At 41.6% G+C, this 126,108-nt stretch overlaps 4 long non-coding RNA genes across 5 annotated transcripts; 3 read left to right on the forward strand and 1 right to left on the reverse strand.

The window, feature by feature from the left end:
- The first annotated feature begins 1,031 nt into the window (after positions 1-1,031).
- On the forward strand, positions 1,032-27,581 carry LOC132407032 (uncharacterized). Its single transcript, XR_009516353.1, has 4 exons — positions 1,032-1,378; positions 1,635-1,794; positions 8,110-8,206; positions 27,390-27,581. It is a non-coding gene; the product is annotated as an uncharacterized LOC132407032 (long non-coding RNA).
- A 13,356-nt stretch (positions 27,582-40,937) lies between these two features.
- Positions 40,938-57,458, forward strand: LOC132407029 (uncharacterized). Its single transcript, XR_009516349.1, has 2 exons — positions 40,938-43,872; positions 46,475-57,458. It is a non-coding gene; the product is annotated as an uncharacterized LOC132407029 (long non-coding RNA).
- Positions 50,934-86,488, reverse strand: LOC132407031 (uncharacterized). Its single transcript, XR_009516352.1, has 3 exons — positions 85,304-86,488; positions 62,760-64,104; positions 50,934-51,052 (listed from the first exon to the last, which is right to left on the reverse strand). It is a non-coding gene; the product is annotated as an uncharacterized LOC132407031 (long non-coding RNA).
- Positions 83,535-111,578, forward strand: LOC132407030 (uncharacterized). 2 transcript variants are annotated; one of them, XR_009516351.1, is made up of 5 exons: positions 83,535-84,057; positions 84,318-84,454; positions 85,191-85,257; positions 95,081-95,217; positions 108,586-111,578. It is a non-coding gene; the product is annotated as an uncharacterized LOC132407030 (long non-coding RNA). The 2 variants fall into 2 exon arrangements; XR_009516350.1 differs by lacking the exon at positions 85,191-85,257.
- The last annotated feature ends 14,530 nt before the right edge of the window (positions 111,579-126,108 follow it).

A 126,108-nucleotide genomic window follows, 5' to 3' on the forward strand; every position in this document is an offset into this window, starting at 1 on the left:
AATATATTCCTGCTGCTTCTAGATTTCTGAACATCAGCACTGTTCAGAAACTAAGTTAAAAAAAAGCCTTTGGTAACATGCCTTTGGGATGCCATGGTAGTGTAGCGGTTAGCATGATATTATTACAGCTCAGGATGTCAGAGTTCAGAGTTCAATTCTTGCATCCTTTGTAAGAAAAGTTTGTATGTTCTTCCTGTGAGCATGTGGATTACCTCTGGATGCTCCAGTTTTCTCCCATAGTCCAAAGACATACTGGTTAGTAGGTTAATTAGTCATTGTAAATTATCCTCTGATTAAGCTAGGATTAAACTGGCGGGCAAAGTGTGGCATCTGCTTTGCCCCCCTATGGGTCATGTGAAGACATGGAAGCAGGTGGTGGATAGTCGTATGAGCGGTTAGTGCACATCACAAGTCCTGATTATGCGACTGCTGACAGCAGGCAGTCAATCTCTGAAGAGAATTGATAATGACTGGGGTCACCAGTCTTGTAAAGACACTGCCCAGAAGAAGGCAGTGACAAACCTCTTCTGTAAAAAAAAATTGCCAAGAACAATCAGGGTCACAGAAAGATCATGATAGCCCACATCACAGTCCACATAATGATGATAAAGCAGGTGGGTTGCTGGGCAGCGAGGCTCATTGTGCTGTATCTATAAATAAAATAAAGTAATAAATAAGTACAGGCTGTCAGAAAACCATTAGTGTTGTCCAGGGTGGAGGGGGGAGGCTCTCAATTTCCTCCCTCTAACACTGGCTCAAAACAGAAAAGTCACAACGTACAAGATGTCAGTGCTATTAAACCTGATTCTGATTTTGATTCAGGTTTTGTCATCCACTACTGACCTCTCACACCCTGCTCTGTCTCAGGATTGGCTCAAGCAGTCAGATTGACAGAGCTCAGCAGCATATGATTGGTAGAGACACTGCCTTGTTGTCCTCTCAGATCCTTTGAACGAAGAATGACAGTATGGTTCAGAAGCAGAAAGAATAATGTTTGTCATGAAAGTTCTTGTTTTGTGGCCGCAGTACAAAGCAATACATTAAAAATAACTAAACTTTACAACAAGAAATATGAAATATATAAAAATTAGTGATAAAAGAGAACAAAGTGTGAGGTGGTGTTCATGAACTGTTCAAAAATCTGACGGCTGAGGAAAAGAAGCTGTTCCTAAAACATTAAGTTAATATGGTTAAACGTTGATATGGTTAAATATTTCTCCATTTGCATCCACCGCTCAATCTTGCTAATAGCCTTTTCTCCCTCTTCTATATGTTATGTACGGTACGCCTTCCTCTGGTGTGATTGGCATGTGTAATGATGCTAAATAGAAAGGCTGGAGTTTACATTACTATTGATGTGACTGATGCATCTGAACATGTGAGTAATGTCCCAAAATAATGACTACATTGGTGACTGGCAATTCAGTAATGCTCAGCTATTAATCCAAATTGTGTTGAAGATGTACAGTTTTCATATGATTTATGATGCCATTAACTGTATCTCATATAAGCAAAACCAAAATAGACCGCTCATGTTAAAAGCTAAAAATGTGCCCTGTAACATATTGCAATTTTAATTCAAGAACACAAAAAAAGCTTGTTGAATAATATCATAAATATAATACTTTTACCAGGGACAGATGGTGCATCTTCTAAGAAACAGAAGGAAGCAGTCTTGCTTATAAGTGAGAAGCTCCACTTGTTCTGAAGTGAACTCTCTACAATTTGGACCAGATTTGCATCACAATGTGGGAGATCCAGACGCAGATCCTGGACTGCACAGCTGAACTACGGGTAGAAGCATGACTTGCAAAAGCTTTAGTACACTGTTATGCAGTTATGATAAATGTCGACTCTTGCAATGCTTAGCTCACCTTTCTTCTAATTAAAAACATAAATCAAAGATTGCAAACACTCACAATACTGTAGCAGGTCAACCTTCACTTGGACAAGAGCTCTTGGTGATATTGGGTATATTTAAAGTGGAGGTCGACAGGTTCTTGATTAGTCAGGGCATCAAAAAGGTCATGGGGAGAAGGCAGAGGAACTGGGTTGAGAGGGATAAAAATCAGCCATGATAGATTTGCGGAGTATACTCAATAGGCTGAATGGCCTAATTCTGCCCCTCTGTATTATGGTGGTCAGATCTACTGACTGGGGACCTCAGCATCAAGCATTGAACTATCTTGTTTGGTTTGTTGGATACCGAACTGAATCTTTCCAGTTTTGTGAATGCCTGCAAGAAAATTAATCTCATGTTAGTACATGGTTACATAGATATACTTTGATAATAAACTTACTTTGAATTTTCCTAACCTTTCACTGCTAGTCCCCATCTTCCATCTGCTTTGAAAAGAAAGAGCTATATTTCTGCAGTGCCTTTCACATTTACTTTAGGGTGTGCCTAAGACTTTCACAGATGCTCAAGTACCTCTGAGGTGTGGCCATTGTTGTCATGTAGGAAGCAGTGCCACCAATTTGAGCACAGTAAGCTCCCACAACTGAACGATGATCAGACCCAGTTATAGAGGTAGGCATTTGCTCATAAACACAAGGGATTCTGCAGGTGTTGGAATTCCGAAGTATTACACACAAAACATTGGAGGAACTCAGTCGGTCAGGCAGTATATATGTAGAGGAATGAAAGAGTTGCTGTTTCATGCTTATGAAAGGATGGGTCAGGAAGTAAAAATAAGAAAGTGGGGAGAGGGGAGGGAGTACAGGTGATAGATGAGACCAGGTGAGTGGGAAAGCAGGTGGGCGGTGGAGGGAGATGAAGTGAGAAGATGGGAGGTAATAGGTGGAAGTGGTAAATGGCTGATGAAGAAGGAATATGATAGAAGAGAGAGTGGACCATTGGAAGAAGAGAAGGAGAAGGGGCACCAGAGGGAGGTGATGGGCAGGTCAGAAGAGAAGAAGTAAGAGGGGAGCCATAATCTGGAATGGAAAGGGAGACAAGGCAAGTGTTCACAATAATCTAGATGAAGAGGTGCATATCGTTTGGTTGCTCTACATTTTGCCCAGTGTCAAAATGAGGTTAAAGAGAACTTAGCTTTAATTGTAACATCAAAATGTCACAGCATACAGTCAAATGCATCACTTGTGATGCATCCAACACATCCAAGGATATTAAACACAAAGATGCTGTGGTCAAATCGACACGTACAAACAAGCTGGAGGAACTCAGCAGGTCGGGCAGCATCAGTTGAAACGAACAGTCAGCATTTCGACAGATGCTGCCCAACCTGCTGAGTTCCTCCAGCTTGTTTGCACATCCGAGGATATGCTGGGAGTAGTTTGCAAGTGTTGCATCTTTCTGGCAAATATAGAGTGCCTAGAACTTATTAATCACAACCCTAACCCATGTGCTTTTGCACTGTGAGAGGAAACTGGAGCACCTGGAGGAAACCAACATGGACACAGGGAGAACGTGTAAACTACTTGCAGACTGTGGTGGGAATTGAACCTTGATCACGTTTTGCTGGTGCTGTAAAGCTTTGCGTCAACTGCTACACTGCTGACTATGCTACTATGTAAACATTGATGTAAATGAAGCCCAATTTCAGTGCAGAATACAACTAGCAGCAATAATTAACATGTGTGCATGAATGCCAAGAACAATTATCTTCTTGGGACCCCAATGAAAAGTGATCTGTTCCACTTCATCATAACACTGTTGGGATCTTTGTTTCCACCTTGGAGATCTAAGCAATGGTCAGTTTAAATGAAGTGGCAAGGTAATCCATCCAGTAGAGAGAGCTACTATTTCATAGCGGCAGATACCCGGTTCTGTTTCCTGGTGTTGTCTCTGTGCAGTTTGCACAATCTCCTTGGCTCTGCATACTTTTCCTGCTGGTCCTCTGGTTTCTCCCTATAGCTGTATGTTGGTAGGTTAATTGGATGCTGTAACTTGCCCCTAGTGTGTAGGCAAGTGGCAAGATCTAGCAAATCTAGGAAGATCTAGGAAGATTGTAACATCAGAATATTGGGTTGCTGGTCTCCACTCTCATTGAGCAAGCGACCTCTCTCTCCCTTGCTGGAGAGAGAGAGTCTGACCAAAATATTAAAGTGCTAGTATGTGAACTGTCGTTCCATGGACTCTGTATGAATTAATTCTTTAGTGCCTCTTCTGTTGCTCACATGGTAGTGGGTGGGTGTGGGTGTCAGTACTTCTGCTGGCACAGGTGGGGGGGTGATGCTTTTGCTGCTGTGTGTGCAAAGGGGGGGACTTTAAGGCTTCAATACTTTTATTGTTCTATGGGGTTTCATTGTTTCATAAATGTCTGTGAAGAGGATAAATTTCAGGTTGCATTCTACATACATACTTTGATGTTAAATGTACTTTGAAACTTTGAATGTCAAAAGATTAAAATGTTTAGTCCCCTCCATAGATGCTGCCTGACTTGTTGAGATCCTGCAGCATTTTGCTCTGGATTTCCAGCATCTGCAGAATCTCTTGTGTTTGACTCCATTTGCTTCATTCAAAATCCCTTACAGAGCAATCTTCCAGTCGAGTGTCAGCCACGAGCGTTGCACTGACGTGTCTGGGACATAGTTCAAATTTCAAAGTACATTTATTATCAAAATACGTATGTATCACCATATTCTACCCTGAGATTCACTTTCTTGCAGCCATCCACAGTAGATCAGTTAATCAATGGAAAACTACACACAAATAAGTGAATGGTTCAGAGGAATTTCAATCCTTTACCCAACACAAGAGATTGTGCAGTTATTTGAAATCCAGAGTCTGGAGGAACTCTGGAGGTCAGGCATCATCCAGTGAGGGGAATAAACAGTCGACAATTCGGGTTGACAGCCTTCATCAGGACTGGAAAGGAAGGGGGATGAAACCAGAAGCAATTATCCAATATTTTCCTAATTTCTCTTTTTAAACCAGGGATTTCCCAACTCTGTGTGTGTGTGTGTGTGTGTGTGTGTGTGTGTGTGTGTGTGTGTGTGGAATACACGAGCATGCATGACTAAATTATTGTACTCACAAGTGATCCATATCTACAGGAGCGCAGGCAATGTGTTATAACATTTTACTTTGCAAAATAATAACAAGTCTTGACAAGGTGAACTTTAGAACAGCTGACAGGATTTAAAAGAGATGGAAAACTGATTTAGGTACCAGAGAGAATTCTTTTTCAGGGGAATTTTCCACTGTGGAGATAGAGATACTTGGGCGATGAGTCTATGTTCTGATAATTTCTTTTTACACATTTTCCTACCGACCTTGAGAAAGGAATTTGAAGTATGTTGTACAAATTTGCATACTATGCTAAATGACGTAGGACTCAAAAGTGTATCAAGCAGGCAGTTACGTCTGAAAGTGATCTGGAGAGGATTGGGCAGAGGATGATAAAAAAAGCCTTTAATATTACTCAGCGAAGCTGGTATGTTATTGAAACCAGGAGGGTCAAGTGCAGTTCTGCAGTGGCAGACAAAGCTTGTGAGGAGAGGAACAAGAAAATGAACTTGGAGGTCATAGCTGACCAGTCATTGAGACTCTCTCCACAGTGTGGCACACAAATTAATAAGGCAAATAAAATGTTCTGATGTACAGCCAGAAGGATTGAGTTCAAGTCTGAGGAGAATAGAAGTAATCTCAACTCCATATAATAGAGTACAATGTAAGTTTCTAAGCCTTAGGCATTCTTCATTTCATAAAGATTAATCCAGGTACTCACTAGGAATAACTTTTAACCAACTTTATTCTTGGCATTGCATTATGCTTCAGCCCTTTCCCTTTCCCACCCATGTGGTTTCACCTAACATCTTCCACCTAGTCATCTTCCACCTAGTCATCTTCCACCTAATCATCTTCCACCTAGTCATCTTCCACCTAATCATCTTCCACCTAGTCATCTTCCACCTACTCATCTTCCACCTACTCATCTTCCACCTACTCATCTTCCAGCTACTCATCTTCCAGCTAGTCATCTTCCACCTAGTCTTCTTCCAGCTAGTCATCTTCCACCTCGTCATCTTCCAGCTAGTCATGTTCCACCTACTCATCTTCCAGCTAGTCATCTTCCAGCTAGCCTCCTTCCACCTAGTCTTCCAGCTAGTCATCTTCCACCTACTCATCTTCCAGCTAGTCATCTTCCACCTAGTCTTCTTCCAGCTAGTCATCTTCCACCTAGTCATCTTCCAGCTAGTCATCTTCCACCTAGTCATCTTCCAGCTAGCCATCTTCCACCTCGTCATCTTCCACCTAGTCATCTTCCACCTAATCATCTTCTAGCTAGTCATCTTCCACCTAGTCATCTTCCACCTAATCATCTTCCACCTAATCATCTTCCACCTAGTCATCTTCCACCTAATCATCTTCCACCTAGTCATCTTCCACCTAATCATCTTCTAGCTAGTCATCTTCCACCTAATCATCTTCCACCTAGTCATCTTCCAGGTAACCTCCTTCCCTGCCCACACCTTTTTATTCTGGCATCTTCCCTCTTCCTTCTCAGTCCTGAAGAAGGATCATGGTGTCAACCATCTATTCATCTCCATTGATGCTGCCTAACCCTCTGAGTTCCTGTATTATGTTCTTATTTTAGGTTTTTAATTAATTCATAGGTTGGTGAATCCATCTTGGGTGGCGGGGTGGAGATAATATCTCCACCAAAGGAGGTGTAAGGCGCTACTTCCTTCCGCTAGTCTACAGATCACCTTTGAGCAAGGTGCAGCACCTACTTAACGCCAATGAGGGTCATGTGAAGCCATGGGAGCAGGTGGGGGATTGTCGTATGAGAAGCTGGTGCATATCACAAGTCCTGGTTAGGCGACTACTGATACCAGGCAAACACTCTCTGAAGAGTTTTGATAATGGCTGAGGTCACCATTCTTGTAAAGACACTGTCCAGAAGAAAGCAATGGCAAACCAGTCATGTATAAAAATTTGCCATGAACAATCAAGGTCATGGAAAGAGCTTGATCGCCCACGTCACATAACAAATGAACGGTGAAAAAAATCATTTAGCACGCTGGCCTTCATCAATCAGGGCATTGAGCATAGGAGTTGGGGCACTATGTTGAGTTATAGAAGTCATTAAAGAGGTTGCACTTGGAGTACTGTGTACAGGTTTGATCACTGTTACAGGAAAGGTGTGGTTAAATTGGAAAGAGTGCATAAAAGACTTAAGAGGATTATTTTTGTTGCCAGGACCAGAAGGCCTGAGCTATAGAAAGAATTTGGCCAAGCTAGGGTTTTATCCCTTGGGACGCAGGAGAATCTGAGGTGAATTTACTGACGTGCTTAAAATTATGAGAGCCAGGGAACAGTGGATGGTGGCAGTCTTTTGCTTAGGCTAAAGTGATCAAACCAGATTCCAGTACCGTAATCTCTTGTGTCCCTGGCTCCTCGTAATTTCTATTCCTAAAACCTGACTGGAAGTTTTCATATATATTTCTATAGGTTTAAAGGGCAAGGATGCTACACAAAATGCGACAGAAGGAATTGGCCTTGGATTAAATTTTCCCACATAGTTGAATAGTATTCAAGTTCTAGGCTAGCTTGTAAGGAAAATATACCTGGGCCAAGAAAGAGAAGGAGACCATCATCCATTAAACTGCCCTTTGGAATGAATCAATGTCCATTAGAGAGAAAACCAGAGAAAATTGGCCCCAAAAACCCAAGTAAAGCATTGATCAAGAAACAGATATGCGAGTAAATCATGATTCTTTAAAAGTGGTTAATTTTTTAAATGTAGCGCTCATGATATTGGACAACTGACTTTTATCTAATTTCTTTATTGACTAATTGCCTAGTAACAGTCTCTTCTATCGAACAAGCAAACTCCTGTTGACTGTCCCTCATTTAAAGATACATGCACACTGCATTCAGCAGTAATCTAAAGTCTGATGTAGTTTGGTGTGCTAAGTTACATTTGTTATCGGTCTCTGTTTATGGGGAAGGAATATGAGCTTTGAAAAGAGGTAAAGGTAGAGATTAGCTTTATTTGTTACATGTATTGTACATTTAAGCATCAAAATATACAGAGTTTTGCATCAATGACCAACTCAGTCTGAAGATTATGCTGAGGGCAGCTTGCAAGTTGTGCCATGCTTCAGCTGCCCATGACTAACTTTTCTTTTTAAATGTAGGAGGAAACCGGTGTGGTCACTGGGAGAATGTACGAGCACCTTGCAGACAATGACAGAAAATGGACACCAATCTTCTATTCCTGGATGCTGTAAAGTGGTATGATAACTGCTACAAAAACTAGAGTAAAAGGCAACAATGACTGCTTTCAAAGATTTCCTTTCGGTGATTTTGTTGTCTTCTCTTTATTTATTTATCCATTTGTTCATTGATTGATTGATTGAGATGTAGTGTGGAATAGTCCCTTGAAGCCCATCAAGTTGTGCTTCCCAACAAGCCCTGAATTAACCCTCGGCTGATCACAGAAAATTTTCCAATGACCAATTAACCTACTAACCAGTGCATCTTTGGACTATGAGAGGAAACTGGAGAACCCAGAGAAAACCCATTCATTCAATGGGAATGATGCATTGACTTCTAACAGATGACACTGGAATTGTACTCTGAACTCCAATACCCAGAACTGTAATAACATTGTGCTAACTGCTAAGCTATATGGTGCCCTGACTGATATTATTCTATTCCGTATGAGTCCAAGGTGAACACTAGACTATATCAGTAATACTGATAACACTAAATATTTTGACTCGGTAACATTAGATAGATCCATCTATCATTCATCAAGACTTGAGTACCTTTAGGTTTGACCATTCTGTTGATTTGCTAACAAGGCTCTCCTATTTGCTTCTCCATAATTTCAAAGTCAACAAAATCTCTGCCATCTCTCACTCTGTCTTGCTTAATTGTCACCCCAATGTTACCTAACCCACCTTTCAGTTAAGCATTCCCTCAGTTCTAAAGTTCTCATCCTTGTGTTCAGTTTCATCTGCGATCTCTTCTTCTCACATTTCTAAAAATATATGTTTTTTTAAAACGTCTCGATCCTACGTCATCACATGACGTCCCCCTTCTTTTCACATTTCTGTAATCTTTTCTAGCCCTGCAACATCCAAACCTCTAATTGTTCTGTTGAATATTTTTAAATTTAATTGCTCTACTCTTGGCAATCATGCTTTCAAATTCAGAAGTCAATTGTTGTTTGATTTAATCCCTTTCAATCTTTTCTCTGAAATGTTCCACTATCCTGGCCTTTAGACAAAATTTTTAATCATCAGGTCAAATGGGCTAGATCACCTAGACCTTGCCCACCAGCTGGACTTAGCCTGGACTCACTGCCCATCGTACCTGACCTCTTGTCCAATGCTCAACACTTTCCTTTTCTGGATGTGTAGGTCAGAACAATGCTACTTGACCCACTGAGCTCTTCCAGCAGATTGTGTTCTTCCAGCAGATCATTTATTTCTGAAAAGTGTCCCATGTGACACAATGACTGTCAAAAGCCTTTAGATCATTTACTAAATGACTTTGATTTTCAGAGATCTTTAAAAATAGGTCAGAAGGATATTGTTGATAAAAGCATGAAAATTCTAAAAAGCATCCATAAAATAATATAACTAATTAACAACATTAAAATGAAGTTGGTCATGATATCACCTGGACTTACTTGCTTTCCTCATGGGGTTATTGCTATGTTTAGATGCAAGGAGCCAACCTCAGCATGCAGCTTCCCCTGATATATAACCACTCTTGGATGCTAGGGGTGCCGCCTATTGACCTGTAGATCTCTTTGGACTGTGCATTGAGTAGAAATCCGCCGTGTACCAAGCCTGACTGATTGACAGCTGCTTTGAGTCCTTGTGTGGCTTGCCATCTGTTTTTTTTTATTGAGCACTCCAGTGATAGGCATTTGACTTCATGCTAGATTGAGGGAACTATATGATGAGTCCAAACTCAGGTTGCAGAAGCAACAGCTCATACTTTCTCTGGGGATTCTTTAAACTGATGCCATGACCATTAATTCCTCTAACATCTGGAAATTTCTTCCCCTTCTTTCTTTTTCTGTTCCACATTATGGTCACCCCTTCTCTTCTCTCACCTGTCCATCACCTCCCAATGATTTGCCTCCTCTTTCTTCCATGGTCCATCATCCTATCCTATCAGATTCCTTCTTCATCATCTTTTTACCTCTCCCACCTATTCCCACACCCCCAACTTTTTACTTTTTCCCCCTTCCCACCCACCCACCACACCTGCTGTCACCTGTAACCTTCCAGCCTGTACTCTTTCACCTCTCCTATCTTCTTATTCTGGCTTCTGCCCCTTCCTATCCACTCCTGATGAAGGGTCTCAGCCCAAAACATTGTTTCTTTCACTCTATAGATGCTGCCTGACCTGTTGAGTTCTTCCAGCATTTTGTGCATATCAATGGAAGTTTCCCTTATAAAACTCTTCTCTCATCTTGTCCGTGATAAAGCTCTCCAGCATTTTAACTGTCTCAAATATCCATGCCATTGCAATTCTAGTCTTGTGTACAGTTCTGATTTTGATTGCTCTGCCACTGGTCTGTAGTGACCTAGGCTTTATGATCTATACATGCTTTATCTAAACTCACAACCCCTTACTCTCTTCCTTAAAGTTGTTCCCCAAAATCTACCTCTGACCAGCCTTTACAATCTCCTTTTAGTATCCATTCATTGTGGCCCAATGTCAATCAACACTCCAGTGAAGCCCATAGGTTTTTTGTTTATCTTTAGAAGAGCCTAATAAATTTAATTTATTGTTACACCATCCCTCAGGCAAAATGGTGACTTGCTCTTAACTGTTTCCTTCAGTGATTTGTTGCTTATGTATGGCTGCAGCCCCGCTGATGATTACCAAGTCTTCAGAATGGCAAAGGTCTACATTCAGAACTAAAATGGATCTTGTGGACAGCTGTCCAAAGCACATGCGCAATATTTAACCACATGTGCTGCAATGAACGCACAATGCCACTGGTTGGTACATCCTGGATAGGAGCGGATCAAAACCAGTATGGAAGCAGGATAGAAAGCAGGGTAGAAAGATCTAACTTATCTCATGTTGCATGGAGTTCCAGTGGCAACTACTGTGGTCCATTGTCGAGACAACCATCACATTTTCTGTGATTTTACTACAACAGATTCACTTATATCCTAGGTTTACTGGCAAAAGCTAACCTATCCTGTCAGCAGCTGATTGACTGCGAGAGTTTAAAATAATCATGTAAATGACAGTTTCATTCACTTTCATATCTGTCCTGGGTGCAATGTCAACAGTAAAAGTGTCTGAGCGTAATGATGCATTGCTGTGGAATGACCTGGCACATCCTGGCACAGCTTTGCAATGCTAATAGAGTAATCTCATCCATTTATGCCCCTTTAATCCCGAGAGAGGCTACAAATTGGAAGAGACATCAGGGAGTCTTAAAGGGCAATTGCAGGTTTGATGACAGCAGCCCGGAGTTTGCTGGGCTTTAATATTCTGTATGGATCAACCCAGAGGAGTGTTTTGTAGTTTAGACCTTCTCACCCTCCATTCCACTGACACCTTGAATGGGCCTCTCATATGGTAAAAGCTGAACTCTTGTACTCCTAGCCTCTTCATTGTATCCTTACACTGTATTTGTCTGCCTGCACTGCTCTTTTTATCTGCAAAACTATATTCTGCATAGTGTGCCAAGATGAGGCCACCCTCAGGGTGGAGGAGCAACATCTTATATTCTGTCTGGGTACCCTCCAATCAAATGGCATGACTATCAATTTCTCCTTCCAGTAACCAAATTTCCCCCCTCAGCCTTCTTCTCTTCCCCATCTTTTACTTCTTCACACCTGCCTATTACTTACCCCGGGCTCTCTCCTCCTTCCCTTTCTCCTCTGGTCTACTCTCCTCTCCTATCAGATTCCTTCCTCTCCAGCCCTTTTCCTTTCCTATCCACCTAGCTTCACCTATAATTTTTCAGCTAGCCTCTTCCCCTCCACCTAGTTTTTTTTTTATTCAGGCATTTTCCTCCTTCCTTTTCAGTCCTGAAGAATGGTCTCAGCTTGAATTCATTTCCACAGATGCTTCCTGACCTTTTGAGTTCTTCCAGCATTTTGTGTGTGCTGCTATATTCTGCATTCTGTTTTGATTCTACTACCGCTATGTAATAATTTATTTTATTTTGCATGAGCAACATCTCGGGTTCTGCAGATACTGGAAGTTTTGAGGTACACACACAAAAAAATGCTGGAGGAACTCAACAGGTCAGGCAGCTTTGATGGAGAGAAACAAACCTTTGATGTTTGGTGTCCCAGGATGAATCAGGAACTTGGCCAAGTGGATTCCACAATACATTCAGTGGGGAATCTGCTTGTGGAATCAGTACGCAGATCTGTATCCATGAGCCTTTGTATTTGTGGGAGAATATAGGAATGCATGAGATCTGTCACTTCTCTTCATTTGTTGTCCTTTCTTGAAGATTTAAAAAATTTGTATTATTTCTTTTAAAATAGTCAAATCTGTGACCTGTGAGTCCTGGGGTTGATACCCTGAGGTCAGTTAAATTCCAAGGGTAAAGTTAAAGGTTGATGCCCAGAGCTGAATGAGTATGGAGGTGGAACGCCTGAAGGTCAAGTTTGTGAGTCCATGCCAAGGACTCGAGGTTGGACATCCAATATCTGCAAGATTGAGGGTCTGAGGTTAAATTCAAAGTTAGCAATTGTGCATGGAATCCTTTATAGGGAATAGGCTGGCATTGTCGATTTTTCAGAGACTCTAGAGACTCCTTGGTTCCTTAAGGTTGTTATATCCTGGGGTGGCAAAGGGGATAAGCTCCCAATACCCATTAAATGCTCCCAATGGCATATGTCTCAAATCGCCTCTGACAACCAAGTCCAGGTCCTGGCCTTCATGTGTGGCCTAGCTACTAATCCCTGCAGAAGCATTTCTACTGACAGGAGAAGGGGCAAAGGCAGATTATTAGTGCCCTAATGCCGGTCACTTTGTTCAAATGGGGTTCATAGCTGTGTTTGGAAACTCATCTACGAGAAGCAAAACTCTGATCTCAAACCTCCATTGCATTTCTCATGGGGAGGTTTCGGGGTAAACCTCAAAGTGGAAATCCAGAACCGAAGCCCCTAAAACAGTCCTAAGTTGTTCAGTGCTGACTGGCAACTCCTGCGATACTGCTGGTGCCAAATTGTATCAATCTCTGCAATTCCTTTGGGTTCATCAGATACATAGAGTTAGTGGAGCCTGCTACATGGGCAACAGCTTGCTCTCCATACTGCTCTGCTCTGTCTTGCAAATTTAGACAGCTGGGGCACAACAAGCATGGTCGGCCCTGATCGACCGAGGCCTCACTGCTCGCTTCACTGAAGACTACAGATACTCGAATCTGGAGCAACAAACAATGATGTCTGAGTGATTGAAGTATCTCGACCCAAAACACTGACTGTCCATTTCCCCCCATTGATGTTACCAGATCCATTGAGTTCTTCCAGCAGTTTGTTTTCTATTTTCTTTTTCTGTGTGTGAAGTAATGGCTCAATGATATAATAGACCAGATAAATTTCAGAGTAGCTTTGCACTTGGTGTTGGATGTGATGCAATAATGAGCTTAGGATTAGCAAATTCAAATTTACATTACACTAACAAAGCACTTGAAGATATGACGGAGAACATCCAGAAATGTTTCTAGCATAGTTAACTTCATGATCTCTGAATGGATTCCCAATGCAAATACCAACACTCACAAGGGAACTCCAGCAGTGTTGGAATTCCTGGGGTCACACTCCTTAGAGTCCTTTATAATACTGGCACTTCGCTTGAGCTATCTTCCCCCCAAGCTATCAGACTCCTCAATACCCAGAGCCTGGACTGACACCTTACTGCCTTATTGTCTTGTTTATTATTTATTGTAATGCCTGCACTGTTTTTGTGCAATTTATGCACTCCTGGGTAGGTCTGTAGTCTAGTGTAGTTGTTGTGTGTTTTTTTTTTCTCTGTGTTGTTTTTTACGTATTTCAGTCTAGTTTTTCTACTGTGTCATGTAACACCATGGTCCTGAAAAAAACATTGTCTCATTTTTACTATGTACTGTACCAGCAGTCATGGTCGAAATGACAATAAAAGTGACTTGACTTGACTTGGCCTGAGCACTGGGATGTACTGTATGTGTAACCTTCTACCAAAGTCTCTGCAAAGACCAGTGTGAATAGATGACACATACCTACAGCAGTAACTTTCCAACAACAGAATTCCTTGTATCCTAATTTTCTTTACTAAAGCTGTCAAACATTGTGTGTAGGCATGGAGAGTAAGGGTCAGTAGGCTAGTTAGCAAAGGAAACTGCCATAATTTGAGTCTTTCTTAAATTTGGGCTTTCAGGAAATATATAACACCCAATAATATTGAAACAAACAACTGCTCGGGGAACTCAGTGGGTCAAACAGCATATGTGGAGTAAAAAGAATTGTTGACATTTCAGGTTGAGACCCTGTAGAAGGACTGACAGTGGGGAAAGTCGACATCCAGTACAAAGAGGAGAAGGGGAGTGATGAGACAGGAATCTGGGGTAATTGAAGGACTGAGATGACAGGCGCTATGAATGAGTAAGTCAGTGCTGAGGAATTGGTTGAATCTTTCTTACGTAAAGAAATGGAGGGATTTAAGACATTCCTGGGGAGGGATGGAAGTGCATTAGGATTAGATGTTCATTGTGAAGATTCCCAGCAGGGTCTGGGAATCGTACGTTGTCAAATTGGCAGAAGGTGTGCAAGGTGTCCTGGATATAGTGGGGGTTGGGAATGGGAGTGGACGAGAGGAGAATAAATTCAAGAGGAGATAAGTTCAGTGGGGCAAGAGCAAGCAGAAAAAATAGGCCTACCAAGACAGTGTCAGCCCTGCGCATGCAAGTTCCTCCTAGTCTCCACCCAGTTAACAGTCACCTGCCACTCATTTCCAACTCACCTCCTTCAGCCTATTTAAACCCAGCTCGCAATTGCAACCCTTGTTCACTCATTCAAACCAGCCAGCCTCAAGCAGTTGCACTGAGCCTTCAGTTACCTTGTTGCCTTGTCATGCTAAGTATCTGTTCCATCTTGTTTTTGGCTCCTGGTAGCTTGTCACTTAGCAGTTTATTATTAAAGTTATCGCTCACCTCTAAATCATTACCGCTGCTCTATATTTGGGTCAAACGTCCTCTACATTTCCTGACAGATAATCCTGTTTAGAATTAGACTGTTTGGCTCATTGAATCTTGAGTAAGAGCAGAGTAAAGAACAGGATTGGAACACTATGGGATTGGAAGCTGAGGGGGGGAGATCTGATGTGATGAGTGTGATGAGGTTGTGACAGTTTGTAGCCTCCTATCCGTTGCTGGAATGATCACTCAGGGATTGGAATGAGGAGATATCCAAAAGCTGTCACTGTAAGGCAGAAATCAGTGTGCCTTTGGTTCTTATCAATGTTAAGTCAAGTTGGCCGCAGGAAACAGAAACCAAGGAGACATTTTTGTATTCCCAGTCCAGTAGAGATCTGCAGAGCTCAACGATAAAATTTGGGATGGTCTGATAGGTAACCAATCGCAATTGACGCAACAATTACCAATATAACATTGAATTAAAACAGACAGAAGGTGAAAATATAAAAAAATACAAATTATAATTTTCATATGAGGTATTTATCTTTGAAATAACTGTTCAAAATGATGTTGTGTCGTCAACATAAAAACAAGAAAGGAATTCACAATTGTAAAAAGACACATACATTACTGGTAACTGATGTTAGGGTAAGTTTTATTATGTGGACACAGAGTCCCTAATTAATATATTCATTGACAAAGAGCTGCCAAATCATTAAATGTTCTTGAAAATGATAAAGTGATTTACATAACACACGAAACATCCACTGTTGGTTTGTAGAGGTTAATATCAGGGAAATAATTAGACTTGCATAATATGTTATGGTGGGTGCATATTAATGCAGGCCATGAGCCAATTAATCATCAGAACATCAATATATAATTTGCATAAAATTATCCTCTTTAAGGAATCCACATTTTGGCTGACATGGTTACCTCATCAATAATGCAAATTTGGACTTAATATTTGGAAATTAGAAGGACAACCAAAAGAAATTCAAGCACTGAGATGTTCCAGACAAGGGTAAAATCTCTGTGCTTTTAATGTTTGTATGAGTGAGCTACTGTAAGCAGTTTGAAACACTCAGTAAAGTGGGTTTAAAAGCATTTATTTGAAAAAAACTTGTCACTTCAATTAATTTCATATGCATAAAGAAACATTCAGGTCCTATTTTCCTTCCAGATAAACCCTTCTAGCAGGGGACCCAAGGTCATACCGTGAATTTAAATAATCTATCTGCATGGGGTGGAAGAAATGTGAGGACAAGTATCTGCTTAGCTGGGTAACTCCTGGCCAGCACCTTGCATTAATGACTACATAGAGGTTAATTTAGTTTCCTCAGGTTGACTGACTGGGGAAACCCATGGCCACCTCCCTCAAGCCACAATTAAAAAGAGAAAGATCTTGCATTTATTTGACGCCTTTCATGACTAGAGGAATCCCAGGAACTTGTCAGGTTTTCTTTTGGAAATGTGGTCCCAGTTGTAATGCAAAGAAAACTGGAAGCAAATTTGTTCCCAGTGATGTCTTAGAAAGTGGGCAGGGTAAATGACAAAGGAAACTCATTCTCCTGCTGGGACCTGGGGATAAATATTATTCAGAGAAAGAAAAATTCATGTATCAAAAGGAAGCTGTTTCTTCAAGCTCCAAGGAGTGTCCTGCACTGCTGATTGGTTGGGTTTACCTGAGTGTAAGCCATCCTCGTTACCTTTCCTTGTACAGGATTCTCAGCAGTGATTAAAGACTTGAGTATCTCATTCTGGTCTTACTACTGACCATAACAGATTTTCCAGTCAAGATAACTGAATGTTAATCAGGAGCAAGAATTCTCTCTAACTTGGGATGCTGGATCCTGTATTGTGCACATGGTTGAAATTATGTTATTGTTTCATCTACAAGAACGAAGAAGATAGGAGTAGGTCACCAGATCTCTCAAGCCTGTCCCACTATTCAATATATTCAAAGTTAAATTTATTTATTTATTTATTCATTCATTCATTCATTGACACAGCATTGAAGCAGATCTAATTACCTAATTAAAACCTTATGCCAATTAACATATTAACCCATATGTTTTGAAATTTAGAAAGAAACCAGAGCATCAGGAGGAAAACACAGGGTAAACATACAAGCTTCTTACAGACAGTAGTGGGAATTAAACCCTGGTCTCTGACACTCTGGTAATATTATGTTAACTACTACGCTACCATTCTACCCATAAATCTGCTGGTCCATCACACACAACTCCTCGTCTGTTGATGGTTCTCCATAACCATCAAATAATTATCCATCTCCAACTTATGTAAATATTTTATTACATGTTAGCTTGCACATGCACATCAGCATCATCATTATGTGCCATGACGTATGACGTGGGCCATCATGGTCTTGACCATGACTGTTCTTGTCAAACTTTTCTACGGAAGTGGTTTGCCATTGTCTTCTTCTGGGCAGTGTCTTTATAGACAGTTGACCCCAGCCATTATCAATGCTCTTCAGAGATTGTCTGCTTGGCATCAGTGGTCACATAACCAGGACTCATGATATTCACCAGCTGCTCATACGACCATCCACCACAACTCCCATGGCTTCATGTGACCCTGATCCGAGGGAGTTGGTGGAGGATGTCTAGTCAGGTGTCCTACTTTGCCCAAGGGTGACCAGCAGACTAGTAGAAAGATGGAGATCCTTACACCTCCTTTGGTAGAGATGTATCTCCAGCCTGCTACCTTAACATGTACTTCAAAAAATCAAAATGTGTCTCTTGTGTCAATGACCAGCACTGTCCAAGGGTGTGTTAGGGGTAGCCTGCAAGTGTTGCCATGCTTTCAGTGCCAACATAGCATGCTTACAACTTACTGAGACAAAGTGGAAGTGAAGAGAATGTTTCTTATAATGGGGGAGTCTCCAACCAGAGGGAACAGCCTCAGATTAGATGGGCATCCATTTAGAGCAGAGGTTAAGAGGAATTTCTTAAGCCAGAAGGTGATGAACCTGTGGAATTCATTGTCACAGATGGCTATAGAGGCCAAGTCATTGGGTATATTTAAGTTAGAGTTTGATAAGTTCCTTATTAATAAAGGCGTTAAAGGTTATGGGGAGAAGGCAGGAGAATGTATTGAGAAGGATAATAAATTAGCAAAGATGGAATGGCGGAGCAGACTCCTTGGGCCAAGTAGCCGAATTCTACTCCTATATTACACAGTCCTATGGTCTTACTAATCTACTAGCCTGTACTTCTTTGGAAAGTGGGAGGAAACCAGAGCACTCAGAGAAAATCTATGTGATCACGGGAAGAGCATACAAACTCCTTTCAGACAGTAGCGGAAATAGATCGCTGACACTGTAAGGCATTGCACTAACCATTACACTACCGTGCTGCCCAACGATCTGGCCTCCACCATCAAAGTCATCATTGTTAGGTGGCATCTGGAATTTCCAGTTGGCGGACGATTTCCCTCCACGCCGCTCTGACATATTGAGAAATCATGTACTTGGCAGGTTACAGTAGTGGTTTGCCATTGTCTTCCACCATCACCAGAACCCGAAAACTCCAGAGATTTACTACCATCTGAAAGAAGCAATTTCGATTCAGCTCAGTTTGAAATGACCAACTCTTTATTTTAGTTTTTATTTATTTTCTTTTTTTGCAGCAGTTTTTGAGTTCCATGCAAATGAACACAGCTCTGGATCTACACAAGCAGTGCAGTTGGAGACCATGCAGTCCTTTAAGCCTATACTGGCTCAACATTCTGAATTTTTCATTAAGACCTCCTGTGTTTGACACTTACACCATTGACTTCTATGTTTTGAAGAGAAAAACTCAGTCCCAGCTCTCCAAGATAATTATTGACGTGCAGAGATTCACAGCCCTTTGAGATGATACACCTTTACAAGGTTTGATTAGGAAGATGAAAGCAGCATAAAATGGATCATAAAATGGAACAGTACAGCAGAGTACTGACTCTCCAGCCACACAATGCTGTGCTGACCTCTTAACCAACTCCAAGATCAATATAACTCTTCCCTCCTACAGCACCCTCCACTTTTCTTTCATCCATGTGCCTATCTAAGAGTATTTTAAATATCCCTAATGTATCAGTGTTTACCACCACTCCTGGCAGCAGGTTTGATGCACTTACCACTCTCTTTGCAAAAACAACCTGCCTCTCACATCCCCTTAAACTTTTCCCCAGTCAGCTTAAAATTATGCCTTCTTGTATTAGCCATTGCGGCTTGAAAATAAAGGGTGCTGGCTATCCATTCCCTTTATCCCATCATTTTACACACCCCTCTCAAGAGGATATCTGGTTTGAAAATACATAGCCGTTCCGTGGATGTAAATACACATACATTTCTCTGTGCAATAGGTACGGAGTATGGATGCTCGAAAAGTAAGTGTGAAATGATGCAGTGCTTTTAGTCACCTGTGCAGATGTTGCAATGACAAATGGAATAACAGCTGGCTTATCATGTGTTGCAAGGTTGTAAGACACTCAAGGGGTTTAGATGATGTTGTTCAGGTGGGTCACCTGATCCCAGAAAGCCAGGGAGAGTGTGCCACAACCAGTTGGTGTGTGTTTTATTATCGTGGAACACAGTGCTGCAGTCAGATACCTCACTCCCACTGTGCCTGCACTGTGTGAGTAGGTGAAGCAGGTATGATCTATCAGCATGACAGCAGTGACATAGGCAATGTGCATGGCTTTCTAGGTAAGAAGGACACTAACTCAATGATATATGATGTCTAGTCGTCTCTACCTTATTTCAAATTAGTTTTCTGCCTGCTTTGTGCAATTGTCAATTTTACAACAGAATACTGATACATTCCAATGCATTAATAAATGGGAGATTAAATTAACCCTTTAAAAGGATAATACTATTATATTTTTTCTAGTCTAGATAAACGGATGCTAAAATTTTTAAGTTCTCACCAAATTAATCTCTGTGTTACTTATTAATAATAACTATGGGTGATACCTTGAGTGATTGAATGATAATCCATCAACTGGCCACCCACTGGCTTTAGCAACAGCATGGAATATGGACTCTGGGCTCTTAAACTTCAACTCAGGGTTGTAACTGACTCTTATGTTAGTTTCTGCTCAGGTATCAGCAGTGGTAAAAGCCTCAAGGTCCATCCTAGAAGATAATGCTCTGTAAGCCCCAGTTCAAGTTTATTGTCATAGGCATGCATACAAACTCAGGGTATAAATGCCATGAAATTTATCTTTTTGCAGCAGTTGTGCAGTACTTGAGAAACATAAATGAACCTGAACACCAGACATTCTGCAGATGCTGGAAATCCAAAACAACACCCTCAAAATGCTGGACGAACTCAGCAGATTAGGCAGCATCTATGGAACTGAATAAACAGGACTGGGGAGGAAGGGAGAAGATGCTAGAATAAAAGGGTGTAGGGAGGGGAAGAGGCCAGCTGGAAGGTGGTAGGTCAGGCTAGGCGGGTGGCAAAGTTCAAGGGCCTGAGAAGAAAGAATCTGACAGGACAGGAGAGTGGACTGATGTTAATATGTTATATTGGTTCGTAGGTTCATTTATTGTTATCAAAGTTTGTATCCGTATACAACTCTGAGATTTGTCTTACCAGGTACCCAGGAAACAAAGAAAGAACATGAAAGTCATTCAGAGAGAAAGAATGGCATCCTGTCAACCTCCAAACCCTCCTCTGCACAAAACGGAACAAGAGCATATCCATATATCCCCCTCCCCCTGTGTCCTAGGCCCAACCATCTTCAGCTACTTCATCAATGATTGCATCATAGCTCAAAAATGTTGCTGCTCATTGATGACTACATAATCTTCAACTCCATCCTCAGCTCTTCAGAAAGTGAGTAAGTCCATGCCTGCACACAACTAGACCCAGACAACATTCTGTCATGGGCTGAATTGGAATTGGAGTTGTATTTTTTTATTTTCAGAAATACTGAGATACATTCAAGTAGCAAGTAGCATTCATATCACAGAACTGTCACAAAAAGACCATTTCCAAGAGGAGAAAACCCACTCTTGACGCTCAGTATTATTACAGTCCTGGACCATCAACTTCCTGGGGTTCTCCATTAATCCAAGCTCTGTTACCCAAGCCATGTAAGTACTGTGAGTAAAATAATAGGTTACAGCCAGGGAACACTGCAGCAAATAACTCCTAATATCAGAATTCTGATCCTGATATCCAGAAGGTTTACTACTCTACTCTTCACTTTCCTGGATGAGTGGAGCTCCATCGTTGAAGACTCCCATCACCCAAGTCTTGCCTTGTTCTCATTGCTACCATTAGGAAGAAGGTACAGAAGCATGAAGGCACACACTCAATGATTCAGGAACAGCTTCTTCCCCTCTGCCATCTGATTTCTGAATTAACATTGAACCCATGGACACTAACTCATTACTTCTTTATCTCTGTTTTGGCACGACTTATTTAATTTACCTTTTAATATATGTACTTCCTGTAATTCACATTTCTTTCTATTATTATGTATTGCATTGTACTGCTGCCACAAAGACAACAAATTTTATGACATACAACACAGTGACATTAAACCTGATTCTGATCATGCTTCAAGGTTATCATCACACAACATAAGAAAGTAGAAGCAGAAGAAGGTAGCATAGTCTCTCAAGTCTGACCAGCCATTCCTAAGGTCAATCTTCCCTAGGTCTCAGAGCTAGATCTCCATAGCCTCCGGTTCCACAGTCTTTCAAGTAAGGCATCATCTAAGGAGAGAAATAAATTGTCCACGTTTTGGGCCGAGACCCTTCTTCAGGTCTGGAAAGGAAGGAAGAAGATGCCAGAATGCTGTAATAAATAAAGCACTAGCATTGACTTGGTGGAACAAATGGCCTCCTTCTGTGTTGCAGCACAATTCAGATGATTTTTGTTTGCTTAATACAATAGCTGAATAGGCTTATTCATGTAAGTATAAAAGACGATTCTGATTCGCAGGAAAATTGTTCAGCAGAAGTACATATAAATATGGATCTTGAACATCAGAAAACAACTCCTGCCCTTACTTTCTTCCAGCCTCGCTGTTATTAATTCCTAACAATCACCTCTGTCACAGTCTAAGTTTTTGATATCAACCACAAGGGATCTTTTAACGTTTTGGAGGTAGGCAATCGTAATTAGCTCCCACCAGAATGCAAGTCCACACTTGCATTTCCAATTAGATTGTATGGTCAGTTGGTTGGACAATAAGAGGTTCTGTGTTATAGCATAAAGGGCCATGGATCTTAATGCTGAGAATCCATCACATGCCTACGAGGTGAACATTCCTCCAAGTTATGTTAATCTAAAGTGCTCTAACATATTTTTGTGCTTAACCCTTCGATCTCCAGCAGTTTTGATAAAGTCAGGTGATTCCATAAATTCATTTTTGTCTGCATGAAGTTGTCCCTCAGGACCCTTTTAAAACTTGCTCTCCCTCACATTAAACCTATGCTTTTGAGTTTTTGATTCCCTGTCCTTGGGAAAAAGACTGTCTGTGTTCATTCTTTCTAAGTTCCTCATGCTCTTATGCCCCTCCATATACTCACCATACAATCTCCTACACTCCAAAGAATAAAATCCTTATAACTCAGGCCCCCAAGTCCTGACAACATTCTCCTAAGTCTTTACACTTCCTCTTTCAGCTAGAAAGAATACTTCTGAAGCATGGGTACAATAGTAATGTAGGAAACAATTTCTGCACCGCAAGTTCCAACTAATTGCAATGTTTTAGTGAACAGGTCATCTGCTGTTGGATCCTCTAACTAATTACAGTCATCTAGTTCCCCTAGATAGGAGGGAGAGGGAAGGTTTTCAAAATGGAGACTGGTTGCTGGAATCTGGAGATAAAATCACAACTGCAGGGGGAGCTCAATATATCAGGCAGCATCTGTGCAGTCAAGGGAATGGTCAACATTTCAGGTTGAGACTATGTGTCAGAAAAGGTTTTCACAACCGTATAAAGGTATCTCCCAATCTGATATAGAATCAAAGAAAAGTACATCACAGAAACATGCCCCTTGTCCCATGTAGTCCTTTCCAAAATATTTACCTACTCCCATATATGGAAATAACAAAAGTAATACCAAAGGCTGTGATTTTGTATTTTAATTAATGTGCTCCAGAGTTCAAAGTTCCAAGTAAATTTATTAGGAAAGCCACCATATGCTACCTTGAGCATTCACAGTGGAACAAATATAATTGAATCAATAAAAAAACTTCACACAAAGACTAACTAGCAATGTGCAATAGAAACTGCAAACATAGAAAAAAACAAGTAATAATAAGAAATAAGTAAATAAATAATTGAGAATATATATGCTGCAGAGTCCTTGTACATGAATCCATAGGTTGTGGAATCAGTTTGGTGTTGAGGGGAGTGAAGTTATCCGCACTGTTTCAGGTGTCTGATGGTCAAATTGTTCCTGAACCTGGTGGTGTGGGACCCGAAGCTTCTGTGCCTCCTTTCTAATGATGGCAGCAAGAAGAAGTTTTGGAGCAAGTACTTTCTAATTTATATTCAGTTAATATGAATGAATTTAAGAATGGATAAAATATTATTTAGTCAAGGTTAAAATTGAATTGGGAATTAATCATTGACAGGGACATGATCAAGTTAGGAAGGACATGAAAGTACAACCTTGTTATTAGAATTTCAGCCAGAGGCCACAGCTGAACCTAAAACATCCCAATAATCTCAAACTCCCAACAGGCTCAACTTTAATTCTGTATTTGATGAGAACCCCACAATTCAAAAGTAGTACAAAAATAAAACACGGCCAATGTTAAGAGTAGATAATAAAACAGAACGTGCTCAGCACTTCAGGCAGTACCCCAGCTGAAGTTTTGACCTTCTCTCACCACAGCTGCTGCCCTGCCTGCTGAGTATTTCCTGCAGTTTCCATTTATCCCACAACTGGAAATAGTTTTTATCATCATGTTTAATGATGTAACTCTGCCATGGACAGTCCCAGGCCAGGCTGTGAAAGGTGAAGGATTAAGCATGGAGCTATCAAACACAACCCGTGAAAAAAGCAGAACTACCGAAACGCCAACAGAAGCTCCAAAGACCTCCAAGGTCTTCTAAGCAAAGGTGTATGAAGTCATGTGGTGGAAGTGAAAGACACAGGGCCAATCATCCTTTGACCAAGGACAGGGGACTCTGGTGAGCAGCTGTTGGCAGCCTACGACCCAATTGGGGTGAAGGATTTACCAAGAATAAGAATTTACTGGTGTACAGTGAAAAGTTTGTCTTGCAAACTGTTCATACAGATAGTAGTATTTCAAGGTAGTACAAGGTAAGACAATGAAAGAATGCAGAATGAAGTGTAGCAGCAAAAGAGAAAGGGGAATGTAGGTAGACAATTAGGTGCAAGGTCACAACAATGTAGATTGAGAAGTTGAAAGTCCATCCTAGGCAGCAATTCAATAGTCTTACAATAGGGGTTGAAATTGTCTTTGCTATAAGAAATACATACATGCCCAAGGTGCTGTTAAATATGTAACTGCAAATGGCTAAAATTTTTAAAAGCCATTGTTATTTTGCTGTTCATAGCTGGGAATGCGCGAATGCATCACAGTTCTGTGGAGAAAACTATAACTGTCATTTCTTCCATAGACAGTAGATGACTCATAGATTGTCTGTGGGCTGGTAAACACGAGTTTCCTGGTCATCTGGTGGCTGAATTCTGTCTTCATTCCTGCAGATCTAGTAATGCAGGAATTATGCTTCCATGGCGATTGCTTTGAGTGAATATTCACAACTCCCGGAAAGTGGCAACACAGGTAGATAGGTAAATAAAAACACTGCATGAAATGTTTGCCTTCAGTATGTGGGGAACTGAGTTCATGAGCCAGGATGTCATTCTGTAGCTGCATTAAGTGTATTGGAGTATTGTCTGCTGTTCTAGTCACCTTACAACAGGAAGGATGTGGAGATTCTGGTGAGAGGGCATAAGATATTCACCGTGATGCTGCCTGGATTAGACATTATCATTATTATTTACCATGCTGTATGACGTGGGCGATCATGGTCTTTCATCTGTATGGTCACGATTGTTCTTAGCAAATTATTCTACAGAAGTGGTTCGTCATTGCCTTCTTCTGGGCAGGGTCTTTACAAGTTGGGTGACACCAGCCATTATCAATACACTTCAGAGTTTGTCTGCCTGGCATCAGTGGTCATATAACTAGGACTTGTGATGTGAACCAGCTGCTCATCTACCACCTGCTCCCATCGTTTCAGCTGACGCTGAATGAGGGACTACGTAGATGATACACCTTGCCCAAGGATGACCTGCAGGCTAGTGGAGGGAATGAGAACCTTATAGCTCTTTTGGTGGGGACATCTGCCACCTCCTGAATTAGACAGTAGAAGCGACAAGGAGAGGTTGGACAAAGTTGGATGGTTTTCTCTGAAACATCAAAAGCTGAGGGAAGCTTCTACTCTGATAGAGATACAGTAAGAGAAGCATAGATGGTGTAGACAGTCAGAATGTTTTGTCCCAGGATAGATAAGTCAAATACTAGATGACATAGTTTTAAAGTGAGAGGAGGAAAGCTTAAAAGGAGATATGCAGGGTAAGTATTTTACACGGAGAGTGGTACGTAGCTGAAATTTGCTGCTGGGAATGATGCTATAAGCAGACGTGACAGTGATGTTTAAGAGGTATTTAGTCAGGCACATAAGCAGACAAGTCGCTTTTATTGTCATTTTGACCATATCTGCTGGAATAGTACACAGTAAAAACAAGACAACATTTTTCAGGACCATGGTGCTACATGAAACAATACAAAAACTACACTGAACTACGTGAAAACAACACAGAAAAAAAGAAACTACACTAGACTACAGACCAACCCAGCACCGCATAAAGTGCACAAAACAGTGCAGGCATTACAATAAATAATAAACAATACAATAGGCACAGTAGAGGGCAGTAAGCTGGTGTCAGTCCAGTCTCTGGGTAATGAGGAATCTGATGGCTTGACAGGGTCTGATAGTCTGACAAGGAATGGAGGGATATGGATGATATACAAGCAAATAGCTTTGATTTAATTTGACATTGCATCTGACACAGATATGTTGGACCAAAGGGTCTTTTCCTTTGCTTTATTGTTAAATATTTTATATCCTGTGAAGGAAGCTAAGTTATCTATTGGTTACCACAAGACCTGTATTAATGTGCTTAAATATTTCTTGGGACATCAGTGATGCTGACACTACCTGTTTTAATTGGGCAGTGTTAGTGATCCTTGAAAAGTTGAGAGCAAGTTTTCTTGATCTGGTCAAAATCCTGTGTGGTTCTTCCCCATCAAAGTGCTACCCTATAATGCTCTTAGTTGTGCTGTGCAGGCAATATTTGTCCAAATCAGAATAGTGTGTGATTTGAGCTGGCAATGTTTGCAGCTCCCTCCCCTCACTATTCTTGTCCTTTGAGGTACTGGATATCTTTGCCATGGGTAATTCTGTTGGAGGAAGCTTGCATGGTACCCAATGACTAACTGAACTGGACCATTATGAACACAGCAGATGAAATTTAGTGATAAGCTTTTCATCTACATTATCTGTCCCTCACCGCAGATATGCTCCTGAATTAAATCCTTTCATTAAGGAGTTTCAAGTTATTAAACATACAGGGAAGCAGACATTTACAACTCAGACTCAATGGAAGGTCTCAGACACATTTGACTGTCATTTTAGATGCATAAAATTGAAGGCCACTAGCTACTTGACTAACAAACAACCTTCTAGAAGAACTCAATCAGCATCGGTGGGAGGAAAACAGCTGTTGACCTTTCAGGTCGAAGTCTGCATCAGGACCAGAGGGCGAGAATAAAACCTTCTTCAAAGTTGGAATTGGAATTAGTTTACTGTTGTTATATGTAACGCAATACAGTTAGAAGCTTTTCTTACATACTGTTTATACAGGTCAGATATTTACACAGTGCATTAAGGAAGAACAAGGTAAAACAATAACAATGTAGAATAAAATGTAATAGTTAGAGAGTAAGTTTAGTGCAGGTAATACCTAGAAGAGATTTCATAGTGGAACAATACAAGGGAGACACAAGAGACTGCATGTGCTACAACAATAGTTGCTTGATGGTCTTTTCATCTGTAAAATAATACAGAAGGGAATAACCTACTCACAAATGACCATTTGGGTTTCACCAGGAGCAACTGGCCTGAGAGCAACTGCACTTTACCTCGAGACAAAATCAACCTGAGGAATCTGGGAGCTATGGTAAATCTGAGGTCAAAAGGACTCAAACTGGGTCTCTTTACTGTTTTCAGACTCCCACGATGTTTCATTGGCAAAATTAGCGAGGAATCACGTCATCAGTGGCACCACGCCCTCAATGTGCACATCTTCCAGGCTGCTTCAGGTAATAGCGAAACACCAGGCCGCGTGGCCGGCTTGAAAGCCATGGCTTGCGGAGAACCATAGTTTGAACTGTAGACCACGGACTGTGACAGAATCCCAGCCACCTTAACAAGAAAGGAAAGACATAAGGGAAGATGATAAGCTGTTTCGTGGACAATCTGGAAGAATTCGCCTGGGTCTACAAAAATTGCTGACGCCATTTCCTCTAACTCCTTCCACCATTCCAACACCACAAGTGTTTCACTGGTTGTCAAATGCTTTGGGATATGTTGAGGTCAGTGAACATTTATATAATTGCAAAAAACAATTTGTCTTTCTATCTTCTCACCTTTCTATTTAATCCTTTTACATTGTTCTAATTTACTCTCTTTCACTCTATCTCTTCGACTTCTTTGATCTAATTCTCTCTCTCCAGCTTCATCTATTTTTACATCCTCGCCCTTCGTTTTACTTTCTCCATCTCCTTATCATGTTCTTTAATATAAATAATATCAGTATTAACCCGTGTCTTAAGTGGGTAGATACTTAATAAAAGAAAATGTTAGCATGGGACAGGGAGAGGCATGCCAACACTGTTGCTAACATAACTGCCTTGGTGAGGAGGTGTCATGTTCTCCCTGCCAATGTCACGCCATACCTCAAGCACAGTGTGGATTTGATGCACAGAATGGATGCAATGAAGTACGCTCTGCAACTTTAACCTCTGCAGCATCAGGTAACCGCACAAGTGCTCCATTGCATTTTCCACACCTGCCACTCGAATGGCTCTCGGGGGGATTTGATAAAAGCGTCTAAACGTGAAGCAAAAATGTGATTTCTGACCCTTGGGAACTCAATGACATTGCCTGGGCTCAAGCTTTGTTGGAAAGAACACACTCATCCCATTAGCTCTGTTATGAAAAGATTAAAGGACAAATTTAGCAGAGTTGAGCTCACAAAATGGTTTTCCAAGATGGCAGAAAATAAACTGAATACAGGGTCTACAGTGCTGAATCCTTATCTCTGACTTGTGCTCTTAGTCACTGATCCGCCAATCCACTACCGCTACTGCAATCTAGCTGATTTCCTCTTTTTTTTCTAACCCTATTGGGGTGTATGGTGTGTCCAGGGTTGTGTAGTACCTCAGTGAAGGGGATTATTGTGCCCCTTCTGGGGCAGCTCACTCACCTTTGGTCCCCACTGGACGTTCCGCTGTCACCTGTGGCTCCAAGTTGTTATTTGCATGCAACAATGGTTACACCCCAATACCTCACTTCAACAGGTGAGTAAAACCAAGTGTAGGTAGCTGGCGGCCTCGTGCCCCAGCATGACCCTGGTTAGGGACATGCGTGTCCCAGCAGGTGAAGTCAGTTCTAGTGGACTAGGCAGATAAGATCTGCAGCGAGATCCAATGACTTAGAAGGTGGAACTGCAACTCTCCATGAAGAGCAAAGGGCCTGACGAGGCACAGAAGACATCATGGTCATCATCCACTGCGGCCAAGGAAGACTCCTTGTGTTCTTCCAGTTTGTGACACTTGTCCGTGCCACTGGACCTGGACTTCTGAGGTCAAGAGAGTGGAACTGCCCCAATTCAATAGCTTCTCCGTTTATAAAATGCTCCAACACAAATTTCCTGCCATTGTTGGATAACAGACAATCACCACCATCCAACCCAATCTCAGTTTTTCATTTGGTTTAGTTCAGCAGGGTAAGCTTGCTGTAAAACAATTTCTGCAGTTACATCTTTCCAGCCTGGCATAACTCTGAGTGCAAAACAAAACAGGGGCGTCATGGTAGCTTAGCTGTTAATGTAATGCTATTGCAGAGCCAGTGACCTTTCGTGCTGTGGTCTGAAAAGAGATTTTACATTCTCCCTGTGACGGTGTGAATCGCTTCTGGGTGCTCCGGTTACATCCCACTTTCCAAACATACACGGTTTAAATGGTTATTGAGTCAAATTGGAGTAATTGGGCAGCACAGGCTTGTTGGGTCAGAAGGATCTGTTACTGTGCCGCACCTCTAAATTAAATAAATAAAGTACTTTTGAGTAAAATAAGGAAAAATGTTTCAAGCATTTACATTTTCCCTGAGCTTCTTGCTACTTAATGCTTTGATTATCCAACACTGTCTCACTCTGACCCATTTGCCTGTAATCTCCAACAGTAGTGTAACAAGGCCCAAAGCAAGTCTGAAGAAGGGCTGCTGTTAGAGTTATAATCATAGAGTCATACAGCACAGAAATAGGCCTATCAGCTCATCTGGTCCATGTTGACCAAGATTTCCATCTAAGCTTGCCCCATTTGCCCACATTTGGGTCACATTTGGACATGTTCGGCACAGCTTTGTGGGCCAAAGGGTCTGTATTATGCTCTGGGGTTTCTATGTTTCTATATTACTCCAAACCTTTTCCTATCCCTGTACCTTGCCAAATACCTCTTTAATCTTGTTAATGCTCCTGTCTCAGACATATCCTCTGGCAGCTCGTTCCATATAAACTCAGTGGCAACTTTATTAAGTACCTCTTCTAGCTGATAAAGTAGCCATTGAGTATATGTTCAGTCTTTTGTCTCTGTATTCCATCCACTTCGAGGTTCAACATGTTGTACATTCAGCTATCTTCTTCTGCACATCACTGTTGTAATGTGTGGTTATTTGAGTTATTATCATCTTCCTGTCAGCTTCAGCCAGTTTGGCCATTCTCCTCTGTGCTCTCTCATTAACAAGGTGGTTCACCCACAGAACCGCTGCTCACTGGATTTTTTTTAGCATTTTTCTCTGTAAAATCTAGAGGCTGCTTTTTGTGTGTGGAAATCCCAGGAGTTCAGCAGAGTCTGAGATACTCAAACCACCCCATCTGACACCAACAACCATTTCATGGTCAAAGTCACTTAGGTCACATTTCCTCCCCATTCAGATATTTGTTCTGAACAGCAACTGAACTTCTTGACCATGTCTGTATGTTTTTATGCGCTGAATTGCTGCCTCGTGATTGGTTGATTAGATATTTGCATTAATGAGCAGGTGTACAGATGTACCTAATAAAGTGGCCACTGAATGTACAGGCCACCTTCTGGGTGAAGATTGTGCCCCTCAGGTCCCTGTCAAGTCTCTCTCTTTTGACCATGCTCATGCCCTCTCATTCTTGTTTCACTGGACATGGGAAAAGACTGTGTGCTTTGACCCTGTCTATGCCCATCATGAATTTAGAGACTTCTATAAGACCGCCCCTTATTCTTGTACAATCCAGTGAGAATCAGAATCAGATTTATCATCACTGATAAATGTCGTGAAATTTGTGGTTTTGTGGCAGCAGTACAGTACAGTATATTAAATAAGATGCACAATTAAAAAATACATAAAAAGTTAAAGTAAGAAATGTATTGAAAATAAATAAATTGTACAAGAAGAGCAAAATAGTGAGGTAGTGTTCATGGGTTCGTGAACCATTTAGAAATCTGATGGATGAGGGGAAGAAGCTGTTCCAAAAACATTGAGTGTCAATAAACACAAAATACTGCAGATGCTGGGGTCAAAGTAACATGCACAACACAATGGAGGAACTCAGCAGGTTGGGCAGCATCCATTGATCCGTGCATCCACGGATATTGTGTGTCGATCTTCAGGCCCCTATACCTCCTTCTTGATGGTAGTAATGAGAATCATGATGGTGAGGGTCCTTCAAGATGAATGCCACTTCCTTGAGGCACTGCCTTTTGAAGATGTTCTCAAAGGTGTGGAGGTTAGTAACGTGATGGAATTGGCTGAGTTATCAACCCTCTGCAGCCTTTCACCTTCATGTTGACACTTGGGACTTCCATATCAGATGATGTTGCAACCAGTCAGAATGCTCTCCACGGTACATCTGTAGAAATTTGCCAGTGTCTTTGGTGACAAACTGCTTAGTCTCTCACCATTAAGAAGATGCTCAAGTCCCAGCAACGTCTCTGTAGATCTTCTCTGCATTCATTCCAGTTTAATGGCATTGCAAGGTAGCCAGAACTGAACATAATATCCCAAAATGCGACCTCACCAACATCTTGTTCCAACCTTCCAAACTCGGTACTGAATGCACAGCTTCAGTTTGCTGATATTTTCAGTCGGAATGGGTTAAGAAATCAGATAGTGATGTTGGCTCAGTTTTTCTCTCCCCTGAAATCCTGCATTTCCCAACGCTTATATTTCGTTCTCTTTGTCCTCCCTCTTTAACTCGTCTCATTTCAAGGTCAACTGACTGATTTAAAAAAAAAAATTGGTATCTATGTTCCTTTCACCGTTATTCTGTACTTGATCTTATACTATCTCCCCTGTCTTTGGGTCAGAGAGTGGCCTCAAATCAACGGCTTGGTCACATACTCACAGCATGGTAGTGTGGTGGTTAGAACAATGCTTCACAGCTCACGTGAACTGAGTTCAATTCCAGCTACTACCTGTAAGGAGCATGTACATTCTCCCCACAACTGCATGGGATTCCCCTGGGTGCTCTGATTTCCTCTCACAGTTCAAAGACATACTGGTTGGTAGGTTAATCAGTCATTGTAAATTGTCCTGAGATTAGGCTAGGATTAAATTGGGGGTTTTCTGGGCAGTGTGGCTCAATGGACTGGAAGGACCCATACTGTGCTGTATCTCAATAAAATGAAACAAACTCGTGGTTTTACACCTCAGTACAGTACAGAAGACATGCTGTATTGCTATCGGCACATTCTCTCAGGTAGACTGCTGTACTGAGTTCTGGTTATGCTGGCCTTCTTTAATTATATTTTCAAGTATATTTGGGGAGCTCCCCATGTTTCCAAGCCAATATCCATTCCTCTGTGCTCACAACTAAATCAATACCCATTTGCTGTTTGGTTTCCATTTCCATGTGGAAACATGATTGCAAACTTGGCTGTAGGACATCAATAACTTCAAATAACTTTATTTATATTTATTAACTTTTGGGAGGTGAATGTCACATACATTATCCACCCCTGGTTGCCCTTGATTTCATTTGCTCCGTATTGCAGAAGGCATTTACATGTGAAACAGAAGTCGTACAGAGTCCAGACTAGGTATGAATGTCAGATATCCCTCCCTAAAGGCCATTCATAAATCAGATTTTTTTTTAATAAAGTAATAGAGCAACACTGCATGGATATAGGCCTTTCAGCCCAACCAGTCCATGCCGACCACATTGCCCACTCAGCTAGCCCCAATTTCCAGCATTCGTTCCAGTCCCTCTAAGCACCACCCTTCCCTGTACTTAATCAAGTGGTTATTAAATGAAACTATTGTACCTTCCTCAACCACATCCTCTGGGCATCTTTTTGCATATACTCACCACCCTCTGAGTGAAATGCCTCCTCCTGGGTTCCCTTTAAATCTTACCCCTCTTACCTTAAACCTAAGTCCTCTAGCTTTGGACTCCCTTGCCCTGTGGAAAAGACTCTTATTATCCACCTTATCTGTGCCTATCAGAATATTAAAGACTTCTGTAAGGCTGCCCCTCATTCTCCAATGCTCCAAAATAAAGACCTAGTCTGGCTATACTTTCCCTTAGAAATGTCTTTTATCAGAGACCATGCATTGAAGGTGACAGGTGGGTAGGTTCAGGTGGGACTTGAGGGGTAAGTTTTTTACTCAGAGAGTGGTAGATGCCTGGAATGCACTGCCTGGCATGGTAGTGGTAAATACATCAGAGGCTTATAAGGAATGTTTGGACAGGCACATGAATGTGAGGAAGATGGAGGGAATTGGACATGGTGTAGGCAGGAGGGATGAGTGTTTGGGTGTCTTTGGTTTGCTTTTTAGCTGGTTTATCACAACATTGTGGGCTGAATGGCCTGTTCCTGTGCTGTACTCTTCTATGTTCTGTGACTCTAGGCCCTCTAATCCTAGCAACACTCTCACAATGCTTTTCTGCACTTTCCAGTTTAAACACATCATTCTACACACTGACAAACCTGTAGTAGTATTTTTTTTACTGATATTACCTTTATTTTTATATTGCAGATTTATTACCCGATTTATCACCTGATTTAAGATTCCCCAGCATGCGTACTGAGATTTGAAATGTTTCCAGATCATAAGTCCACATCTCTGGACAATAGATCAGTAAGTTTAACCACTTATATGATCATTTTTGGAACCACCTGGTGAGCAGAGTGCTGGTTTGGGAATGGGAAAGGTGCGATGTTAACTCAAAGTTCTGTCACAAATAATACCGAAAGACTCACAGCAATGAGCAGTCCCACACATTGTAAATGGAGCCTGTTTGTCCGTGATCCATTCTCAGGAAAAAGGGAATGATGTTATTTTTGTGTACTGTCCAGGCCAGATCCACCCAGAAAACACAAGGCAACCTCTGCATGTTCCAAACAATCAATAGAGCTATTACACAAAAACCAAATCTCAGCTGGCATGTCAGTTCCACTTTGCGTTACTCCTTTTCATTGTACAAGAACAATTATGTTAAAAAAATGGGTCAATAATCATTTTACAGGACTATTGGCTAAATGGAATATTGAGACAAATTTCAGCAATCTATTTGGATTATTCTCCTTTCTTGGGAAGTAAAGATTTACAGCATCACATAAATAACTTTTTAATTCTCATTTCATTTATTTTATTACGGATCCTTTTCTATCCACTTGCCCTATAATGATTTTCATATTTCTTTTCAGAGAGCCGACCTTCTTCCTGGGAGCAGTCAAGGTTTCCTAGGAAGAGCAGAAGCACCCCCTTCAGGCAAGGAGAAGTTACTGCAATTGACTTCTTTCTGTGCGGACTGCAGTTTATCATTCCTCCTTTGCTGAAGGGAAAACTTGAGTGACAAACTTATTCAATTCTCATTAACATGAGCAGAAGAGTTCAATACAAACTTGTCAGGTTCAGGACTCCCTATCGATTAGTGCAGCAGAGGTCACCCATCAACAACTGTCCAGATGTCTGGTGATTCAGCTTGAGGAGGACATGTCCTTAGGCACCTCGAGTGGTCAATGGCTGAACACTGCACATTCCCACATGGCTCACCAGACAAGTGCACTGCCTTTGTCTTGCGAACACCAGTCTGAACCTCAGAGTTGATGATCCTGGCTGCTTCAGGCTAGCTGATTTGCCAATGGTATGAGTGAGTTGCCACAATTTTCCCCAGAATGTTCAAGATGGAGGAGTTTGTTCATCAACTGCATTGAGGGGGGTGAGGAATTATCAACTGACTATCACTAGATGGATCCAGAGAATGGAGACTTGACCTCTATAAGCAAAGGGGAGGATGGAGAGATGACAATTCTGAGTCTGACTGGACAGTGGTAAGAGGAAAGGAAAGGAAAAAGTTACTGATGTGAAGCTGTAAATATTTACTTCCAAGCAAGGGTGAGAGGGGAAATATTTAAGGGGACAAGGTGGCATCCACACCAGTTTTTGAGGTGAGTAGTCCCGGATTCGAAACCGGCCGACCCATTGCACGCTTTCGCTCTTGTGCCGCATTGAACGATGAGATAGCAACTCGGCCTCGTGACGAAACAGACAGAAATGCAAAAGAAGCGGCAAGATTGCTGCCCGATAGGCCACAAAGCGCGAAGAGGAATAACAACCTGAGGGGAAACTTCTCCAATCAGTAGCTGGTGCAAGTGTAGAATGGTCTGCCAGTGGAATTCATGTATGCAGGGTGTAATATTTAAGAGAAATTTGGATAAGTGCATGAACAGCAGGTGTATGGAGGGCTATGGTGAGGGTCGATGGAACAAGTTCAGCATGAAGTTAGATGGGCCAAAGAGCTCTATTACTCCTCGACTCTGAAGGAGAATAAAATGTAGGATGGAGTGAAACAGTGAGAAAGAGGAGTGAATGGTGGCTGGGCAGAATGAAGTCAGTAGTGACGGAGGCAGTTGAAATTACTGAACAAACTTACTCAAACAATAAAATTATTTTGTCCTTATCATATTGTTTCTTTTGCAAGAAATCACAGCTGTATTTCCTGTACAGACACAAGGATCACATTTCAAAGAGTATTTCATTATCTGTAAATCATATTGTGATATTCTGTTTAAAGTACCATTTAGAGGCAAAGCTTTTCTTATTTTTAATGTCTTTTTATTAGTCTGGACAGCCCAAAAGGAATTTCAGACAATTTAGAATTGTTGAATGACTTTTGTTTGAAATTTTAAACTGTAGGACCTAGGAGGATGTTAATATTTGGAAAGGATCACCTAGTGTTAGTGAATATTTACAATGAGGTCCCTGCAAGAAAAAGGAGATTTACACAGAATGTTTTGGTATGTGTTAACATCTGGAAGCTTCCTTGAGATTGTTATATCCAGGGACGGTAGTGGGGATAAGCTCCCAGTACCTATTAAATGTTCTCAATGGTGTGCATCTCTAATAGCCTCTGACAACCAAATCCAGCTCCTGGCCTTCACATGGTTTAACTACTAAGCCCAGCGGAACAGTTTCTACTGACAGAAGAAGGGGCAAAGACAGGTCACTGGCAACTTGAAATCAGTCACTTTGTGCAGACGGGGCTCGTCGGCTGTGGTTGGCAGCTCATCTGGGAGAAGGAAAACTCTTACTTTAAACTTCCACTGCCTTGCCGCTATACTCTGTCATGGGAAGGCTTTGGGAGTGACACCAAGGAAAAATCTCGAGCTGGAGTTCCTAAGGCAGCCCAATGTTGTGTTTAGCACTGATGGCAAGTCCTGCAGTGCCACTGGTATTGAACTCTGCCTTTCCTTTGGATTTAGGAGATGCATGAAGAGGGCGAGTCTGCTGCATGGGTAACAGATTGTTCTCCCTAATGTACTGCCTTGGCTTGCACATCACGTAGACAGCTGGGATACAACATTAATGGTCAACCCCAAATAATAGACAGCCTCACATCTGGGAAGTCCCTGAGTGTAGTAGTATTTTCTAAATAGGTCAACTGTAGTTTGTTATTTGCACACCACCATTGGAAGGGTGTCATTATTTGAAGAACACCATACAACAGAATTATAAAATTATCTTTTTTGCATTTTACCTTGACCTGAAACACTGACTCTCTTTCCCTCTCCACAGATGCTGCTTGACCTGCTAAGTATTAATTGTACTAAGTGACGAAGCAGCAGGTTATGGAATATCAAAATTTCAAAGGTACATTTAATGTCAGAGAATTGTGTACCGTATACGTCCTGAAATGCTTTTTCTTTGCATCCACCCACGAAAACAGAGGAGTGCCCCCAAAGAATGAATGACAGTTAAATAGAAACAGAAAACTTACAGCACAATACAGGCCCTTCAGTCTACGATGCTGTGCCAAACATGTACTTATTTTAGAAATTACCTAGTGTTACCCATAACCATCTAGTTCTCTAAGCTCCATGTACCTATTCAGGAATCTCTTAAAAGACCATACTGTATCCACCTCCACCACCGTCGCCAGAAGCCTATTCCATGCCCTCACCACCCTCTGTGTAAAAAACTTGCCGCTAACATCTTCTCTGTACTTACTTCCAAGCACCTTAAAACTGTGTCCTCATGTGTTAGTCATTTCAGCCCTGGGAAAAAGCATCTACCTATCCACATGATCAATGCCTCTCATCATCTTATAAACTCTATCAGGTCACCTCTCATCCTCCGTCAGTCCAAGGAGAAAAAGCCAAGTTCGCTCAACCTATTCTCATAGGGCTTGCTTCCCAATCCAGGAGATATCCTTGTAAATCTCCTCTGCAAACTTCCTACAAATTCGACATCCTTCCTGCAGTGAGGTGACCAGACCTGAGCACAGTACTCCAAGTGGGGTTTGACCAGGGTCCTATAAAGCTGTAACATTACCTCTCTGCTTTAAAATCAATCCCATGGTTAATGAAGGCCAATGACCTTCATTAACCTTTCTTAACCTTTCCCAATGAACTTTCTTAAGCACGCAGTCAACCTGCACAGCAGCTTTGCGTGTCCTATGGACTCAGACCCCAAGATCCCACTGATCCTCCACACTGCCAAGTGTCTTACCATTAATACTATATTCTGTCATCATACTTGACCTACCAAAATCAATCACTTCACACACCTATCTGGGTTGAACTCCACCTGCCACTTTTCAGCCCAGTTTTGCATCCTATCGATGTCCCATTGTAACCTCCGACAGGCCTCCACACTATCCACAACACCCCCAACCATTGTGCCATCAGTAAATATACTAACCAATTCCTCCACATTCTTATCTAGTCGTTTATAAAAAGCACAAAGAGAACGGGTCCCAGAACAGATCCCTGAGGCACTCCACTGGTGACCGACCTCTGTGCAGAAAATGACCCGTCAACAACCACTCTTTGCCTTCTGTGGACAAGCCAATTCTGGATCCACAAAGCAAGATCCCCATATATCGCATGCCTCCTTACTTTCTCAATAAGCCTTGCATGGGGTACCTTATCAAATGCCTCGCTGAAATCCATATACACAACATCCATTGCTCTACTTTCATCAATGTGTTTATTCACATCCTTAAGAAATTCAATCAGGCACATAAGGCATGACCTGCCTTTGACAAAGCCATGCTGACTATTCCTAATCATATTATGCCTCTCCAAATGTTCATAAATCCTGCCTCTCAGGATCTTCTCCATCAAATTACCAACCGTTGAAGTAAGACTCACTGGCCTATAATTTCCTGAGCTATCTCTACTCTCTTTCTTGAATAAAGGAATAACATTCGCAACCCTACAATCTTCCTGAACCTCTCCCACCTCCATTGATGATGCAAAAATCATTGCCAGAAGATCAGCAATCTCCTCCCTCGCCTCCCACAGTAGCTTGGGTTATATCTCGTCCAGTCCTGGTGATTTATTCAACTTGATGCTTTCCAAAAGCTCCAGTACATCCTCTTTCTTAATGTCTATGTGCTCAAGCTTTTCAGTCTGCTGAAAGTCATCCCTATAATCACCGATGTCCTTTTCTATACTGAATACTGAAGCAAAGTATTCCTTAAGTATCTCTGTTATCTCCTCCGGTTCCACTATCACAGTTGATTGGTCCTATTCTCTCACGTTTTACCCTCTTACTATTCACATACATGTAGAATGCTGTGAGGTTTTCCTTAATCCTGCTCACCAAGGTCTTCTCATGGCCCCTTTTGGCTCTCCTAATTTCTTTCTTGAGCTGCATCCTGCTCGCCTTATAATCTTCTAGCTCTCTCTCATTACCAAGTTTTTTGAACCTTTCGTAAGCTTTTATTTTCTTCTTGACTAGAGTTTCAACAGCCTTTGTACACCATGGTTTCTGTACCCTACCATCCTTTCCCTGTCCCATTGGAACGTACCTATGCAAAACACATGAAAATATCCCCTGAACATTTGCCACATTTCTTCAGTAAATTTCCCTGAGAACATCTGTTCCCAATTTATGCTTCCATGTTCTTGTCTTATAGCCTCATATTTCCCCTTACTCCAAATAAATGCTTTCCTAACTTGTCTGTTCCTATCCCTCTCCAATGCTATGGTAAAGAAGATATCTCCAACAAGCTCTCCCATTGTGAAATCTGACACCTGACCAGGTTCATTTTCCAATACCAGATCAAGTACAGCCTTGCATCTTGTGGGCTTATCTACACATTGCGTCAAGAAATCTTCCTGAACACACCTAACAAACTCCACCCCATCTAAACCTCTCACTCTAGAGACATGCCGATCGATATTTGGGAAATTAAAATCTCCCACCACAACAACCCTGTGATTATTACACCTTTCCAGAATCTGTCACCCTATCTGCCCTTCGATGTCCCTGTTACTATTGGGTGGTCTATAAAAAACACCTTGACCCCTTCCTGTTCCTAACTTCCACCCACCCTATCTCTGATCAGCAGTGCCACACCCCCACCTCTTTTGCCTCTGTCCCTATCCTTTCTGAAACATCTAAAGCCTGCCACACAAAGTAACCATTCCTGCCCCTGAGCCATCCAAGATTCTGTAATGGCCACAACATCATAGCTCCAAGTACTGATCCACGCTCTAAGCTCATCTGCTTTGTTTATAATACTCCTTTCATTAAAATAGACACATCTCAAACTGTCTGTCTGAGTGCGTCCCTTCTCTATCACCTGTCTATCCTCCTTCTCACACTGTCTCCAAGTTTTCTCTATTTTTAAATTCTGTGGTTAAGAAAGCATACAGGTCATTGGCCTTCATCAATCAGGGGATTGAGTTTAGGAGCTGAGAGGTAATGTTGCAGCTACGTGGGAGCCTGGTCAGACCCCACTTGGAGTACTGCGCTCAGTTCTGGTCACCTCACTATAGGAAGGATGTGGAAACCATAGAAATGGTGCAGAGGAGATTTACCAGGATGTTTCCTGGATTTGGGAGCATGCCTTATGAGAATAGGTTGAGTGATCTCGGCCTTTTCTCTTTGGAGCAACGGAGGATGAGAGGTGACCTGATAGTGTTGATGAGACATTGATCGTGTGGAGAGTCAGAGTCTGTTTCCCCAGGGCTGAAATGGCTATCATGAGGAGCACAGTTTTAAGGTGCTTGGAAGTAGGTACAGAGGAGATGTTAGGGGTAATTTTTTTTACACAGAGAGTAGTGAGTGCGTGTAATGGGCTGCCAGCAATGGTGGTGGAGTCGGATACGATAGGGTCTTTTAAGAGACTCCTGGACAGGTATATGGACCTCAGAAAAATTGAGGGCTATGGGTCACCCTAGGTAATTTCTAAATTTAGGACATGTTCAGCACAGCTTTGTGGGCTGAAAGGCCTGTATTGTGCTGTAGGCTTTCTAAGTTTCTGTGTTCTGGGGTTAGTGGCCTGACTGTGTATGTGAGTGAGTAGGTGGCAGGAAAGAAGCTTGTTTTGTTGCTGTTGTGGCATCTTGGGCATGCGATGTTGGCACTGGGGGCAGACGCCCCACTCGTCTGGCCACACAATCCAACACCATTGCTTGTGTTGGCTGTTAGTACAATGCGTATCAGTGTCTGTTTCAATATCACTTCCTTAGGCCCCTCACCCCACTGGAGCATACTCCACTGACAGCAGCTTGCCAGAGTGACCTGTCTGGGGCCAATCTTCTAAGTTGTCCCTCGGTGTGGAACCCATCTTTGAGGATCCTTCCTCTCCCGGGGACAAGGTCTTTGGAGCTTCTGCAGCTTTAGGTTTTCACAGATGGGGTTGCTAGCCTCACGTCCAACCCTCCTCCTCCTTTTGCAGCCAGGCTTTGGATCAACCACAGCAGTGTTATGTTTTGATATGCACGTGATAAATAAATGAATCTGAATTTCATACCACAATGAATATAGAGAAAGGTGTATGAATGCCGGTTGTGTTTACTGTATATGATTAATTGAGTATATTTTTGAAATGAAGTGATGACTTCCTTTCAGGATCCTCAAGACAGACAACCCATACCCCGACACTGCACAAGTTCCCCAACTGCGTCAGAAAACTGACCCTCCCTCCATCATTACACTGTCTGACTGATGCACCATCACTAACTCTCGGAGACGTGAGGTGAGATATAGGCTTTTATTGGCTGGAAAAAAAGAACAAGCAGCAAATGACCACCACACTACATCCTGGAGACTGAGGCCGGGGCTGTGTCTCCAATTGCCTTTATACCGGGGTCCGTGGGAGGAGCCTCAGGAGCAGTCAGCAGAGGGGGGCGTGTCCAGACAGGTATATGTAGTTCACCACACTGACCCCCACTCCTTCCCCTCAACTCTTTTTACTGGCTATCTCCCCTCTGACTTTAGTCACAACACAAAACATTGACAGTCCATTTTCCTCGCAGATGTTGTCTAACGCATTGAGTTTCTGCAGGAACTAGTTTTTCGCTCCAGATTCCAACATCTGTGCTCTCTTTTGTCTCTGTGAAGCTCATTGGTCTCTCCCTCGCTCTCCATCAGAATCAGATTTAATATCACCAGTATACATCATGAAATTTGTTGTCTTTGCAGCAACAGTACAATGCAATACATGATAATAGAAACAAAACTGGGAATTACTGTAAATATATAATTGAATTGACTTTATTACTTACATCCTTTTTATGCACAAGGAGTAAAAATCCTTCCATTACGTCTCTAAATATGCAATGTGTAATTTATAGTAATTTGTAATAAACATTATGTACAACAGGATAGTCCATATAACATAGACATACAGTTGTGTCAGCATGAATTAATCAGTCTGATGGCCTGGTGGAAGAAGCTGTCCCGGAGCCTGTTAGTCCTGGCTTTTATGCTGTGGTACCGTTTTCTGGATGGTATCAGCTGGAACAGTTTGTGGTTGGGATGACTCGGGTCCCCAATGATCCTTCGGCCCTTTTTGCACACCTGTCCTTGTAACTATCCTGAATAGTGGGAAATTCACATCTGCAGATATGCTGGGCAGTCCATACCACTCTCTGCAGAGTCCTGCGATTGAGGGAAGTACAGTTCCCATACCAAGCAATGATGCAGCCAGTCAGGATGCTCTCAATTGTGCCCCTATAGAAAGTTCTTAGGATTTGGGAACCCACACCAAACTTTTTCAAGCATTTGAGGTGGAAGAGGCTCTGTTGTGCCTTTTTCACTACACAGCCGGTATGTACAGACCTCGTGAGGTCCTCGGTGATGTTTATGCCAAGGAACTTAAAGGTGTTCATCCTCTCAACCCTAGATCCATTGGTGTCAATAGGGGTTAGCCTGTCTCCATTCCTCTAGTAGTCCACAACCAGCTCCTTAGTTTCTGCGACATTGAGGGAGAGGTTGTTTTCTTGACACCCTTGTGTCAGGGTGATGACTTCTTTTCTGTGGGCTGCCTCGTTATTATTTTAGATTCAGCCAATCAGTATAATGTCATCAGCAAATTTAAGTAGCAGATTGGAGCTGTGGGTGGGAATACAGTCATGGGTATACAGAGAGTAAAGGAGAGGGCTTAGGACACAGCCCTGAGGGGCTCCTGAGTTGAGGGTCAGAGGGGCAGACACAAGGGAGCCCACTCTTACCACCTGCTGGCAATCTGACAGCAAGTCCAGGATCCAGCTACACAGGGCCGGGTGAAGGCCGAGGTCTCTGAGCTTCTTGTCGACCTGGAGGGAATTATGTCATTAAATGCTGAACTGTAGTCCAAGAACAGCATTCTCACATAAGCATCCCTCTTCTCCAGAGGTGTGAGGAGGGTGTGTAGAGCTGTGGTTACTGAGTTATCTGTCGATCAGTTGTGTTGGTAGGTGAATTGTAGGGAGTCCGGTGTGGGTGGTAGAATACTGAAAATGTAGTCATTAACCAGCCCCTCAAAACATTTGCTTATTATTGAGGCGCGTGCAACAGGACACCAGTTGTTCAGACATGTTACCTTGGTCTTTTTAGGTACCAGAACAATGGTGGATGTTTGAAGCAGGAAAGTGCTCTGTACTGGGAGAGGGAGATATAAAAAATGTCTGTGAACATGCCTGCCAGTTGTGTCCTGCGTATCCTGAGTACCCACCCTGGGATGCCGTCTGGTCCCGTGGCCTTGCGACTCGTTGGAAACACCTGTGTACTTCAGCCTCAGAAATGACCAAGCTGCAGGTCGTATCAGCTGTATGTCTTCTCAGGGGCTCAATGTTGGCTACATCGAATTGAGTGTATAAAAGATTTAGCTCATCTGGGAGAGAGGTAGCGATGTTGTAAAATCTACTTCATTTAGCTTTGTAGTCTGCGATGCAGCCCTTGCCATAAGATACATGTATATAATAGTTAAATTAGTTAAGCAGTCCAAAACAATTTTTTTTTAATGTACTGAGGTTGTGTTACTGGATCTGACGTCCATTCAGAAATCGGATGGCAGAGGGGAAGAAAGTCTTCCTGAATTGTTGAGTGTGTGCCTTGAGGTTTCTGTACCTTCTTCCTGATGGTAGCATCGAGAGCAAGGCTCAAAGATTCTGCAGATTCACAATTCCGTTATTAGTCTATTTTGCAAAATAAAATTCTTTCATTTGGAAGCCATTCAAGGTAACAGAAAATATTTTCCTTCCAGTGGAAACTATCCACAGAACAAAAACAATTCTTTTTTCAGGTTGACCATTTCCTGGCAGAGATTTGGAAACCCTTCCATTATCTTCTTTGTCATTCTCTACACTTTCAAAGTGTTCTTTAAAACCAATCCAATTAACCAGCTTTCGGTCACTGTCAGCGTGTCACTTCCTTTAAGACTCTGGTGGTTACTGCACTCTGAAGTACCACATTAGAGGCATAACATAAATGGAGCTGTGATTGTTGTTTACCACTTAAAGTTAATGACTGCTTAATTAATGACTTGCATGTGAAGAAACAGAAGTCTGAGCTTAATACAACAGGAGAGGAGAAGCTTTCATTAAGCAAGAGCAATCCAACCGAGGTGGGAGTAGCATATTGGAATTTTAAGGATAATGTTACTTTTGTGAAGATATCCAGATGGTGACAACGGTGATTCTGACTGCAGTTCTTAATCCACTTTCTCAGTCAGCAGGTATGAACAATGAGATGTATCTTATGCCATTAACCGCCTAGATCTGATGGCAGATCAGCCTATAACCAGGCAATTCCTGAAGGCTTGCTGAAGCCGAGCCTTCAGTTTGGCAGAGTGCCAGTTGCGGAACACCCTGGAGTGTGGTGACTCCAAGTGGGTAATGCCAACCTCCACTAGTTCCCCAGCTGTCTGGGAGAAGTGCCTGCTGAACCCAAGCCCAGTTAACTCAGGGCCTGTATGGTGAGCCATCGAACTGAAAGGGAGAACTGGATTGCTAGAAGAGACGGAAGAAGACATTTTTATTTGAATGAATTAATATGGCTTAAATGTGTTTAAGCATTATGGGGAGAGGCAGGAAAGTAGCAATGAGAGGGTTAATAAATCAGCCACTATAGAATGGCAGAGCAGATACCTTGGGCTGAATGGCTTAAATCTGCTCTTATGTCTTACGATCTTAGGGACGTCCCTTTGGAACAGAGAGAGGGGAATTTCTTTAGCTGGGGGTGGTTGATCTGTGAAATTCATTGCCGTGGATATGGTGGATAAGTCATGGTAAAGCGGAGGTTGAAAGCTTCTTGACAGTAAGGGTGTCAAAGGCTATGTGGAGAAGACAGGAGAATGGGGTTCAGAGAGATGTTTATCACCAATGGTGGAATGGTAGAGAAGTGCCGATGGGCCAAATGGCCTAATTCTGCTCCTGTGTCTTATGGTCTTCTGCCTTCCTCTCCAATTCTAATGACAGATCTCCTCTGCTTAATCTTCTGATTTTCAAAAAGAGTTGTTAACATTTTTGAAATAATTAACATGTTTTTTAACTGATCTGCAGTCACTTTGACTGTGGATGTTATCAAGATTCAGGAACAATAGCAACCTTAACAACCATTGAGGTTACTAGGGTGGGGCCTTGATGGCCATTTTACAAGTGTATCTGCATGTTGGGAAAAATCTTTCCATTGAACTGAGAGTGGAGTTCCCATAAGATGATTGTCCACAGGACAGTGGGGGAAATGATGTAACTGAGTGTAGATGGTCAACCATATCAGAACAGCTGTAGATCTGCTTCAGTGCCAACTGAAAAGCAACAGATAAAAACCCCAACATTTTGTGCCTTGCTTGTGAAGAAGCAAATCAGTACATTAGAGAAAACCTACAGAGGCAAATTGAGAGTCTACACTTTGAGCTGAGACCTTCAGCATAAGTCCAGATGAAGGGTCTCAATCCAAAATGATGACTGTCTGTTTCCATCCATAGATGCTGTCTGACCCTCTAAGTTCCCACTGCATTTTGTGTGTTGCTCCATAGCCCAGCATATGCATTCTGTCATGTCTTCAAAAAGAATATAGGTGCTGGGAGTCAGAAATAATAACAGAAAAATAGATACATTAGGGGCATTTAAGAAACTCTCAGATAGGCATATGGTATATCGAAAAATGGACGGTAATGTGGGCGGAAATAGCTAGATTGCTCTTAGAGAAATTTGAAAGGTCAGCACAGCAGTATAGGCTGAAGAGCCTGTACTGTTCTAAAGAACCATAGAACACTACAGCACAGTACAGGCCCTTCAGCCCACCAGGTTGTGCCAACCCATATAATCCTTTTAAAAAAAAGTACTAAACCCACACTACCCCATAACCCTCCATTTTTCTTTCATCCCTGTGCCTGTCCAAGAGGTTCTTAAATACCCCTAATGTTTTAGTCTCCACCACTATCCCTGACAAGTCATTCCAGGCACTCAATTCTTTGTGTAAAAAAAGCTTACCCCTGATATCTCCCCTAAACTTCCCTCTCTTAATTTTGTACATATGCCCTCCTGTGTTTGCTGTTGGTGCCCTGGGAAACAGGTACTGACTATCCACCCTATCTATCCCTCTCATAATCTTGTAGACCTCTATCAAGTCCCCTCTCATTCTTCTATGCTCCAAAGAGAAAAGTCCCAGCTCTGCTAACCTTGCTTCAAATGACTTGTTCTCCAAACCAGGCAACATACTGGTAAATCTCCTCTGCACCCTCTCCATAGCTTCCACATCCTTCCTATAATGAGGTGACCAGAACTGAACACAATACTCTAAGTGTGGTCTCATCAGAGGTTTGTAGAGTTGCAACATGACCTCTCTACTCTTGAACTCAATCCCCCTGTTAATGAAGCCTAGCATCCCATAGGCCTTCTTAACTACCCTATCAACCTGTGCAGTGACCTTGAGGGATGTATGGATTTGAAACCCAAGGTCCCTTTGTTCATCCACACTCTTAAGTAACTGACTATTAATCCTGTACTCAGTCTTCTGGTTTGTCCTTCTATCTTCTACAAATGCTTTGGAAGGGCAGCACAGTACCATAGCGGTTAACATAACACTTTACATTACCCACAATCACCAATCAGGGTTCAATTCCCTCTACTGTCTGTAAAAAGTTTATACTATTTTCCTGGTGACCACATGGGTTTCTTTCCCACATTGCAAAGACGTGCCGGAAGTGCGGTTACCCTTGTGGCCTGAGCCGAGCACCTCGGACTATGTTGGCCGTTGACTCAAACAACACATTTCACTGTATGTGTTGATGTTCCAATGTATTGACAAATAAAGCTAATGTTTTCTTTGTTTAGTCTGACAGGAGCTGAAGAGAAGATAACCGATTTAGATCTTCAAGCCAGTAATTTTTCTTCAGAATTGGAAATGCATTCTGAAGAATGACCTGAATCACTAATTTCTGTTCTCCATCAAATGCTGCCTGAACTGCTGTGTGTACTAAATGTTTTTGCCTCAGTGTCAATTTGGATTTCAAATACTTCTTCAGGAGTCTGCGGAGATTTGGCATGACATCAAAAACTTTGACAAACCTCTATAGATACCAGTGGAGAGTATAATGAGAGTATATGGACGTATCAATGCCTTTGAACGGAAAATTCAGCCCAGTATATATCATGGGCCTTCCCAACTATTCAGCACATCTACATGAAATGCTGCCGTGGGAAAGCATCATCCATCATCAAAGATCTCCACCAGCCAGGTCATGCTCTCTTCTCGCTGCTGCCATCAGGTGCCTCAATAACCTCTAGGTTCAAGAACAGTTACTACCCCTCAACAACTAGGCTCTTAAACACACAAAATAGGATAATATTTTTCCTTGAACTTTGAACTTTAAAATCTCTATCAGACTGGTTTCCCTTTGATCTCAGATGGGAACCATATCTGAATTCAGCTGATGTTTATACTTGAACTCCAGCACCGGTGTGAAATTGGACCATTTTCAGGATGAAATTATTCCTGTCATTAGAAATACAGGAATTTTTCTTTAAGCACAGAGCAAACTGTTTTCACTGCTGCTTTGAGTGCATTCATTGTCCCACTCTGATTGGATATCAGGGTTATGTTGTCTGCCTGTTTTTCAACAATTAACTTTATCTCTGATTGTCTTACAGACAAGCTGCAGCAGAAGATTTAAGGTTTCAGTATATAAATAGTTTTAAGCGTGCTGTCCTGCAGATAAACTTCATCTTTTTGGACAGAGAAGTGCCCTGCTACTTTATATTCTGTTGACTTTATAGAGACCATTAAAGTCAAGAAAGGGGGGAAATGAAGGAAATGAAATTGCTAATCTTACAACATTGCCAAACAGTTCAGCTTGCTTATGTTAGTATTAAACTCATTAAAGTGGATTCCAGCGAATGGTTTACTCTGGTTAAGGGTTCAAAGATCAGAAATCACCAGTGAACAAAGAGTGAGCTTGAAGTGTGGAGATAAGTCAGATGGAAATTGTCACCCAATTGGTAAGAGAATTGTGGAAGGAATTAACCAAGGTCATTGAGGCATGCCAGTGAATGGGTTTCAGAGATGATTAGCTCTAATTTTAGAGACATGTAGGTCTGATGAATGTAAACATTTTGCCTTTCTCTCTCTGTTGAAGAAATAATTCAGGGACCTTTCTCCTCATTTGTAGAAAACATTGGAGCGGCAAATGACAAAGCAATGTAGGGGTGGGCATCAGTCCCGAACACCTGTATTGGTAGGATGATGGCAGGGTAGGTGGTGCAACGTGAACAAGTAAAGATTGTAGCCTTTGGCATCACAGAGATCACAAATCAGCACAGTGATTTATTTTGAAATTTGAATGATCCATGGTGATTGACATAAATTTGGCAATTATCATAGAGTGATGATGTACAAGATTCCACAGATTGTATCCTGTCTCAAGCCATTATTTATTAATGGGAGCTTTGAAAGCATTTGATGTGAAGTAGCAACATTCTCTACAATTGATATGCTCTACGTCAGTGTATCCCAATCTTTTTTGGCCCAATGCCCCCATTAAAGCACTTTCATATATGCCAACACCTCTCTTAGGTTTAATATACTTTCCAGGACCCCCAGTGTTTAAAAGCATGTCTATCATACTTTAACATGAGAAAAATGATACTGCTATAAATTTTTATTTGTCTTTAAATCGGGCTTACACAGTACTCATGTGGTGTTCAACAGCTTTGATATCAATGTGATCCTTGAGCTTAATGGTTTTTAGCAAGAGTTGAAATATCTGGTTCAAGTTGTGGCAGCAAAAGCCATGAGTAACAATGCCTAAGTATTTTCTGTTTTTTTTGTGAATATGTGATTCTCTGCATTGTAGCCTCGTTCAATGAGGTAGGAGAATCAAAATGCAATGAAGAGCAGTTTGCCACTTCTCCAAAGACCAGGAAACTTCATATGACAGTGTAGCCACATACCACAAAAGCTGACATTTTTGAAAAGCATTTTTGCTTCTTTGTCATTATGAATATTGATTATTTCTTCTTGCAAGCTCTTTTCTTGTCTTTCCACCTTGTAAAGAAAGGTTACCCAGTCTGGAATTTCTAATCGTTCAAATCTTTGAATCGATTCTGAAAATCCCTCTTTAGTGACTGTAGGTGTAAGCAGTACTCTTGCAAATTACCATCTGTGACAGAGAGTTTTCATACAAAGGAAATGTAGAACATTCTTCTCCCAATGTTTTGCTTCTATATTTCCAATTTTCCGAAAAAGTAAACACTGTCCTTTTTGCCTGGATTAAATTGAAATTCTCACCCTACAGTTTCATATTTAGAATGTTCATTTTGTCATACAGATCAGAATCAGAATCAGACTTTAATCGCCAAGTACCTGTGCACACACAAGGAATTTACTTCCAACAGATGTTGTCTCTCTGCTCATAACAATAATAATGATAAATATAAATGAAAATATAGATTATACATACAGGTAGTGCAATCCAAGTAATAGTTAGCCGACAGTTAACCGGCAGTTAACTGTTCAGCAAAGTGACCGCAGTAGGGAAAAAACTTCTCCAGTGCCCATTAGTCTTAGTCTGGAGGGATCTGAAGCGCCTACCAGACGGAAGCAGTTCAAACAGTCCGTGCGCAGGATGGAAGGAGTCCTTTATGATGTTCCCCGCCCTCTTCTTCAACCTGGAAGAGTACAGGTCCACAATAGAGGGCAGGGAGGCTCCAATGATGCGCTCGGCAGTCCTCACTGTGCGCTGTAGTCTGGTTCTATCCTGCTTGATCTATCTTGATCGGCTAGGTATGCCACATCTCTGCATAGAAGTTCAGTCTTGTTTCCCAAGTTCTTGTCAACTTTGAGGAAATATTCAACCACAGTGTCAAAAAAGATCAAAGAAATGTTTTAAGTAGCAGCCACCTTTTGGCAGCCAATGCAATTCAGTAGGAAGAAGCAAGTGTTGAAACTCTTCATCGTTATCTTGGTAGAACTGGGAAAATATTTTGCTTTTTAATGGATGAGCTTTAATTTTATCAATAGCAGATATAACAAGAGTTATGCTTGAAAAATGACGCTGGCTGAAGTTTTTGGCTGCAAGATGTTGACAATGGATTACAAACAGACTTGGATTTTTTTCATAAATGACACTAAACCAGAATGACGGCCTGTCATATATGGTGCTCCATCTGTTGCACAAGCAATCACATTCCAAATCACTACACTTTTACCCTTAATATACATATTGAGCTCATTGTAGGTTGATTCTCTATTGGTATTTGTTTTTAACATTTTATAAAAGAAAATCTCTTGGTAAACTTTTGCATTTTTGATCAATTGGATACTGTATATGCCATTAGCAATGCCTCCCTGTCTCACACGATTGACTCATCCAGTTGTATCTCAAATTCTGTGTCTTGTAGCTCTGTTCATAGTTGATACACAGTTCTTCACTCACTTCATCAATACGATGAGCTACAGAGTTATTAATCAGAGGAATTGATTTTATAATACTGGCATCCATTTTGGGAACTGTGGCGAGCTCTTCTGATGCAGCAAGCATTATTAGTCTTTCACCAATTTTATGAGATTTTCCACACATAGCTATCATTTTAGAAATCTCATAAGTAAGAAAGAGACCACTATCATTTTTAGCTTTCTTGGCCAATGACTTGAGTGTGAAATGCTTTTCAAATGTTTCTTTCATCTTCTGGAACTGAGTAATACCATGCGTAGCCTTTTCTGGGTGTCTTTTATGGAAATGTTCCTGCAATCTTTATGGTTTCATGGCTTCATTAGACAGTATAGTATTACAAATAAAATACATGGGGTGTTGATGATCTGATAAGAATGGAATAAAACCATTCTCCAGGTATGTAACATTTTATTGATGCACTTTCTGTAGCTTTTGGCTCTTAGCAGAATCATGCCATATGTATGTATCCATCATTAATGAGGCTAAATTAAAATAAAAAATTAACACAAACTGGGAATGCCTATCAGATGTTGATGATGACAGCGAGTTGACATGGATGGAATGATGGTAGCGGCATGCAAAGGAATGGCGAGGCAAAGGTGAAAATAATCACAACAGCGAAACTTACTTTGACAAGGATTCAGATTGGAATCTGAATGTTAGTTGGGTTAGGGTTAGGGTTAGGGTTAGGGTTAGGGTTAGGGTTATGTTCAGCTGATGTTGAACTGATGTTCATGAGCTGATGTTCAGAAAGCTACCTTTATACTATTCCAGGCAGCACAATTGAACAATCACATATAGTCTCAGAATCCCCAAAGATGGTTTTTAACCACACATGTGAAGCTGAAGTTGCTTTGAACAGCTCAAGGAATCCTTAGGGTCGGCAGGTTCACTAATTGGCTTTATTTCACTGTTTGGTTCAGGCCAGTGCTGTATCGTTGCATGACTGTTTTCTGTAGATCTATAGAGAAAATTGAGAGGGTGTAATTGGCTTACCAACTGTTAAGTTGTGTGAACTCGTTCCATGCCACAAGTCAAGAGGAACTGTTGGGCACCTCGGTTGCTAAGTTATGCATCCCCAGTAATGTCTGGTTGCAAAGGTCAGGTGAGGTTGTTGAGTTTCGAATGTGTTGTGATGCCAAACGCTCACTGCCTGCAGAGCTATGGTTCTTCCTGTGTTCCTGTGCCTCTTCCCTGTTTTTTGGAAGTATCAGCTCTATTAACAGTTGGCCAGTTCTTGTGTCTCAAGTTAAGGTACTGCTTACTGTCCTCCCCTCCCCCACCCCCAAGAATCTTGAACTGCCCCGATGATTTCTGTTTCCCTAAAGCCCCTTTAGGACACATAACTGTCCCTGTTGGGAATCACTGCTCTAGATCAACTCCAGTCCATAAGACAGAATATTGCTTCAAATTTTGGAATCATTGTAGTTGCGGAGTCAGAGGAATACAACGCGATACAGGCCCTTCGGCCCAACCAGTCCCTGCTGACCATGAACTCCAGCCAGCTAGTCTCAATTTCCAGCATTTGGCCCATATCACTCTAAGTCCTTCCCCTCTATGTACCTATCCAAGTACTTAAATAATACTGTAACACCTGCCTCAACTACTTCCAGCAACCCATAAACCTCGGTGTGAGAAAGTTGCCCCTCAAGTCCTTTTAAATCTTTCATCTCTCACCCTGAATTGATCCCTGCTGAAGGGCCGCGGCCAAAAACGTCAACTGTCCTCTTTTCCAGAGATGCTACCTGGCCTGCTGAGTTCCTCCAGCATTTTGTGTGTGTTGCCTGAATCTATCCCTCCTAGTTTCAGCCTTCCCTGACCTGCCAAAAAGGTTTACTGTTTACCTTATCCATGCCTCTCCAATGCATAGCATTGCAAGAGACTATAGATGATTGTAGGCTTAATTGTCTTCAGTGGCACAACCCTCTGCATCATCGTGGACATCTTCAAAAGATAATGTGTCAAGAAGGTGGTATCCTCTACTAAGGACCCTCACCCATGTGGAACGCGCGCTCTTCTCATTACCACAATTGTGGAAGAAGTACAGGAGGCTAATAACCCACACTCAGTGATTTATGAATTTCTTTCCCTATTCCATCAGTTTTCTAAACAACTACATTATTGCTTTTTTTCAGTTATTTATTTTGTAATTTATAGTAGTTTTATGTCTTTGCACTATCCTGCTACCATAAAACCAAAAAAATTAATGTAAACTACATCAGTAATAGCAAACCTCATTCTGAGCATTACATCCCAACTTCTGTATTCAATACATTGACTGTCAAAGTCCAATATGCAAAAAGCTTTTCTCACCACATGTTTCTACCTTTGATTCAATTTTTAGGGAACCAGGGATCTGAACTCCATGGTCCTTCAACTCTGCACCAAACAGCTATAGGAAAATGCATTCTGTAAGTTCCTCAGAGTTGACTAAAGATGGTCTTCAGGAAGGAAAGTGGCTAAGGACCTCACTGTGATTTCTGGTCTCCTCTGTTACAATAATCTCTTTGCCCAGAGACCCAACTGATCTTTTCCTCCAGCTGCATTGAATTCACTTTTAAGGACTCTACAAGCTATGTTCTTAGTATTATTTGTTATTTTTTTTATTTGCACAATTTGTCACTTTTGGCACATTAGTTTTTCATAAATTCTATTGTATTATTTTCCTGTAAATTCCTGCAAGAAAATGAACCTCAGGCTTTGGAACTCAAAGCACCAGGTTCAGGGACAAAGGGACAATTACTACACCTCAACCATCAGGCTCTTGAAACAAAGGGGGTAACTTAACTCAACGTCACTTGCCCCATCACTGAAATGTTCCCACAATCAGTGGAGTCAATTTCAAGGACTCCTCTTCTCATGTTCTCAATATTTATTATATATTTATCATTATTTCTTTTTTTTTGCATTTGTTGTTTTCTGCTCTCTGGTTGAGTGCAGTTGGGCAGTCTTTCATTAATTCCTTTATGGTTATTATTGAGAATGCCCACAAGAAAATGAATCTCAAGGTTGTATATAGAGACATACATGCTCTTTAATAATAAAATTACTTTGAACCTTTGAATTTTGAATCTCAAGGTAGTATATGTTAACATTCAGTACACACACTTTATTAATAAATTTCCTTTGACTTTGATGACAATATTCCCTCCAGCCCAAATAGCCTCTCATTCCCATAGCTCCTTCACTCTGATTTCAGTTAGTGAACTTCCCTGAGAATCACTCTGGTCCAGGTGGGGAAATGGTGGAATGTTTTCATGATGTTTCTTTTTCAAAATTCAGTTACCCAACATCCTACCCATAGATGCAAAACTCAGAGCCTCAACAGTCATAAGGCAACAAACAACATTAAGAATAAGGTGCTCAAGCTATTAGATAAATGCCTGTGATGATCAGAAATATTGAGTGTTCATTAGGTAGTTGTAACTCCCAATATTGAGCTGACCCTTTACTACATCAAGGAATATCCTGATGCTATTAAAGAGTTTGGAGCTGTAATTATGGTGGTGGCCAAGTTGAAATCTAAAAATAATGTTTGAGTGAGATAGGGCATTCAGGCATTTCAGTCATTAAGTGCTTCTGTGGCACCTGTTACTTTCAATAATATTTAAAGGACTGGTTTGAAACTTCGGAGATTCAAGAATTTGAACACAACATATTTTCGTAAGTACATGGGGAGAACGTTAATGGCTGCGGCAAATAGGTTGTCTTTTAGGGTCCCTCTTCTTCTGATCCCAAATAGTTCAGTGTCAGCTTTGCTTAGAGGGAGTATGATTCCCTTTAAGCCAGGGAACCATGGCTTCAAACACCATTCTTTGAGTGGAATCTTGGCTAGTAGCTTCAATGTGGTGAGATGATATTAATTAACGCAGCGGTGAAGGTCTGAACATGCTGGGGTGTCTCTTCCCGAAGTCTTGCCAACCGAGTCCCATATGGTATCAGTGAACCTTTGATCATTTTTGAAGAAGAGCAATCAGTGATGGTCAAAATTAATCTCCTTATTAACCCCATAAGAGAAACTGGCTGCTGTTATTTGTAGCACTGTGAATTAATTTGCTATCTTGCAAACTGACATGACAAGGGGCTGAAGGCTGAGAGGGTATCAGGAGGACATGAACAGAGTGAGGGGCAGGACCTCCAGCCTGGAGCTGCTCAGTTTTAGCTTTCTACTCATCAATCTGTAGAATGTTCAGAGTTATATGTTGTTATATTTCACTTTCTCACAACAAAACTGGAGCAACAATACCCTTCATAAACACATCAATAGTTTCAGAGTACTTTGGGATATCGTGGAAAGGATACAAAATGTCCTACTTAATGGAAACCTTCCTATATATTGCTGAACTCATCTCATTTGTTGAGTCTCTAAGCTCAATAATGTACCATATTTGCAATTGGTTAAGAGTTTTCAATTCTCATGAGTTTACTGACATACTGGCCTTGACTACCTCCCACCATCCAGACTGCCCACTCGCAAATTTCTACAGATGTACCATCAAAAACATTCTAACTGGCTACATCACTGTCTGGTATGGGGGAGGGGGGCAGTGGCACTGTACAAAATTGAAATAAGCTGCAGAAAGTTGTAAACTCAGTCATCTCCATCATGGACACTAGCCTCCTCAGCATCCAGGTCATCTTCAAGGAGCGATACCTCAAAGAAGACAGCATCTGTACTACGAACCCTCATCACTCAGGGCATGCTCTCTTATTGCTACCATCAGGGAGGAGGTACAGGAGCCTGAAGGCACATGCTTAATGATTCAGTTACAGCTGCTTTACCTTTGCCATAAGATTACTGAACGGACATTGAACCCAAGAACATTTCTTTGCTTCTTTTCTTTTCCTCTTTTAGTGCTACTTATTTAATTTAACTTTTTAAATATATATACTTACTGTAATTTGCAATGTACTGCTGCCACATAACAACAAATTTCACAGCAGTGCTATTAAACCTGATCCTAATTATGGACAATCCCCTTGCTTGTTAACTTCACACATACTCTCCTGCTCCTCTCTCATCCCAAATGTATCTCTCTAGGCTTTTTTGTATTGTTGCTTACTAAGGAAAATTAGGGGAATAGAACTACCCACAAAATATTCTTTATGGAAGGCAGCCAACTCTTCCAGCATTGAAACAGGCCCTTCAGTCTTTCCAGCCATCATACTATTAGCTTCACACTCTTAATTCCCAGGATTCACCTTTCACTTACGGATAAGAGGCAATTTACAGTGATCAACTAATCTTCCAACCCAGACGGAAGAAACCATAGCAAATGATGAAAACCCACCAGGATCAAGAACAACTTCTCTCCCACTCTAAGAAGACACTCAAACAGACTGCTGTATCTTAAAGATGACCTTGCAATTTACCTCGTCAAAGCCCTTGCGCATTATTGCTTAACTGCACTGCATTTTCTTGTAACTGTATATTCTGTACACAGGGGATTCTGTACACAGGATGCTGGAAATTATGAGCAAAACACAAAATACAGGAGGAACTTGGCAGGTCAGTCCAAATCTATGGAGAGGAATAAACAGTCAATGTTTCAGGCCAAAACACTTCATCAGGATTGGAGAGAAATTGCTTTTTCCTTATATTATCTAAATATACTTTTTTTGAATGATCTGAATGGATGGTATGCAAAACAAAGTTTTTCACTGTATCTCAGTTCATCTGGTAAAATTAAACAAATAGCTTAAGTGAAGGAAATCCCAACAGAACAAACAACATCTGTAGGAAGAGAAATCAACTTAACATCTCAGAAAAGAAGATATTAATTTCTGATGAAGGGTCTTCTACTTCCAACATTAACTGTTTCCCGAAGTTCAAAGTAACTTTATTACCAAAGTACATATACACTCAATGGCTATTTTATTAGTTACCTCCTGTACCTAATAAAGTGGCCATTGACTGTATGTTCAAGGTCGTCTGCTGCTGTAGCCCATCCATTTCAAGTTTTGACGTGTTATGTCTTCAGAGATGCTCTTCTGCACACCACTGTTGTAACACGTGGTTAATTAAGCTACTGTCATCTTCCCGCCAGCTTGAACCAGTCTGGCTATTCTTCTCTGAGCACATTTACAGGACATTTTCACTCACAGAACTGCCACTCACTAGATTTTTTTTGCACCACTATGTAAGCTCTAAACTCTATTCAAGAAAATCCCAGGTGATCAAAAGCTTCCATGATGGAAGTCACTTAGATCACATTTCTTCCCCATTCTGATATTCGGCCTGAACAACAACTGAGCCTCTTGATTCTGTCTGCATGCTTTTATGCTTTGAGTTGCTGCCACATGCCTTTGAGTGGCTGATTAGACATTTGCATTAAAGAGCAGGTGAACAGGTATACCTAATAAGGTGGCCACTGAGTGTATGTCACCATGTATTGCTCTGAGATATATTCCATGCATTTCTCTCCATCAATTCTGTAGTTTCTCTCTCCATGGATACCGTCCAACCTGCTGACTATTCCCAACATTCTCGTTCTGGATAATCAGGATCAGCAGCTCTGTAGGTGTTCCCAAACAACACCGCATCAAAAATTATACCACATAATACACATAACTCTTTGAGGTGCATTAAATTTTATATGTTCCACATCTTTCCTGTTTATAAAACATGGCGATGAGTTGGACATCAGTCTCGTGTTCTTCCTTGGATTGCTCATTTAAGAAAAGAAAACTCTGTCTCCACAAAATGGATGATGAACAGCCCAGATGTAACTGACAGCAGAAACGGAACAGAACTGCTGTGCTTACAATGTTTTATGTGAGTGAGTAATTAATGACTTGGTGGTATATGGTGTGCTGTGCAATATCAGCTCTCCTTATTAATTCATGGGTGAGTCCCACCATCAGCAAACTTCTCAAAAATCAGTTACAAACAATGGATTTTTTGAACGATTTTAGTTAAAAGATACTTAGTGCCATTAACGTGCAGGCGGAGCCATTGGAAAGAGCTGCATGTCCTTCTTAACCAGTTTGATGATGTTAATTACAAGTAAAATAAAACCTATGAAGAAAACAAAATCACCCCCATTTGTCACCCAGGTATGATTCAAAGTTCAAGGTTCAAAGTACATTATCAAAGTATGCGTACATTATACAACCATGAGATTTGTCTCCTTACAGGCAGCCACAAAACAATGAAAGCCAACTGAACCCATTAAAAAAGAGTCAGACAAATACCCTATGTACAGAGAGACAGAAACAAATCATGCAAAACAATAAAAATAGGCACAAACAAGAGAAAAGGTGCAGATACTGGAAATCCAAGACACACCCACAAAATGCTGGATGGACTCAACAGATCAGGCAGCATCTATGGAAAAGCGTACAGTCGATTTTTTGGGCTGAGACCCTTCATCAGGACTGGAGAGAAAAAGATGAGGAGTCACCACCTTCCTATTCTGACTCTTTTTATCCCCCCTCCAGTCTTGATGAAGTGTAGAATCTGCTCTTAATACTTATCCCTCATAAGGGAGTCAAAGATTATGGGGAAAAGGCAGGAGAAAGGAGTCGAGAGGAATAATCATCCATGATGGAGTGGAGGAGCAGACTTGAGCCTAATTACGTTCCTGTGTCTTATGGTCTAGTTCTTTTCATCATGGTAGCTGACTCGGTCTTGGTTCTAATGGAAGGTCTCCAACCTGAAACAAGTGTTTCTCTTCCCACAGATGCAGCTTGACCTGCTGAGTATTTCCAGCATTTTCTTTTTTAGTTTTACTTTTCAGCCAAGAAAAAATGGTGGAGGGAGCAGACTCAATGGGCTGAATGGCCACATCCTCCTCCTATGTCTGTGGTCTTATATCCTATCCACCAAAACTAAAACTACTTTCCTAACATTGCTGGTAGTGGAAGCTTGCTCTCTGCCACATTTCCTGCATTACAGCTGTGACTGTGTTTGCCTATAAAACACTGAGACATCCTAAGGTTATGAAAACTCTTCTGGAACTCAAATACTTTTCATTCATTCCCATTTATTTCTTCAACTGCCTCTATCATTCTACTTGTTTTAAGATTCTTCTTCCATATCTTCAAATCACCACATCCTGAGTCTTTACACTCATATATACACAGTGGTCACTTTATGAGTTACACCTGCTTGTTAATGCAAATATCTAATCAGCCAATCATGTGGCAGCAACTCAATACATGAAAGCATGGAGATTTGGTCAGGAAATTCAATTCTTCGTTCCAAACACCAGAATGGGGAAGAAATGTGAGCCTAGTGACTTTGACCCTGGAGTGATTGTTGTTGCCAGATGGGGTGATTTTGACACGCAACAGTCTCTAAAGTTTACAGAGAATGGTGTGACAAAAAAAATACCCAGAGTGCGGCAGTTCTGTGGGTGAAAAGGCCTTGTTAATGAGAGAGGAGGAGGAAGGCCAGACTGGTTCAAGCTGACAGGAAGGCGACAATAACTCAAACAAACACATTTTACAACATGGTGGGCAGAATAGTATCTTCTAACAACATCTTCAATCTTGAAGTGGATAGACTACAGTGGCAGAAAGCCATGAACATACACTCAGTGACCACATTATTAAGTACAAGTGGAGAGGGGGGAGGAGGGAGGGAAAGGGGGAGGTGCGACCTGATCCGAGTTTTCAACTTTTTCTCTAATCTCTCCCAGCCATTTAAAGAAGCTACTGATTAGAGAGGAGAAATTGGCATCAGGCCACCACACAAATTATCTGGTAAACAACCATGATTGGCTTTGGTTATAGCATGAAGGGAATAATTCATTTTCTTTTGAGAATGCAAATTTAGATTCAACCCCTCAACTTTATGAGGGGCATAAATAGGGCAAATGCGAGCAGGCTTTTTCCACTGAGACTGAGTAGGACTACAACCAGAGGTCCTCGGTTGAGGGTCAAAGGTGAGAAGTTTGAGGGGAACATACAGCAAATGTCTTTATGCAGAGGGTCATGGAATGAGCTTTCTGCACAAGTGGTGCATGCAAGCTTAATTTCAATATTTAAAAGAAGTTTGTATAGAAACATAGATGGTAGGGACATGAAGGGGTATGATCCTGATGCAGGTTGATGGGAATAGGCAGTTTAAAAGGTTTTTGGCATAGACTAGATAGGCCAAAGGGCCTGATTCTGTGCTGTACTTCTCTATGACTCTAACCACCTGGCAGAGACAGTAAGGAAGAGTCCAGAGATAATACAGGCCTGACTAACATAACAGAGGCTTGAACATTCTTCATTGCTTCCAAGTTACTTAAGACAGAGCATAATGATATTGATGCCTTCCAGAAAGGTTAATTTATTAAGAATTACTTCACTCAATCATATCTGAACATCAGAAGGCCAAGTCACTCTTCAACAACAATTCAATGTATCAATTCTGGAAATGTTGTGACTCCTATTGCTTCTGAAACAATGTCCTATGAGTCGTAGACTCATAAAGTGCTAAAGCTTCAGAGAACTGAATCAGGCCCTTCAGTCCATCTAGACAGTGCCAAAGTATTATTCTGCCTAGTCCTCTCAACCTGCACTTAGTCTATAGCACTCCATACCTCTCCTATCCATTTTCTCATCCAAACTTCTCTTGAAATTAAACCCATATCCACCACTTCTGCAGGCAGTTTGTTCCAGACTCTGAGTGAAGCAGTTCCCCTTCAAGTTCCCTTTTAATAGTCCATCTTTCACCCTAGACTCTTTTCGGTATAATTTGCAGAAAAGATCATTTTGCTATCATATTCCATTTCTCCAAAATCTGTATTATAATTGGCCAATAGAAAAGCTTGTTCAGGTTGCACTCTCTTCTGTTGCTCATGACTACATAACTCCCCTTCCTCTATGCTTTAATGAATTTCATTTTTGGATTTAGTTGATCTTTATATTTAATCCATTCATTTAGTCAAATGATTTTAGCAGCAAGTGTTGTGGGGCCATGATCAAATTCAAATTAATATTAATTTTTATTAGTAATGCCATGACAAAATATCATGGGATACTTTGCTACCTTAAAGTGCAATAGATATGCAAGATGTTGCTGATGTTCTGACGAGCATTTTGAGACAACATTACCAATCAATATCATGGCTGATCTTATACACCAGATCTACTTTCCCATTTTGGCCCATTATCTATCAAAGTGTTCTAAAACCTATTGATTTCAGTTTTGACTATACTCAAAGGCTATCTACAGTCCTTTGATAAAAGGGTTTTTTAAAGATTTGCAAGCCTGCATGGGAAAGAAAAGTCTTCTCATCTCAGTCATAAAGAGCCAACCCTTTACCCTGAGTAAATAAATTGATAGGCTCTCCAGCTTGGGAAAAGCCTTTTTTTTCCCAGATATTTCTTGCAAAATAGCATCAAAGGGCCAAAAGGCTGTTATCTGTCAGACTTCTTGTATTGGATTGCCAGAATGAAGAATGTATAGCATTTAACATGCAAAGAACATTTGAAGTCTCTGGCCTTAAACTCAGTGGAGTTCAAAAGGGATGGGGCGTGGGAGAACTCATTGAAGCATAGAGATACTTATTTGATTAGAGTGGAGAATTGTTAGTTTTCTTAAATATTTTATATATTTTCATTGTAGTTTTATTTTCCTATGCTTGCTTGTATTTTTGTATGATAGTCTGTACTATACAACCCCAACTCCTTCTCTGCCACCTGTCCCACACCACTCCCCTGGCACTCCATGCTCGCCATTTCCAAGTGTGTGTGTCTGTGTATAGCTGTGAGAGTCTGTGCAAGAGACAGGTAGTCCAGAAGCTACCTGGACTATTCCACTTCCCACCCTGACTCTTGCAAAAATGCTATCCCCTTCTCACAATTCCTCCGTCTCCGCCACATCTGCTATCAGGATGAGGCTTTTCATTCCAGGACGAAGAAGGTGTCTTCCTTTTTTAAACAAAGGGGCTTCCCTTCGTCCACCATCAATTCTGCTCTCAAACGCATCTCTCCCATTTCCTGCACATCTGCCCTCACCCCATCCACCCGCCACCCCACTCGGGATAGGGTTCCCCTGGTCCTTACCTACCACCCCACCAGCCTCCAGGTCCAACTTATAATTCTCCGTAACTTCCGCCACCTCCAACGGGATCCCACTACCAAACACATTTTTCCCTCCCCACCTCTTTCTGCTTTTCGCAGGGATCGCTCCCTACGTGACTCCCTTGTCCACTCATCCCCCCCCCCCCCCGTCCCTTCCCACCGATCTCCCTCCTGGCACTTACCCTTGTAAATGGAACAAGTGCTGCACCTGCCCTTACACTTCCTCCCTCACCACCATTCAGGGCCCCAGACAGTCCTTCCAGGTGCGGCAAAACTTTACCTGTGAGTCGGCTGGTGTGGTATACTGCGTCCGGTGCTCCTGGTGTGGCCTTTTATATATTGGTGAGACCCGACGTAGACTGGGAGACCGTTTCACTGAACACCTACGCTCAGTCCACCAGAAAAAGCAGGATCTCCCAGTGGCCACACATTTTAATTCCACGTCCCATTCCCATTTTGATATGTCTATCCATGGCCTCCTCTATTGTCAAAATGAATCCAAACTCAGGTTGGAGGAACAACACCTTATATACCAGCTGGGTAGCCTCCAACCTGATGGAATGAACATTGCCTTCTCTAACTTCCGTTAATGCCCCTCCTCCCCTTCTTACCCCATCCCTGACATATTTAGTTGTTTGCCTGTTCTCCTCCTCCCTCTAGTGTCCCCCCCCCCTCTTTCTTTCTCCTGAGGCCTCCGTCCCATGATCCTTTCCCTTCTCCAGCTCTGTATCACTTTCGTCAATCACATTTCCAGCTCTTAGCTTCATCCCACCCCCTCTGGTCTTCTCCTATCATTTCGCATTTCCCCCTCCCCCCACTACTTTCAAATCTCTTTTCGGTTAGTCCTGACGAAGGGTCTTGGCCCGAAACGTCGACAGCGCTTCTCCCTATAGATGCTGCCTGGCCTGCTGTGTTCCACCAGCACTTTGAGTGGACTAATGACTTTGGATTGTAGGAGAAATCAGGCCCACTGATGGACTTTTCATTCCTTAGTCAGTGTCTGTCCATATTTCATTTCTGACGTACAGATGATGAATCCCCTGTATCTGCACATGACATGTGAGATCCTATGAGTCCCAGCCAGTCTTGCAATGAGAGTGGTACACTGAAACACCATTCTAGTAAAATGCATTTAAAAACTACTCAATTAAGCTTAAATAATTTTTAGAAAACTATCCTAACTATTTATGCAGTCTCAGACGCATGTAAAAAAATCTGTAAAACAAAATTAATGAATTGAGTATTTTCTTAATAACAGAAAATGTAATATAAAGAGAAGTAAACTGTAAAAAAAACTGAATAAAATCAATATTTGGTGAGACCCCCCCCCCCCTTTTACCTTTAAAACTCCATCAATTCTCTTAGGTAAACTGTTATGCAGCTTTATGAGAAATAGGCTGGCCGGTTGTTCCAGGCATCCTGGAGAGCTTGCCACAGCCCTTCTGCAGACATTGGCTGTCTCACTGGCTTCTGTTTCTCCAGGTAGTCTCAGACAGCCTCAACAATCAGCACTCTGTGAATGCTGAAACCTATATTAAAAAAAATCTGCAGTCCCCAAGACTTTTGCACAGTACTGTACATAATTTTAATTAAGACACATCAACATATAACACACAAGAAAACCAAGAAAATATATGTCTAATACTTACCTAAACTTTTCTCTTTCCACTGTGGATTTATGAATGGGGTCAGCAGTTGTTCACCTTTAGTATAAAGCAGATGATTGGATATTTAAACCATTTTTTCAGGTCTGCTGCGATGTTGGTCTGGTGAGATCAAGGGCAAAGCAGATGAGCACATCAGTGACAGATCTCTATCTCATCTTTGATTATGAGTGGGAAGAAGACTAAGGTATAGCTAATAGTCATACAAGCACTGAGGAGGAATATCTGAGCATTGGACAATCCAGCTTTATAGCTTCTTGGGAGATATTGTCCCTGGACAAAGGAGCTCTCAGTTTATAACCACGTTGTGAGGAATTCACTTTCCACAGTTGACTGTGAGTCCCTTGAACTCACTAACTCAGAAAACAGTAGATGCCTTGTTGTTGTCCAAACAGACTCCTAAGCATTGTGGAAATCAAAAAAATTAGGGACTGGACTTACAAAAGAAGGTACCACCATCAGACACACTACCTCATGATCCAATGATCCCTATCTCTGGCCTCTTATAAGACCATTGCCGTTTAACAGGTATCAAACAGTATCAATTGGCTATCAAATGTTGCCCATAGAACGCAAAGAGTGAAGAACCCTATCACTGGTTTTGAATGAAAATACCAATCTTTTAGCAAAATCTTGACCAAAAAAAAATGTAGAATGAAATATTACTTTCAAGTTACAATTACAGCATGTTTAAACATGAAAAATGATGTTTTAATCTGCTTGTGTTAATAAGTTTAAAACCTCATGGTAAGTACTATTCATTTGAGATGCTATTAGTATGCATAATTATGCTAATTAAGTTGCAATTAAGCATCAATCCTACGGAGAGCTTTTCCACTTTAATTTAATACAGGTTGGTTGACAACATCACTTAAGCTTTATTTTTGGTGAAGATTACAGGTCTCCGGTGGATATGAAATAAGTTGCGGTATTCAGTGAAGACCTAACTGTAGAATGAGGGGAGTTGGCAGGTATCCAGAATTACTTTGATTTCAGTTGAACTTTAAAGCTGCTGCTCAAGCCATTAATTACTGACAAAATGAACAGTTAGCACGCATTGTTCAAATGTGTAAAATGTAAATTAAAAAACTTGTTAGCAAAGATATTATATTACTCTCCTTGGATGTGTGGGATTGCTCTCACTTCTGCATTTAGTAATCCATCCGATGAACCTTAGTAGCTGCTCTGCTACAGTCTGCAGCATTTATTCATTGCTCCCTAGGTCCAGGAACTCGTCCTTCTCTGTACCCATTGGAAAATGGTAGATGGCAGGTGTAGATTTCAAGCAACATAGACAAATGCTGGTGGAACTCAGCAGGTTAGGCAACACCTGTAAAAAAGAGTAAGGAGTCGATGTTTCAGGCCAAGACCCTTCTTCAGGACTGAGAAGGAATTGGAAGGATGCCAGAATAAAAAGGTTGATGAGGGAAAAGTGGCTGGCTGGAAGCCAGGTGGGTGGAAAGATCAACGGCTGAGGAAGAAAGCATCTCATAAGAGAGTGGACAATAGGAGAAAGAGAAGGAGGGAAGTAATCGGCAGCTAAGAAGAAATGGAAAGTCAGAGTGGGATATGGGGGGGGGCAATATTGATATTCATACCATCAGTAACACACACACACACACACACACACACACACACACACACACACACACACACACACACACACACACACACACACACACACACACACACACACACACACACACACACACACACACACACACACACACAATGCTGGAGGAATTCAGCAGGCCAGAGAACATCTACGAAAAGGAGTAAAAAGTTGAGATTTCAGGTTCTGTCTGCCAGAAAAAGCAGGATCTCCCAGTGGCCACACATTTTAATTCCACGTCCCATTCCCATTCTGATATGTCTATCCATGGCCTCCTCTACTGTCATGATGAAGCCACACTCAGGTTGGAGGAACAACACCTTATATACCAGCTGGGTAGCCTCCAACCTGATGTCATGTACATTGATGTCTCTAACTTCTGTTAATGTCCCTCCTCCCCTTCTTAACAAACCCCTTATTTATCTATTTATTTATTTATTTATTTATCTATCTATCTATCTATCTATCTATCTATCTATCTATCTATCTATCTATCTATCTATCAATCTATCTATCTATCTATCTATCTATCTATTTATTTATCCATTTATTTATTTATCTATCTATCTATCTATTTATCCATTTATTTATTTATCTATCTGTCTCTATTTATCTATCTATCTATTTATCCATTTATTTATTTATTTATTCATTCATTTACTATTTATTTATTTATTTATTTTCCCCTCCCTTTTTTTCTCTCTCTGCCCCTCTCACAATCACTCCTTGCCTGTTCTCCATCTCCCTCTGGTGCTCCCCTCCCCCTTTCTTTCTCCCTAGTCCCCCCCCGTCCCATGATCCTTTCCCTTCTCCAGCTGCATATCCCTTTTGCCAATCACCTTTCCAGACCTTAGCTTCACGCCTCCCCTCCTGTCATCTCCCATCATTTTGCATTTCCCTCTCCCCCTCCCACTTTCAAAACTCTTACTATCTTTTCTTTCAGTTCGTCCTGACGAAGGGTCTCAGCCTTAAACATAGATTTAAGGTGCATGGAAGTAGGTATTGTGGGGATGTCAGGGTAAGTTTTTCACAAAGAGTAGTGGGTGCGCGGAATGCATTGCCAGTTACGTTGGTGGAGGTGGCTACAATAGGGTCTTTTAAGAGACTCTTGGATGGGTACATGGAGCTTAGAAAAATAAAGTGCTATGCGGTAGGGAAATTTCAGGCAGTTTCTAGAGTAGGTGACATGGTTGGCACAACATCATGGGCCAAAGGGCCTGTAATGTGCTGTGGAGTTCTCTGTTCTGTGCAACAAATTGTGTATCGTAAGGGCTGCTGTACCTCCTCCCTTATGAGAAGGAGTCATGTGCTGGATGATGGGGGGTCCATAATGATGGATGCCACCTTTTTGAGGCATTACCTTTTGAAGTTGTCCTCAATACCGTGGAGGCTAGTGTCCATAACAGAGTCCCCATATTCCTGTCGATTCCTACCAGATTCTACCAGTCACGTACACCCTCGCGGCTTTGTACCATGACCAATTAACCTACACCTAGTGGGGGCACTGGGGGAAACTGAGTGCCTGAAATAGTCACATCGAGTGTTCGCACTCCACACAGAAAGCACCAGAGGTGAGGATTGAACCGAGGTGTCAGGAGGTATGAAACAGCAGCCTTACTGGCTGTGCCATTACGTTGTCCTGTGCAGGAGAAGGGTGTAAAGGAGGGAATTTCAAAAGTCAGGGTCAATGAAATGGGAAGTGTGATAAATGGACATGGAATAGTCAAACGACCCAAACTGGAGTCAGGGCACAACAGAAGGTTCAAGGGCCGAAGGATTTCAGAAACTGAGAGGGGAGTGAGACCATGAATGGATATGTGGTACGGTGCAATGTCATAGGCACGTAAATATATAGATTTCTGCACAGTACTGTGGTAATTTTATGTATCACACTGTACTACTGCCACAAAACAAAACACGTTTCATGACATATGTGATGATAAAACGGATTCTGATTTGGGTTTCTATTGTGAACTGAAAATGGGAAGGGCCATGGTAGGGAAAAAGGGGAAAGGAGTGGGAAGGAAGTGGAAAGCACCGGAGAGATATTCTGTAATGATTAATTACTTGAAATTGAATGATCTTTCCTGATATCTCAGGGCTGGGTGTGTCTGCACCCATGCCACCCCACACCCCTGGCATTCTTTCTCCACCTGTCCCACACCTCTCTTGTGGTGCTCCACCCTCACCATTCCCAACATCGTTTGATTTACAAACTCGACCTCCACTCCACGTTGATTCAGTACTGTGCAGAAGTATCAATATATATGTGCATCACGCTCATGCTCTGTCCTGTAAATGGGAGAATTTTATTTTTGATGCTGTGGCATCACCTTGGTAGCGGGCTGAAAATAGACAGTAACATTTCATTTGAACTGCAACGTAACAGAGGGTGGTCTTCTAAGTGAGATCCAGAATAGCCCAGTGATAAAGTCACCAAAGCGACAAGTGAGCAGAGATGTGAACGGTCATGGGTACTGTTTCAGAGTGCAGAAGGAGTTACAGTGGAGGAGATACAATGAGAAAGCCTGTAAATTGGTTCAAGCTGAAATGATGACCTAGGAGGAGAGGGGATGGGCATTTATGAAGAGGACCTTGGAAAGAAGAATCATCTATAACCACAAAGTGGTGAAGATATGGAACTGCTAGCACTTCAGGTGGCTGAAGGTAGCATGGGTGATTTTAAGAAGAGACTGCACAAGTGCACTTGAGACCCAATCAATCTGCTTGCAAATTCCTGTAAGTAATCCCAAGTAGCCGATGTCAAATTTGGCACATCCACAAGTGTTAAGCAAATGTAAGTTATTGATTCTTGCACAAGAACCTATGGCATACGTGTTTATACTATTACTGATATCATATTGCAAATTGAGTAAGGAACTGCATTATTAGACACAAACATACGCCGTGATTCAGTGGGCGGTGGGGTGGAGGTACATCTCTACCAAAGGAGGTGTAGGGCACTCCTTTCCTTCTCTAGCATGCAGGTCACCCTTGGGCAGAGTGCAGCACCCGATTAGTCCCCAAATTAGGGTCTCATGAAGTCCTGGGAGCAGATGGTGGGTGGTCATTTGAGCAGCTGGTGCACATCATGTCCTAGTTCTGCAACCACTGATGCCAGGCAGACAATCTCTGAAGAGTATTGTGACACTCTGAGGGGGATGTGGCCAATAGTCTGCCCCTGCATTTCTAGTGACCAATGCTGTTTATTGTTTTTGTGTTAAAATGCTTTCACGGGTTATGGTAGGAATTCCAAGTTCACTTATTGGTAGATTTTGGCTTGGGTGATAGTACCATTCACTTGTGTATTTGTGACAGTAACGGGGGTGTGTGATGGTCACCTCTCCCATCTATATGTGACTGAGTGGGTTCTCTCCCTGGGTCATAGTGCCAGGTCTGTTTTATGTTTATCACAATAAAAATGGTTGTTGAGTTCAACAAGCTTACTTATCTTTCATCATGGACCGAATACTCGCTACACTGGTATTATGAGTGGGATTAGAAATTGGCAACAAGATTGAAGAGCTATGACGTTGGGTAGAGTACCTTAAAACCTAGGGGACGAGCTGTATGCCCGCGTTTCCCCCCCCCCACCCCACACACTTGGACTGGGATCATGAAGGCAGGACCTAGAGGAAGGACTTTGGGAACTGAGCATTGTGCCTTCCCAGGGAAGCCCAACAGGGTACTGATCAACTCAGATCCCATTTCTAGTACTCAGCTCTTGAACTTCTATGGAATGAAGTGAAGAGGTACAGGAGCCTAAAGACCCACACTCAACTTTTTGTGAATAGCTTCTTTACTTCTGAACAATCCATGAATCTCTGAACAATACCTCACTACTCCACTTTTTGCACAGTCTATCTGTCTGTCTGTCTATCTGTCTAGATTAACTAGACGATAGTAACTTATGTGCCTTGTACTGTACTGCAGCCACAGAACAACAAATTTCATGAAACACACACAAAATGCTGGTGGAATGCAGCAGGCCAGGCAGCATCTACAGGGAGAAGCACTGCTGACGTTTCAGGCCAAGACCCTCATGACATTGTTTGATCATTATGTGCTGTGTCGTATGATGTTAGTGCTCATGGTCTTTCCATGACTGTGATTGTTCTTGGCAAATTTTTCAGCAGAGGTGTTTTGCCATTGACTCCATCTGGGCAGTGTCTTTGCAAGTTGAGTGATTCCCCAGGACTTGTGATATGCACTAGTTGCACCTCCTTTGGTACAGAAATATCTCACCCCGCCAACAAATGAACGATATGTTCATGACGTACGTCAGCAATAATAAATCTGATTCTGTATTGCAACAGACAAGTCAAGGAGGATTAATCCTCATGGAAAGATTGTGAGTTTCCCAGGGACATTTTGGCAGGCTGAGAAACCTGATTGGAGTTATTTAAACAGAATGACAATGTACTGAAGACCTTTGGAGGGGAAACCTGGAAGTCAGTAGGTAGTTTGAAAATGTTCAGAGCTCTTTTCATGAGATGCCCAAAGGAAAAAAAAAATAATTTTCATGGTTGGGCAAGAAAAGTTATGTAAAAATCTTCAAGCACGCATCTCTCAGTAATCTAATTAAAAATCTAAGTGCTAAATGTGCTTGGCTAAAGACAATTCCTGAGTGGGAACATTTTTCTTTTTAGTACTCTAATTGATGAAAGTGGTCAATAATCCCCCAACAAGTAAATTAAAGAGCCAATAGATTAAAGACCATTGACCATCATAGACACAAAGTACAAGGTGCGCCCCAGGGCACTATAAAGGAAGCCTTGACTGTGAGCTTTAAAGCTAACCATTATCCCTTGGTTCACAGTACTCAGAATATTTTATCATTTTCTTGTTATTTGACCTTATAAAACTGATCATTTGTAAAAGCCCATGGCCCATTGCAAGAAATTCTGCGGATGCTGGAAATCTTGAATTTCACACACACAAATGGCTGGAGGAACTCAGCAGGTCAGGCAGCATCTATGGAAGAGAAAAAATGGTCAATGCTTTGGGCTGGGTCTCTTCATCAAGATGTTTTATTTTCTCTCAGTAAGAATAAGAATTATGTTGTTGGCATTGACCTCAGATACAACTAGATACCATGCTCTGGTTAACAACAAGTTGACTATGGAATGGAGTCAGTGTACATAATATTGTTTGCTGCTGCAGGTTTGCTCCAATGATCCGGAAGTACAGCTTAAATAGATTAATAGCTTAGCACAGCATTGTGGGCCAATGAACTTGTTCCACTGCTGTACTGTTTTATAAAACCAAATTGGAAGCAAAGACAGAGATGCTGGAAAAGCTTAACAGGTCAAGCAGCATCTGTGGAAAGAGAGAATGGTTAACTATTTGGGTCAGTGACCTTCCCACAGAAAAGTAGGGAGAGAGTGTAGGGATTACAAGAGGGGGAAGTGAAATCTCAGTTTTCCAACTTCTGCGGAAAGGTCACTGACTCACAAAATGTTGACTAGGTTCTCTTTCCGCAGATGCTGCTTAACTAGCTAAGATTTTCCTGCATTTCTATTTTTCCTTTGGATCTCTTACTGCTTTGACTACATCTTCTAATCTTTTGTCTATAGGCAAGGAGATGCAGACAGCAGCCCACCAACCTGTGACAGCAATAGTTTGTGGCTAGTCATTAACTTTCTGCGAGTTAAGTCATAGAGTTATAGAACACTCGTTAGTTCGTTACGTGTTGCGTTGTATGGCATGAATGATCATGCTTCTTTCCATGACCATGACTGGTCTTGGCAATTGTCTCCAGAATTGCCTTCTTCTGGGCAGTGTCTTTACAAGGCGGGTGACCCGGGCCATTATCATTACTCTTTAGATATTGCTGCCTGGCATCAATGGTCATATTACCAGGACTTGTGATCTGCACCAGCTGCTCATACGACCATCTACCACCTGCTCCCAGAATCTCTAAGTAACCAGCCCATAGACTCATAAAGTCATGCAGCACTGAGAAAGGCCTTTTGTCCCTTTGAGTCTATAGTAACCTTCAAACACTTATAATCCATTTTTATTCCCACCAATTTATCACAAACATGAGAAAATCTGCAGATGCTGTAAGTCCAAAACAACACACACAAAATGCAGGAGGAACTCAGCAGGTGAGGCAGCATCTATGGAAAAGTGTAGGAGTCCTGATGAAGGGTTTCCACCCAAAACATCAACTGTTTACCCTTTTCCATAGATCAAATCATTATCATTCAAACCATACATAGATACTGCTGAATGAGACAGCATCCCTCTGGAGCCAAGGTGCAAAACATTCAAGATAGCGAGTAACATTCAAAATAGTGAGCAAAGGTATTCACTTTAAAAAATTATGTATGTAGTCCATGACCCTGAGCGACAATGGCAGGCAATCAATGGTAGAGTCTCCCAGCTCCGTGTAGACACAGGCAATCCAGCTTGTCATTCCATCACTCGAACACAGGACGGCATCACTGATGGGAGCAGTTAGGCCCCAGCCAAGCATGGGTGCCATGCTGTAATGCTTCCTGGCCTGGTCAGGAATGGATGCTACCTGGCCTGCTGAATTTACCACATGTTTTACCACTCCGATACATGTTAGCCTGTACTGTGCTGTAGTGTTCTATGGTTCAAGGTATTTGATAAGATTATGGTTGACCTTGTATACTGTACATTCCTGCAATATTGCCACATCCTGTGATTTCCTTTAATGCTAAAATATATTGATCTCTGCTAATAGGTAAATGGTATATTACTGTCAAATGTATTGAGATGCATTAGAAAGATTTTTTTTTGCGTGCTATTCAGGCAGATTATTCCATACACACACAAAATGCAGAAGGAACATGTCCTGGTGGCCTGAAATGACGACTGTTTATTCCTCTTCATAGATGCTGTCTGACCTGCTGAGTACCTCCAGCATTTTCTGTGTGTTATTCTAGATTTCCAGCATGTGCAGAAGTCCTTGTGTTTAAGATTAATTCATATATGAAGTTTATGAATATTAAGATTATTTCATATAAAATTATCAACAATGAGGGGTATAGATAGGGTAAATGCAAGCAGGCTTATTCCGCTGCAACTGTGTGGGACTCCAACTAGCATCGATGGGTTAAGGGTGAAAGGTGAAAATTTTTAGGGGAACATGAGGGAAAATTTCTTCACTCTGAGGGTGAGAGTGTGGAATGAATTGCTAGTGTAAGTGGTGTTTGCAAGCTCAATTTCAACATTTAAGGGAAGTTTGAATAGGTACATGGATGGTAGAGGTATGGAGGGCTATGGTCCTGGAGTAGGCAGTTTAAATGGCTCAGCATACACAAGATATGTTTCTGTGCTGTACTTTGCTATGAATTTATGACTATAAATAAGTACATCAAGGTTATACAAAGGGCAGAATGCAGTATATAGTTGAATATAATCGATCTAATTATCCAATCTCTTTTGAGGTAGTGAGTTGTGTAATATTATGAGGGACTTAGATTATCTAAATAAAATGGTTATCAAATCAAAACACAGAGGCTGTAGATTTAAGCTAACTGTTAATTTTAATTATCAACTACTTTGTCAAGTCATCAAAACAATTTATTTAATGTACCTACCAATCACTTTGATAAGTAATCTATTAAGCATGCAAACTGCTACAGCACAGTGGCACTGTTACTTGAGCTGCTGCTTCACAGCCCAAGTGACCCAGGTTCGATTCCAACCTCTGGCACTGCCTGTGTCAAGTTTGCATTGTGTATTTCCACTGTAAATGATAGAATTTGGGGGAGAAATGCCAGAAATGGTGGGTTGGGTTAGTGAGCGTTAAACGCGTGAGATGCACTGCTGGTGGTAGAGATAGGGACAATTAAGTGAAACCTGCATCTGCACAGGGATAAAAGAAAAATGGAGGGCTATGTGGGAAGGAAGGGTTAGGTTGATCTTGGAGTAGGTTAAGAGGTCAGCTTAACATCATGGGGCCTGTACTGTTCTACATTCTGATATGGGTGACCAGATGACCATAAATCATAGGAGCAGAATTCAGCCCATTCATCCCATTCTGTTCCACCATTTGATCCTGACAGAATGATCATAGGCTGATATGATAGAAGAATAGAGAAAGGTTTTGATAGAAAGGATGTTCCCTATGGTGAGAGACCAGAGGACACATCCTCAGAATAAAGGGGCACTCTTTTAGAATGGAGATGATGAGGAAGTGGTGAATCTGTGCAATTCACTGCTACAAGTGGCTGTGGAATCCAAGTCATTGGATATATCTAAGGCAGAGGTTGATAGGTTCTTGATTTGTCAGGGGGGGTGAAAGGATATGGGGAGAAAGCAGGAGATTGGGTTCTGAGTCCATAGGACACTCAAAGCTGCTGTGCAGGTTGACTCTGTGGTTAAGAAGCCATATGGTGCATTGGCCTTCATCAACTGTGGGATTGAGTTTAAGAGCTGAGAGGTAATGTTGCAGCTATATAGGACCCTGGTCAGACCCCATTTATAGTACTGTGTTCAATTCTGGTCACCTCACTACAGGAAGGATGTGGAAACCATAGAAAGGGTGCAGAGGACGTTTACAAGGATGTTGCCTGGATTGGGGAGCATACTTGATGAGAGCAGGTTGAGTGAACTCGGCCTTTTCTCCTTGGAGCAACAGAGGATGAGAGGAGACCTGATAGAGGGGTTCAAGATAATGAGAGGCATTGATTGTGTGGATAGTCAGAGGCTTTTCCCCAGGGTTTAAATAGCTAGCATGAGAGGGCTAGTTTTAAGGTGCTTGGTAGTAGGTACAGAGGAGATGTCAGGGGTAAGTTTTTTTATGCAGAGAGTCGTGAGTGTGTGGATGTGGTGAACTATGTGCCTGTCTGGACACGTCCCCTGCTAACTGCTCCTGTGGCTCCTCCCACAGGCCCCTGAATAAAGGCAATCTGAGGCCTGACGCTCGGCCTCAGTCTCCAGGACATAGTATGATGGACACTCACTCCTGGTTCCTTCTTCCAGTCAATAAAAGCCGATATCTCGCCTTACGTCTCAGTGTGAGTTATTGATGGTGCATCAGTGGAATTGGCTGCCGATGGTGGTGGTGGAGGCGGAAACAATAGGGTCTTTTAAGAAACTCCTGGATGGCTACACAGAGCTTAGAAAAATAGAGGGCCATGAATAAAGCCTGGGTAGTTCTGATGCACCATCAATAACTCACACTGAGACGTAAGGCGAGATATCGGCTTTTATTGACTGGAAGAAGGAACCAGGAGTGAGTGTCTATCATACAATGTCTTGGAGACTGAGGCCGAGCGTCAGGCCGCAGATCTCCTTTATACAGGGGCCTGTGGGAGGAGCCACAGGAGCAGTCAGCAGGGGCGTGTCCCGACAGGCACATAGTTCACCACAAGTTCTAAGACAGGAAATTGTTCGGCACAGCTTTGTGGGCCAAAGGGCCTGTATTGTGCTGTATGTTTTCTATGTTTCTATTGGGACTGAGAAGAAAATAGATCAGCCATCATGAAATGGTGGATCAGACTTGATGGGCCAAATAGCCTAATTCTGCTCCTTTATCTTGTAGTCTTCTGGTCTTAATTGTTGAAAAAAAATATTTAGACTCTGTAACCTCTCGTAACTAAGAAGAACTTCCCAGAGCATGTTGGGCCTCATTATCTCTTTGGTTTTCTCATCCAAGTCTCTTCCAGAAATGTTAAATTAAAGAGAGGATTAAGAAATTTCATCCTACAATACTCCATCCACCAAATGGAATTATGGCATCAGCATATTCCAGAAATCATTAGAGCCAATGGAATACGTTTGAAATGTGTGACTGTGGGCTGTGGGCCCACGATCATCTCCATCTCTTGGGGTTCTCTCCGATTAGAGCGTCAAGGAAGATTGAGAAAACATCGAGGTAAGTGTGGAGGGCAAGCGAGTGGTCAGTCCTCCCTACCAGCCTCTCGCTTGTTACTGCCGGAGGAGGGTGCCTGCTTGTGGCAGACTCTCTCTCCTTCTTGTTCACGGCTCTCGAGGAAAGGTGTTCGTATTCCAACGATCTCCCTCTCCCTTGGTGTTGTCGGAGGATGGTGCGGGACAAGGTTTGTAGATTTGGACTCTAATTCAGTGTTATGACGTGCTCTAGCTCCTGTCACTTCTTTCCTCGTTGCTACAGATGGGCACTTTTTGAATTGGGGCGGCCTGCAGATAATGAGCGCTCAGCTAACACAAAATTTGTCTTTTGATTTTATGTTTTATATTCTGTGTTTTTGCTCTTTTTTTTGTTGAAGTTTTGTTTTCCCTTTGCGTGTGGGTGGGAGGAGGGGTTTGGTGTTTTTGTTTGACCGGATTGGTTGGGGGGTTTTTTGTTTCGTGGCTATCTTTGGGGAAGATGGATTTCAGGCTTGAATGCTGAATACTTACTTTGATAATAAGTGTACTTTGAATCTTTGAAACTATTGCCAAGTGGCCCAAATGCAGCTCTTTTGTCCACAGTGCATTCTGTTTGCAGTAAGAACAATACTAACCGCGTCGTGCACCTTTTAATGATATTGTTCTCTACTGTTCATTAGGATGGCATTAGGCAACTTGAGTTTTGCTACAAACACAATGTCAAACAAAAGGAAACATGAAAAATTGTTCCGCATCTGGAAGAAAGGCTGTCGGAAGGAAATGATTAATAAAATAGAGAGTGACTATAGCTTTTGCGCAGTATCCCAATGTGAAACCGTGCAGTCACATTAATCAAGAGCTTCACTGAAGTCAGCTTGTGTAAGAATTGTGAGTTTGCCCATCACTTCAGTGTGTCTTTATATCTTATTTTAGCTAACATATTGCAACAAAACATGTTTTAAAGCCCTGAACTTACATGAGGCATGATTTGTTCCTTCAAATCTGTTGCAAAAAGGGTATTGTGGAGTGTGGTTTGTAGAGCCAGGGAGTCATATAAAAGAGAGAGGCCTTTCAGCCCGTCATGCCCATGGAAACTAAAATGTACATCCTATACCTGTCCCATTTACCATTTACTAGCACTTAATCTAGTGTTTAAAGTCTTGCAGTTCAAATTACATTTAATATCAAAGTATGTTTACATTATATGACCTTGAGATTCATCTCCTAACAGGCAACCACAAAACAAAGACACACCAGAAGAACCCATTAATTAAGACTGTCAAACACCTAATGTCCAGAGAGTAAAGATTATCATGCAAGCAATAAAAGTAAGTAAATAGCATTCAGAACTGAAGTTTTATGAAAGACACAAAGCCAGGCCTCACTAGAGCTGGAGCAGGCCACGGCCTCAGTTCAATGCAGAGCCAAGTAAACGTTACAGGACCACAGACACGAGGCCCGGCCTCACTAGAGCTGGAACAGGCCATGGCCTCAGTGTGGTGAACTATGTGCCTGTCGGGACACGCCCCTGCTGACTGCTCCTGTGGCTCCTCCACAGGCCCCTGTATAAAGGAGATCTGCGGCCTGACGCTCGGCCTCAGTCTCCAAGACATTGTATGATAGACACTCACTCCTGGTTCCTTCTTCCAGTCAATAAAAGCCGATATCTCGCCTTACGTCTCAGTGTGAGTTATTGATGGTGCATCACTCAGTTCACGCACAGCCAGGTAAATGTCATGGATCAGTGAGCAGAACCGGCCTGTCCCTTGCCTCCAGACCCGGCAGCTTGACCTTTTCAATCTGGCCCGGCACTTAAATCATCCAAATATTGGGTTGTTCTTCGCTTTCAGACAGCTCTGGGGCATGGACCCTGCTGCCACTATTCAGCCTGTTCCCGGCCATTCCAGTTAGGCCCAGCACTTAAATCAATCAGACATCGGGACTTTCTACACTCCCACTTCTGCCATGTCTCACCTTTGCCTCTGCCTCTGCTTGCATGCTTCTCCATTGTTAGCGGAGATTGTTATTAATCAGGTGTTTAGGAGATTTCTTTGTTTTGTATTTTTCCACTGGTAAGTAGGTGCTGGGCATCATAGGAATTCTTAAACCGGAATTCAAATGCTTATCTTGATAGTTCCTAAACAGCATGAGAGTATTTGCCTTCATCACCCCTTTGGGCAAATTGCTTGGAATTCTAACCGACATTTGAGTGAATATATCCAACACATCACTCACAAAGATTAAAGATTAGTTTTATTTGTCACATTCACATTGAAACGTCAAAACAGGTGGTGAAATGCATGCTTTGCATCAATGACCAACACAGTGAGATTGTGCTGAGGGTGGACCTCAATTTCTTTTAATGAATTGAACCTGGGTCGCCAGTACTGTAAAGTGTTGTGCTAAGTGTTCTGGCACCAAGATAGCATGCACTCTACTCACTAACCTCTTTGGACTGTGGGAGGAAACCAGAGCACCCGGAGGAAACCCACGTGGTTATGAGGAGAACGTACAAACTCCTTAATGAACCTCGATTGAAAGCGCTGTGAAGCACTACACTAACTGCTGTGCTACTGTGCTGACATCCTGAACCAATGCCCTCTGTTTTTTTTGGACATTCATTCAATGTAGATATTATTCTAATTTATCTAAATAGGTCAACTGCTGATGGCAGAGTAGTAGTTTGTTGGTTGTTGTGACGACCATCTGGGAGTTGACAGACACTTTTGTCAACTACTTTTTAACTTTTTTTTACTGCCCATTATGCCATTGGCATGTAGAGCGGCAACGATGGTTCTCCATTTCTCAGGGTGTTCATGGCTTCTCTCATTATGTCTGCAGCTTCTTCTCGCTTTTCACTACAGCAAGCCATGCAAGTCCTGGGTAGAGACTCAAGAATATCATCACACTCAAATGTAGAAGGATTCTTCATTGTTGTTTCCATAACAGTTTTCCTTTACCCGTCAGGGTTGTTAGCCCCTAAGCTGAACTCTTGAACCTGGAGGACCAGTGGACTGTGATTTATCTGGCCTCTAATATTTGACCTGTTTGGCATAAGTGACCCTACCAAGAGGCAATACAAGAAGACCTGGCTCCTGCCAACCTAGGCTCTCCCAGTCATTGAAGCACACAGGCCTCAAATCCATGACAAATTGCTTTTGAAGATCGTCAACTACTACCACAATTTTTAAGTAGCCGGTAAATGGAGTGGAACGTACTGAATGTGGCAATAGTTGCAGCATCCTTTTTAAATATAGGAACATATTCTTCTCCAAATGCTAAAAACATGACGAATTGTAAATTTAGTGTTTCAATGCCTCACAGTCAAGTGTTTACCTAATTGGCTTAAGAAAATACATTAAGTAATGATCACACACTATTTCCGTTAATTCTTGTTGTTCTCAAATAATAAGATGTAAAATAGTACAGTACCTAGCTATCTCTGTCTGCCTTGGGGTGCAAGTCCTTGGATTAGGATCACCACAATCTTCACACCATCACTTACTTTCTTTTCTTTATTCATTAAAGAGAAATGGGCATTCGAAATTTCAAAGTAAATTCCGAGTCATAGAGTCATGGGGAAGCACAGCACAGAAACAGGCCTTTAGGCCCATCTAGTCCATGCCAAAACCATACAAGCTGCCTACTCCTCTCGGCATGCACCAGGACCATAGCCCTACCATCCAAATACCTATCCAAGCTTCTATTAAACATTGAAATTGATCTCACATGCACCACTTGTGTTGGCAACTAGTTCCATACTCTCACGACCCTCTGAGTGAAGAAGTTTCCCCTCATGTTCTCCTTAAACTTCTTGCCTTTCACCCATAACCTGTGACCTCTGATTATAGTCCCGCCCAACCTCGGTGGGAAAAGCCTGCTTGCATTCACCCTATCTATACACCTCATCATTTATTGTCAAAGAGTGTATATTTTACAATTTATTTTCTTGTAGGCACTTACGGGAAAAATAAATACGATGGAATTTTATGAAAAAAATCTGTATGTGAACAAAGACTGACAAACACCAATATGGAAAAGAAACCTAATGTACAAATAAAAATAAGATAAAGAACTTCAGTTGTAAAGAGTCCATGAAAGTGAGTCTGTAGGGCAGAGAATCAGTTCAGAATTGAGATCCGTGAAGTTATCCACATTGGTTCAGGAGCCTGATAGTTGTAAGTAATAACTGTTTCTGAACCTAGTGGTGTGGCTGCTGTTGTAACAATTCCTAGGATATCAAGACCTAAGGATGCTGTACTTCCTGCCCAATGGTAGTAGCGAGGAGAAGGCATGGATGGGTTAGTGGGGGTCGTTGATGATGGACACTGCAGTGTTTCGGCATGGACCCAATGGTAATGCTGACGAGGCCATCACCCATTAAATAAATCTGTCAATATCAGAAACTGTTCTTAGTAACTTGAGTGGTGGGTTGGACATTTGTCTCTACCAAAGGAAGTGTAAGGCATTCCTTCCCTCCACTAGCCTGCAGGTCACCCTTCGGCAAGGTGTAGCACCTGCTTAGCCCCAAGTTCAGGGTCACATGCGGCTATGGGAGCAGGTGGTGGATGGTCGCATGAGCAGTTAGTGCATATCACGAGGCCTGGTTATGTGACTATTGACACCAGGCAGCAAATCTCTGAAGAGTACTGCTAATGGCTGGGGTCACCTGACTTATAAAGACACTGTCCAGAAGAAGGAAATGGCAAGCCACATCTGCAGAAAAATTTTTCAAGAACAATCGTGATCTTGGAAAGACCGTGAATGCCCACTTCACACGACATGGCACATAATGAATGAGTGAATCTCAGTAATGGTAACTATAGGACAATCAGTTACAGCCACTATAGCCATTTGCTTTTACTCATCGCCTACTGAATCTGCCAACCTTATCTGATCTAGCATTTGTGCAACTCAAGGTTAATGTCAGAGTGTCAAGTATTCGTGGAGTATCTACGCGTATCCTTTGGTCCACCATATCCATTCCAGCCTTTTTGCCCAACCACATTAATCCAGTTTTCTGCATCAGAACTATATGCTTCCACACCTTGCCAATATAGGTATCACAACAAGTTGGCTTGCCAGCACAACAGGTTATTAAGAAGGTAAACGGAATGTTGACCTTCATTGCCAGAGAGATTGAATTCAAGAGCAGGGAGGCCATGCTGCAAATATACAGGGTACTGGTGAGGCCACACCTGGAGTACAGTGTGTAGTTCTGGTCTCTAAAGGAAGGATATACTGGCTTTGGAGGCAGTGCACAGGAGGTTCACCAGGTTGATTCCAGAGATGAAGGGGTTAATCTATGAGGAGAGGTTGAGTCACCTGGGACTATACTTTCTGGAGTTCAGGAGAATGAGAGGGGATCTTATAGAAAGATACAAAATTTTGAAATGGATAGATAGGAAGGTTGTTTCCGTTGGTAGGTGAGACTAGAACGGCGGGACATAGCCTCAAGATTCAGGGGAGAAGATTTAGGACGGTGATGAGGAGAAACTGTTTTTCCCAGAGAGTGGTAAATCTGTGGGATTCTCTGCCCAGGGAAGCAGTTTGGGCTTCTTCACTAAATATACTTAAGATACAGTTAGATAGATTTTTACGTAGTAGGGGAGTTAAGGGTTATGGGGAAAAGGCAGGTAGATGGAGCTGAGCTTAGGAACAGATCAGCCATGATCTTATTGAATGGTGGGGTAGGCTCAATGGACTGGATGGCCTACTCCTGTTCCTATTTCTTACGTTCTTAAGTTCTTATCTGCTTCAACTTTTTTTAAACACAGCAATCATGTCAGTTGATGCTTCATCTCCTTAGATCAGTATCACTAAAGGATGAAGATTAAATATCAATGTTGTTCACAACATTCAGATCATTTGGTTGAGAAAATAATAATAAACTAATATTCTTGCTTGGCAAGTTCTGCAGGCTGTTGTAATTCATAGATGATGATGAGAATTTTTGTGAAGGATAATGAGAAACGATCTGTTTTAAGAATCTGGAACTACATTACAATATCATTCAAAGTCATTTTATTTTTTTGATTTCTACATCTAATGAGACAGGATTTGAACTCATCTCTTCATATCAATTGTTCAACCAACAGCTGCCCTTCTGGTTGATTGACCACAATGCAACTGAATTTCCTACATTCCAAATGTAACTATATTCTAAAAGTCTCCTTCTTGGGCAGTCCTTCAGGGTCAAGGATGACCTGCTTCCACACCATTTCTGTGGCTTCTAATGTGACTGATGAGGTCCAATGTTGGGACCACTGATCCTTCCACGTTCAGGGCAACATTTATCGGATGGGAAGAGCAGGGAGGGAATTTGTGATGGTGTACAAATTCCACTGGTTAGTCTAGGCTGTTGCGCCTTGCCAAATGTGGTTTCAAACTTCTCAATGCTAGTCCAAATCCTCCTCCTTCACTTTCAGCAGTTATTGAGGAAGTGTGTTATCTATCTATCTATCTATCTATCTCATTATGTATTGCATTGAACTGCTGCTGATAAGTTAACAAATTTCACGACACATGCCAGTGATAATGAACCTGATTTTGAATCTGCATTTTTTCAAAAGGCAACATATGAGAGACTGCAGATGCTGGAACTGTGGATCAGCACACACTAGACACTGGAGGAACTCCACAGCTCAGTCAGCATCTATGGAGAGGAAAGAACAGTTGATGTTTCCCAACCTATCTCCTCCCAGCTTCTCACGATTTTGCGTTTTGCACCCCTTCTCCACTTCCTTCCTCCCGTCCCCCTCTCACTTGGATTCACTTATCACCTGCCTGAGCCTGCTCCTCCCCACTTCCCTGTACCTCTTTTTATCCTGTGTTCAGTGCCCTTCCTTTCGAGTCCTGATGAAAGGTCTTGGCCTGAAACATTGACTGCTCATTTCCCTTCATAGATTCTGCCTGACCTGCAGAATTCATCCAGCATTTTGTGCGCGGGGATGGGTCTACCAAAGAGCGATCTAACCAAGACAGCGCATCAGCTGGTGGGAGGTGATGTCGCTACACAATGGCAGTAAAGTCGAAGGAGGCTGCAGCAATGAAGGGTCCCCATTCGGCTTGCATTCCATGCCACTGCATTCTGACCCTGATCTATCAAGGACCATCTGGTGGCTGCCTGGGCATCGAGGTCCCCCGTTAGACAAAGTCACACACAGTCGATTGACATTAAGCGAATCCATCCTGTCAACCCACAGCTGTCCGTAAGGAGTTTGTACATTCTCCTTGTGACCTGGTGACCTCTACAGCCACCCGAGGTCCCGCCAATAGACAACCCCTTGGGGTATCACTTTCACCTTGAGTGACTGTACTGCTACTAATCCCTCGTGATGTTGCAGCTTTGTTGGGTGGCTGCAAGCAAATGATACTTTGAAAGTGCTGACTTGGGCTGCTTTTGCTTAAAGGCAAGTGCTGCTCAGGCCGTTATTTGTTTTAAGGAAGTCTCCAAGTGTGATTGACACCTGTCGATTACTAAAACCAGGGTTTGGGTGAATGGACAGAGAATACAATCAATGGGTTTAAGAGTAAATGGACAGCTGCCACTCCGTTCACCAGCTGAGATTTCCAGGTCTGGACAAGTGGAATTGATTTAGAAATAATAACTGTGGGGCGACATAGAAACAAGAATCACTTTCTAATTGTGAATCCTGATTTGCTTTTTTAGTTAACAACACCGGTAATAAATGTTGTGGCCCCAGTCACCACTTGGAGTCTTTCAGCAATTTTGTGCTATTAACATTTCTATTGATTTTACAGTGTGCAGAACAGGACAGAAATAACATACAATTAATTTTAGGGATGGACTATAATTGATTACCTTATCAGCAACAGCCACATCTTATGAAGTAGAAAAGCATGAAAGACAATTTCAGCTTTATAAATATTAAAAAAATTGAGCTAACTAATCTCCTCTACTGAGAATATTGAGAAGACAATTAATAGAAATTATGATGATAGAAATAAAATACTGCAGATGTTGGAAATCTGATACCTATTGGCATAGATGGGGTAGATAGCCAGAGTCTGTTTCCTGTGGTAAGGGATGCTGTGAAAAAGCAAGGGGCTGTTAGAGTGTTTATAAAGGGTTAAAAATCAGAATAAATTTATTATCAAAGTACATATATGAAATACAGGGAAGTACCTATATAAAGTACAGGAAGGGAGTAACTAAGGTTGAAAGAGTACAAAGAAAACTTACAAGTACTTTGCCAGGTCTGGAGGACTTAAGTTAAAAGGACAGATTGAATAGGCTAGGACATTTTTCCTTGGAATGTAGAAAACTGAAAGGAGATTTGATAGAGGTATGCTAAATTATGATGGACATAGACAGGGTAAAGACAAGCAAGCTTTTTCCACTGAAGTTGGGTAGGATGACAACTAGAGATCATGGGTTAAGGGTGAAAGGTGAATATTTTAAGAGGAACATAAGGGGAAGCTTCTTCACTCAGAGGCTTGTGAGAGTATGGAATGAGTTGCCAGCATAAGTGGTGCATGAGAGCTCGATTTTAACACTTAAGAATATTTGGATAGGTACGTGGGTGGTAGAGGTATGGAGGGCTATGGTCCCGGAGCAGGTTGATGGGAGTAGGCAGTTTTTAATGGTCTGGATTGGATTAGATGGGCTGAAGGGCCTGTTTCTGGGCTGTACTTCTCTATGACTCTCTGTTTCCGCCTACCACCCTGAGATTCATTTTCTTCCAGGCACTCACAATAGATCAAAGAATTGCAATAAAATCAATGCAAAACTACACCTGCTAAGACTGAAAAACAACCTACAAGCAAAAGAAGACAACTGTGCAACTACAAGAAAATAAACAAATTCGTAAATAAATAATACTGAGATCATGATTGTGGAGTCCTTGAAAGTAAGTCCATAGGTTGTGGAATCAATTCAGTGTTGAGGCTGGCTCAGGGACCTGATGATTGAAAGGTAATGTTGTAATGTGATTATTATCTGGTGAGATACAACAAACTTTAGCAAAAAATCATTTTGTAGACTGTTACAATTTTCAGCAGGATATTGAAGTGTTGTTTTAGTTGGTCAACTACCTGAATGCTTTATATTTTTAAATTATTCATTCAGTATTTATGGATGTTATTGGTATGTTTGGTCTTTGTTCTTGACTGACCTTTAGAAAGCATTGTTTATCAAAAAGCCATGTGAGGTGGAATAGTTGATACCAAGTGATTTCCTCCTCTGTTGGGCATCAGTGAATCAGACAAATGTTTTTACTGAACTAGCAATTTTTTTTCTCATTCTGAATATATTTAACTTACAGAACCTGAAACTCTTTGCTGCAAATCAAACTGTAACATATATTGAGATTGCTCCACCCCTTCCATCCCAATTGCTTTACATCTTTAACACTGAACTGAATGGATACAGCTGAAGGAAATCTGTGCAAGAGGGAGCTGTGCTATGTGTGAATAACCCTTGCTGTGCCACAGAAAACAAGTGGCAGATGTGAAAAGAGAGACTGGACAACAAAACGACCCAGACGCTAACTACATCCACCATTTACTTTTGCCTAGAATATGAAGATTCCAGATCAGCCTCTAAAACCACTTAAAGACCACCAATAGACAACACTTAGGAGAATATCATACTCAACTTGAGTGATTGCACTTCAACTATACCCCTTCCCTATAACTTTTTGTTCTGCCTCCAGCACCCAGAGCATGCCCTTTTCTCACTGTTACCATCAGGTTGGAGGTACAGAAGCCTGAAGGCACACACTCAGCGATTCAAGAACAGCTTCTTCCCCTCTGCCATCTGATTCCCAAATGGACATTAAATCTTTGGCTATTTCCTCACATTTTTTTAAATATGCGGTATTTCTGTTTTTGCATGTTTTTTAATCTATTCAATATATGTAATTGATTTACTTGTTTATTTATTGTTATTATTTTTATTTTATTTATTTATTTTTCTCTGCTATATTATGTATTGCATTGAATGCTGCTGCTAAATCAACAAATTTCACATCCTATGCCGGTAATAATAACCTGATTCTGATCCTGATCCCTCTCTTTCCTTCCAGTCGATGAATATTCTTGACCCAAAACCCTCAAATGTCCACTTCCCTCCACAGGTGCTGCTTGATCCATTGAGCTCCACCAGTATTTCATTTGTTGCTCCAGAATCTAGCATCTGCAGTCTCGTGGGTTTCCCTGTCATCTAGACTCCAGACTTCAGACTCCAGTACAGCCTCTTATGTACTTCTGCCAGGTAATATGACCTCTATTCCACCACTTCTTTCAAAGTATCTCGGTACAGATTAGGAAGGGTTCCGAGACTACACAGATCTAGCAGTAAATGGTACTGAGGAAAGATTTACAAAGAATTGAAAGTGCCAGAATAGGAAGTTAGAAATTCTCACACTGTCGAATGAACTGTATTGATAGTTTGTCAATGTTGAATGGAAAATTAGAGTCACAGAATGACAGGACACCACACCACAGAAACTGACTCTTCAGTTTATCTAGTCCATGCCAAACTGTTATTCTGCCTAATCCCATCAACCGCCCCGGGGCTGCAGCCCACCACACACGCCCCAGCCATAAATTCAACCAAACTTCTCTTAAGAATTGCAATTGAGCCTGAATCCACCACTTCAGCTGACAGCTCGTTCCTCACTCTCACCACCCTCTGAATGAAGTTGATCCCCCTCAGGTTCCCCTTAAACTTTTCACCTTTCACCCTTAACCTCCAATTCTAGTCTCACTCAACCTCAGTGGAAAAAAAGCCTGCTTGTACTTACCCGGCGATACCCGTCAGAATTTTGTTTACCTCTGTCAAATCTCCTCTCAATCCAGGGAATCAAGTCCTAACCTATTCAACCTTTCCCTATAACTCAGCCCCTCAAGTCCTGGCATCATCTTAGTAAATTTTCTTTCAGTCTTATTGCTAACTCTCCTGTAGGTTGGTGACCAGATCCATCAACCAGATCATTATCAAATTTCAGATAAAAACATGGACTCAACCGGCACAGATACAGGCCCTTCAGCCCATTACATCCTTCTGACCATCAGGTACCTGTCTATATTAAAACCATTTATCACTTGGTTCATTGCCTACCTTGCCTTAGTGATTCAAATGCTTGTCTTGATGCTTCTTAAATGCTGTGTGAATATCAGTTTCAACCAGCTTCTCAGGGATTGTGTTCCAGATTTCAATCACGTCGGGTTAAAAAACATACATGGAATTGTTTTTGTTTTTATTGTCAAATTTACTGAGATACAGTGAAAATCTGGTCTTGCATACTGTTCATACAGACCACATTTTTGCACATTGCGTTGAAATGATGGTGGTGGTGGTTGCCCATCACGTCCGACCATGACACAACACCTGTGTGGGAGAGTGGAAAAGACGTTGCACTCTTGAACCTGTCCTTGAACCTGGAGTTCAGGCCTTTGTATCTTCTGTCCAATGGAAGAGAGCAGAAGGGAGACTGTCCGGGGTGGATTGGGTCTTTGATAATACTGGTTGCTCTACCAAGGCGAAGAGAATGACAGACAGAATCCATGGTGGAGGAGGCTGTTTTCTGTGATGTGATGAGTTTTGTCCACACTCTCTGGTTTCTTGTGTTGACCTGCAGAACAGTTGGCATACCAAGGCAGCATGGTTTCAATGGTGCATTGATAAAAATTGGTAATTGGAAATTCTTCTTCAGATCCTCTTCTAACCTTAAACCAATGCCTGCTAGTTTCAGACACTTCGACTGTGGTTAAAGTTTCGGACTTGATTCCCTGCAGCATAAGAGAATGAGGGGAGATTTGATAGAGCTACACAAAATTACGTGAAGTATAGATAGGGTAGGCTGGCTGGTGGTTTAGTGGCATCAGTGCTGGACTTCAGAGCGAAGGCTCCCGAGTTCGAATCCAGCCAGATCCAAAAAAGCTGGAGAGGGATGGGCTGTGCCAGACTTCAGATGCCCAAGACACTCCATGTGATGAGCAATCACCAAAGTAAAATGACGGCACCCCAACAACTCCACCAGGAGTTAAGGACGCAAACACACACATAGATAGGGTAAGTGCAAGCAGACCATATCTATGGTTCTCTTAATTTAGTGCACTTTCTTCGGCAATTTTTGTTTTCTTTGTTTCAAGGAAAGCAAACTGTCTATGCTATCTCTCCTGAAACAGTCCACCTCTTCCATCCTGTGACTTGGCAAGAGAGAGTAAAATTGATCTCAAAAAAGGAAGGGGAAGAGATTAAAATCGTTTAACTCTGAGAAGCAACTCCTGCTGACAGGTCAAGAAACCTAGCACTGGTTGAACATGTGAGCTAATGGTTAATGGTGCACATCTGCTTTTCATGCAAGACCTGTTGCTGACCCATTGCTGCCTGGTCTGGATTATTCCAGTTTTCTGTATTTGCAGCATTTCACAAATTCCTGTTGTCAGTCTGACAGTGACACTAATCAGTGGCCCATAGACTCAGTAGTGACATACAGTGCTGTGCAAAGTCATAGGGACATGTAAAAACATTCTGCAAAGCCAAGATGATAATTTTCTAAATATCAAAAAAAACCTACAAAAATCAGTAAATGGTTAAAAAACTAAATAAAATCAGTATTTCGCGTGATCACCCTTCACCTTTAAAACTGCATCAATGCTCTTAGGTACACTGTTGTGCAGTTTTATAAAATAAATCAGCTGGTGTTCCAAGCATCTTGGAGAACTTGCCACAGTTCTTCTGCGTACTTTGGTTGCCTCATTTGGTAATGGCAGACAGACTTGATGATGTTGAGATCAGAGCTCTGTGGAGACCATCTGTGACCAGAGAAATAATTAAAGTGTGGATGACTTCTGCATAGTACTGTACCTTACCAAAGGAAAGGCTTTGAGATGTTTTGCAAGGCAGGTAAGGGAGTGTTAACTCCTGATGACTACTACAGCCAAGACATGCAGATGATTTACAATAAAAACCAAAAGTGCTCCAAAGCTCCATGAGTGGTTATTTATTTATGTTGTTATTTATTCAGAGAATCCAGAGATACAGCATGGAAAAGGTCCTTCTAGCCCAAGGAGCCTCACTGCCCAGCCACCCACTGATTTAACCCTAGTCTAATCACAGGACAATTTACAATGACCAATTAACCAAATAACTATTGCACCTTTGGATAGTGGAAGGGAACCCACACAGTCACATGGAGAGGACAAACAAACTCCTTACAGATGGCAGTGGAATTGAACTGCAAACTTGGACACCCTGTGTTGTAAAAGCATCACACTAACAGCTCGTGGAGCCAGATTCAATTGTGGTATTTAAAAGTTATGTACTTGAGGGGTTTAGATGGGGTGGAGTTTGTTAGGTGTGTTCAGGAAGGTTTTTTGACACAATGTGTAGATAAGCCTAACAAGAGGAGAGGCTGTACTTGACCTGGTATTGGGAAATGAACCTGGTGAGATGTCAGGTCTCTCAGTGGGGGAGCATTTTGGAGAAGTGATCACAGTTCTATCTCTTATATTATGGCATTGGAGAGGGATAGGAACAGGCAAGTTAGGAAAGTGTTTAAATGGAGTAAGGGGAAATATGAAGCTATCAGGCAGAAACTTAGAAGCATCAGTTAGTAATAGATCTTCTCAGGGAAATGTACAGCAGAAATGTGGCATGTGTTCAGGGGATGTTCTTGTGGCATACTGCATAGGTACCTACATTCTAATGAGACAGGGAAAGGATGGTAGGGTACAGGAACTGTGGTGTAAAAAGGCTGTTGAAAATCTAGTCAGGAAGAAAGAAAATCTTACAAAAGGTTCAAAATCTAGGTATTGATAAAGATCAAGAAAATTATAAGGTTAGCAGGAAGAAGCTTAAGAATGAAATTAGGAGATCCAGAAGGGACCATGAAAAGGCCTTGGTGGACAGGATTAAAGAAAATCCCAAGGCATTCTGCAAGTATGTGAAGATCAAGAGGATAAAACGTGAGCGAATAGGACCAATCAAGTGTGACGGTGAAAAAGTGTGTATGAAACCGGAGGAAATAGCTGAGGTACTTAATGAATACTTTGCTTCAGTATTCACTACGGAGAAGGATCTTGGCAATTGTAGGGATGACTTACAACGAATTGAAAAGCTTGAGCATGTAGACATTAAGAAAGAGATTGTGCTGGAGCTTTCGGAAAGCATCAAATTGGGATTAAACAACTGTAGTAGACAAGAGAGGAGATTTCTGAGCCTCTGGCAATGATCTTTGCATCATCAATGAGGACAAGAGAGGTTCTGGAGGATTGGAGGGTTGCAGATGTTGTTCCCTTATTCAAAAAAGGGAGTAGAGATAGCCCAGGAAATTATAGACCAGTGAGTTGTACTTCAGTGGTTGGTAAGTTGATGGTACAGATCCTGAGAGTCAGGATTCATGAACATTTGGAGAGGCATAACATGATTAGGAATAGTCAGCATGGCTTTGTCAAAGGCAGGTCATGCCTTATGAGCCTGATTGAATTTTTTGAAGATGTGACTAAACAGGTTGATGAAGGTAGAGCAGTAGATGTAGTGTATGTGGGTTTCAGCAAGGCATTTGATAAGGTAAACCATGCAAGGCTTATTGAGAAATTTAAGGAGGCATGGGATCCATGGGGACATTGCTGTGTGGATCCAGAATTGGCTTGCCACAGACAGCAAAGAATGGTTGTAGATGGTTTATATTCTGCATGGAGGTCGGTGACCAGTGGTGTGTCTCAGGGATCTTTTCAGGGACCCCTACTCTTCGTGATTTTTATAAATAACCTGGATGAGGAAGTGGAGGAATGGGTTAGTGTATTTGCTGATGACACAAAGGTTGGGGGTGTTATGGATAATGTGGTGGGCTGTCAGAGGTTACAACGGGACATTGATAGGATATAAAACTGGGCTGAGAAGTGGCAGATGGAATTCAATCCAGATAAGTGTGAAGTGGTTAATTTTGGTAGGTCAAATATGATGGCAGAATATAGTATTAATGATAAGACTCTTGGCAGTGTGGAGGATAAGAGGGATCTTGAGGTCTGAGTCCATAAGACGCTCAAAGCTGCTGTGCAGGTTGACTCTGTAGTTAAGAAGGCATATGGTGCATTGGCCTTCATCAATCGAGGGATTGAGGTTAGGAGTCGAGAGGTAATGTTACAGCTATATAGGACCCTGGTCAGACCCCACTTGGAGTACTGTGCTCAGTTCTGGTCACCTCACTACAGGAAGGATGTGGAAACTATTGAAAGGGTACAGAGGAGATTTACAAGGATGTTGCCTGCATTGGGGAGCATGCCTTACAAGAATAGGTTGAGTGAACTTGGCCTTTTCTCCTTGGAGCGACGGAGGATGAGAGGTGACCTGATAGAGGTGTACAAGATGGTGAAAGGCATTGATCGTGTGGATAGTCAGAGGCTTTTTCCCAGGGCCGAAATGGCCAGCATGAGTGGGCACAGTTTTAAGGTGCTTGGAAGTAGGTACAGAGGAGATATCAGGGGTAAGTTTTTTTACACAGAGGGTGGTGAGTGCATGGAATGGGCTGCCGGCGATAGTGGTGGAGGTGGATATGATAGGGTCTTTTAAGAGAATCCTGGATAGGTACATGGAGCTTAGAAAAATAGAGGGTAACCCTAGGTAATTTCTAAAGTAAGTACACATTCGGCACAGCTTTGTGGACCAAAGGGCCTGTATTGTGCTGTAGGTTTTCTGTGTTTCTGAAAAAAGAGTCTTCTGCAAGTCACCTCTCCTCACCTGGATCCACCTATTGATTGTTAACTTTCGGCCCATACTTCCTCCTTACTTTTTTTATTCTGCATATGTCCCTTCTGTATTTTCAGTCCAGATGAAGGATCTTTATTAAGGCCAGTACTAGTGAAAATACAAGGGAAGTGAGATAAGTTGCATTCCTCTTGTACAAATTTAATGGCCCAGATGGCCTTCTTCTGTGCTGGAACCACTCTGTGATTCTGATTATCTTTGGTCTCCTCCCATTTTTTTATTTAGTGGCATTAGTTTCAATTGTTTTATTAAGGCCAGCATGAGAAAAAGGAAGCAAATGGGCTTGAGTGCCTTAAATTTCCATTAATGGATTTATTGCATCTACCTATAACCTCTCCTTCCCTGAAACAACTTATTACCTGGCAGCTGTTGCTCTCCCCCTTACATCCACCTTTTTACACAGTCTATCTACTGTCTGTCTCTTTCTCTCCATAGATGCTCACCTGATGTACTGAATTCTACAAGCATCTGCAGTCTTTTGTGTTTCCATAAGGCCTAGAAAGATATGTCCAGATGCAGACAAGTGCAGATGGGCAAGAAGGGTAGCATGAGTGTGGCTGGCTGACTGTACTCTCTATTATCCTATGATTTCCAGTTTTTGAAATATAGACATGTTATCATTAAGGACCATTTATTTTACCCCCATGAAATAACCTAAAAGCCTCTTTCTTTCCCTCCTCTTGCTATGCTTATACAACATTCTTATATTTATTTTGATTTTGCTTTTCATTCAAAATTTCCACTTTGATTTCACTCCCCCACTCTTTTTCCTTTCAGCTGGCTTCGTATTTTGTTATCTGCATCCACAATTTATGTTACTGGAGCAGCGTCAGGTCTGTCATTGTTGGGACTATCCAAGACTTCATATTGAGTTATAGAGTTATAGAAAAGTACAGCACAGAAATAGACCCTTCAGCCCATCTAGTCCATGCTGAACCATTTAAACTGCCTTGTCCTGTCAACCTGTACCAGGACCAGAGCCCTCCGTAACCCTACTATCCACATACCTATCCAAACTTCTCTGAAATGTCAAAATCCAGCTTATATGCACCACTTGTGTTGGCAGCTCATTCCACACTCTCACAACCCTCTGAGTGAAAAAGTTTCCCCTCTTGTTCCCCTTAAACATCTCTTAAACCATGGAAGACCCCCATTTGTGATGCTTGTTTGGAACACTGCACCTGTAATTTCAATACCATTTGCTGTAATATGACCAGATAGCAACCACATGGTTTTCACAAGAGCTTGATCTATTTCTAGGTCAGGCGTGGGTAGAGATGATATAATAATGGTGGAGTAGGCTCTTTACTGTGATGGAATAAATATGTGGTACAATATTAAAACTTCGAGTGAAATTTACCAAGAAGTTTCCATGTAGGCTCAATGATGTCATCCTCCCCACCACTGGGAACATGCTCAAGAAAGTGTTGTCCAGAACTTGCCTTCTTCTCATTACTACCTTCAAGGAAGAGATATAGTTCAAACTAAATTCAAAATAATTACATATCAGAGTACATATATGTTACTATATACTATCTTGAGATTCATTTTCTTATAGGCGTTTATAGAAACATAAGGAAATACAATAGAATTTATAAAAAACCATACACTGACATCCAAATAGTGCACTGCACTGGGGGCAGTGAGGCTCAACATCTAGGCTGAAGACAGTGCTGTGCCTCAATTTTCACTCAGCAGAAGACAAGCTATATTGTGGTCGACTACAGATTTCTGCGGCATTCTGGACTATATTTTTGTGTGGCTGTATTTTATTGTTGTCTTACATATGCTCGCTATTTTGTATGTGCTATGTTTGCTTTGTGCTGTGTGTGAATGTTGGAACTGTGTGTTGCACCTTGGCCCCAGAGTAACGCTGTCTCGTTTGGCTGTATTCATGGGTATTCACATATGGTTGAATGACAATTAAACTTGAATTGAATTGTATAATCAAAGTCTGACAAACAACCAGCGTGCGAAAGAAGACAACTTCTTTTTAGAAGCAACTTCTTCCCCTCGTCCATTATATTTCTGAATGGTCCAGGAACTCATGAACACTACCTCTCTCTTCCTCTTTGGCATTGTTTATTTATTTTTTTTGTAACTTAGAGTAATTTTTTATGTCTCGCACTGTCCTGCTGCCACAAATAAACAAATTTCATGACATATGTCATGATAATAAACATGATTCTGATTCTCTCCAACAAAACTATACTTCCTCCATTCTGACCTTGTGACCTTCTCGGAGTTTTGCCATAGCTAGCCAAGCTTCAAAATTCCTTTCCTCTCCATCATTCCCTAATCCTCTAAAAGCTTCCCTTCATCATTTTGATTTATTATAATTCTCATATCTATTGAAATATAGTCAAAACATTTGTTTTGCATGTCATCCAAACATTTAGTTTTAAGACACAAGTTGAAGAAATACAAAGGGAAAACCAAGTGCAGACTATAGTGTTACAGTTACAGAGAAAGTGCAGTTGAGGTCAACCATAGATGTTGCGTTCTAGCTGACTATGATCAGTCGATACGCAAGCCAGGGTGACATGGAGAGTAAGCTGTTGCCCATGAAGCAAGCTCCCCCTCTCCACACAGGTGATGAATCCAAAGGAATGGCACAGACCAAAACAATTTGGCACCAGCACTATTGCAGAAGTTGCCAGTCAACATTGAGCTCATTGTAGCACTGCTTCAGGGACTTCAGCTCTGAATTTTTCTTCAGGGTTTATTCCCTAAGCCTTCCCGATGAGTGGGTATAGCCACAAGACAGCAGAGTTTTGAGATTAGACTTCCCCTTCTCCTAGATGAATTAACAACCACATGTGACAAGCCCCCACCTGCCCAAAGCAACTTGTTTTAAGGTACTAGTAACCCGCCTTTAACCCTCCCCCGTCAGTACAGACCGTTCCGCTGGGCTTAATAGCTGAGCGGCACATTAAAGCCAGGAACTGGACTTGGTTGTCAGAGGCTATTTGGGACAAACACCACCAGAAACATTTAATAGGTAATGGGAGCTTATCCCCACTATCACGCCTGGCTATAACATCCATAAGGAAAGTGCAATAGACGTCAACAATTAGATGTAAGGGTCATGCCGTGTAAGATTGTAAAGTTAAGATTTCATCTTAATTGTACAAGAGGTTCATTCAAGCCCATTAATAGTGAGATAGATGCTGTCCTTGAGCTTCTGGTGTATGCTTACAAGCTGTTATATCTTCTGACTAATGGAAGGAAGGAGAATAGAGAATGACCTGATAGCAGGGGTCTTTGATTATCTTGGGCTACTTTCCCAAGGCATCAGGAAATTTAGACAGAGTCCATTGAGGGGTGGCTGGTTTTCTTGCCGGACTGAGCTATGCCCTCAACTTTCTGGAGTTCTTTGTGGTCTTGGGTAGGCCATTTGTCATATCGAGCTGACGTACATCCAGAGAGGACGCAATTCTGTGGTGCACCTATATCATCCGGTGAGGGTCAACGGGGACAGCCTTCCGAGGAAATAACATTTAGCTACACACACTAAAATCTCCTTGTGCAGCATTGTATTAATTCTTGTTGGATGGCAGCCCTGCGAAGCAGCCTGGGCCACTTAGTTCATTAAAGGTGCTAAATAAATGATAGTTATTGCTGTTAATAAGGTGAGCTGTTACACAAGGTTGAAAACCAGATCAGAGACTAGGAATTTTTTTTTTCCCAGACTGTTCAAAGCAGTGAGGGTGTTGTGGAGGTAAAGTAGTTTAGGGAGAACATTTTAGAGGTCAATGGCACATAGATAATAAGAAATGAGCAGTAATCTGCTTTGAGAAAAGGGTAACGTGCATGCAGGGACATATGGTTCAGAAGATTGCTCAGATAGCAGAGGGTCAATTCATAATTTAACTGACATCTTCAATGGTGTAAGTGTCCTTAATTTCTAATTTAGCCACAGAGGTATGTTGATTAAGTGAAGGCAATTTCCATTCTCTTTTGTCTTTGTGCATGAACAATAATTAAATGTAATAAAATTCTTTGTAGTATTCCCTTTATGTTTAAATGTCTTTTCTGCTATATTAAAATGCATAGATGGTACAATATTAGAAGCATCACAAAGGCCTAATACCTATCCCAGGTCAGTGCTTATTGTTAGCATTAGTCAACTCCCTGTGCAAATTAAAACTAATCCGATTTTATTTTTAAAGTTCAAGAATGACAGTGATTCACTCTTTGTGATGTAAATTCCTCATCATGGGATGTTTGTCACAGCAAACGTTATATTTATATTTTTACACCTGTATGCTGATATCAGCACATAGCACCGGCTAATGTACAAATATCAAGCACAATCATACACAGTCATGTGGAGTTTCCATGCATAATTGGCCCAGATGGTCATTATCATTAAGTAGGAAATTAGACTTTGGAAGCTTTTGGGTCCAATCTAACCATTACAGGTTAATGTGGAAGCTTATTAGTTTCGAACTATTAAAGGTTATTGTGAAGGCTTAATGAAATTCAAGTGTTAGAGTAGAAGGGTGCACTACAGAGAGAATCCATTCAGCCCATTGTGTCTCTTCTAGCTGTTTGAAAAATATGGACCTTTTAATCCATTTCTCTTATCTATTCCCAAGGATCCCACAGTCTTACAACTATCAAATTCCTTTTTGAAAGTTACTCTTGATTCCAACTAGTCCACCCACTCTGGCTGTGTACTCAAGGTTATTGGCAAGAAACAAAAATTCTTTTTGTTTTCTGGTTTCTTTGGTGTTTAACTTTCGACCTGGCTATAAACAAACCTAGGAACATGAACTACTATCTAGCATTTGTAGACTTTATTTCACTTCGCAGATTGAAGGAACTTTACACAATCACAAATAAGAGTTACTTAAACTGGAGGGAAAGATACAAGTCATAAACACGACAGTAGATGCAGGAAATCTGCTGGAAATTTGTGTGTGTTGCTCAGGAAAGATAAAAGATTAGCTTTATTTGTCAATTGTACAGGAAAGCATACAGTGAAATGCATTGGTTGCATCAACAACCAACACAGTCCGAGATGTGCTGGGTGCAGCCCACAAGCATTACCATGCTTCCAGTTCCAGTGTAGCATTTTCACGATTTACTAACACTAATTTGTATGTCTTTCGAATATAGGGAAAACTGGATTACCCAAGAAAAGCCATGCAGTCACGGAGAGATTATGCAAACTCCTAACACACAGTGGTGATAATTGAACTCTGATCTTACAGCTGACGATGTACGAGGGGTGATTGACATGTTCATGGTCTAAGGTAAAAGGAGTCAATTTTAGAAAACCTAGCACATTTATTTTTCAACATAGTCCCCTCCTACATTTACACACTTAGTCCAGCGGTCGTGGAGCATATGGATCTTGGACCCTCAGAAAGTGTCCACAGCTTGGTTGATTGATAAGTTAGTGGCCTAAGGTAGAAGGAGATGAGTAATACAGCTCTTGTTACATGCACATTCAGGTCAATTCTTTGAGTGATTATGCAGAAAGTTTCAAGTTAATAACTCATCTCCTTCTACCTTAGGCCACAAAATTATCAATCACCCCTGATGAGTTATTAACTCCAGTTTAATTCCGATACCCATTCTTATCCTGACATGTTGGTCTGTGGCCTCCTCTTGTGCCAAAATGAGCCCACCTCAAGGTGGAGGAACAACACCTTATATTCCGCTTGAGTAGCCTCCAACCTAGTGGCATGAATATTGATTTCTCCTTCCAGTAATCATATTCCATACCCTTCCACTTCATCCATTCCCCTCTCTGATCTTTTACCTCTTCTCAGTTACCTTTAACCTTCCCCTGGGTCCCCCCTCATTCCCTATCTCCTATGGTCCACTCTCCTCTCCTATCAGGAATCTTCCTCTTCAGCTCTTTACCTTTCCTACTCACTTAGCTTCACGTATCACATTCTAGCTATCCTCCTTCCCCTCATTCCCCCCCACCTTTTTCTTTTGGCATCTTTCCCCTCCCTTCTCATTTGAAAAACCCAACCCGAAACTTTGATTTCCATAGATGCTGCCTAACTTGCCAAGGTTCTCCAGTACTTTGTGTGTGTTGCTTTGCATTTCCAGCATCTGTAGATTTTCTCATATTTATGTTGTTAAGAGTATTGGTTGTTCATAAAAAATGATGCATTTCACTGTATGTTTTCATGTATGTGAGACAAATAGACTTGAATCTTAAATCTTGAATTAAGTGAAGGCATTCTCATTAAGCTGGACTCATAGAGGGAAACTGTGTGGAAAAAGACCCTTAAGCCTACCAAGTCTGTCCAACTGACAGCCACTCACTCACACTAATCCTATCTTCTCATCAACTTTTACTCTTGGCATTATACCATTCAGTGGCACTCTAAGGGGAAATCTACAGAGACCAATTAACATGCAGGTCTTTAGGATGCATGAGGAAACTGAAGCAGTCAGGCGCAACCCATGTTAGTCACAGGAAGGATATGCAAACTTCATATTGAAACCTACCAAAGTCAAGCATGAGTCTATGTCTCTGGCACTATGAGGCAGAGGCTCTATGAGTACTAGCCTACAAGAAGTGATGGATACAGCCCAGTCCATCACAGGAAAAGCTCTCCCCACCATTGAGCATATCTCCAAGGAGCATTGCCACAAGAAAGCCGCATCTATCATCAAGGACTCCCACCCAGGCCATGGAAAGGAGGCACAGGAGCCATAGATTCCACACCATCAGGTTCAGGAATGGTTATTAAGTGGGTTCACTTTCAAGCTTTACAACTCATGTTCTCAGTATTATGTATTCACTTATTTATTTGTATTTGCACAATTTGTCTTCTTTTGCACAATAGTTGTTTGTCTGACCATGTTTGAGTGTAATTCTATTCCATTTCTTTGTTTGACTGTGAATGCCTGCAAGAAAATGAATCTCAGGTTAGTATATGGTGACCTTATGTACGTTGATCTACAGCCAAGCACAATGATGCAGAGCAGTGTGTTGATGTCATAGCCTCCAGTAATACTATCAAAGGCCTAAACTTGACCTCAGTGGAGGTTAGCTATTCCCAATGTAACAGTGTGGATTTCTGGTAGGCACCAATTTCCTTACAATTCTCAAAGACAGACTGGTAGATTAATAGACTGCTCTAAGATTATTCCTTGTGTAGTGGGTGATAAAAATACATGAAAGGGCGAAACAAGTTTCAGTGTTACAGGGGAGGAATAAAACTAATAGGGATCAGAAAACTGGAGATGCTGGAATCTGAAATCAAAACAAGATATGCTGGAAAGAGAGTATTTGTAAATAGTTGCTCTCTATGTAAAGAGAAACGTTAACCTCTCAGTTCAATGAGTCGTTCAGCATGGAAACAGGCCCTTTGGCCTAACTGACCCATGCTAACCACCAAGGTACACATCTAAGCCAGTCTCATTTGTTTGTGTTTGGTCCATATCCCTCAAAGCCTTTCCTATCCATGCACAGTACTGTGCAGAAGTATTAGACACCCATATGCATAGGTAGAGTTCCTCACACTTTAGCACAGTACTGTATTTATCAATGTGGAGCAGACAGCGAGTTTGTAGATCTGGAGGGTTTAAAGAATGTTGGGAATAGTGAGGGTGGGGAGCTATGGGAGGGGTGTGGGACAGGTGGCAGAGAAGGAGTGCTGGGGCAGGAGGTGGCTCAGGTACAGATATGCCCAGCCCTGAGACTCAAGGCAAAGTAATTGGAATCCAAGCAAATGGTTTACTGATCATTATCGAATGTCTCTCTGGAACTTCCTGCTCCATCCCCACTCCCTTCCCCTTTTCCCAACCATGATTCCCTTCTCCCTGCCTCCTTCCAATCTCAGTCCACAATAAAGACCCATATCAGAATCAAGTTTATCATCACTCACGTATGTCATGAATTTTTTTGTGGTAGCATTACAGTGAAATACATAAAACTTCTACTGTACAAAAGTCTTATGCACCCTAGCTATATATATATGTGTGCCTAAGAATTTTGCACAGTACTGTATCTGCCAAAGTACCTTTTAAATATTGCCAATGTTCCTGCCTCAACTGTTTCTTCTTCCATATACTGACCACAGCTTGCTATTAAATATTTCCCTCTCACCTTAAACCTCTGCACTCTGGTTCTTGATTCCCCAAACCTGTGTGTATTAGCTCTCTCTCTCTCTGACCCTCATCGTTTTATGCATCTCTATAGGTTCACTGATAGAGGTTCAAAAGGTTTCAGAGTATGTATATGACCTGACTTTCATCCTCTTCACAGACATTCATGAAACAAAGAAACATCATAGAGTGATGGAAACATTGAAGCTGCAAATACTCTACCTTCCCCTCCCTTTGCACAAGCACTCTTGGGACTCTTGTCAGAACTAAGAAAGAATTTTTTTTTGTAGAACTGATGAGTTTACTCTACTGTAGACCCAATAGACTGAAGAGGCTCTTTCTGCTGTATAATAATAAGTGACTAAGGCGTGATGGTCATATAGTCACAGTCCAGTTGAGTATACTTCAGTAGAAACCTGACTGTCAAGGTTTAAGATCAGTCGAGAAGTAATTTGAGAGAACACAGCGAATGTTTAGAACATATGCAGAGATCAGAGACAATTAGGGCATAATGGTAGCATGGTGGTTAGTGCAACGCTTTACAGTACCAGCGATCCAGGTCCAACTCCCATCACTGACTGTAGGGTGATTGTATGCTTTCTCTGTGTCCGCGTTTGTTTCCACTGGGTGCTCTGGTTTCCTCCCACAATTGAAAGATGTACAGGTTGGTAGGTTAATCGGTCATAGTGCATTGTCCCGTGATTAGGCAAGGATTAAATCAGAGGGTTGCTGGGTGGCATGGTTTGAAGTGCTGGAATCTGCGCTGTATCTCAATGAATGAATGAACAATGCAGCAGCAGTGGTCCTGGTGCTACTGTTTATCAATGTCAGGGGTTGTCATGAACTGTTGATCCCTCTCCTCCAATAAAGTATTGAGGGAACGGAGTCTCACCTCTCATTGCGAAAATTAGAGAAGTCAGAAGAAAAACACTTCAGCTGGTGGAAGTCTGAAATAAAAACACATCAGATGGAGAACTTATTTTCAGTTCCAGGAGAAAAAGAGAAAAGTTATTACCCTGAAATGCATCTTTCTTTCTCTCCAAAGCAGCACTGAAGGGATTGGCATGTTGTCATGCAGATGAAAGTAAAAGATTATGCATATTAGTATGCAAAATTATGAGGACTATAGTTGGGGTAAATGCAAACAGGCTTTTTCCATCGAGTTTGGGTGAGACTAAAACTAGAGGTCATAGGTTATGGGTGAAAGGTGAAATATTTAAGGGGAATCTAAGGGAGAACTTCTTCACTCAGAGGGTGGTGAGAGTGTGAAATGAGCTACTAGTGGAAGTGGTGGGTGTGGATTCAATTTATGAGAAGTCTTGATAAGTGCGTGGATGGGAGGGTTATGGAAGGCTATGGTCCAGGTGCCTATGATGGAACTAGGCTGGGTAACAGTTTGACATGGACTAGATGAGCCGAAGGGCCCAATTCTGTGCTGTAGCATCCTGACTCTATGACAATATGTAGTGTTGGTGTACAACAGGAAGGTTTCAGGCCTGTCAGCTCAGCTGGAACATGCCAGCCAAGGTGCCCGTCTATGCCCGTCCCCATTGCAGAGATTAGATGGGTGAAAGGCCTCTTTCTGTGCTGTAGTGCTCTTTCTAAAATGGCAGAGAAAAGCAATTTTTACAGATTCTTTTTTCCCCTTTTCAGAGAGTTGTGCATGGACTTATTGGGAGTCCTTTGATTCTTGCGACTGAACCAATGTCCTCACAGATATGAATAAAATCAAAATTAGGTATATTCTCACTGACATATGTTGTGACATTTGTCTAAATTTGTGGAAAGCCTTCTTTGGTCTCCTACTTGCAATTCTAAGCAGTGGAGAACATGTATTTCATTCCATAACAGTATATGAAAAAGGCAAACTGCAGCAATCAGAAGGATTATCATCCAGTTCCTAGGTTCTGTTTTCCCATATCGATTTGCATTTTGCTGGTTGTTTGGCTTTTTCTACATTGTAGCTTTACCCAGTACATTCTTAGCCTCCATGTATCAGGATTAGTTTTAATCCAAATACATGACCTTCAAGGGTATGAAGCCTCCGTCGGTCAGGGTCAACCATGGATATTGCTCCCCATCTGTCTAGATATTCAAGCCTGGGCAGTACAATATGGAGAGCGAGCTGTTGCCCATGTAGCAAGCTCCCCCTCTCCACACATCTGATGAACCCAAAGGAATGGCAGACACCGATACAGTTTGAATAGCAATGTAGAACTTCATTAGGGACTCCACCTCCAGATTTTTCCTTCGGGATTTACTCCCCAAGTCTTCCCTATGAATGGGTATTAATCACAAGGCAGCGGTTTTCCATCTAGATGAGCAGCCAAGCACATCTGATGAACCCCATCTTGCAATTGGCTTTAAGGTACCAGTTAACCTGCCTTTGCCCCTTCTCCTGTCAGTAAAAATGGTTCTGCAGGGCATAGTAGCTAAGCCACAGGTTGTCAGAGGCTATTTGAGGTGCACACCATTGGAAGCATTTACTACGTCAGTAGGAGCTTGACCCCATTACCAACCCTGGCTATAAGAACCTTAAGAAATCTCAAGGTATGAGAGGTACAACCTGTCCCTTTCTTTGGTTTTGGGTTTCCTCTGTACTATATGTGGTAAAATACATTTGGATTCCAGCAGTCTGAAAAAGAAAAGGGAATAGATGCAAGGTTGTACCTTATGAGCACGACCACTGCAGAAAGCTTTCTTATTAATAGGTAACCAAGTGCTGAGAAGCCTAAATTCTCCCCTCATTGTCAGTGAACTAAACCACAGAGAGAGTTTTTAGAGTGCTTTTCAATATAAGTTCTCTCACCAATACAGCATCTCAGAATAACAGGACTTGTTAGATTAATCAAGGTGAAGAAGCGATAGAGCAGGGGATGAACAGTCTGATGGTTTTTTTAGTTCAGCAAATTGAACAAATCTGGTTCTTGCCTTTTGGAAAGATGATGGGGGGGTGGGGTTGCTGGGGTGGAAGTGAGATTAGAAGGTTTATAAAGACAGATTTAATAAGACACACTTTCTAATCCCCTGCTAATTATTTTTGTCCTCCCTGTGAACATTGATCACATACACTGAGAAAGCACTTCATCTACAGCTGCCATTCTTCTTTCAATCTACATGCTAAAAGGAAGCTAAAGGTTTATGGAGATCAAAATTCAGTCAAAACAGGGATGTAGTGCATTCAGTGTCCTTCCTTTTCAGCTTTGAGTAGATTTATTAATGAACTTTTTGAGGTTTCCTATCATCGTTGAGGAAATTAGCCCACATGCTAACAAAATCCATGACCTTTCACACAGATAGGGCCACTCAGTGCGACTTAATAAAGGCATAGGTAGCAAACCTCAGCTATTAATTACAAACAACATATTTTTTCCCAAAAACTTCACTTTTTTCATACTAAGAGGTCAGACGGGTGACCCCAGAAAGATAATAGTGAGGGGCAGATTAGGCAGGACGAGGAGTAACAACTTGTTACTATTTCCTTCTTATAGAAAGTTGGTTAATAATCAGAAGAGTGATTTGAAAGCTGACTGATAGGATTTGGTTTTTGGACACAACGAACTTCTAACACTTAATGTTATGTGGCAGCAGATCACAAGATAGCGCAAGAGCACAAGTGTGCAAACAAGTTTCTTCTTAATAGAACAAGTCAAATGGGGCACAATAAAAGGGTTTGGGTTGTGTTCTTGATAATATGCTTTGATAATATCTGACTTTATAACTTGAAAATTTAATACATTTTTTATCTACCTCAAAACTAATCATTAGCCTCTCATTCTCATTCTATCAAAACACTGGAAAGAAAGCAATACCTTTCCTTTCATCACTGCCCTATCTTATTTATTTACTCCATAGAATACGCCTTTCTAACTGTTTGAGCCATACCACCCCCAGCAACACCCCCCCCCAAATTTAACCCTAGCCTAATCATGGGGCAATTTACAATGACCAATTAACCTATCAAATCTTATGTCTTTGAACTGTGGTTGGAAACCAGAGCACCCAGAGGAAATGCATGCAGTCACAGAGAGAACGTACAAGCTCCTTACAGGCAGTGGTGGGAATTGAACCCAGGTTGCTGATTTACTGTAAAGCATTGTGCTTTAGCAGTGTACACTACAGTGCCGCCCGTCTTTCAGCCACTTGCAGAACATTGCTTGCAGCAACTCTTTAATGAGTAGTCAACATTATTAATAAAGTCAGCAATTATGATTCTTTCATAATTGCTTCCTTGTTGGATAATCCATAATTTTTAATCTGGGCAGCGATCAAGATTTCAAGGGCAGAGTTTTGAGGCAATTTCAATGAATTGAGCAGTGAGCAATTAGCAAGAGGCATTCATTAAAAAAGGGAGAATACAAGTAATGCAGGTTCAAGCAGAGAGGCCATTCTTTTGGAGTGTGCCAGTCTTAAGAGTAGCTTTGGACCATCAAATTTAGACAAGAGCAGGCTCAGATGAGTTACATTGCCTTGTAAGTTGCTCTCTCTGAATTCTTATTTATTTATTCCTCATCTGTTAGTGCATAATTTTGTGAGAATGGCTCCTGGGGCAGTATTTTGGGCTGCATGTGGGATGTGGGAAATCTGAGAAACCTCCAATCTCCCAGATAAACACATCTGCGCCAGGTGTACTAAGCTGCAGGTCCTGAGAGAACGTATTAAGGAAATGGAGTTGCAGCTTGATGACATTCATCTCATACATGAGAATGAGGAGGTGATAGGCAGGGGTCGTGGGGAGGTAGTCATCCCTAGTTTGCAGGAGATGGGTAACTGGGTGACTGTCAGGAGAAAGAGGGAAAATTCAGTCAGTGCAGAGTATATAACTTTAGATACTATTGAGGGGGACGGCCTAACAGGGGAAGCCACAGTCATCAGGTCTCTGGCACAGAGTCTAGTGCTGTGGCTCGGAAGAGCAGAGAGGTGAAAAGTTAATAGGAGATTCCTTAGTCAAAGGAACAGAGATGAGGTTCTGTTGGATAGAGACATCCAGATGGTATGTTGCCTAACCAGCACCAGGATCATGGCTGTCTCGGGTCATGTCCATGGCGTTCTCAAGGACAAGAGTGAGCAGCCAGAAGTCTTGGTATGCATTGGTACCAATGACATACAGTAGGTAGACAATGTGAGGAGGTCTTGAGGAGAGTGTTTAGGGAGCTAGGTAGAGAAACAGGACCTCCAGGGTAGTAAAATCAGGATTGCTGCTTTTGCCACGTGCCAGTGAGGGTAAAAGTAGGATGAATTGGCAGGTGAATGCATGGCTGAAGAACTGGTGTGGGAGTGGAGGGGTTCAAATTTATGGATCATTGGGATCTCTTTTGGGGAAGGATTGACCTCCACAAAAGGGGTCGGGTTACACCTGAACCAAAGGGGGTCCAATTTCTTTCCAGGCAGGTTGGCTAGAGTTGGTTGGGTGGGTTTAAACCAAATTGGCAGAGATATTGGAACCTGAATGATAGTGCTGAAGATAAGGTCTTTGGGTTACAAATATAGGCTATGTGGTCTGATGACAGGGTAAAAATGGCTGTTATTTTGCAACAGGATGAGTTGCAAAGTAAAAGGCAAACAAAAATGAAAATAAAATCTATCATTATAGCAGCAGAGTAAAGGAAGTTACAGAGGCATTGGAGAGGAGGTGGCTGGAATTGATTGGAAAGGAACACTGGCAGGGATGATGGCAGAGTAACAATGGTGTTATTTCTGGAAGCAATTTGGAAGGCATAGGATATATACATCCCAAAGAAGAAGAAATATTCTAAAGGCAAGGTGACACAAGCATGGCTAACAAGAAAAGTCAAAGCCAACAAAAAAAGCCAAGAGAGTGCATATAATAGAGCAAAAATTAGTGCTAAGTTCAAGAATTGGGAAGCTTTTAAAAACCAACAGAAGGCAACTGAAAAAAATCATTAAACAACACACACAAAATGCTGGTGGAACACAGCAGGCCAGGCAGCATCTATAGGGAGAAGTGCTGTTGACATTTCGGGCCGAAACCCTTCGTCAAGACGAAGTCGACAGCGCTTCTCCCTACAGATGCTGCCTGGCCAACTGTGTTCCACCAGCATTTTGTGTGTGTTGTTGTTTGAATTTCCAGCATCTGCAGATTTCCTCGTGTTTGCTCTGAAAAAATCATTAAGCAGGTAAAGATGGAACATGAAAGTAAGCTGGCCAATCATATTAAAGAAGATATCAAAAGTTTCTTTAGATGCATAAAGTGTAAAATAGAGGCAAGAGTGGGTATTGGATCACTGGGAAGCCATACTGGAGAGTTAGTAATGTGAGACATGGAAACAGTAGATGATCTGAATAAGAATTTTACATCAGTCTTCGTTGTGGAAGACACTAGCAGTGTAGTGGCAGTTCCAGGTGTGAGGGGTCAAGAAGTGTGTGAAGTTACCATTACTAGAGAGAAGGTTCTTGGGAAACTGAAAGGCCTGGAGTTAAATAATCACCTGGACCAGATGGTGTACACCCCAGAGTTCTGAAGGAAGTAGCTGAAGAAATTGTGGAGGCATTAGTAGTGATCTTTCAAGAATCATTAGATTCTGGAATGGTTCCTGAAGACTGGAAAATTGCAAATAGCACTCCATTCTTCAAGAAGAGAGAGAGGCAGAAGAAAAGAAACTATAGGCTAGTTAGTCTGACCTCAGTGCTTGAGAAGTTCGTTAAGGATGTAGCTTACGGTGTTACGAATGTGCCGCAACTCTGCGGGGCCGAAGGGGTACAAAGTCGCCCCCTCCTTTTTGAGAATCGCAAGATTGCTATTAATTTGGGTCTGGGACCCAGGAAATGAGAGAGAGAGACACGCAGAATCCACAAGGTTTGGAATGTGTCCTGGCCTTAGTGAAAACAGAACCATTGATAACGGCTATTGTCTCTTGGAGACGGAATTGTGTTTTGAGTACTATACTATTCATTGAAGCCCCTCAGAGGACGACCAGAGTGGGCTGGTTGAGGGATTCCATCATCCCAACCTGATTGACATCTGAGACCCCGTGAGTAAGGATAAAAGAGAGTCTGGGGAACAACCCCTTTAGACGCACCAGGAGAAACGCTAGAAATCCCGTGACAGCGTTTAATAGAGACAGCCGGTGGGGGGCTCATGTGCGTCCTTCCCTTGCCTGGGATTGGCGGGCTCACCACGGAAGAACGGCTTAGCTAAAGGAGAGGCCACAAGTGAACGGCCACACCAACGAGACTCCGACGGATCGAAATCATAAAAGGAAAGCCAGCAAGTTTTTCTCCCAAAACTCTCTCTCTCTCCAACCATTGCAAACCCAACGGTCCCCAAAGGCTGCAGCCTGCATGAACTGAGTGAACTTTATATTTCCATCAGACAATACATTATCCCCTAGACAACGATAGTGCTTATATCTTATTGATTATTATTATACCCGCACTTTTAAATTTAGTATTGATGACGTATAATATCTGTATATTTGCAATGATATTATTTTTGTGTGTTTTTACTAAAAAATACTGCTACAAATAGTATCATCAGACTTCAACGGACCTCTCTATCTTTGCTGGTAAGTGACCCAGTTACGGGGTTCATAACAAGGGGTACTTGGAGGAACATGAAAAATAAACTGTTGTCAGCATGGTTTCCTCAAGGGAAATTCTTGCCTGACAAATCTGTTGAAATTCCACAAGCAGGGCAGACAAAAGGGAATCAGTTGATGTTGTGTACATGGGTATTCAGAAGGCCTTTGACAAGGTGCCACACATGAGGCTGCTTAACAAGCTATGAGCCCATGGTATTGCAGGAAAGATTCTAACATGGATAAAGCAGTGGCTGATTGACAGGAGGCAAAGAGTGGGAAGAAAGGGAGCCTCTTCAGGTTGGCTGCCAGTGATTAGTGGTGTTCAATGGAGGTTGGGACCGATCCTTTTAAATTATATGTCAATGATTTGGATGATGGAATTGATGGCTTTGCTGCAAAGTTTGTAGAAGATACAAAGATAGGTATAGTGACAGGTAGTTTTGAGAAAATAGAGAGGCTACAGAAGGATTTTGATAGATTAAGAGAATGGGCAAAGAAGTGGAAGATGTTGGGAAGTGTATGGTCATGCACTTTGATAGAAGGAATGAAAGGGTTGACTATTTTCTGAATGGAGAGAAAGTACAAAAATCTGAGACACAAAGGGATTTGGAAGTAGGATACAGGATTAAATTACAGGTTACAGATCAAAGGTTAATTTGCTGCTTGAGTCTGTGGTGAGGATGGTGAATGTGATGTAAGCCTTCATTTCAAGAGGACTGGAATGTAAAAGCAATGATGTAATATTGAGACTTTATAAAGCACTGGTGCGGCCTCATTTTATATACTATGAGCAGCTTTGGGCCCCTTATCTTAGAAGGGATGTGCTGAAGCCGGAGAGAGTTCAAAGGATGTCCAGAAAAATAATTCTAGGATTAAACAGCTTGTGATATGAAGATTGTTTGATAGCTCTGTGCTTGTATTCACTGGAATTCAGAAGAATGAGAGGTGACCTAATTAAAACCTATTGAACAGTGAAAGGCTTTGATAGAGTGGATCTGGAGAGGATGTTTCCTATGCTGGGAGTGTCTAGGTTCAGGGGACCCAGCCTCAGAACAGAGCGCTGTCCTTTTAGAATGGAGATAATGAGGAATTTCTTTAACCATGGAGTAGTGAATCTGTGGAATTCATTGCCACAAGTAGCTGTGAAGGCCAAATCTTTACGTATATTTAAGGCAGAGGTCGATATGTTCTTGAATGGTCAGAGCATGAGGGATATGGAGGAAAGGCAGGAGATTGGGGTTGATAGGAAAAATGGATCAACCATGATGAAATAGCAGAGCAGACTCGAAGGGCCATTGGCCTAATTTTGCTTCTTATGGTCTTATGATCTTTGACTAAGCAACTTGGGCTATTTTGTAAGTCAAGAATCAAATATATTTTTGTAGGTTAGAAGTTAAATAAATTCCAGACTGAGTAAGGGTAGGAAACATTCTTCCTTCTAGTGAGTTGGTTGTTATTACTCCAGTGTAGTTGTTTCATGGACACTGTGTCTGATGATTCCAGGCTTACTTCATTACCTGAGTTTAAGAAGATTTGGTACGTCTCTAAAGATACACAATCAACATTTTAGGAACAGTTTCTACCCCTCCACCATCAAATTAGTGAATGGTCCATGAACCCAGGAAGACTACCATTTTTGCTCTCTCTATATATACTGTATGGATGGCAGGATGGAAATACTTCTCTACCATAGGAGGTGTAAGGCACTTCTTCCCTCCCCTAGCCTGCAAGACACCCTTGGGCAAGGTGTAGCACCTGGCTGGCCCTCTGATCAGGGTCATGTGAAGCCATGGGAGCAGGTGGATGGTCACAAGTCCTGGTTTGGCAACAATTGTCACCAGGGAGACAAACTCCAAAGAGTATTGATAACAGCTGGGGTCACATAATGATGATGATATATATTGTAATTGATAGCACTTTTTATGCCTTGGAGATCTTGTACTACTGTTGCAATACAACAAATTTCATGCCATATGCAATTGATAATAAACCTGATACTGATTCTGATTACTTGAAATTAAATTCTCTAACAATCACATGGTGAGATTTGAATAGCCTCTGGATAAATTTCCAGGATTACAAGCGTAATAACGAGAAAACCCCTTTTCCCATGAAAATGTGGTGCGAATAATACTTACCTATTTCCTCCTCCAAATGGCATAAGCATAGTCATCTTACACTGCTTGAGGACTGGTGCTATTTACCATTTTACTGTCATGGTGCATGATAATTAAATGACAGGACAATTAATCCAGAGATCTGGGCTAATAACATGAAGGCAATGGTTTTAACTGTCGAATGTATTAAATTAAATTTGCCACTGGTGAATGCAACAGGCTTTTATTACAAACCCAACTTGATCACTGATGCCTTTCCAAAAATGATAAAAACATCCTTGCTCAGTCATTCTGTTGTGACTGCAGACCTGCAGCCATAGGCTATCTATTTATTGGCTTCCAAAGATGGTCTGAAGAATCAATCAATTGAGGATGTAATTAGGAATGTCCAACCTCTGTCTAAGACAGGGGTCCACAAGCCACTTTGTTAATGGTAGGGGTAAAAAAAGATTGAGAAGCCTTGGTCTAAGGAATGAACAGACTGAAGATGAAAAGAGTCCAAGAGAATGTATATTTAATGGAACAGCATCCTATTAATGTGGAAGGAAACAGATGGTGAACCAATCCTGAATTTTATTCTATCCCTGTTTATGGACTGTGTTTTGGGTACCTTGCCAAATGGGTAAACTAGTTTCTTGCCAATAGTTTGTCGCATGATCTGAAAAACTTTGTTCTGGATACCATTCATATACAGTAGATTATTTCACCACATTAATGCATTCAGCTGGTACAAAGGAAAACCAATGGGAGTGTGGAATGTAGTTACACCATTTCAAAGAGCATCTAAGTGTACTTCTGAGCATGTTAAGTATTAACTACTAGGAGATGGACTGAAGGTGCATTCTTGTCTTTTGGTGATCATATACTTGCTTTTCTCTTTACAAAACAGAGTTCCAGTGGCTTTATGACAAGGGAAACAACTCCACAATCGACTTTTCACTCTGAATGTTAATCATGTCTCACCAAATCCTCATGAAGGAGCTATCACATCACTTTGATTTTGAAAATAATGTTAACCTGTCTCGAAGGAATGGATCATTATTAAAGATAAACCTTTTATTTGAGAGCCACTGACAGAGCTACAGTTTTATGTTAATAGATGAAATAGACCTTGTTGACTGAGAGGCTATTAAGTGGCAATTTCTCTAGTGAAGTAGACATATCTTCTTAATGATCCCAAATAACTTACATTAATATAGCAATTTTACTGCCATGAAATAGCCCAGGAATCTTGTTGAGGCCTCCATTGGTCAGGGTTGACCATGGGTGTTGCCTCCCAACTGTCAAGATATCCAAGCCAGCTCAGTACAACATGGAAGGCGAGCTGTTGCCCATGTAGCAGGTTCCTTCTTTCAATGCATCTGATGAAACCAAAGGAATGGCTGACACCAACAGCTTTGCCTGGAATTGCTGGTCAACATCAAAGTCAATGGAAGACTGTCTCAGGGACTCCAACTCTGGATTTTTCCCTCAGGGTTTAGTCCCAAAGCATTCCTCATGAGTGAGTAGCGTCATGAGGCAGTGGAGGTTTGAGATCAGAGTTTTCCGTGTCCTAGGTGAGCTGTCAGCCACAACTGATGAGCCCATCTGCCTGAAATGACTGGCTTTAAGGTGCCAATAACCTGCCTTTACCCCTTCGCCTGTCAGTAAAAATGGTTCCACTGGACTTAGCAGCTAAGCCACACATGAAGGCCAGGAGTTAGACTTGGTTGACAGAGGCTATTTGTGATGCACGCCATTGGGAACATTTAATAGGTAATGGGAGCTTTTCTCCATTAGCACCCCCTGCTATAACAACCTTAAGGAACCATTTCTCCAACCAGGATTCTTGACAGTAGGATTATCATGTAAGTGCTTGTATCTAGCCTGTATTATAAGTAAATATGTTGATCATTTCATTGATGATACCATTGCCATGCATGTTACAAAAGCTAAATAAATTGGCACACCTTGGTCAAGCTCCCATTCCTGTGATTCATGTATCATGTAACTGTAAATATCCTGGAGCACACCTCAGTATGTTTTCGCCAAAAGCCAGATTTAAACCGGAGATGGTTTCAAGACTGCTGATCAGATGCTTGGGATGGAAAGAGAGATGTGAAGGTTTGGGAGGAATTAACCTTCTCAAAGACTTGGGAAAGGAAAGAGGGTTTAGGGATGGAGTGTTGCCTTTATTGGCCACCCACAATTATGTTGTCCATAATTCCAGGCTAGGTATTATATTGAAGTTGTGTAAGTCTTTGGTAAGATCAAATATGGACTTGAAGATCTGATTCACAGGGGAGGTATGAAAAGGTTTTGACTTTATTCCCCGGAGAGAAGGAGAATGAGTGAAGTCTTGATAAAGGTATATACAAAATTATGAGATGTATAGATAGGGTAAATGCAAGCAAGCTTTTTCCACTGAGATTGGGTAAGACTAGAAGTCATAGGTTAAGAGTGAAAGGTGAAATATTTGAAAGGGATCTGAGGGCAGTGCAAATGTGGAATGAGCTGCTGGCAGATGTGATGCATGAGGGTTTGATTTTAATGTTTAAGTAAAGTTTGGATAAGTACATGAATGGGGAAGGGTATGGAATACAGGTTGATGGGACCAGGCAGTTAAATAGTTCAGCATGGACTAGATGGGCTAAGGGGCCTGATTTTGTGGTGTAGCTCTCTATGACTTTATGTAGCTGAAGCAGCGGAAGAGTATAACTGGAACAATTGATTGCTTGCACTATTATGGAGCTGCTTGTAATAGACTAACACCTCAAAGTCTCTGTGTATTGTTCATTATCTGGAAGGTTAGACTAGCAATTGTGACTAATTTTGCATAGATTGAAGCTGCTTGTAACCCATTGATTTTTGTTCCATATCTAAACAATATTCAATGTTTATATAGAGTCTGGCAGAGCCAGTTATTGATTGTTCATACCAGAGTGGAAACACAAAGGGCATGGAACATACAAGCACAATTGCCCCCTCGTAAACAAGAGATGCAAGAGATCAATCAAAATCAGGAGGGCCTTTGTCCGTGAAACTTGCTTAAGCCAGTTACTTTTTAATGGTTGCATTATTGTTAACAGAACAGAATTGGGAATAAGTCTAAAGAAACATAGTCATAGCAGCTTTCTCCTGCCAAGCATCCAAAGCAAAATGTGATAAGACCAGGCTGCTTCTAATAGGTTTGTTTTCCAAGGTGATGTTTTACCTTAATGGAGTAACTAACAAAGAATTTACAATTTGCCTGAACCATAATAACACTGATCAAAGACCAACGGTAGAGTCGCAATAGAATTGTGAGGGCTCAAGTGACCAGGGTTGGAGGACCATGCAAGTCCAGAAGTTAAGATTCAATGGTAGTACCTGTAATCTGAAGTCTGGAGTTGGAGGCCTGATGTCTGAGAATCTGGGGTCAATGATTGGAGGTCCAGAGGTGGTTTGTCCTGGGGATGGAGGCCCGACTGTGTGTGAGAGTGAGAGAGATTAGAAAGAGGCTTGCCTGGCTGTTTTCTCGTTTTGTTGTTCTTCTTCTTGCCTGTGTGAGCATACTTTGTGAGCATACTATGTTGATGTTTGAATGTGTGGTGTCACTCACAGGCTTCTCCCAGCACATCCTAGGGCAGGGGTCGGCAACCCGTGGCTCCGGAGCCGCATGCGTCTCTTTCATCCCTGTGGCTTTGGAAAATAAATGATGAGTATTTAATTAAAATGTATTTTATGTTAGTTTGTTAGTTTTTGAAATGTAATTCTAAATTTGAAGATTATGGTGATCTTGTACAATCTAAATAAAACTTTGTGGCAACCCATTTCCTGGCACATCCGAACCGGCTCACAATTAGCCAGCGTTCCAGCTAAGGGAGATAGCCTACGGGGGTTTGTGAGTACGTGTCTTTTGGAGCATCCGTGCCCACGGGGGGGGGGGGGAGGGGGAGGGTTGAGGGAGGCTTAAAAGCAAGGCTGTTTAGTTCGAATAAAGTTATCTTTGACTGCAGTTTACCGACTCCGTGTCGTTATTTTAGCGCTGCGTGTAGCACACCGCTACAACGTGTTTTTTTATCGCTATTAATATGTCACCACTGCCAATGCCTGACACCCGCCACTCCCCTAAGCATCGATGCATCCCTACTGAATACGACTGCATTGGCAGGTGTGAGTCAACCTGATCTTGAGATGGAACTGGCCGACACAGCCGACAAAGACATATGGGTGTCCAAGTTTAGATGCTTGACAGCAGACCTTGAAGATGTTGCCCGTCGGAAGGCCGTTCTTGCTCAGATGGAGTAATATTGAAAACCTCCTCAAACGGACAAACTTGTGTTCAAAACATGGAATGCTATCCCCGACATTTATGTAAACATTAAAAAGTATGTGCTTGGAGTCCTGTTGATCTTTGGATCCACATATGTATGTGAGCAGGTGTTCTCCAACATGAACTTTATGAAAAACAAACATAACGCACGCCTCACAGATGACAGCCTACGATCCTGTGTAAAGATGAAGGTGACGTCATACAGCCCTGATGTGCAGACGCTGAGTGCTGAGGTCCAGGAGCAGAAATCCCATTAACCAAGTATGATAAATATTTTAATTGCCTATTATTTTACGTATATTCATATTTTTTCATGGTTCAGTGAAATAGTCCTTTTATTTTTCAGGTTGACAGCTGGCTGACGTTATTTTTGTTTTGCTGCTGGTGGACAATTTAAGTTCGGCGTTTTTCATAAATACAAGAAGGACTCAAATAGACATTGAGTATTTTACTTAAAAGTAACCTTCAACCCAATGTCTTTTTTTCGGAGTTCAAAATGTTTTTGTTGCATGCAGAAATGTAATTTCGTTTTCTCTGCAGGAGTTCATCGATTTCATAAATGCAACACAATATAGTTTGTATATACATAGCATAAAGGCAAAAAAAAACGTTGTATGCAGTGTTATTTTATTTTAAATGTCAAACGGGTTTTGTGGCTCCCAGTGTTTTCTTTTCTGTGGGAAACGGGTCCATATGTCTCTTTCAGTGGTAAAGGTTGCCGACCCCTGTCCTAGGGTGTGAACGGATTGTTAACAGAAACGGTGTATTTCTGAATTTAATCACTGCCCATTTTTCATGAAACACTTTGTAGACAAACCCAAAAGGCAGTTGAAGCCAAATGATTCTGAATGGCAAATTCCATGACAAATGCTTCAATATTTTGGGATCTGAAACTAGGAGTATATAAAATTCTGTAGTGCATCTAGGTAGCTGATGACAGCTTCATTGGTAACTGATTTATTATTGTTGATTGTGCTGAGACACAGAGGAAAGCTTCTGTTTGTGTCCCATCCAGACAGTATAAAAGAAATCAAAACAGAATGCAGAATATAGTGTTATAGTCACCAAAAAAGTTTTAAGATGCCAGTAACCCACCTTTGTTCTTTCTCCTGTCAGTAGAAACGGTTCCGCAAAGCTTAACAGCTGAGACACATGTGAAGGCTGGGAAATGGATTTGGTTGTTAGAGACAATTTGAAGTGCACACCATTTGGAGTATTTAATAGGTAGTGGGAGTTTATCTTATAAGGGACATACTGAATTTGAGCTCTGGTCCAAAACTATGAAATTGTTCCCTCATCCCCCATTGAAAAGAAGATATTTTTATAGACAAGGAGTTTAATTTTGCAAAATTATTACTAGAACAACCACAGAATTTCTCAGTTAAGAAAAATACCCTCATGCTTGGATAGAAATGTTAAATACTGGAGGATGTCCTTAGGAATTTGATATGATAACTAAAGCTTTGACAAATTTCTGTAGATATGTGGTAGAGAGTATATTGACAGACTACATCACAGCCTGGTATGGAAGCACCAATGTCCATGAACAGAAAATTCTGCAACACTAGTGTATACAGCCCAGTCCATCAGGGGTAAAGCACTCCCCACCATTGAGCACATTTATATGGAATGTTGTCACAGGAAAGCAGCATCCATCAACAGGGACTGCCACATACAGGACAAGCTCTCTTCTTGCTGCTCCCATCAGGAAGAAAGTCCAGGAGCCTCAGGGCTAACACTAACAGATTCAGGAACAGTTGCTACCCCTCAACCATCAGGCTCTTGAATCAAAGGGGATAACTTCACTTGCCCCATCAGTCAAATGTTCCCACAACCTATGAACTCACTTTTAAGGACTCTTCATCACATGTTCTCAATATTTATTGCTATTTTATTTATTATTATTATTTCTGTACTTGCACAGTTTGTTGTCTTTTGCATGCTAATTGAATACCCAATTTGGTGTGGTCTTTCATTAATTTGTTAAGTTTGTTATTCTATTATGCATTTATGGAGTATGCCCGTAAGAAAGTTAATCTCAGGGTTGTATATGGTGATATATATGAACTTTGATAATAAATTTACTTTGAACTTTTGATCTTTGAACATGCATTTTAGGTGTGAGGGGAGAAGTGCAAAGATGTAGACGGGCAAATGATTTTACAGAGAGGGTGGTGAGTGCATGGAAAGTACTGCCAGAGGTAATTGTGGTGGTTAACAGGCTTTTAGACAGACAAGGATACATGATCATTCAGGGAATGGAGGGACATGGATCATGTGTAGACACAGATATTTAGCTTAATTTGGCATTGTGTTTGATACAGATTTCGTGGGATGAAGGGTTAGTTCTTGTGCTGTTCTATTCCAACTGAGATTAAATTGACTGGTCTGTATCTACAGACTTTACCTCCACAAATGCTGTTGGACAAGGCAGCCCCCCTTGCAATTTTCTGGTCTGAAGGTTCCACCCCATAAATCTACAGTTGTTTAGAACATTATAACCAGAATCTCTCTAACTTCCTCTCTACTTTCCTCGACAACTTCAGAAGTATCCCTTTTGAACAAGTTGCTGAACCAAAATGCATTTGTCTATTTAGTACTTCTTCTGGATCAGTATATTTGGGGTAAACAGGGTATCTAAGGAGCGATAGCACCTCTGGTGAAGGTGCTCATATCCATTCCGGGGTAGCTCCCCCACCAGACATTCAACTCTCACCTGTGTACACAGCTTCAACAGGTGAGCTAAACCAGGTGAGAGAAACTGGAAGCTTCATACCCTGGAGAAATAGGAACATGTCCTATCATGCAATATCCGCTTCAGAGGACTGGGTGGATGAGATCTAAAGTGAGATCTAATGGCGATGAAGGCACAGAAGATGTCATAGTCCATCACTGTAACCAGGGCTTTCCAACCTTTTACATGCTATAGACCCCTACCATTAACCAAGTGGTCTGTGAATCTTGGATTAGGAAATCTTGACTGCAACCAAGGAAGACTCTAGTTTGTGATGCTTGTTCATACCACTCGACTCAGGCTTCTGAGGTCAACAGGGTGAAATGGCTTTTCCACTTTAAAAGCTCTCACCATGCAGGCTTCCTCTCATGATCAGACATGATGGACAACCACCAGAGAATCAATATTTAATCCATGCAGAACCTCAATTATGTTCTCCTTTGCTCAGACTTCAGTAGCTGGGACTGCAATGTGAAAATCTCCAGCAACTTCAAATAAAAGAATGTTTATATTCATCAAAAAATACAATGCAGGAAAGCATAAACACTGATCTTCATCATATGTAATCATTCTCAACGTGGAATGGGGAGATACTCTTGCTGGAGTCATATGTCACACAAAGTAAAATGCTTGTAACTCAGAAAAGTCCACCATGCCACCCCACGAACATTGCTTAGACCCAGCCTTTTTTCAGGACTTCATTAATGACCTCACCAGCGTCATCAGGTCAGAAGTAAAGATGCCTGCTGATGATCACACACTGTTTACACGGCCTCCATCAGCCAGGAGACACAGAAGCCTGAAGTACTACATCACTGTGTTTAAGAACAGTTACTTCTCTTCAACTACTCAGTTCTTGAATCAGCTGGCAAAATTGCATTCATGACTACAGTTTAACAACACTTTGGCCCCTCTGATCTCGTTGCACCAAAATTTGTAGGTTTTAATGTTTAATTCATGTATTTCTTGTGAAATGCTGCTTGTATATGATAATATGTGAGTTATCACCTATTTGTAACTGTTTATTCATTTCCATAGATGCTGCCTGACCTGGTGAGTTCCTCCAGCATTTTGTGTGTGTAGCTTTGGATTTTTAGCATCTGCAGACTTTCTCATGTTTCTGATAATAAACTCAACTTTGACTTTGACTTCCACATCTCAGACAATGAAGCAGTCTGTCCTTTTGTGCACAGAGAAATGTGTTACACAAAGTCTTATAAGAGTAAGTAACATATGGGAACACACGTGCCAGCTGATTGGAGTGAATCCAATCACCTCTTTTTCGCAGTCATTTACCATCACTAGTTCCCCAGTAATTAATAATGAGCATTACATTTGACTCGAAGCTTGAGTGAACCAGTCAACTAAAAACTATGGCTATATGGCTGAAACATATTCTGCAGCATGCGGTTCATCCATTGACATGCCGAAGTCTGTCCGTCATCCATAAGACATGACAGAACCTTGCCCCATTGGGCGGCATGAGTGCAATATTCAACAAGACCTATGCAATCCTTGGTAATTGGCATTTCATACACTACCCTTAATATTAACTTAACTCACCATATGTGGCCAGAGTATATAATGGGAAGAAAATGTCCTGCACCACCTACCAAGACCTTTTCAACATCTCCTTCAAAACACTGATTACCTAATGGATAAAGGAAAGAGGCATGTGGGAACATTGCCAAAGTAGGTGTCCCTCCCCCAAATGAGGCCATGCGGCATTTGTCCCCAGAAATTTATGATTCATTTTTAAAGAAATTTCATTGCTTTCTGGAATATGTGACAATAACTAATTTGAATCGCTTTTTAAATTTCTGCAACTTTCAACCTAACAGGATGGTTCAAGAAGGCCGCTAATCAAGGACACATAACAGCTGATTAAAAAAAGATCTCTGGTCTTGATGGTGAAACACACATCTGATGAAGTAAAGAAATGCTGTCTGTGTACTATATTTGTCCATGATGTGTCAAGGCTAAAATAGCAGCTGATCAGCCATGGTTCCCAGCCTCAGTTACAACATGAATTCAAAGTACATTTATTATCAAAGTATGTATAAATTATACAACCTTGAGATTTGTCTGCTTACAGGCAGCCACAAAGCAAGAAACCTGAAAAAACCCCAAATGAAGAAAAAGACCAGCACCCAATGCAGAGAGAGAGAGAGAGAGAAACAAAACAGAAATCATGCAAAGGATAAAAGCAAATGACAGCATTCAGAACCAGATTGAGTCCATAGACCTGAAGCCCGATGCAGCTGGAGTAGGCCCATTGCCTCAGTCTCTGTTCTTCACACAGCAGACAAACACACAGCTGCAAAGCTGACAAATAACAAAACCTGGAACAGCCGAAGGAGCCATGGAGAGATAAATGTTGTGGAAGAGCGAGCAAAATCGGTCCAGCTCCCACCTCCGATCCCAGCACCCTGCCGTATCACTCTATGTGGAGTGGCATTTCAATTTTCCAAACACTGGGTCGCCCACCGCGCTAGGATCTGGGCCCCAAAGCAACAATTGCTCTAGGCTTGCCCATACTTGACCTTTCCAAATCAGCTAGAAAGGGTGAGCAGTCACAAGTTCCTGGGAGCCAACATCTCAGAGGATGTAGTTATTGATGTAACTACAGAGGAAGCATGTCAGCAGTTGTATTTTGTTCGGAGTTTGCAGAGATTTGGTACATCATCAAAGGCTTGCAAACTTCTACAGATGTACTGTGGAGAGCCTTCTAACTGGATGTGTCACCATTTGTTGTGCAGGGGCCAATGCACACAACCAGAAAAGGCTGCAGAGGGTTATAGACTCAGGCAGCTCCATTACGGGCACCAGCCTCCCCACATGAGGACATCTTCAAAAGGCAATGTCGCAAATAGGTGTCAACCATCACAAACGACCCACACCATCTGCTATATGCTCTCTGCCCATTATTAACATTAAGAAGGAGGTACAAGAGCCTGAAGACACAAACTCCACATTTTAGGAGCAGCTTCTACCCTTCCACCATCAGATTTCTGAACCTGTGAACACTACCTCACTATTTTTCTCTCTTTTAACACAATTTGTTTATTTTTATACATCCTTATTGTCGTTATAGTTTGTTTTATGAATTATGCTGTACTGCCGTTGCAAGACAACCTGTGTCAGTGATAATTAACCTGATTCAGGTTCTGATTCTGATTGAACAGCTAACATTCTCACAACAAGGTCTAAACAGAATCTGAGAATAATTGACCAGATAATCAGTTGCTTATACTCATAAACAAGAACATAAACAACCATCGCTTATTTTTGGTCTGGTTGGTTTACTGTGAAAAGTATCAAGTCGTTTGTGGGAGATAAAATACAACTGATTAAACCATACCAACTAAAAAATACAGAGCTGTGTCACACACCATTAGCTGAGAGAATGTCTTGCCTCAATAACTGAGCGAGTGGAAAGAAAAATTAGTGGTAATTCAATTAAAAACACAGCTGTGACCTGGAACTGGCAATGTGGGTTGATGATTATTTGTAAATGTGTTTAAGGCCAGTTAGAATAAGTAAAAGAACTTTAAACTCTCGCTAACACTCAGCATATTACTTTTCCTCCCAAGAAAAACTAGCAGCTCTTTTGAAAGACATTCAGAGGCAAAAGAAAAGTATTAAGGATGTATTTTCCCTCTTGATGATATTGTGAACATATTTGGGAAAATTCTTGACATTTTTTTGCTCCAAGTAATGAGTTCTCCTAAATTAGGATTGTTGCTAAATAGCTTCTTGATACTTAATCCCATTGGGTACCCAAGCACACATAATTGCTACTGTTTTTCTGAAGATATATAATATTCAAGTAATAATTGACAGCCAAGAGCAAAGAACAGGGAAACTTTAATTTTCTCAAACCAATGGAATTTGGATGTTCTCAAGGCTCAATCCCCATTTCTTTTGGCAGGCACTTATTTTCCTTATTGAGTTTGGATAGCAAATGTTTACAGGGTATTCTCAGAGAACTGCTGAAGTGGATTGTGGTGGGGGGGGGGGGGATGGTGGTGTGAGTGTATGTATCCCACATGGGAACTGCACATTACTTCAGTACAACACAGCGTTCTAACTAACTTCTTAAGCCCTTGCAGGAGGAGGTACAGGAGAGAAATACCTATGAAAGATGGAAAGAACATATTTTTGCTCTGGTATGAAAGCCAAACTCACAATATTTACCAAACAATTGGCTTGCAGGCAAAGCTGTCCATGACAAAAAAAAATGTAAGTACAGCTTTATCCACTGATGCATTTAAAATGAATGGCTGCTTAGTGGGTTTGATACTGGCTTTTGATCTTTTGCACGTAGGTTCGAATCCAGCACACTATGATGGATGGTGAACTTTGTCTGGCGAGATGAAAACTACAGGGGAGAAATTCATCCTTGGTTAATAGCGCTAAATACACAATATAGCTGCAGTTGCTATAGCAATTGAGGTCATCCAAATTTCAGAAGCAGGGTACTCTGTGCGACCATTAACGAATTGCACGTTTGAGGCTAGTAAGTCAGGATGAATTCATAAGGCATATCTCTAATTAATCATCTCACAAACTCAGAAGTGTTTCTGAAATTGTTTTCCAAAAAACAAAATGTTACACATGCAATGGAATTGAAGTACAAGATTGTTTGCAGCTCAGGACGAGCCAGTTAGTTCATCAGGTCCACATGGTGCAATCCAGTCAGTCTCATTTCCCCATTCTTTCTGTGTAGTCTATAAGTCATTCCCTACAAATACCTATTTGCCTTCTAAAGGCCCTGATTAATTCTATTTCCAGTGCCCTCACAGGCAGAGATTTCAAGACAATAAGCATTCGCTGCGCAGAAACACTTTCCCTCAATTCCCCTCATCAGTATTGGCTTTTAGTCCTGCCTTTCCTGACTCCTCCATTAATAGATACAGCTTCCTTCAGCAGTCATGATCCTGCACACCCCATATAGATCCCTGCCTTCTCACCAAGGGGTGAAACAGCAGCTTGTTTGCAATGTCATCTTGGTTAATGGTAGGGGTCCATGGCATTAAAAAGGCTGGGAACCCCTGGTTATGGTTAAGGTTATGGCTGAAGTCATTGGATCACAGATGACCTTTTGGCCATCTCCCCTGTGTCCCTTTTAGGATAGAACTAAGCTATTCAGATTCAAGATTCAAGATTATTTGTTGTCATTCTTCGGTACACGAGAGTGAAGGAGAACAAACTGGAGATATGTCTCTACCGAAGGAGATGTAAAATGCTCCTACCCTCCACTGGCCTGCAGGTCACCCTTGGGCAAGGTTTAGCACCTGCTTAGTCACAACCCCCCCCCCCCACCCAATCAATGTCATGTGAAGCCATGGGAGCAAGTGATAAATGGTCACATGATCAGTTGGTTCACATCCCAAGTCCTGGTTAAGCGACCACTGATGCCAGGCAGACAACCTTTGAAAAGTATTAATAATGGCTGTGGTCACCCATCTTGCCCAGAAGAAGGCAATGGCAAACCACTCCCGGAGAAACACTTACCAAGAACAATCATGATCGCACACATCATATCAAGCAGTACGGAATGGTGATGATGACTGTGGGAAAAGGGATCTGACTATCCATGCTGTTTGTCTATGCCAAGTGTTGCGAAAGGCATCCTTTCTCTGTATCTGATTGGAACTAACCCAGGAGTGATGGCTAAAGATACAACATGGACACAAACATGATATGGCCACGCAGCCCTTCAAGCACATTCTATCATTTCAATAAAATGAAGGGTCAAATAATTCTGCTTTGGAAGTATTCGGTGTCAGAGTCATAGAGGCCTACAGCATGGATACAGGACCTTCAATTCGAAAAATCCATGCTGGCTACATTTTCCATATAACACCATAAGACAAAGGAGTGCAATTAGGCCATTCAGCCCATCGAGTATACTCCACCATTGTACTATGGCTAATTTATTATCCCTCTCATCCCTTTTCACCTGCCTTCTGGCAGTAACCTTTGACACCCATATTAATCAAGAACCTATAAATCTCAGCTTTAAATATACCAATGAATTGGCCTCCGCAGCCATCTATAACAATGAATTCCACAGATTCATCACCCTCTGGATAAAGAAATTTCTCCTCATCTCTGTTTTAAAGGGATGCCCTTGTATTCTGAGTCTGTGCCCTCTGGTCCTTGACTCTCCCACTATAAGAAACATTCTTGCCATATCCACGCTCTCTGGGCTTTTCAATATTCAATAGCTTTCAGTGAGATCCCCCCCTCCACCCATCATTCTTCTTAATGCCACCAAATACAGGTCCAGTGCCATAAGACGCAGCTCATACATTAACCCTTTCATTCCTGGGATTGTTTCTGTGATCCTCATCTGGATCCTCTCCACACAGCTTCTCACGTTCATATTTTCTATCACCCTTTGCATGAAGACTCATCAAACTGAGAAAAAAAAACTTACCTCAATCTTAATTGGGAACTCCTTATTTTTAAACAATTACATCTAGTTCTAGACTCGCCCACAAGAGGAAACGTCCTCTTTATATCCAACCTGTCAGGATCCTTCTGGACCTTACGTGTTTCAATCAAGCCCCCCTCACTCTTCTGTTTCAGTGGATAGAAGTTTGAAGGCCTTGTCCCTCCCTGTCTCCTCCTGTCAGATCCATGTGTTTCATTTTAATTTGGGTCTCTTTGTGTATCTGAGATTCACTCCATCTTTAGCTGCATTCCTTCAAACTGCCAAAGCCATACTTGGAAACCAAAATCACGTTTGTTATCACTAACATGCTTATCATTAAGTTTGTTGTTTTGTGGCAGCAGTGAAGTGCACAATACTTAAAACTTACTATAAGTTACAGAAATAAATAAATTGTGCAAGATAGTGTTCATACTTCCATGGGACCATTCAGAAATCTGATGCTGGAGGGGAAGAAGCTGCTCCTAAATTGTTGAAAGTGGGCCTTCAGACTCCTATACCTCAATGGTAATAAAGAGAAGAGGCATGTCCTTAATGTTGTATGTTACCTCCATGAGGGTGTCCCTGATGGTGGGAAGGCTTGTGCCTGTGATAGAGCTGGTTGAGTCCACAACCCTCTGCAACCTCTTTTGATCCTGTACACTGGAGCCTCCATACCAGGTGGCGATTCAACCATCAGAATGTTCTCACTGTATGGAACATTTGTAGAAATTTGCTGGAGATATTGGTGACATACCAGATCTCCTTAAGCTCTGACTGTAGTAAAGCTTTTGGGAATCACTCTCTCTCTCTCTCCTGGAATATGATCCTTAAATCTTTGATACCTTCATCATGTATGTAATCCGCTCTCCCAATATGGCCCAGAGCTAGATTCAGTCTGGTAATAACACAGTGAAGTGAAGTGGAACACTTAACTGCATGAAAGACATCTGAAAAGGAAATTAGCAACAACAGCTTCTCAGCTGTCAAGTGCAAAAAAATGTCAAAAGATCCTTTAGAATGGAAATTCTTAATTTTTAAAAAAATATTTATTCACTTTCTCAAAAAGGGCCTAGAAGAGACCTTTATTTAAGGACATTCAAATATTTATTCATATAATTTAGTTATCTGGATGAGTATTTGAATTGCCAAGCTATAGAAGGCTATGGACAAAGTACAAGTAAATAGGTTAATACCGATAGGAACTGATGGACAGAACGATCTGCTTCACTGCTATTTTGTATTTGAAAATCGTCACAGAACTTACATCAGGAGAAGTTAAGGGTGAGGGTATTCCTCCTGTTCAAACTTTCATGGCTCTGTGAATTAATGACTTAAACATAGAGTGCTGACTTACTAGGTCAGTTGCCCATGTGAGAAATCGTAACATATGAGGCTCAGCGGATGTGAGTAGAAACCCTGGATGAAGAACAGAACAAGGTTTTCCAACAATCCTCCACCAAAATTTATGAGATACTACCTCGGTAGTCCATTCTAGATGTTCTGTGCATCTACAATTTGGGAATACAGGCTGGCAGGCAGAGGTCAAATATAGACCTAATTATTCTGCAATAAAATAGGAGAATGTTTAAATAACTTGATCAGAGGCCAGAGTGATGGACTATTAAGCCAAGGAGAGGAGTTCAAATGCAACCATAGTGGCTGGAGGATTTAAATTCTGGTAATTTAAAAAATACTCATCTCAGGAACCCTAAAAATAACGACAATATATTTTGGGTTTACTAATGCCCTACAGGAAAGGAAATCTGTCAGTCAGACACATCATGGCCTCAGATACATTGTCCATCTTCATCATCATTATGTGTTGTGTCAGATAATATGTGCAATCGTGGTCCCATGGCCGTGATGGTTCTTGGCAAAGTTTTCTACAAAAGTGGTTTGCTATTGCTTTCTTCTGTGCAGTGTCTTTACAAGACAGGTGACCTCAGCCATTGTCAATACTCTTCAGAGATTGTCTGCCTGACGTTGGTGGTCGCATAACCAGGACTTGTGATATGCACCAGCTGCTCATATGACTGTCAACCACCTGCTCCCTTGGTTCACATGACCCTGATCCGGTGGGGGGGGAGGCATGGATAAGCAGGTGCTACACCTTTCCCAAGTTCCCAAGTGTGACATACAGGCTAGCAGAGGGAAGAGTGCCTTATACCTCCTTTAGTAGGGACATAGCTCCACCCCTCACCCAAATTGTGCATCTTTAGAAGAAAAGAAATCTTTGGGACAGAGAAGGACGTGAAGAGGTTTGATTGAGACAGGGTGGAATGAGCAGATAGAATAGATAGTGCATAAAATGTTAGTGCATCAAACATAAAATAAAGGAGTGTTGAGGTAACAGCGTCACTGGTCACTTAGTTTACAAGGAGCAAGACAACTCGAAGATTAACTGTTGGATATAATGGCTGGCCTAACTCTCACTCAAAGCCTGGTTATAAAAACCCATAGATCATAAGAGAGAAAAACCATGCGATGTTCCATTATGTGTCAACATTTGGCGTAAAACTGGGATATAAAATGCATTTTTTGTTAGAAAGCCAATGTGAACAAGGAAACATAAGAAACAAGAGCCAGAGAAAGCTGTCAAATCTGTGCTACCACAAATGGGACCAGATTATATGTATTTTTATCTACTAATTACTGCTCATCTTACTTTGTACTTGTGTGCCTATGCATTGAAAACCAGAAGATCATGGTGAACTAGAGGTCTAATGCTGGTGCATTAGACTTACTCTTCATCACAGGGCTCAGCACTGGGATGCATGTAGATGTTATGAAAAGAGAGGCAGGATGCATCTTACACATGCCCCTTCATCTTTATCCCAGGGCTGGCTGGTTTAAGAAGCAGCAAGCATTCAAATCATTGGATTCACTGATTTGAAATAAAATTATAATGCAAGTGGGAGGTTTTTGCAATTTACGCGTTTATTTAATTTGAAGTTATTTTCATTTTTATTTTTTAAGAATAATTTTCATCAGTTCAGAAGTTCACTGAGTACCCAACTTGAATCCCTGGGGTTTAGAAGAATGAGAGGGATCGTATTGAAACCTATTGAATATTGAAAGGTTTAGACTGAGTGGATGTGGAGAGGATGTTTCCCCACAGTGGGGAAGTCCAAGACCAGATACCACAACTTCAGAATTGAAGGGCATCCCTTTGGCAGAGAGAAGAGGAGGAATTCTTTGAGCCAGAGGGTGGTGTGTCTGTGGAATTCTTTGCCACAGATGACCGTGGAGTGGAGGTCAAGTCATTGGGTATATTTAAAGCAGAGCCGGATAGGTGTTTAATTAGTAAGGCTGTCAAAGGTTATGGGGAGTATGGTGTTGAGAGGGCAAATAAATCAGATACGATTGAATTCCAGAGCAGACTTAACCCTTACATATTGTTCGGGTCAAATTTGACCCATTTTTACATTTGACAGCAGTAAAAACACCCTAAGTGCCATTTTTTAGCCGAAATTTGATGACTTTTCCTAAAGTGACGCAAAATGCAAAAAAAAGAAAATATTTTAAAATTTTATACTTTTTACAGGTGCTACAAATTTACGGGTCAAATTTTATACAGGTGCTACAAATTTTTGTACATTGAGGCTGTTCCGGGTCAAATTTTACCCGTATCTATTGAAATGGATTTTAGAATTCTGAAACATTAATTAAGGATTAATCATCCATATATTAATGTTAGATAGGCTATTTATACATTCTAAATAAATCTGTGGTTCAAAATTTGGTATAGGCACTTGTTATGAGCGGATTCTTGGGCCGGGTCAAAATTGTCCTGGACCATACTGTGAAGGTATAGAGAATATGAACAGGTTGCTTGGGTTAATCGCTTAAATGGCCTGATACTGCCCCTTCACCTTTGGAATGTCTGGCCAGTCTTTCACATGGAATGGTTCTCAAATGCAGAATCAGCTGCTGCAGAAATGAGAGTTCTTCTCTGTAAAGTTATTAACTGATGCTCTGCAAAATTAAGGTAGCAAAGAGTTTAAGTAAACTTTGGCTATTAAAGTTTGTTGAAATCTTACCCTAAAGTTTTATTTTGACGGAGCCATGAAATTGTCAATGCTCACTTTGTAAGCCTCTCATTCTCTTTCAATGCTGAACAATTTCCTACGATTATTTGATATGATGGCTTGGTCACTGCTGCAGACTTGATTGTTCATTTTTGTCTTTGAGGTGGCATGGCAGCTTTCAAAAGTTTCAGCCTGGTGCCCTGTAAGGAACTAATTTTTATGACACTGCTGTCACTGTTTGCAGTGCTTGTGACATAAGCCCAGCACAATGACACACATTGACAAACAGCAGGATGATGCTAACACTGGTGTACAGGAGAGCTGGCACACAGAAAGTGTGCGGGCGACGATGACAAATCAAATGAAATGATGGGTCGCCCAGGAGATGTGAATAACAAGTGAAGGGCATGCTTTGAAGGTGAGAGGGGGTAACTTCGAAGGAGATGTGAGGGGCATGTTTTGTTTCACACAGGGAATGGTGGGAACATAGAACATAGAATAGTACAGCACATTACAGGCCCTTTGGCCTACAATGTTGTACCGAACCTCAAACCCTGCCTCCCATATAACCCCCCACCTTAAATTCCTCCATATACCTGTCTAGTAGTCTCTTAAACTTCACTAGTGTATCTGCCTCCACCACTGACTCAGGCAGTGCATTCCATGCACCAACCACTCTCTGAGTGAAAAACCTTCCTCTAATATCCCCCTTGAACTTCCCTCCCCTTACCTTAATGCCATGTCCTCTTGCACTGAGCAGTGGTGCTCTGGGGAAGAGGTGCTGGCTGTCCACTCTGTCTATTCCTCTTAATATCTTGTACACCTTCATCATGTCTCCTCTCATCCTCCTTCTCTCCAAAGAGTAAAGCCCTAGCTCCCTTAATCTCTGATCATAATCCATACTCTCTAAACCA

Source organism: Hypanus sabinus, chromosome 17, assembly GCF_030144855.1.
Source record: "Hypanus sabinus isolate sHypSab1 chromosome 17, sHypSab1.hap1, whole genome shotgun sequence".
Taxonomy (NCBI): Eukaryota; Metazoa; Chordata; class Chondrichthyes; order Myliobatiformes; family Dasyatidae; genus Hypanus; species Hypanus sabinus.